This window comes from Miscanthus floridulus, chromosome 12 (assembly GCF_019320115.1).
Source record: "Miscanthus floridulus cultivar M001 chromosome 12, ASM1932011v1, whole genome shotgun sequence".
NCBI lineage: Eukaryota > Viridiplantae > Streptophyta > Magnoliopsida > Poales > Poaceae > Miscanthus > Miscanthus floridulus.
This window is the reverse complement of record NC_089591.1, coordinates 60,975,872-61,097,858: the sequence shown is the minus strand read 5'-3', so window position 1 is coordinate 61,097,858 and position 121,987 is coordinate 60,975,872. Positions and strand designations below refer to the sequence as shown.

At 45.5% G+C, this 121,987-nt stretch overlaps 6 protein-coding genes and 2 pseudogenes across 6 annotated transcripts; 4 read left to right on the top strand and 4 right to left on the bottom strand.

Annotated features, from left to right (window-relative positions):
- The first annotated feature begins 42,283 nt into the window (after positions 1-42,283).
- Positions 42,284-44,114, top strand: LOC136497913 (probable aspartyl protease At4g16563). The gene has a single exon (XM_066493809.1). The coding sequence runs from the start codon at positions 42,354-42,356 to the stop codon at positions 43,878-43,880; it is 1,527 nt and encodes a 508-aa protein (XP_066349906.1). The 5' UTR covers positions 42,284-42,353; the 3' UTR covers positions 43,881-44,114.
- Positions 44,115-47,600: 3,486 nt separating this feature from the next.
- On the top strand, positions 47,601-48,707 carry LOC136495968 (homocysteine S-methyltransferase 1-like). Its single transcript, XM_066491733.1, has 2 exons — positions 47,601-47,801; positions 48,534-48,707. The coding sequence occupies exons 1-2, from the start codon at positions 47,601-47,603 to the stop codon at positions 48,705-48,707; spliced, it is 375 nt and encodes a 124-aa protein (XP_066347830.1).
- Positions 48,708-64,557: 15,850 nt separating this feature from the next.
- On the bottom strand, positions 64,558-65,483 carry LOC136498648 (peroxisomal membrane protein 11-4-like; annotated as a pseudogene).
- Positions 65,484-69,203: 3,720 nt separating this feature from the next.
- LOC136497316 (uncharacterized) lies at positions 69,204-71,941 on the top strand. The gene is made up of 3 exons (XM_066493109.1): positions 69,204-69,400; positions 69,610-69,669; positions 70,574-71,941. Exons 2-3 carry the CDS (start codon positions 69,641-69,643, stop codon positions 71,580-71,582), a joined length of 1,038 nt encoding a protein of 345 aa, XP_066349206.1. The 5' UTR covers positions 69,204-69,400; positions 69,610-69,640; the 3' UTR covers positions 71,583-71,941.
- A 3,527-nt stretch (positions 71,942-75,468) lies between these two features.
- LOC136496556 (vesicle-associated protein 1-2-like) lies at positions 75,469-78,834 on the top strand. The gene is made up of 8 exons (XM_066492263.1): positions 75,469-75,725; positions 75,957-76,027; positions 76,155-76,236; positions 76,343-76,458; positions 76,536-76,691; positions 76,898-76,939; positions 78,008-78,085; positions 78,467-78,834. Exons 1-8 carry the CDS (start codon positions 75,668-75,670, stop codon positions 78,572-78,574), a joined length of 711 nt encoding a protein of 236 aa, XP_066348360.1. The 5' UTR covers positions 75,469-75,667; the 3' UTR covers positions 78,575-78,834.
- A 2,021-nt stretch (positions 78,835-80,855) lies between these two features.
- On the bottom strand, positions 80,856-83,642 carry LOC136497252 (protein pxr1-like). Its single transcript, XM_066493047.1, has 6 exons — positions 83,285-83,642; positions 82,968-83,075; positions 82,675-82,836; positions 82,537-82,597; positions 81,632-81,756; positions 80,856-81,193 (listed from the first exon to the last, which is right to left on the bottom strand). The coding sequence occupies exons 1-6, from the start codon at positions 83,591-83,593 to the stop codon at positions 81,122-81,124; spliced, it is 837 nt and encodes a 278-aa protein (XP_066349144.1). The 5' UTR covers positions 83,594-83,642; the 3' UTR covers positions 80,856-81,121.
- A 352-nt stretch (positions 83,643-83,994) lies between these two features.
- On the bottom strand, positions 83,995-87,980 carry LOC136495967 (probable LRR receptor-like serine/threonine-protein kinase At1g63430; annotated as a pseudogene).
- A 22,301-nt stretch (positions 87,981-110,281) lies between these two features.
- On the bottom strand, positions 110,282-116,297 carry LOC136496819 (uncharacterized). Its single transcript, XM_066492574.1, has 6 exons — positions 115,960-116,297; positions 113,215-113,900; positions 112,705-112,897; positions 112,431-112,495; positions 112,087-112,297; positions 110,282-111,109 (listed from the first exon to the last, which is right to left on the bottom strand). Exons 1-6 carry the CDS (start codon positions 116,110-116,112, stop codon positions 110,762-110,764), a joined length of 1,656 nt encoding a protein of 551 aa, XP_066348671.1. The 5' UTR covers positions 116,113-116,297; the 3' UTR covers positions 110,282-110,761.
- Between the last annotated feature and the right edge of the window lie 5,690 nt (positions 116,298-121,987).

Genomic DNA, 121,987 nt, shown 5'->3' with positions numbered 1-121,987 from the left:
ATCGCACGGCCAGATGTGGTGTGGCTCCTCCGATGGCCGAGGCTCAAAAACTTCTACGGTTAGCAGGCAACTGAAAACTCTACCCATGACCGCGTGATAGACTTCCTGGGAGGCATGGCATCCATCCGAGTAGGTTTGCACGGAGACATTGGTGCAGGGAGACTGCACGCAATTTTTTTCCTGTTTGGTAGTGCTTGAGGTGGCTTCGGTTTTTCCGTGCACTATGTCGAGTCATTTTCTCTCACATCTCAAAATTAATTAGAAGTCTGTGAAGCCACTATTTTTTTGCTTCCGTTCATTCGTGCACTCAAGGAGTCAAAGCCATGCCGAACAAGTTCTTAGGCAATATTTTAAGTTGTACTTTACGTGCCACTGTGGCTGAGTTCGCAACAAAGTAAACCATCAATCGGTACACTAAACGATGATGGCAGGGGCGAATCCAGCACCGGATTACCCAAGGCTCAAGCCCTTACTATCATTGTCGGATGTACAGAGCCTTTCCTAAGCTCTCATTATAAGTTTGTAGTTATTGAAGCGGAAAATAAAAAGGGATTCTCCCTCTTTTTTGCATTTAGCCTGTCCTGACAAATATTTTTGGATCTGCCAATGGACGGTGGCTACTGGCTATGTTAACTTGGCCCATATAACAGCCAGGTGTCTTTCAAAAAACTAATAACGTCCGTGTTACGTTGTGACGGCAGAGAGGACATGCAAAGCATGAGTACATGACAAAAGCCACAAACATTGCTCCATCTATCACTGTCGATGCAGGAAGTGACAAACACGTAAATATTGTAGTTTTGTCATATGTTATGATCGGATGTGACCTAGCACTTAAAGACACAGGGTTTATACTGGTTCAGGCAACGTGCCCTACGTCTAGTTTGAGTCGGTCGGTGACTTTATTCCTGAGCACAGGTGCTCGAAGTTTGCAGTGGGGTTACAAACGAGAAGGAGAAAGAAGGAGGTACAAGAGGTCCAGTCGGACTCTGGTATGAGGGGCCGAGAGTGACAGAAGCTCCGCTATGTGCTAAGTGTTCGAGCGTGTACTTGTGGTTTGAACCTGGTGGTTCTGTTGTTGTGTCCTAGTGAACTGATCGATGTAAGAGAACTGATCCGTCTTTTTGTTGGAAAGGGGTGCATCCCTTTTATAGATGAAGGAAACGGCCTTACAAGTGAGGGAGAGAGTATGCTACTAAGTCTTATTGCCCACGCTATCGGATATAGGATGATTGTAGACGCCCACAACACTGTTAATGCTACATGCATGTGGGAGGTCGCGTCGTCTTCTTCGGGTATGGCAGACGTCGGTGACTTCCATACCGTTGATACCCAGAGGCATGCAAGGGGTTTTATCATGTTCGCCTGGTACGGTAAATGCTAGCGCCCACAACACTGCTGATGCCTCAGAGGCACGTGGGGGGAGCCTTACCGTGTTTGTCTGGTATGGGAGTTGATGGCGCCTACAACACTGTAGGGGGAATGTCGGCGCCTACAACGCTGCTTGGGTTCCATCATGCCAGGAAGATCGAAGGGTACTGTCCAGCAGGTGTACATGGTATGGTCCTTGGTATTGCGGTATGACTTGAGTGCCCTGCCTTACTTTCTCTGTTCGTTTCCTGGTCCTTACCAAGCGGGCATCCCCGGTCGGTTGGTCCCAGTCGGCTCTGATTGCGCTAGTTGGAGAAGAGCTGTGAGCAGGTGTTCGCCGCATCTCCGGTTGGGGGACACGGATCGGAGTCGGAAGTGGTGTTTGGCCAGGCCTTCCAGTCAGAGAGGCCGTCCGGAGGTGGTCCGGTGTCGAAAGAGAGCGTTGTTCCTCCTTCGTGAGGCATTCCGGTCGGAGAGGCCGGCCGGAGTCGGAAGCTAGCACCGTTCCTAATCGCTCAGCCCTTCCGGTCGGAGATTGGATTGTCCTTCTAGCCTATCGTTTAGGTGTTTAGGTCGGCCCATGAGTCACGCGTTATTCACAACATCTGTCTACTGGATCGAGTCTTTGTTGGAAAGCTGGTCCATAAAGGACCCGGGTTTATGAGCCGGGCAACGGCTGCCTCGGTTTAAGATGTTTGCGTTCTTGAATCATGAACAGTCGGACAACTTCTTTCTGTATGGTTTCCCAGCTTTGCATTCGCGGCTGTGGAGTGTGGACCAACAAACCAGAGAGTAGTACTATGCTCTAGCTTCTAGGCAAGCATCCATATCGACCGGGGCCCTCGAGCACGGGCCACGCAGCCCACGCCATACGGCAGCACCCAGCTTGGCCAGGGGCTTGTTTGGTTGGCAAATTTTTTGGCGAAATGCTACTGTAGTATTTTCGTTGTTATTTGGTAATTAGTGTCTAATCATAATCTAATTAGGCTTAAAAAATTTGTCTCGTAGATTTCGTCTAAACTGTATAATTAATTTTATTTTTTATTTATATTTAATGCTTTATATATGCGTTTAAAAATTCGATGTGACAAAGAATCTTGAAAAATTTGGTAAACTGAAGTGAAACTAACTGGCTCCAGCTATCCCACAGCTGTTCTCCTCCGGCCGGCTACGGTCCCGTACCTATCCATCATCACGTCACATTGATTGATAGGAGTGTCGTTGCCTTCCGTTTCGCTGCCGCGGTGCCGCCCGCCGTATGCGAGTCCTTGTCGTTGTGGTAATGGCGTGGGAATCCGAGACAGGCTACGCGACGGCGGAGGAGGAAGGTGACAACGGCCTCGCTGTCTCTGGCGTTGCCTGTGAAACTTGGCTGCTGTCTCTACAGAGCCTCCCGAGTCCCTCTCCGTCCCCGTACATCAGCTAGTTGCACGCACGCTCGTCGTCTTCTGCCGCGCGCGATTCGACGAGGCGTTCCGCATGGGCCAGTGAACGTGATTTCAAATTCGAATCCGCTGTTTCTATTTGGGATCTCAGAAGGCGAGTCCGAGAGAGCAGTTAGCTTGCGAAACAATCAGGAAAAAGGATGCAACGGCCCTGCATTAACCTCCCGTCTCGTATAGTTTACGTTACAAGTTGTTTTGTAACGCTATAAGCATGTCCGTAATGTACCTTGCGGAATGCGTATTCGACATTGATATAGATCAGACGTCCGGGGCGGCCAGACGCACCGTTCCACACCTCGCTCTTTCACCCTCGCTTTTCCTCCGCACTCCCCCGCTCTCCCTAACTCGCTCTCCCCCGCTCAGCCAGCTCGCTCTCTGTGCCGTCCCCAGGACAGGGACGCCGCGCCCATGCACGCAAGCTCATTGCGCACCCTGGCCACCCGTGCTCTCTCTCTCCCCTCTGCGCGACCTCCATGCCACTCCGCGCTCTCCAGCGACCCCGCTCTCACCGAAGACGAGGACGACCACGGCGGCTCCGACAAGGTAAGGTCGGTCCTTCTCTGGATCTGACCCCCTCCTTCTCCTCCTCTAGATCTGAACGCTCCCCCTCCTCTAGATCTGAGTCCTCCTCGTGGTCGTCCTCCTCCTCCTCCACTGGATCTGAGGGACGCGGTGGCGGCTAAAGTTCCGGCGAGCTCTGTTGCAGTAGCCTTATTTTACTGTTGCAACAAGTAATATTTCTTTGTGACATTAATCTCTTTTTTGTTTCAGATGTTGCATCTCGCATTGCAATAGCCTTGTTCTGCTGTTGCAACAAGTAATATTTCTTTGTTGCATTAGTCTTTTTTCTGATATTGCTTTCTCGCATTGCGCTTTGTTCTGTTTGTTGGAGTAGCCTTGTTCTGATGTTGCAACAAGTAATATTTTTTGTTGCATTAGTCTCTTTTTTCTGATCTTGCATCTCGCATTGCAGTAGTTTGTTCTGTTGTTGCAGCGCCTTGTTCTGATGTTTCAGTAGACTTGTTCTGATGTTCTAAACAAGTAATACTTCTGATGGGAGCGCCGCAAGGATGCGACGCACCTAGCGGGCGCGCGCGGGGGATGGGCGGCGCGATGGGATGGCGGGGGGACGGGTGGCGCGGCGGGAGGTTGGGCCCCGCGCAAGCATGGGACGGGCCGCTGCGACTGACGAGTGCCGCCCGGTTTGGATTAGTTCGCCATATTGTACCTGAATACGTGGATTGGTCAGGATCAAAACGAGTCAGACGGATCCAAGGCGCTAGGTGCTCCGTTGTTTGGTCAGAATCGAAACGAGTCGTGGTGCGTTCAGATACGCGCTGCTAGCCGGGCGTCCGGGCGCTAGGAGCGCACGTGCGTATTTCAAATGGAACGCTTACATTGCTACAGTAGAGGAGCGCACCAGAACAGGAACAAGACGTATGCGGGCCAATCAAATGCGGCAAGATCTCTTTTTTTTTCATGTAGTACGCCTTGACAACATGTATTTGGTTGGCGCACCGGTTCCAGCTAACTGTGCTCATCACGATAACGCTGCCATGATGGCGCCTAATAATTCACGGGAACTGACACTATTCTGAGGCGAAAGATCAGTCGAACTAATCCACTTGGGTGGGTCCCTCATTGAGGACAGGTCCTTTCGGCTCTTGTATATGTCGTTTGTTTGGCTTGCTGCTTTGCTTGGTCTACGGTAGCCGTAGCCCCAACGTATTTTTCCTATAGGAAAGAAGAGACCGGAAAAGCGAAGGAAGTACCGATTTCACCTAAAAGCACGGGTAATAAGTCTGTTCGGTTGACTAGTTCGTATAATTGTTAATTTATGAAAAAATATTTGTGTGAGAAAAAAATACTATTTAATTAAAAATTTATGATCATTTATGACAAACTACGGATCACTATCTCTATCCAATGCAATGCACGGGTCCTCCTGACATTTATCAGGACGCCTTTAGTTTGATGTACGTATGTTGTAACAGCTTTCTCTACTTCAATCAATTGCATAGCTGTCCTTGCTACGAACTCAGGAAGTCAGGAGCTAAATCTTTCAAATAAACAAAAAAAGGGTAGCAGAAGTCTGTAACTTTTTGGTGCCCCCGCAGCAACCCTTCAGGGCTTCCCCAGCAAAGCCGTGTTTAGATTGCAAATTTTTGCAATCCGGATACCGTAGCACGTTTCGTTTGTATTTAATAAACTTTGTTCGATCATGGACTAACTAGGCTCAAAAGATTCATCTTGTGATTTACAACCAAACTGTACAATTAATTATTTTTTTTACCTACATTTAATACTCTATGCATACGTCTAAAAATTGATGTGATAGAGAAAGAGCGAAAAAACTAAATTTTGATGGGATGCCCAACACAACACGGCGATGTACTGCCCCAGCATCCACCTAGCCATCCAGACTCATAGGTGTTCATAGTCGCCTGCAGATGAACCATGGGTCTTGCATGACAAGCACAAGTGAACGGAGAAGAAGGCGCTGCGGAGAGAGAGTGGCTGCTTGGGAGCAGAGAACGGGAGAAAGGCTGCTCCATGCACTGTCCTTTTGCTCTGCACAACAGTGTTACAGGACCACAAATGACAAGCCATGTATGGATGTGTGGTGGTTTCAAAATTTTTTTCTTGCATGCGTGGACAAGAATTTAGAACCGTTTGAAATAACACAGTTTTGGAGGCGCTCATCTTTCACTTGACACTAAGCACCTCGAAAGTAAGTTACATCGGACAGTTCCGTTAAGCACACCCCAAGGAAGAACTCGAAACAATCCACGTTTTACACCCAGAATCCAATAATAAATACGAGCTTACGATATCTAGTCTATTTCATACAAAAGGGTTCTTAAAAATTATTTATTACAATACCAGAGTTCAGAGTACAATAATTAAACAGCGGAATAAAAATAAACATCTAGCGAAAACGATACAAGGATCCGTCTGTGTCCACCAGAAGAATCCTCCATACAAGAGCTACTCTCAAGCTGCACCAGCAACATGGGTAAAATAAACTCTGAGTACACAATGTACTCGCAAGACTTACCCAACTAGTGAGAATAATTTCACGACTCTCAAGGATATGATAGGCAATATGGGTTTATTATTTTCTTTTTATTTGCGAAAAGCATTACTAGAAGTACGTTCTTAAGATCAAATTTAATTAGTAGTTATGATTACTTCATTAGCTAACCATTCTAGGTAAGCACATGTTGTACTTTTAAGCAAGGGTTAAGCAATCAGAATTATTTCACCATCTTTCATCCTCCAGCTCTTACTACGGTGCTAGATCATAGTCAAGTTGTACCGTCTCACAAAAACGACGATTTACAAACTAATGTATCCCAGTTAGGTACCCAAAACACACGTTTCGTTTGTACCCTAGGCACAAACAAGACCAACCCATTCCTCTCCTGTCACAGGGTCCAGGTCCCTATCCAAACTTGGACTCCGAGCCCCCATACTTGAGATCCGGTCTCAGTATGGTGCTTAGACCTTCACCTTTCCCCGCCTCCAATCAGTCGGTCCGAAAAAAGCCGAAACCCACGACAAGAGCGTAACGAGCCTTCCCGCTCCCATAAGTAAGTATGTGCTCAAGATAATAAGTCTGTGACCTAACTACCATCCATAGCAACGGACGGTCCTTAATCGTCACTAACAGAAAAATAGTGTAACCAAGATAAGCCCGATTGGTCGTAGGACACAACCGGTTACACCCACCAATACCCATACCATATCCTTGCCCTGTCTTCATATTTTCATTCATCATTTTATTATGAGAGTAATAATAATCCTCTATTATGAGCAACGACAGGTTACACACGCTACCGATGACCTAAGCATAGCATCTACTCGAACCTGCACTAGTAAGACTCTTAGGACAGGTGTATCTATGCATGTGGTTTCCAAAAAAAAATCTTGTAATGTAAATGCACAACACATTTATATATGGTGAATTATAAAATAAAGGTTATACATCGGGTCTTGCCTTGGGTAGGCGCGGTATCAGCTGAGTCAGTTAGTGGCGGCTTCGGGGCCTCATTCTATATGAGAATCTCCTCCTCGTACTCCTCGACGATCTCCTCAAACTCGTGATCGCCAGTGGTCACGATCTCCGCCAACTCGTTCTCTACATGTATGTGATGATGATGTAACACTTAGCATTCAGGTAACAACAACTCTTAAACTAAGAATGTGCATACCAAGCTACTAAACTAGCTCTAATGACTAAGATACTATGCTAACTATCATCTTCATCAAGCGAGGTGTTGGATTCAACTAACAAACACTTAGTTTTGTAATTTAAGGGTATATCTTTATTTCTACTAATGATTTAATGTATATTAAAACAAAGAGCATTTGACTACCCTAATGCTTAGTCTATTCTAAGGCTACAAAAATTACAGTGGGCACATAATAATACAATGAAGCTACTATAAAATTGTCAGGACTAAAGTTATCACCAATTAACCATAAAAAATCCTACAATAATTAACTTAATATTATTAAGCATCCTCAAATGATTTTTATAACTCCTAATGTCAACATGTATAAACATGAACTAAATAAACTAATTGATATAGCACAATTTGAGGAACCTAACAAAATTTGTTTCATAATTTTTGGACACCTACATGATTTTATATGATTTACCAAACATTAGCTCAAAAATTAAATTATAAAACCATTGCTAATTCCTTATGAAAAAGAAAACTAAATCTCTCACGTGGCCCACACACGTGGCCCGCTAGCGTGGCCCACATGAGGCCGGCCCACGGCGAGGTGGTCCCGCTCACGTTGGCGATTTTGCAAAAGAGAGCTTGAACTCCTCCCAATTTACAACTAAGTATTAACACTATTTTCTTCTCTCTCAGACCTTCTCACTTAACCCCTTGACTTTTCCCTCATTCACCCGCGTGCACCCCCAGCGACTCAGCGCACAGCGGCGCGGCGAGCGACGACACGGTGCACCCATGCCGGCCACTAGAGGCTCGTGCTAGCCCGTCGGTCATGTGGCAGAACCGCCTAATCTAATGCCTCCTAGGAGTATTTGTCTTCCATTAGACACTAAGTACTTAAGGGAGGACACCAAATTACATAGTTCCATCGAGCACACCCTAGGGGAGAATCCAAAAATCCATATTTTTCCATCAGGATTACAAATAAGAGAATAAAGCTTACAACATTTTAACCATTTCTTATATCACTTTTCATGCAACATCAGAGTATAATATTTATTATTATAACAGCGGAATATAATCATGTTATCAGAGTTATGACCAATTTAATTTAACAGTGGAATATAAACATGTGATCAAAGTTACAGCGAAAATAACTATCTATCCATGACATGATGAAACATTGATATATAAACAATGACAACAGATTATAAAACTTCTATTTATAAAACATTTAGTGAGAGTTATAAATAAGAACTATGATTACAGCATAAAGGAATCCTCTCTGAGCCCATCAGGAGGAATCCACACACAAGAGTCAGCTTTAGCATCCGCCTGTCACCTGTAATAGGAGAAAATAAAACCCTGATTACTCAACAAGACCTACCCGACAGGAGGAAAGAAAAGACTCCAAGGATATGCAAGGCTATCTGGCTTGTGGATTTATTTTATTTGTAGGAGCATTACTAAACGTGCATCCTTATATTCAATTTTATTAGCAGTCAATGTTAGTTCATTAACCAACCATTCTATGTAAGCACATATTCTACTTTTCAAACAGGTGGTAAGCAATCAGAATCATTTTACCATCTTTTATCTTCCAGTTCTTACTACGGTACTAGAGTATAGACAAGTCGTACTGACACGACGGCGATTTGTAAATCAATGTGCCCAGCTGGGTACCCCAAAACACACACTACGCTTATACCCCAGACACAAGCAGGACCAACCCACTACCCTCCTGTCACGGGATCCAAGTCCCCGTCCAAACTAGGACTCTAAGCCCTCGCCCCTAAGTCCCGGACTCAGTGCGGTGCTAGGATCTCCACCCAAAAACCACCCTAAAAGTCGGTTCGAAAAGAGTCGGAACCCATGATAAGAGAGTAACAAGTCTTTCCTACGCCCATGCCTAAGTATGTGCTCGGGATAATAAGTTTGTGACTTATCTAGAGTCTAATGCAATGGGCGGTCCTTAACTGACACAAATAAAGAAAAAGTGTAACCAAGCTATGCCCCGTTGGCCGCAAGACACAACCCATTACACCCACCATTACCCAAAACATATCCCTGCCCGGTCTCTATTTTTCCTTTCACCATTTTTTTATTCCAAGTGATAATAATATAGTAACAACAACAATATATTTCCTATCTCTCGCGAGTGACAGGCAATCACTCAACTTCTATCGGAGTCCTGTAGCATAGCAATCTACATGATCCTATCATACTAGTAAGACTCATAGGATAAATATATATATATATGCAAGTGGGTTTCATTCAACTCCTTAAAACTTAATGCATAAATATAATTTAAAGTGCAGAAAAGTAGGGGTTATGCACCGGGCTTGCCTGGGTAAAATATAACCAAAAGTTAGCATTCCATCTTGGTGACACGATCATTGGGACACCATCTTTTCAGCTACTCCGTTTGATACCATCGCTCCTATTATGATATGTATTGATGCAAATGCAGATATGGCGCAATCAATTAAAAGGCCACAACAATTCATGAAATACGAGTGCATAAACCAAACTAACAAGCTAAGTCCTATGACTAATATATTAGCTAAGTATTGACCTCACTAAACAAGCATCATTTTCATCAACAAGTACTAGTTCTTACCAAATCAAGTCTCTTTTTGATTTATTAATGATTTAATATACTCAAAACTAGGGCACATTAACTACTCTAGTAAACTAATTATTATTGGGCTACAAAAATTACAGTGGGCAGCTAATAGTATTAGTAATTTATTGTAAAATTTTTAGAGTCAACACTATCACAGATTTATCATGGAAATTCCTATAAGTTCATATTTTAACAATATTAAACATTTAAAAATAATTAGAGCAACCCTAGAAACATTTTAAAACTAGATGAACCAAATATACTAATAGATAGATCATGATTTTAGAAGCCTAACAAAATTGGTTTCACAATTTTTGGTTATCTTCACAAATTTATCTTGAATTTACAATTTTGCCTTGAAACTAAATTAGAAAATGTTTTATAGAACAAAAAGGGCCGACAGCGGCCAAGCGACCCAGCAGCCCCAACGCGAACGCATGGCCTAGGCACGGGTGACACAAGGCCAGCCCAAGCGGGCGCGTGGCCGGCGATGACGAGCACGGGCGTGAGCGGCCTAGGCGTGGCGGCGGCAGGTCGGCAGCGCGACTTGACAGGCGGACCGCAGCCAAGCACGAGCAGGCCGGCCCATGCGCGGACGAGCATGGCCCAACAAGCTAGCCCATGCGGCTAGGGCAAGGCGATGGCAGTACATTTGCGAAGAGGCCCTTGAGCTTTTCTGTAAGTGCATCTAGCCCTTTAGTGGGTTTTGGTAAATTGAATGATAACACAATTAAAGGTCTAATAAGTTTGCTAAGTATTGAACAGGAAATTGAGTCTATTGCATATACTTGTGAGTTGTGTATTAACAAGTATATACAAGGTTCAACTAGTAGGCAAACTTGATGATATGCCACATTATGTTAAAGTGAATGCCAAACTGTGTATTGTTGTATTGGAAGTTTATGGAAGCAATCTAGTTCAAGCAAAAGACAACAATGCAAATGGAATCAATGAAATTGCTTCTATGTTGTGGGATATCATAGCATCATGTGAAAGCAAACATACTTGGTAAATGACAATGTATAGTGGATATAAGTCGGTCTCTATATTGGTTTGCTTACATGGATGAATATATGAAAGATCAATTGGAATGTTAAGCCAAAATGAGAAGGGAATAAGGAATCATGAATTAGCTTGACTATATTGATGTTGATCCATGTATGTCTCTATGTGAGACAAACTGAAGCTTGATTGATCTCAACATTCATATCTAGAAAATATTCAAGCAAGGATCAAAATATTGAAGAAATGTTTTTCAATGGATGCTTAATATAATGTGACTTAAGTATGGCTTGATAGGGTGAAGATAGCAAGGAAAGGGCTTCGAGGTACAAAACGAAGGTGAAGGGCAAGCGACGGCTTGGCGACCGAGGTACCATGGCTAAGGTAAAGAAGAGAGTACTTGCATTGAGTCGAGGTACTAATCAAGCTATGAGGGGTCATATTGTGTTGAGGATCAAATCATTAGTGGAAGCGACTTGAAGCCATGAAGATGAACTCATAAGTATGGAAATGGTTCATGTCACATAATCAAGGTATAATGAGAATGAGGAAAACATATTCAATGATAAAAGTTTTCAATTGCCAAATGAAGTGGCAACCAGCTCAAAGGCATTTACATTCTTTTATGCTTTAAATTTGAGTTTAGGAAAAGCCGCACGATAAAGAGGGATTCTAGTATAGTTGGTCAACTGTGCAATCAGATGCTCAAAACTATAGATCTATATCCTCTTATCTAGCCAAAGCGGCCAGCCAAAAATCTTCAGATTCTACCTATTTTGGCTAGGGCGGCAGTGCCGCCCATAAACGGTCATTGAGACCCAAGAGGTATAAATACCATTTGGGCCGACCCACAACGGAGAGCCTTCTTCTCCAGCGATTCAATTCGAAACTGAACAGACCAAAGCTCACCTCTCTCTCCTCCATTGTTGCTCCTTCATCGCTCAAGTAAATTCTTGATTCCAACCATTAAAACTTGAGAGAAAAGGTAGCAAAACTCAATTGGAGAGAAGATCCACTAATTCCCAAAGTCTAAGAGCATTTGGTTCATGTTTGGCCAATGGTTCTAGGGTTTGTTACTCTTGGAGCTTGCTCCTAGCCGGCTAGGCATTGCCCTTGTGCTTGCCAACTCGTGTGCAGCCTTGGGAGGTTTGTAACCTCATCCTGCAGCTAAGAAATTACCCCTCACTTCAAGAGTTCATTCTCTTGATTTGAGAACGAGGGCAAGGCAAGCCTTGGTGGTGAGCCAATCCTTTTGTGGATGCCTCAACAACATGGACTTAGGCAAGCCTTGGTGGCGAGCTGAACCACAGGATAAATTTTGTGTCTCGCGTGCTTCACTTTGTGTTCTTGCTGGTTTAGCTCTTTGCTAGCTATTGTTAGGGTTTGGTAGCTCGATCCTCTCTTGTGTGAGATTTCTGGGGTATCTAGTCTTTAAACTAGATTTTGTCTTTCTATTGCAGGATTGAGCAGTTGAGAGGATTAGGTTACTATCTGTGAAATCTCAACATTATCTACTTTATTTTTGAAGAGCGACAGTGCCACCCTATGAGGTCGGTAGTGCCGCCCTCTATTCTAATAGAGTTTTGAGTTGAATTTTTAGGATTGAGCAGCTGAGAGGGTTAGGTTACTATCTGTGAAATATCAACGCTGTCTGCTTTGTTTTTGAAGAGAGGCAGTGCCGCCCTATAAGGCCAGCAGTGCCACCCTCTGTTCTAACAGAGTTTTGAGTTGAATTTTACAGGCCTATTCACCCCCCTCTAGGCCTCCTATGTAACAGAACTGACCAAATTATAAGAACGTAAGTACAAAAACAATCACCGAAGTGGTTAAATTCCTGTACTTAAGCTCCCACAATCCTGGTAGTCCAGAAATCATGAAGGATTTCAAACAACTCCTGACATACAAACCAAGATCGTAATGATTCAACACAACACATCATTCGTTACAACATTTCACAAGTGGCATTCGGATTACATCTATCAGAGTTCAAATAAAATATTACAACCCAAGTTCAAATTTGCGGAAGCAACATAGTTTAGTACATAACTTCATAATTTCAAATACATTGCCAGATCTTAGTCATGTCCCACAAAAGCATCTTCAGGTACGAGAACTAGGAGAGACCGCGCCCAACGGTCTAGTCTTCATCCCCAGTCAGGAGAAGGCAATACTTGCAGCAACCAAAGTAGAACTGGTCATCTGCAACAGGTGGGAGATAAATCCTGAGTATGAGAAGATACTCAGCTAGACTTACCCGTCCAAACTAGAAATAAAGGACAACAAGAGCTTATGAATATAGTGACCAATTTAAACTTAGCATCAAGTTTATCAACATTTACCTGTCCACTAGATTTGCACCTGTACTAGAGCACTCACTTATTAGGAGCAATTAATATTAACCATAGCAGGTATAATAAGGTTGTCATCATCATATCATCATTCCTGAACCATTATGTTATTTAGTGTATCTACTTTGGAGATAAGCCCGTCAAGTTCTCACTAACCGGTGAGAGATGGTGACTCAAATCAAATTACAACTCAGTTGAGGGGTATTCCTAACTCTCACCCTAGCATACTTTGCAAGGGCAGTCGTGGGTCACCTTTGGGACAACTCAGGAACCAAATTCGCGGGTTCGATCAGCGCCAGCACTCTCAGGGATTACCCTTCTGCCAGGACGATCAGGACTTTTAAATCACCTACCCTTGGACTCACGCCTACGGCTCCCTTCTAAGGCGTACTTTATACTTATCGACTCCCAGCCTGAGGTGAGCTACTCAGCTTCGTGGTTGGTCTCCGGACCCAGCCAACTAAGAGAGAGGCATGCATTCAACATGAACAAGAAAGGCTCCAAGATTTGGTCCTTAAGTGACACAGACGGAGTCACTACCAACCAGCAAGCCTTCGCCCAGTCTTCATTTCAAATTAAGACAGGTTCTTTTCCACGATAGCAAATATAGCCAACCGTGCCATATGTATAGCCCTATATCTCGTAGGTGATAGGAAATCACCTGACTTCTACCACGTTTAAGCAGGGCTAAGCACTACACGAGACTGAGCTACATAGGATTTGGGGTATCAATATCTGGACAAGGATTGGATAACCAATGCAGCAAGTGTTTGCATCCAACACCTAAACTTAATGCAACAATATATATGTAACAATAATACTTTAATTGCATTTCAGAAATTAGGAGGCTTAATATGCTCCGGGGCTTACCTTTCACAAAGTTGCATGGACAGTGATCCGGGCACTCAACAGTGACCTCGTCTGGCACTTCTCCTGAGGGCTGCACCTCCTGAACCTCCGGTGTTGGCTGCTGCTGCTCTCCGCTCGGTTCCTTGAATTCCAGCAGTGTCACTCCTTCCGGTACACCTATTGCATGCCGATGCACAAGATAAATATCATGGATGCATAAGGAATGACATGATGCTCATGATAAATGGATCACAGTAAGTGTTTAACGAAAACATCATTGGACACTCGTTTACCGATTAAGAATAGCTCTATTCAAATCACTTTAAAACATGTATCTATCTTAACTTGAAGAACAAGATCAACTTACCTAACTTGCATAACCCAAGATAAAGATGCTCATCTTTAGTTAAAGGCCTAACACCTAAGAACATTACCACAAGCTTAGGAATAGTAAAGGCATACTTAAATCAATAGTTAAGGTTTCATATGCAAACGAGCAGTTCCTTAATTCAATCACAACAAGAGTTCTACAAATTCAAATGACTTGCAAGAGGACATTCTGGAAAGCTTATGATGCATATTCTAACCATCGTCGTTGACGCATGTTCAACTCGAGTTGAGTAAAGATGTACTTGAGACTTTTATGGTTAGTATAGATGTTGCACACATTACCTAGCAAGTAATGTCTCCAAATCTTCAGGGCATGAACAACTGCGGCTAGCTCTAAGTCATGGGTAGCATAATTGACTTCATGTTTTCAAAGCTGGCGCGAAGCATAAGCAATGACTTAGCCCTCCTACATAAGAACACACCCCAAACCGGTGCCACATGCATCACAATAGACATCAAAAGGCTTCTCGATGTCAGGTTGTGCCAATACAGGAGCAGAAGTTAGTAAGGTCCGTAAAGTGTGGAAAGCCTCTTCACACTTCAGGGTCCACACAAACTTCTTATCCTTTTGAAGTAGTCGAGTCATGGGCTTGGTGATTTTTGAGAAATCCAAGATTAATCGACGATAATAGCTAGCCAAACCCAAGAAACTTCAGACTTTTGTGACCGTAGTAGGTGCCTTCCACTCTAGGACTTCTTGCACCTTAGTAGGGTCAACCAAAATTCCATCTCTAGATAACACATGACCTAGAAAAGGTACCTTGTTCAACCAGAATTCGCACTTACTGAACTTAGCATAAAGCTGGTTATCACATAATTGAGTTAAAACAATTCTCAGATGTTCAATATGCTCTTCTTCATTCTGAGAATATACAAGGATATCATCAATGAACACGACGACGAACTTGTCCAATTCTGGCATGAATACCGAATTCATCAGGTACATAAAGTGTGCTAGAGCATTTGTCAACCCAAAGGACATGACAAGATATTCGAACAAGCCATAACGAGTAGAGAAAGTTGTCTTGGGTATATCTTCGGGATGAATTTTGATCTGATGGTAGCCAGACCTCAAATCGATCTTAGAGAATACCTTAGCTTTTAAGAGTTGATCAAATAGAATATTGATGCGAGGAAGAGGGTATTTGTTCTTGATAGTAACAACATTAAGGGGGCGATAATCCATGCACATGCGTAGAGACTCGTCCTTCTTCTTCACAAAGATAGCCGGACAACCCCAAGCAGAAGAACTAGTCCGAATCAAACCTTTCTTTAATAGCTCATTCAACTGAATCTTTAGCTCAGCCAACTCATTGGGCGGCATTCTATAGGGCCTTCGAGAAATAGGAGCCGTACCCGGAATGAGTTCTATCTTGAATTCTACTTCACGGTCCGGAGGTAATCTAGGCAAGTCATTAGGGAAGACATCTGGAAACTCATAGACAATCGGTATATCCTCAATGGCTTTGGCTAGGGTAGCATTGGTTATATTGTGGATAACGATATCATAAGGCAACTGCACTAGAAAACTCTTCTTATCCATAGGATCCCTCAACATTACCACACGGGTTGATGTATCGATCAACACTCCATTCCCGCTCATCCACTTCATCCCAAGGATTACATCGATTCCTACCCCTGGTAGAACTACAAGATCCGCAAGGAACTCTTGATCCCCAATCTCAATCTTTACATCTTTAACTACTTGGTTAGTCATGATATTATTTCCAGCAGCACTAATACAATAACCACCCTTGACAATTGTAATCACATTCAACTTATGCTTAGATGCAAAAGTAGAACTCACAAAGGAATGTGAAGCACCAGAATCAAAGAGCACAACTACAGGGTGATCATTAATAAGAAACTTACCAGCGGTGACCACTTCACCAGCAGGAATTTCCTCCACAGTAGTGTAGTGAACACGCCCCTGACGGACGTTTCCCTAAGCATTCTGCTTGGGAGGATAGGGACAAGTACTAGCCCAGTGACCAGGCTTGTTATAGTTCCAACATGACCTGTTAGCTGGTGGGACATTGGAGCTACCCTGCCCAGAGGTATTCTTTAGCAAGGAAACTATGTACCCCTTGCAGAAACCAGTTTTAGCTTGATTCTTCTTCTGAGGTGGGCGGTACCGAACATTAGCATTGGGTGGACGATATTGGGTTTTGGATACCACTGGTGCCTTAGACTGCGAAGCACCTGCCTTAAAGTTTCTTTTACAGGTCTTGGAAGCAGCATATACCTTATCATTATTCTCCTGAGTCAGGGTGTCACTGATAAACTCATTGAAGGTGATACACTTACAATTGCCCATAGACTTCATCAATTTAGGGGAAAGTCCCCTCTTGAAACTAGCTATCTTTTTGGCATCAGTATCAACGAACTTAGGAGCATACCTCGCCAGGTTGTTAAATGCCTGGAGGTATTCATTAAGACTCTTGTTGCCTTGAGTTAGCTTCATGAACTCGGTATGCTTAATTGCCATGAGACCAGGAGGGATAAAATGTCCCTTGAAAGCCTCCTGGAACTGGTCCCAAACTACCTTGACGTTTGTAGGAAAGGTGGTCCTGTGATGGGTCCACCAGATGCCTGCAGGACCTTGGAGTTGATGTCCTACATACGAGGCCTTCATACCTTCTATCAATCGGAGCAATCCAAACCTTTGCTCTATCATACTCAACCATTCATCAGCTTGTAATGGTTCTTCTGTCTCTCTAAAGATAGGAGGCTTTGTGTCCATGAAGTCCTTAAAGCTGCTATACTGGTTTAGCTCGGGTCCATGGCAGACATGTCGATCATCGCGGTTAGCCAGTTGGCGCATAGCCTCAGCTAGCATGCACTGACTTTCGACGACTGTCTGCATTAGCTCAGCTGGTGTGGGCAGTGGTGGAGGAGGTGGTTGTTCCTCATCTCCAAGGCTACGACCACGATGAAGATTATAAGCCATCTGCAAAATGTATAGCCAATGAGCACTGACGATGTGGAAAATTTTGTAGATGAATTATATAATTATGCCAAACTGATTCCATTGGAGAGAATGAATTTATAAAATCAGCAGAGGCACAATCATCCATCACAATCACATAACCCATCAAGCGCATCAATTGACACATTAATGCGATGAACTTTAACCAACAACGAGATCTATAGACCGCATAGACGGAATTTATCAAAGGCTCACATACGTGGAGCATAACACGTTTGATAGGTTACATCCAAGCCATAGAGATTCCAAACTTACATCCAAGATAACATAGGGTTCGATATTACATCCCAATGATTAACTTATTACAAAGCTACTCGTTCATGCATGAGGATCAACAAAAGACTAGCTCTAGCGCATTAGCTAAGTAGTAAGCTAAACTAAGCATCGTCCTCAGAGTCAGTGTCGAAGATCTCTCCTCCATCTTCATCACTAGTAGGTTCTAGCTCCTCATCTTCCTCCTCATCAGGTGGAACGTCCTCAGGTCCATTAATCTCAATGTCATCATCATCTTCAGCCATGATGACACCAGAGCCCATCTCATCCTCATCATCAGGGGGCAGGAGAGGGTGAAGTTGATTGTGTAATAGGTGAACCTCCTCATGGAGATGGTCATTGTACTCTTCTGCAGCTGCCAACTGCTGCTCCAGCTCAACCTATCGCGCTCTCAATGCATTCTCTTCGTTCCAGGCTTCATTCCGCTGGTTCAGCATGTGAATCAACATACATTCATAGTTGCGGTGAGCAACTGTCAACTTCTGAACCCCTAGGGTCTCTTGATCCCATTCCTGCGTTACTTGCTCTAAACGCTGCTGAGCTGCACTCCTCTTAGCAGTCACCCGGGCTAGCTCTGCCCTCAGCCTTTCCTCCACAGTAGGCTCAGGATGGGGCTCACGAGGAGCTAACTGGTGACGAGGCGCCCTACCTCCGGTGGACTTGCGAGCAGTGCATTTCGTGTGCGCCATCTGTAGCAAAAAGTTGCAACGTAAGGGGAGAATCATTTAAGGGATACGAAATTTAATTAGTCGAGACCATCAATTTTTTAAAGGAGGGAGTAATGCAAGAAATGCCATGTATGCTTGAACATGATGCATGCACGATCTGTACGTCCTCACAAACCTAGAAAAATTTAAAGGCTAGCGAAATATATGGTGGCATATATACGTTCTCTCATATATGGTAGCTAGTCGATCTACAATGATACGTTGTTAGTGTACCTACAGCAAATTTCATTTTAGCCCAATAATTTCCCAAAAAGGCATGTAAAGTAAGCAATAAACTAAATACTTTCGTACATACATCCCCCGATGTATATACTCTAGTATCACAGCTACCCGACAGAGATACCCACACTTAAGTACTCTCATAGATACATGATCGAACATGTAAGTATGCGAGCAACCACAACTACTCTCCCCTAGACCGATGGTTGGACGGTCATGCTCTCACAACTCCCACTTACCAGAGCATAGAGGTATTTTGATCCATACATTACCACCCAAGCAGATGGCATCCATACAATAGCACGCCGTATGGACAACGAAATAGAAACAAGTAGGAACCCCCAAGTTAGTACTTTATATAAGCCACCTAAGAGTCCTTATTTGGGCATAAGGGATATGACCACTAGCAATACTTAGTATTTAATTTAGAATTTTCACAAATACTTTTGTTTTAAATACACAAATGACATGTTTAGTGTCGAATCTTGCTCTGATGCCAGCTATAATAGAACCGACCAAATTATAAGAACGTAAGTACAAAAACAATCACCGAAGTGGTTAAATTCCTGTACTTAAGCTCCCACAATCCCGGTAGTCTAGAAATCATGAAGGATTTCAAACAACTCCTGACATACAAACTAAGACCATAGTGATTCAACACAACACATCATTCATCACAACATTTCACAAGTGGCATTCAGATTACATCCATCAGAGTTCAAATAAAATATTACAACCCAAGTTCAAATTTGCGGAAGCAACATAGTTTAGTACATAACTTCATAGTTTCAAATATATTGCCAGATCTTAGTCATGTCCCACAAAAGCATCTTCAGGTACGAGAACTAGGAGAGACCGCGCCCAACGGTCTAGTCTTCATCCCTAGCCAGGAGAAGGCAATACTTGCAGCAACCAAAATAGAACTAGTCATCTGCAACAGGTGGGAGATAAACCCTGAGTACGAGAAGGTACTCAGGTAGATTTACCCGTCCAAACTAGAAATAAAGGACACCATGGGTCATGCAAGGCTTATGAGGTGGGCTAGCTTGACACAGTTGCATAAAAAGAGCTTATGAATATAGTGACCAATTTAAACTTAGCATCAAGTTTATCATTATTTACCTGTCCACTAGATTTGCACCTGTACTAGAGCACTCACTTATTAGGAGCAATCAATATTAACAATAGTAGGTATAATAAGGTTGTCATCATCATATCATCATTCCTGAACCATTATGTTATTTAGTGTATCTACTTCGGAGATAAGCCCATCAAGTTCTCACTAACCGGTGACAGACGGTGACTTGAATCGAATTACAACGCAGTTGAGGGGGTATTCCTAACTCTCACCCTGGCATACTTTGCAAGGGTAGCCGTGGGTCACCTTTGGGACAACTCAGGAACCAAATTTGCAGGTGTGATCAGCGCCAGCACTCTCAGGGATTACCCTTCTACCAGGACGATCAGGACTTTTAAATCACCTACCCTTGGACTCACGCCTACAGCTCCCTTTCGAGGCATACTTTATACTTATCGACTCCCGGCCTGAGGTGAGCTACTCGGCTTCGTGGTCGGTCTCCGGACCTAGCCAACTAAGAGAGAGGCATGCATTCAACATGAATAGGAAAGGCTCCAAGATTCGGTCCTTAAGCAACACAGACGGAGTCACTACCAACCGGCAAGCCTCTGCCCGGTCTTCATTTCAAATTAAGACAGGTTCTTTTCTACGATAGCAAATATAGCCAACCGTGCCATATGTATATCCCTATATCTCATAGGTGACAGGAAATCACCTGACTTCTACCGCATTTAAGCAGGGCTAAGCACTACACGAGCCTGAGCTACATAGGATTCATGGTATCAATATCTAGACAAGGATTGGATAACTAATGCAGCAAGTGTTTGCATCCAACACCTAAACTTAATGCAACAATATATATGTAACAATAATACTTTAATTGCATTTCAGAAATTAGGAGGCTTAATATGCTCCGGGGCTTGCCTTTCACAAAGTTGCACGGATGGTGATCCGGGCACTCAACGGCGACCTTGTCTGGCACTTCTCCTGAGGGCTGCACCTTCTGAACCTCCGGTGTTGGCTGCTGCTGCTCCCCGCTCGGTTCCTCGAATTCCAGCAGTGTCACTCCTTCTGGTACACCTATTGCATGCCGATGCACAAGATAAATATCATGGATGCATAAGGAATGACATGATGCTCATGATGAATGGATCACAGTAAGTGTTTAACGAAAACATCACTGGACACTCGTTTACCGATTAAGAATAGCTCTATTCAAATCACTTTAAAACATGTATCTATCTTAACTTGAAGAACAAGATCAACTTACCTAACTTGCATAACCCAAGATAAAGATGCTCATCTTCAGTTAAAGGCCTAACACCTAAGAACATTACCACAAGCTTAGGAATAGTAAAGGCATACTTAAATCAACAGTTAAGGTTTCATATGCAAATGAGTAGTTCCTTAATTCAATCACAACAAGAGTTATACAAATTCAAATGACTTGCAAGAGAATATTTTGGAAAGCTTATGAAATTCTCTACAAATCATTTATAAACATCAAGCATGATTCTTACGTTAACCAAATCGAATTAAAGTAAACATAGAATCTATCCAGGAATGACAGGTTTACTAAATTAAATATTTAGTGATGATGCAAAAGCATAATTGGACCAAACCAAGTTTACCAACTTGTTGTGCATACCAGAGGAACCTCAGAAAGTATAGTGCCAACTTCTAAATAAATTATTTAATGTCCTTTTCTAGTTTATTTAGTTAATTAGGTGATTAAAGCAACATATAGTAAAACTATAAAGAAAAATCTACAAAAATTATAGTAGCTACTCCATGCTTCACATAGACTACCATAAAAATTTCAAAGCAATTGGACAAACAGAACTTGCTGTATCAAAAATAACAGATGGCAGGTCTATTTCTAGCATAATTAGGAAACCCTATTGAAAAGTGTCAAGCAACAGATTTCATATTTTTCCTAGTATCATTCTAGCATAAGAATAGCACTCACCAAATTTTACCTTTACTGGATCTATAGAAAAATTATGAAAATTCACACAAGATCCATCCATGCAAACAAGAGAATTACCTAACTCCTACATACAGTGTCCAAAATGTATGAAAATTTAACTACAAGCTATTCATGATATGAGCAGTACACCATAAAAATTTCATGCCATTTGGAGCTACACAGAAAAATATATAATTACCCCTATTTCCCACATGATTAAAAGAGATAATTAGCAACTCCATTTTTCATAACAGAACATGGCATAAATTATATTTTTAAAATAAACTAGACATTACCAGGGACTCAACAAAATTAGAACCACATCATTTGGATCTACCAACCAAGAGATATACATTTTTTAATATGTACTCAAATCTATGAAAAAGAATAAAACAAAATAAAATGGAAAACCTAACCAGCTACTGGGCCGGCCCGGAAAAGCACGGCGGCCCGCGATGCACGCGCGTCAGCACTCAGCGTGGCCCAGAAACGCGACGTGGCCCACGGCTGGCTCCCGCCTGTGCGCGGCTGCTGACGAGCGGGCCCCGCAAGTCAGAGAGACAGACAGGGGAGGGGAGAAGAGCGACGACGTAGCTCGTCGCCGGTGGTAGCTCCGGCGAGGCCATCGGTACCAGCGTGTTCACCTCACCCATGCACACCTAGGGGTACCATCAATTGCAGCAATTTCAGCGGCTAGGGGAAATGGCGACGGCCATGGCGGCACACGGCCGCGGTTTGGCCAGCTCCGGCGAGCCGACGGCGTCACGACCCTAGTGGTCTACCCTACGAGCATCAGCATCACTAACAGGACCTAAAGCAAGGGAAAAAGGGGGCAGCAAGAGGCTCGAGCGGCACAGCCACGTGCGAGCTCGGCCGACGGCGGTCATGGCGACCCGGTGGAGCTGCCGTCACGATGAGTTCTACCTGAGGCGAGGACGAGGTTACGGTGAGGTTGAGGACATGGAGGGGCTCACGGTGGTGCTGTGGTTCAGGGGAATCAGACGATGGCACTCAGTTTCGGGTGATTTGGCTCGCGGTGGCCACGGCTTCCCGGTCACCACGCTCGTGGAAGAGGATGGCAGGGGGGTGAAATGGCGAGATGAAGAGCGAGTGAGCGAGGCGCTGGCTTTCATCTAGGAGCACGGCGCATGACATGGAGGCGCTAGCAGAGCATGCATGCCACATGGTGGCTAGCCTCTGAATCGGTTGGCCATGGCGTTCACTGACGGTTTTCTGAAACTTCGATTCAGTGCTCCATGGCGATGACTGACAGTGAGACTTGACGGCGTTTGATCTCTTAAACCGTGATGAGTTAGTGGAAGAAACGTACATGAAAGTTGTAGAGTGAAGATAGGGCTCCAACAATTCTTGAGACACCAATAGCTAATTCTCCATGGATCATGAGTTGTATCAAGCCAAAGTTGGCTCCATCAAACTAAAACTGTATTAGGACTTAGAAAAATTTTCTAAGTCCGAAATCAGCAGGGAAACCTAACTTGTGGGCCCTGTTTGAGTATGTTCTAGCCATTTTCATGAGATGGTCATATTGAGACTTTTGTTCCTTGATAAATTGGCTACAACTTTGGTAAAGGGTACACATCCATACAAGGTCTCTAGGTTGAACTTTTGAATCAGTCAAATAGTGTCACTCTATAGGTCATCCTATAGTCAAACCTCCACCTAGAGGGCAATTTAGTCATTTTGGTCCACATGAACAATGTCCCATCAATTACCCTAAGTGTAGTTAAGCTGTATTAGACCATAAGTAACCACTCTACACAAGTGCTACACCAACTTCTAAGGATCACATGTGATGAAACAACAAAACACTCAATTTACCCTATGTTGCAATTCCATGTTTCACATGTTTCATACCTTTGTTGTAATTTTAACTTGTCATATTCCTACCATGTTGCCATGTTTCAAGGTATGATAAACTCATGTTGCATTCACATGTTGCACTACTACCATTCACAAGCAATCAAGTATGAAACAAACAAAATTGAGAATGTTGCATATATATGTTTCAGTACAATGGCATGATGAGATAGATGATGCACATGTTTATGAAATGAAATGCAATTTTGTAGGAGCCAAACACCTAGGGTGTTACATCCTAGGCGACATCAAGGTCCTTTCAATTGGTATCAGAGTCTGGCTCTCAATTTTGAGCTTAACCGCCTTGAGAGAATGATGTCGACAAGTAAGGAGGTATCTCTAGAACTTTTACTTTTAGATGGCTCAAATTATATATCTTGGTCTGCTAGTGTGCTTGATGTTTTTAGGACCATGGGTCCTCAAATAGAGCAGATTGTAGATGTGAGCATTTCACCTCCTCATGATGATTTGATCTACCTTTCTAGAGAGGAAGTGAAATGCTTACAACTCAATGCTCAAGCTGCTAATGTCTTATTTAGTGCTTTGAGTGAAGATGTACTTGATGCTGTCATATTTGGAGATGGTGAACCACTTGGTGATGCTCATATCATTTGGACCACGCTCAAGGAAATGTATGGCAACTCCAAATGTGAAGAGAGCAACCTCTCATTGGAAGAACCACTTGATGAATGCTCAACTTCATCGACAAATGATGAGCCTCAAGTGATTCTCTCAAAAGGCCTATTTGATCATGCCACATCCACTTCCTCGCCAACATATGGCTTATTGGATGGTAATGAAATAGTTGGTGAGAACAATATTTTTACATGTGGTACTTCTACTTTCTTTAGTTCTTGTGAGACTAACATTTTGAAGGAAGAAGAAGCTTGTGATCAGTGGAAGCCAAATGATGAATCCACCTTACCAAGAAGCTCAACTCTCTATACCACTCCACATATCGGTCTCATGGCAAAGAAAGAGAAGAAAGTGGCAAGTGAGAGTGAGAGTGAGAGTGACAGTGATAGTGGTAGTGATGATGATGAGATCAATCAACACCTTGCACGTCTAAGCAAGAAAGACAAGTTGATAGTGATCAAGTTCATAGAGAAAATTCAAGAGCAAGAAGAAGATCTCTACAAGCAAGAAGAGCTTCTCATTGAAAAGATCAAATGCTTGGAGAAGTGGACCAAAAAGCATGAAAAGCTTAAGTGCTCTCATGCTAGCTTGGTCCAAAGGTATGAAAACTTGTTAATTGAGCAAACTCATACTATTAACTCTCTATCTTGTGTTGCTCAACTAGAAGATCAGAATTATATGCTCAAAGACAAGTTGGAAAGGCTTACTAGCAAAAATGAGACTTTGTAAGAAATTCATGATGGGCATTTGTGCTCTCATGAGAAGCTTATGGAGTCTCATCTCATGCTAGAAGTGGCTCGTGAGGTTATGGTAACAACGGTAAAATCATACCAACCTCACACTCACAAATGCACATATACACAAGTTTCATCTATTTTATCATGTGCTAATAAGTGTTGCTCTCAAGCAAGCCAACCTTCTGTTGAGCATGTAATTGTAGAAACTTGTGATGATTTCATTCTAAAAGAAAACAGACAGCTCAAGGAAAAAGTTGAAATGCTAAAAGGGGACTTGATTCAATGGAAGGGCAAGTGCAATGCTCAACCTTCTCAAGATAACCATGAAGACATGGTGAAGAAGCTTGAGAAGGGATCAACCGATGCATGCATCAAGCCTTATCAAAAGGGTTACAAGTCCAACAATGGCAAAGTGAAAGGGATACTTAAAGAAGTGCAATCTATCCAAAATGCAGTAGTTCAGCCAGCTGCACAGACTGCGGCAGTGCCGCACTGTAACACCCTCGGTGTTATATTGTAATGTTTTTGCTAAAACACTGCATTAGCATCATACTTGTTTGTACATGTGTGTAATTGGGAGTATAAATCAATATACGGCATTGAAACAATTATCCGAAACAAGAAATAAATGTTAAGTTTCATGTCACGTTATATTATTGGTGTCCTAAACGAATTTTTATTAAACAAAAAGGCTAATGAACACATGCATGTAAATTTACTCTCGTTTTCATGTTGCACACAAAGCCACGCAAGTTGTTGTCATGTTGTGTTTGGACGGTGGCCGGCCAAACCACTGAGATGACCCACCCTTTGTTATCATGCACGTGTGAAGGACGAGTGCAGTACATGACGGTGCCTAACTCGTCACTATGCTGCAGTACGATGTCGGGGCTTCCATGCAAGTTCTCGTCACCATGGCCGCTTTATATTCTGAATGGCCTCTGCATATTTTTGCCAAGCATCACTCCACCGTTTTCTAGTTAGCCATACGCACTGCGAGCTCGGATAGTTAGTTTTCGTTTGGAAGTCGATGTGCTCTGTTCACCGGCAACCATCACCGCATCGCGCTCGAGCAAGCAAACAAGAAAGCAGAGCAGTCAGAGGTGCGTACTATTGTTGTTAGCTTGTTGATGTCACTCCTACGTCACACATGTTTTGTGGCCGCTTTTATGTAGGAAAATAAAGCCGCAATACGTTAGAAATACGCCTATGGGCCGCTACTGCTCACTGGGCCGCGGTGCTGCCATGCTGGGCTAGCCTGCTGGTCCTCTCGCGCGCTGCGCCGCACCAGCTACCGCGCTGCTGGGCCGCTGCCGCTCCCGCGCTGGGCCGCTAGGCTACTGCCGCGCTGCCGTGCACGCGCACTGGCTGCCCTAGGCCATGCCCGCCCACCTGCCAGCCCGCCCGCGTGTCGCGCCGCGCTCGGCCTGCCTGCTGCTGCTGCTTTCGGGAAAATGGAATGCCTATTTTCTACTGCGTTGGATGCAAATTCTAGTGGTTAGCACATTGGTGCAAGGGTGAAGAAGTTAGAAGTGAAAACGAGTTGGTCGCGAAGACACTGGCGTCGGTCAACTGATCGGACGCTGGGTCTGAAAGCATCGGACGCTGGCTGGTTGCGTCCGGTCAGGCTGACGTACGGTGACGCAGTAGCTGGAGTGTGACCGGACATTGGCTACGTCCGATCGTGTTTGACCAGACGTGTCTGGTCATGCTCGGGAGCTTACTGGAAACGATCGGACGCTAAGTGTCCAGCGTCCGGTCAGTTGAAGCTGCTGCGTCCGGTCAAGTCAAGTGACCATTGGAACCGAGACACGTGGTCATCTGTGGGCGACCAGACGCTGAGGTCCAGCGTCTGGTCAACACGACCGGAGCGTCCAGTCAGCCTGATCGTTGCCCAGTGAAGGGGTAACGGCTAGTTTAGCCCTTGGGGCTATAAATAGAAGTGGCCTTCAGCCATGGCTGCTGTGGAGCACCTCAAGGGACTTAGTGTCCATGCTTGTGAGTGCTTGGGAGCCCTCCATCACACATATACTTGATAGTGATCATTCGATTGTGTGAGTGAGTGATTCTAGTGCGATTGCATCGTGAGGTTGCATCGAGTGGCACTAGGTGATCGAGTTGCAAGCCGGTGGTGCTTGTTACTCTTGGAGGTTGCCACCTCCTAGATGGCTTGGTGGTGGTCTCCATCGAAGCGTGCAAGAAGCTTGTGCGGTGCTCCGGAGAAGTGCTTGTGAGGGGCATTGTGCTCGCCCCGCGGGAGCCACGAAGAGCAACTCTAGTAAAGCGTGTCATTGAGCTACCCTCACTTCCGGGGTAGGTTCTTGCGGTGCCCGACATGCGGGCTTAGCGGGTGATGCTAATTAGCCACCGAACCACCAAGTGAGCGGTCAACACAACGGGGACTAGCGTGTTGGCAAACACGTGAACCTCAGGAGAAAAATCATTGTGTCAACCTTTGTTCTTCCCGTTGGTTTGCATCCCCGTTACACAAGCTTGCAATTACTTTCATATACATTGAGCTTGTGTTGTTGCTTTAGTAATTAGTTAGTTTGTGTAGCTTGCTAATTATCTTCTTGCTTGTGTAGCATAGAAGTGGCTCCCTTGCGTGGCTAATTTGGTTTTAGTAACCTTGTTAGTCACATTGCTTAGTTTGTGTAGCTAAGTATTTGCGCTCTCTAATTAGGCATTGGTTGCCTTGTTATTAAGCATTGCTAGTGAGCTTAGTTAACTTTGTGCTTTTGCTTACTAGCATGTGTAGGAGCTCCCTTGTTGCTCAAAGTACTAGTGGCATAGGTTTGTGTAACCTTGCTCCTAGAATTGTTTAGGAGAGCTCTAGCTAGCACGGCACCTTTTGTTACATAATTGTTATCTTTGCAAGGTGCTAGTGAACATATATAGTGGGGTATAGTCTTGGCTAGACCGATAGTTTTAATTCCGCATTTGTATCGGTTAGCCGACGCGATTAAGTTTTAGAAAAGACTATTCACCCCCCCTCTAGTCGCCATCTCGACCCTTCACCCATGGAGGCCCCGGAGGCAACGGTGGGAATGGGGGTGGTGCTCGCCATCCTGAGGGATTGTCCTCTTACCAGGACTTCCTCAAGACCCACCCGCCCACATTCACGCCGTCGGACGATCCGTTGGAGGCGGAGCACTAGCTTCGCACGCTGGAGCAGAAGTTTTGACTGCTCGGAGTGGCCAATGAGCAGAAGGTGCACTTTGCATCCCAGCAGCTTTTGGGGTCTGCAGGTGCCTGGTGGGAGACTTTCTAGGCCACAGAGCTGCCGGATCACCCGGCAACATGGCAGGAGTTCTCCACCACTTTCCGCGAGTTCTTCATACCAGCTGGTGTTATCCACCAGAAGGTGACTGAGTTCATGGAGCTGCGTCAGGGGAGCAGGACGGTAATGGAGTATGTGACCCATTTTAACCACTTGGCTCAGTATGCTAGTAGCCAGGTGGACACGGATGACAAGAAGAAGGATCGCTTCTTTCGCGGTCTCACTCCTGCTCTTCAGGAGAAACTATACCTGGGGAACTATTAGACCTTTGGGGCTCTGATGAACGCCGCCATTGCTCTTAAGGGTTTTCAGCGGGCATCTTAGGCAGATTGGAAGCGGAAGCGGGTGGCAGCTGGATCCTCCAGCCACCCTCATACTCAGAAGGTGCAAATTGTTAGGCAGGGGCCCTATTAGCCATCCGGTGGGCCTCCGTTCTGGTCACCCCAGCAGACCTCATAAACTTCCGCTACTCAGTACAAGGCACCTCAGCAGCAGGTGCAGCCCCAGCAGACTCAGGGACAGTAGGTCCCACCTTGTTAGGGATTCGAGAACAAGCCTAGTGCTTGTTTCAAGTATGGCAAGGATGGCCACTATGCCAGGGAGTGTCCTCAGCAGCAGACAGCTCAGCTGTCTACAAATTCTAGGCTTATTAAGAGGACTTTCATCAAGAGGAAGGTGCCTAGCAGATCTGGTCAGGTGCACTTCATGGATGCTCCGCAGGCTATGCAGCAGGAGACAGTTATGGCTGGTATGTTTACCATCGAATCCCATCCAACTTTGGTGTTGTTTGATTCTAGTGCATCGCATTCCTTTATGAGCATGGGGTTTGTAAAGTGGCACAACTTATCACTATTGGCTATACCGTATGCCTATAAGATCCGTACTGCAGGTTCTCAGATGTTCATTAATACCCGCACGGATACTGTAAGTTTGGTATTAGCCACCCACACTTACCATCTACAGTTCATGATAATGCCTAGGCAAGGCATTGATGTTATTCTTGGAATGAACTGGTTACGGGTGTATGGGGTAGTATTGGATATGAAGAGAAGAAGTATAGAGTTATGGCTTCCGTCTTCTGAGGATAGGATATCTCTCATCATACCCTCAGAACTGGTCTTACCTGTTGCTGCCCATGCTGAAGCTGTTCCTGAACTTACCTCCATTCCAGTAGTATGTGAGTTCCTGGATGTTTTCCCTGAAGATCTTCCTAGATTGCCACCGAACTGTGAGGTAGAATCCTCCATTGAGCTTGAGCCTGGTACTGCTCCTATCTCCAGGTGTTTGTACCGCATGGCTCCAAGAGAACTGGCAGAAATGAAGAAACAACTGGAGGAGTTGATGGACAAGGGTTTCATCCGCCCAAGTTCTTCACCATGGGGTTGCCCAGCGATTTTCGTGAAGAAGAAGGATGGTACTCTACGGATGTGTGTGGATTACCACCCTCTCAATGCGGTAACAGTTAAGAACAAGTATCCCTTGCCCCGCATAGATACTTTGTTTGATCAGTTAGCTGGTGCCATGGTGTTCTCGAAGATAGATCTTCGATCGGGCTACCATCAGATCAAGATTAGGCCACAGGATATACCAAGGATAGCTTTCTCTACTAGGTATAGGTTGTATGAGTACCTAGTGATGTCTTTCGGTCTCACCAATGCCCCGGCTTTCTTCATGTACCTGATCAACTTAGTCTTCATGCCGGAGTTGGATAAGTTTGTGGTAGTATTCATCGATGACATCTTGATCTATTCCAAGAATGAGGAAGAGCATGCCCGTCACCTCCGGATAATACTGACTTGGCTAAGGGAGCACCAGCTATATGCTAAATTCAGCAAGTGTGAGTTTTGGTTAGATCGAGTGTAGTTTTTGGGACATGTGTTGACACCTGAGGGCGTTTCTGTGGATCCCAGCAAGGTGCAAGATGTATTAGATTGGAAGTCTCCCCGGTCTATGCACCAGATCCGTCAGTTCCTTAGTCTAGCTAGATACTATCGATGTTTCATCCCTGATTTCTCCAAGATAGCCTAGCCCATGACTAAGCTGCTCCAGAAAGAAGCTAAGTTTGTTTGGAGTCTAGCTTGTGAAGAAGCTTTTCAGTCCCTGAAGACTTTTCTGACCACTGCTCCTATATTGGCTCAACCTGATATTGAGAGGCCCTTTGATGTTTACTGTGATGCCTCGAAGATAGGATTGGGGTGTGTGCTTATGCAAGAGGGGCATGTGATAGCTTATGCTTCGCGCCAACTGAAGAAGCACGAGGTGAACTACCCTACCCATGATTTAGATCTAGCTGCTGTAGTTCACTCTCTGAAGATTTGGAGGCATTATTTGTTGGGCAACAAAGTGCACATCTTCACTGACCACAAGAGCCTTAAGTATATTTTCACTCAGTCTGAGTTGAACATGAGGCAAAGGAGATGGTTAGAATTGATTAAGGATTATAATTTGGAAGTCCACTATCATCCAGGAAAAGCCAATGTGGTAGCTGATGCCTTAAGTCGTAAGTCACATCAGGTTGAGGAAATACCCTTATCACTTCACCACACAGAGGTGCTAGCTCAGATTGCATTGACCTCGGAGTTGCTGGAGCAAATTATTCGGGAACAAAAGGAAGACCCCGAAGAGATTCCTCACATCAAGAAGTTGCTAGTTGAAGGATGTGGACCTCATTTTAGCATTGATGAGCTGGGAGTCGTGAGATACAAGAATAGGCTGGTGGTTCCGTCTAATGAAGAGCTAAAAAGAAAGATTTTAAAAGAAGCCCATCATTCCAAGCTGTCTATCCACCCTGGTAGCAACAAGTTGTACCATGATCTATGCTAACTATACTGGTGGTCCTACATGAAGCAAGATATCACCTAGTTCGTTGCGGAGTGTGACACTTGTGGTAGAATCAAGGCAGATCATATGCGTACTCTCGGATATCTAAAACCTTTTCCCATTCCGGTTTGGAAATGGGAGGATATTTCCCTGGATTTCATTGTGGGTTTACCCCACACCTCCATGGGTTTTGATTCTATTTGGGTCATTGTGGACCGTCTCACCAAGTCTGCCCATTTCCTTCCGGTGGACACTAGATACAATGCCAAGAAGTATGCGGAGTTATACTTTGATCGGATTGTGACCCTACATGGGGTTCCTCTCACCATCATCTCTGATAGAGGGTCAGTTTTTGTCTCTCGTTTCTAGGAGAAACTCTAGGAGTGTTGGGGTACTCGTCTTCTCAGAAGCTCGGCATACCACCCACAAACTGATGGTCAGACTGAAAGGGTGAACCAGGTGCTCGAGGATATGCTGTGGGCTTGTACCATCTCTTTTCCTGAGAAGTGAGATCATTGTTTGAAGCTGGCAGAATTTTCATATAATAACAGCTATCAAGAGAGTATCCGCATGGCGCCATTTGAAGCTTTATATGGACAGAAGTGTATGACGCTACTAAACTGGGTTGAAGTAGGAGACCATGGGTACTTCAGGCCTGATTTCATAAAGGAGGCTCGAGAGAACATAAAAATAATTCGTGAACACTTGAAGTTAGCTCAGAGTCGGTAGAAGGCTTACGTAGACAAGCGAAGAAGACCTTTGGAATTTGCAGTTGGAGATTATGTGTATCTCAAGGTATCTCCTATGAGAGGGGTACATCGGTTTGGTGTCCATGGCAAGTTAGCCCCTCGGTATGTGGGTCCATACAAGGTGTTGCAGCAGTGTGGTCCTGTTGCTTATCGTCTCCAACTCCCTGAAATTCTCTCGGCAGTTCACAATATATTTCACGTCTCACAACTGAAGAAATGCCTACAAGTTCCTGAAGAATCTATGAAAATAGAAGGACTTCCGCTCCAACCTGATCTGTCTTATGTGGAGCATCCTATAAAAATCTTGGATGAGAAGGAGAGAGTGATCAGGAACAGGGTAATAAAGTTTTACAAGGTACAATGACAAAACCATTCAGAGGACAAAGGCACCTGGGAGCAAGAGAGCTACTTAACAAAGCATTACCCCCATCTCCTCTCTGGGTCGGATAGTTAGTTTTGCGCCAAATGTACTCCCTATCTCTTTCTCACACTAGGCACATGAAATCTCGGGTCGAGATTTTATTTTAGGGGGGTAGATTTGTAACACCCTCGGTGTTATATTGTAATGTTTTTGCTAAAACACTGCATTAGCATCATACTTGTTTGTACATGTGTGTAATTGGGAGTATAAATCAATATACGGCATTGAAACAATTATCCGAAACAAGAAATAAATGTTAAGTTTCATGTCACGTTATATTATTGCTGTCCTAAACGAATTTTTATTAAACAAAAAGGCTAATGAACGCATGCATGTAAATTTACTCTCGTTTTCATGTTGCACACAAAGCCACGCAAGTTGTTGTCATGTTGTGTTTGGACGGTGGCCGGCCAAACCACTGAGATGACCCACCCTTTGTTATCATGCACGTGTGAAGGACGAGTGCAGTACATGATGGTGCCTAACTCGTCACTATGCTGCAGTACGATGTCGGGGCTTCCATGCAAGTTCTCGTCACCACGGCCGCTTTATATTCTGAACGGCCTCTGCATATTTTTGCCAAGCATCACTCCACCATTTTCCAGTTAGCCATACGCACTGCGAGCTCGGATAGTTAGTTTTCGTTTGGAAGTCGGTGTGCTCTGTTCGCCGACAACCATCACCGCATCGCGCTCGAGCAAGCAAACAAGAAAGCAGAGCAGTCGGAAGTGCGTATTGTTGTTGTTAGCTTGTTGATGTCACCCCTACGTCACACATGTTTTGTGGCCGCTTTTATGTAGGAAAATAAAGCCGCAATACGTTAGAAATGCGCCTGTGGGCCGCTACTGCTCACTGGGCTACGGTGCTGCCATGTTGGGCCAGCCTGCTGGTCCTCTCGCGTGCTGCGCCGCGCCAGCTGCCGCGCTGTTGGGCCGCTGCCGCTCCCGCGCTAGGCCGCTGTGCTGCTGCCGCGCGCGCGCACTGGCCGCCCTAGGCCGCGCTGCCGCTGCTGGCCCACTGCCGCTGCTGCGCGCCGCGCCCGCCCACCTGCCAGCCCACCCACGCGTCGTGCCATGCTCGGCCTGCCTGCTGCTGCTGCGCGCTTGCTGCTGGGCTACGCCGAGCTACTGTGGGCCGCGAACTAGAATTCGTTTTCTTAAGTTCCAGAAGCATAGAAATGATTATTCCACTTAGTTTTAAAGCTGAACTTTAATAATTGGTAGTGAATTGTGTAGATGCCCAAAAATAGTGAAACTAATTTTGTTAGGTTCGCAGAAATACCATCTACTTATTAGTACAGTTAGATTACAGTTAGCTATTATGATGATAGGTTCATAAATTTTAATTAGTAAGCTTAGCATTATATAGATTAATAATTGTAGGAATTATTGTGGCAAATCGGTAATAGTTTTAGCTTTGAAAATTTTACAGTAGGTTCACTAGGATATCATGTACTTGCTGTAAATTTTGTAGCCTTAGAACGAGTTGCTAGATAGAGTAGCTATTACCTTTGCTTTATCGTATATAGCGTAAATGAGCATTAGGGGTAAGAATAGCTGTAGTTGCTATAACAATAATGATACTTCGAAATGGTTATCGGTGGCAATAGGTAGCCTAGTACCGTGGTCGGTAGCCATAGCTTAGTAGCTAAATTAATGTACTTTTATTTTGAGAGCTGCTGTTGTTATATTCCTAAGCATTGCATCATCATTTCATGCATGTAGATCACGAGCTGGTAGACTTCATGCCCGTCGGCGAGCCGAAGTACGACGAGGTGATCGAGGAGTACGAGAAGGAGATCTTCACACAGGAGGAAGCCCAGGAGCCTGTTGGTGCTGACTTTGCTGACCCGGCACCTGCCCATGGCAAGCCCCGGTGCATAATCCCTATTTTTAAATGGTCACTGAACATATTATATGATATGTATTTATGTTACAGGCATTTTATGGAAACTACATGCATAAATATATCCACCATGAGTCCTACTAGTACAGGTTGAGTAGTTGCTATGCTCAGGATGTCGGTAGCGTGAGTAACCTGTCATTACTCACAAATAGGTGGTTAAACTATGATATCATGATGAAATAATGGAAAGGAAAATGGTGACTAGGCAGGGATGTGGATCTGGTACTGGTGGGTGTGAGGGGTTGTGTCCTGTGGCCAACAGGGCATAACCTAGTTACACTTTTTCCCTGTCTGTGTCGATTAAGGACCGGTCATTGCATATGACTCTAGGCAAGTTATAGACTATTGTCCCGAGCACATACTTGGGTATGGGCGTAGGGAAGACTTGCTGCTCTCTTGTCGCAGATCCGGCTCTTTCCGGACCGACTGATAGGAAGAGGAGGTGGTGGAGGTCCTTGCACCGCACTGAGTCTGGGATTTAGAGGCGGGGGCTTGGAGTCCAAGTTTGGACGGGGACCTAGACACCCAGGACAGGAGAGTGGTGGGTTAGTCCTACTTGTGCCTGGGGTACAAGCGGGGCGTGTGTCTTCGAGGCACCTAGCTGGGTACATTGATTCGTGAATCGCCGGGTTATCTGATACGGCTTGTCTATGGTTTAGCACCATAGTAAGAACTGTAAGTGGAAAAAGGAGAAGGAACAGTATCGATTGCTCAACTCTTGCTTGAAAGTAGAACAGGAGCTTATATAGATTGACTAGATAAAAACTTAATATGGCTGATGATAATAATGTATCAATAAGGACTCACTATTAGTATTGCTTTTTGCTAAAAAGAGAACCAGCAAACCATAAAGCCTAGCATATTCCTTGGAGTCGAGAAAGTATGCCCACTGGTTGGATAAGTCTTACGAGTACATTGTGTACTCAGGGTTTATTTACCCCTGTTGCAGGTGATGCTTGAGGAGTACCTTGTGTGGAGGATTCTTCTGGTGGGCTCAGACGAATTCCTTATTATCTTATCGCTAGATGTTATCTTTTAATATTCCATTATTTATCATTCCACACTCTGTATTTGGTATTGTAATAAGGTACCTTCTAAGAAAACTCTAATGTATGAGATGGACTTGTGTTGTAACTCGTTTTCATTATTGGATCCTTGGGGAAAATGTGGATCTTTCGAGTTCTCCCTCGGGGTGTGCCCGACGGACACCGCTCATTGTAGTTGCTTTTGGGGTGCTTAGTGTCTGGTGGAAGACGAGTGCCTCCGTAAGTACGCTATTTCAGGTGGTTCTGCCACACGCACCCCAAGGGCGGCAGTGCCGCACCTGGACAGAACAGGAAAGTTCCCAAGGCCATCAAGGTGCAACGTCAATCAAAGAAGACTCTCATCACTTGCTTCAAGTGCAAGAAAGACAGTCACCATGTCAGAGATTGCCCCTTGAAGAAAGAAGAGAAGGGCGTGAGCAAAATCCAAGAGAAGAAGAAGATGGCTCATGTCAAGTTCTCCAACATGGGACACGATGCTTCTATGTGTTCCAATAAGGTCGATGATCAAGCCACACTTCCAAAGAACAAGACAAGAAGAAGCAAGAGGAAGTGTTATGGTTGTTATGAGAAGGGACATGAAATTGGCTCATGTCCTAATAAGAAAAGTGAAGGCTTGTCATCATCAACAAAGAGGTTCATTAGCAAGGTAGCAAGCAAAGTGCAATAAGAGAAGGCTAGAAAGAACAAGAACTGCCTATGCTACACTTGCAAAGGAAAGGGACATTTAAGTAAGGATTGTTCCATGGGTAACACTTTTAAGCTCAACTTGTCAATTGATTTAAATATGCTTAGGAGGCCCAAAAATGACACTTGTGCTAGAAAGGTGATTGGTTCACCATGTGCTAGCACACAGGCCATTTGGGTGCCTAAGTCTCTTGTGACTAACCATAATGGACCCAACATAGTTTGGTTACCAAATTGTGCTTAGTAAGTGTTGTAGGTACTTGAAGGTGATATGAAGCTTCGGGGTGCTTGAGCAAGTTTATTGAAAATATTCACTCAAGCTATCAATCAATTCACATTGCATATTCTTATATGGTTGACCCGAAGATGAATCAATGGAAATACTTCAAACTTCATATTCACCTCAGTAACTAGTACCTAACCCTTGCTAGCTAGCCACTTGACATGTGTAGTCTCTAATAGTTCACAAATATATATGTGTTTGTGAATTATTAAGAGTGGTTAGAGTACTTTAAGTCTAAGTGAATCATTTGCCATATGATGCTTTTAATGGCTCTCTAGTAGAGCAAGATCTTATTTATGTTGTAGGTAATGAGGAACCACCTTGTGGAGCAATCAAGAAAATGGCCATTGATGATATAAGACAACAAGAAGTACATGCTACAAAAGAGGAAGCTCCTCAAGTAGTTGTACCAAATTCCACTAACAACTCTGATGCAGAGGTGCAGCACACCCCTGCTGCAAATTAGTAGGGCGGTAGTGCCGCACCCAAGGGCAGCAGTGCTGTCCCTCCTACATAGTAACAACTGACTCCACTCTAGTTCATGGACAAATCTACAACCTTCATATGTGCAAGATGAAGATGAAAAGACCACCTCATCCATTACAATCAAGAAGGGTGGTAACATCTAAATCTCAAGTGCAATTTATTTGAAACTGAACTCATTTGTGTCTTGTGTAGCCACTTAGGATAATAGAAGCACTTGAGGATATTCATTGATTGCTGGTCATAGAATAGAAATATGATTAAAATTGAATTGATCATCCACATCAAGCAACATAGGTGACTTGACTTTCCTTTGTGGACTTCAAACCAAGAAAAACAAGATGAAGCAAGTTTATGTTCGTGCACATTATGAGTTGGTTTGATGGATTTGGAATCTTGGTACACATTGGAGGATACAAGTAGATTTCAAAATGGCCAAGAATAAAGAATCAAGCTCAAGTCAAGTAAAAGGACTTATTACTCACGTTTGGCCGGCGGTTCTAGGGTTTGTTACTCTTAGAGCTTGCTCCTAGTCGGCTAGGCGTCGCCCTTGTGCTTGCCAACTCGTGTGGCAGCCTTGGGAGGTTTGTAACCTCATCCTGCAGCTAAGAAATTTCCTCTCACTTCAAGAGTTCATTCTCTTGATTTGAGATAGAGGGCAAGGCAAGGCAAGCCTTGGTGGCGAGCCAATCCTTTTGTGGATGCCTCAACAACGTGGACTTAGGCAAGCCTTGGTGGCGAGCTAAACCACGGGATAAATTTTATGTCTCGCGTGCTTCACTTTGTGTTCTTGCTGGTTCAGCTCTTTGCTAGCTGTTGTTAGGGTTTGGTAGCTCGATCCTCTCTTGTGTGAGATTTCTATGGTATCTAGTCTTCAAACTGGATTTTGTCTTTCTGTTGCAGGATTGAGCAGTTGAGAGGGTCAGGTTACTATCTGTGAAATCTCAACAATATTTGCTTTATTTTTGAAGAGCGGCAGTGCCGCCCTATAAGGCCGTTAGTGCCGCCCTCTATTCTAACAGAGTTTTGAGTTGAATTTTTAGGATTGAGCAGCTGAGAGGGTTAGGTTACTATCTATGAAATATCAACGCTGTCTGCTTTATTTTTAAAGAGCGATAGGGCCACCCTATAAGGCCGACAGTGCCGCCCTCTGCTCTAACAGAGTTTCGAGTTGAATTTTATAGGCCTATTCACCCCCCCTCTAGGCCTCCTAGGCGACATTAAGGTCCTTTCATTTTCTCAAATCAACCACATTATTCTAGGCACTATTTATGTGAGTCACCAAAAACCCTAAAAAAGCCCCTATTCTAATACTCACCCTTCTCCCTCCCCTTTTGAAGCAGAGGAGCAGAGGACGACGGCTCCGGCCGATTACTGCTAGAGGGACAGCGGCGATGGAGGTGGTGCATAGGAGCAGGGAGGGAGACTGTAGCTCCCATGGGCGTTAGCAGCATGGCCAGGGGTAGCCCGAGGCGGTCCAGCCGTGAGCTCTGGCGGCCGTCTGGGCACAACGGCGACAACGGACGATGGCGGGGATGCTGTGGGGCATAGCAGCGGCGAGGGCAGGCTCCTTGGCACCAGGTGGACATGGTGCGCCCTTGGCTATGCCCCGCATGTGCCAGGGTAGGGCGCAGCGGCCTAGCCGCATGCGTAGCACGGCGAAGGCCTGAGCAGGGGCCATGGCAGCTCCCGGTGATGCGGTGGCTTGGGCGACGGTGATGACGCGATGGTGACGCTGCAGCGTCCAATGGCATCCGTAGCACGAAGGCAAGGCGACAGCTGCATAATGGCTAGAGCTCACGTGACAGCTGGGCAGTGAGGTGGTGCGGAGCTCGACGCGTGGCGAGCACGAGCCTAGGGTGCACGGCGTGGTTAGGGCACGAGGAGCAGGCCAAGGCGACGTGGGCGCGCAAGAGAGATGGATTGAGGTGGTGGCTTGGGTAGAGAACAGGGAGAAGCATCTCTGGGCGAAGCTCTACTCCGCTCCCATGGCGGACGCGGCCACGACAAGCAGCATCCAGTGAGGAAGAGCAGCAGCTCGGCGTCCTCAAGAAGCAGAGGGTAGGGGGCAATAGCATGTGCAGCCACGGTCGGAAGGGCAAGAGCAGGGCCGATGAGGACCGAGCAGGACGTGGGCTGCTGGGCATGGCGCATGTAGTGGTAGGGCCAACGAGGGCAGTGGCCATGTGCCAGCATAGGAGCGCACATGGCCGGGCGTAGGACAGTAGTGGCATGGACAAGACGACTCAAACTTGGTGGGACATGAAGGCAGTCAGCTCTTCCGTGGTTAGGTGGGTCATGTAGTGAGCGGAGCACCACGTCGGCCATATGGCTGGCAGGCAGTGAACGCGGTGACTACAGGCCGAGCCATTCGACGATGAGTAGTGATGCGCATGAATTTAAAAGAGACGCAAAAACCATGGATTAGCTCACTAAGATCCAACCAATATGCACTACCCTAGAGTTGACACTACCATCTCCCCAACAAAGCAACCCATATGACCAGAAGATGGCCAACGAGAAGGAAAGAGAGGTGCCAAGATAGCCTGGTCGCGCAGAATGCCGGTTCACGGACAGAGCGCCACTAACATGGTTAACATGTTCAAAGCAAAATGGGGAAAATTTTTATGAGTGCTTCGTGATTTCCAGACCAACCACAACCTACACCGTGTTCAAGTACACATCTTGATGCAACCAGTCAAGCAAAAGCATAGATATATTGCCTAACCAGTTTTGTTGGAATTTAAGTACCAAAATGGCATTGTCTACAATTGTTTTCCAAAACAAGCCCTAAACAACTTTTGTGCACAAGATTATTTAAAAGTTGTTAAGCACTGAGACAAGTTGACTAGCGACACTTATTTGTTTGTTTTATTCACGAAAGCAAATCACATACGATTTGTTTATAATTCCATGTGTGCTTTAAACTTTTAAACCCGAAAACTTGTTTTGCTAATTACTCTTAGGCATTAACCTTGGTGCAAAGCAAGGTCGTAACACCAGAGGTGTTACAGGTCGGGTTGACCATCAACTACGGTCCAACTGCCTACACCAAGCAGCAACGCGGGGCGACAAGACACGCTGGAGCGAGTTGCAGCGATGTGCGGCCGTCCGCGGCGACGGCGTAGCTGCTCCGGCGATCCAGAGCACCTAAGAACCTAACTGGCTAGCGAGGGAGCATCAGTAGACTACCGTGGACCAAGCCGAGGTGACAGTTGGGGTGGAGGATTGCGCAAGGTGGAGAGGCTTGCAAGGCAAAACTAGTGGTGTAGGTGAATTGGCTCGGAAGGGACGATAGGAGGGCTACCCTTGTCCACGGCCGGACGTGGCCTTATCGGCACGATGGTGGGAAAAATGCCAAATTAGAGCTTGACCGGGCACCATTCAAGGTGGGGTGGGGTCGGGCAGCAAGATGACTTGATGGCGGAGACACAGGTGCGCGGAATTGAAAGGAGATGACCACTCGCTGATCAATTGTGTGGGACACGACTCCGACGGTGGTAGCAGAGAGAGAGACGGGTCGGTAGGTGGCACAGCACGACCACGTGCGCACGGCAGTGGCAGCCTCGAACAGGGCCAGCAGCAGCGCAGAGGTGCAGAGACAAGCGTGGACGTGACGGTGAGGCGACGGCACCAGCAGCGACTGCGTCGTGGCGTGGGGGCGGGTCAGCAGTGCAGCGGGATAGCTAGCAGCGCCGCACGGCCACGCAAGCAGCGGCGGCTTCGCGAGGTAGAGGCCAGTGGTGACCAGGAAAGCAGCAGTGGCAGCGTGCGCGAGCGACCAGCGCGGCGACGGCATGCGCCCGAGCATGGTGACCGCGTCCACCCGGCCAACCCAAGAATGTGTCGTGCACGTATTTTAAAGCATCTGTTACAACTAAACGGTTGCTTCTAGACCTAACCCGTCTTCAGCATGCTCAAGATGGCATATGAGGCTACCAAACCGAGCTAAAACATAACACGTATTCTTGACCCGATTTCGCAAAATAAATTGTCAAACATGGCATTGTTTAGCTGTCTATATACTTAAAATCTTCTAAGTCTATGAACTGAATTTGATTCCAAGTTGCATTTCTAGGCTATTAGAAATGTTGGCTAGCAATGTTATTTTTTCTACAGCAAGTATTTTATTGTCATCTACAAAGTTCATATTTCAAACTTTATTTAAGCACCCCATATATGTTCTATAACATTTTTGTTTAATAAAAATTAGTTTTAAACCCTACTTGATACATATGAGTTATGGAATAGCTTATCATTTAATATTTTTATTGACCATCTGAAGTTATAAAAATGCTATCTACACCTTTCATCATATGCATTATCACATAAACATGATGTTCAAGATATGGTTTGATAATTTGTTTAGGACGTAACACCGAGAGTGTTACAGTTTGGATTACATCAAATTGTGGAAGCTGGCTTCTAGAAGCCAGCTAGGGACCCAAACAGATCTAGCTTTGAGCCAGCTTCTAGAATCCAGGAGCCTTCAGATTTCACAATCCAATAAGCTGAGGAACCACGGTTTCTTTCAACTTCTAGATTCAACTTGACAATTCTGCTCCTTGTATTGACACAATAGTAGCAAAAAGAAATCAAAGAATGAGAGCAATATGGTAATTTTACACTAAAAAGCAACTAATCCTAGCTTTTGCAATATGTGGATCCAAACAGCCTATCAACATAGCTTCTATAATCTAGCTTTTAAAAATCCAGCTTCCACAATCTGATAAGGCCCTGTTTAGATTCTAAAAATTTTCGCCCCAAAGTGTCGCATCGAATCTTGCGGCACATGCATAGAGTACTAAATATAGACGAAAAATAAAACTAATTGCACAGTTGGGTGAGAAATCGCGAAACCAAACTTTCGAATCTAATTAGTCCATAATTAGACACTAATTGACAAATACAAACGAAAGTGCTACAGTAGCCGACACCAAAAATTTTTGCCAACTAAACACGCCCTAAGTATCAAACAAGACCGATGTAGTGACGTAGGAGTACTGCTATCACCTGGTACGTACGGAGTAGCAGCCTTTTCGTTTGGCTGTGGCTTGTCGTAAACGATCGTAAATTTCCAGCCGGAAGAGTATTTTTCTCTCGCATAAACCAACCAACAGTACTTCTTCACAAACCAGCAACGATACGAACCCCGAATAGGCTTTAGAGCATCGTGCAAATAACTGCGCTCAACTTAAATTGAAAAAAAGAGAGAGAGAAAGAAGCAGAAATATTCATGCATGCAGGTTTTCTGGAACTCATCATGCATGCCAGTACAGTACGCCTAGTACAGCGTTCTGCGTTCGGATAAACCATTATCATTTCCGCTCGAGAGTCCAGAATTGCGTCAGGCGGTCGCCCACGAGATGATGGATTGATCAGAATAGCCAAGGCCCAGAGCTGAATGAGCCCCCGTGTCGCGGAGGTCAACCAGCCGGTGGCAGTGCCACTTCCCGGCATCAGCTCGCTGCCTCGCTTCACTCGTCTCCCTGCCGGCCTACCCGGCTGCTCCGTCTGCACATTGGAGGATCCGCTGCCGGACCTCCGCCGACTGCCCGAGCAGCACGGCACCACACTTCCCAGGGCAGCTCCACGCCTCCACCGCTTCAGGCACAGCCACGCCGGCGAGGCCGCGACCGTGACCCGCCTTTGTCCACACACATCAAAACCAAGCGGCCACCGCGCCTGCGTGGCCTCCTTGCACCGTCCCCGGTCGGACGGACTGCGCCAATAATCTGAAAAAACAGCTGATGCTAATACTAATATTAATTTATTTAAAAAAATACTATTATTTCACTTAGACGGTAGGGCGAATAACAGATTCGCCAACGGGCCCAGGCCCCTCCCGCCGCACCGTCTCGACGCTTCAAAACCCCCCGCTAAACCTCCCGAGTCCACCGTCGCCACGCCCAAAAAACACCGAGAGGATTTTCACACGCGAAAACGCCACAGCCATGCGCCTCCTCTGCTGCCTGGCCGCTCTCCTCGTCCTCGCTCTCCAACACCAATGCCACGGCCTACTACTCCTCCCGCTCACCAACACGCTGCTCTCCTCGCTTCGCGGTGCCAATGACAGCGCCACGCCCGTGCACCACGTCCTCCGCTCCTCGTCGCTCCGCTCGGCCGCGCGCCACGGCCGGCACTGCGCGCGCAGGAGCCCGCAACCGCCACCGCTTCCCGCTCCCGGTCCCAGACGCCACCGCCAGCTCTCGCTCGCGCTCTCCCCGGGCAGCGACTACACGCTGTCCCTGTCCGTGGGGCCGGCGTCCGCCGAGGCGCCGGTGTCGCTCTTCCTCGACACCGGCAGCGACCTCGTGTGGTTCCCCTGCGCCCCCTTCACCTGCATGCTCTGCGAGGGCGAGCCCACGCCGGGCGGCCACTCGAGCCCGCTGCCGCCGCCGCCGGACTCCCGCCGCGTCCCCTGCGCGTCGCCGCTCTGCTCCGCGGCGCACGCCTCGGCGCCGCCGTCGGACCTCTGCGCCGCGGCGGGGTGCCCGCTGGAGGACATCGAGACGGGCTCGTGCGGCGCGTCGTCCCACGCGTGCCCGCCGCTGTACTACGCGTACGGGGACGGCAGCCTCGTGGCGCACCTGAGGCGCGGCCGCGTCGGGCTGGGCCTGGGCGCGCCCGCGTCCGTGGCCGTCGACAACTTCACCTTCGCGTGCGCGCACACGGCCCTGGGTGAGCCTGTTGGAGTGGCGGGGTTCGGCCGCGGCCCGCTCTCGCTGCCGGGCCAGCTCTCTCCGCAGCTCTCCGGCAGGTTCTCGTACTGCCTCGTGTCCCACTCCTTCCGCGCCGACCGGCTCATCCGGCCTAGCCCCCTCATCCTGGGCCGCAGCCCAGACGCTGCCGCTGCCGCCGAGACGGGCGGCTTCGTGTACACGCCGCTGCTCCACAACCCGAAGCACCCGTACTTCTACTCGGTGGCGCTGGAGGCTGTCTCGGTCGGCGCGACGAGGATCCCGGCCCGGCCGGAGCTCGCGCGCGTGGACCGCGCCGGGAACGGCGGGATGGTGGTGGACTCGGGAACCACCTTCACCATGCTGCCCAACGAGACGTACGCGCGGGTGGCCGAGGCGTTCGCCCGCGCGATGGCCGCGGCGGGGTTCGCGCGCGCCGAGCGCGCGGAGGAACAGACGGGGCTCACGCCCTGCTACCACTACGCCGCGTCGGACCGCGGCGTGCCGGCGCTGGCGCTGCACTTCCGGGGCAATGCCACGGTGGCGCTGCCCCGGAGGAACTACTTCATGGGGTTCAAGAGCGAGGAGGCGGCAGGGGCGGAGAGGAAGGACGACGTGGGGTGCCTCATGCTGATGAACGGCGGGGACGCGTCCGGTGAGGAGGGTGGTGATGGGCCCGCCGGCACGCTGGGCAACTTCCAGCAGCAGGGGTTCGAGGTGGTATACGACGTCGACGCCGGCCGCGTCGGGTTCGCACGCCGCCGGTGCACGGACCTGTGGGACTCGCTGTCTCGCCGGTGATGCTTCCACTCTCCACTTGTATTGTATCATCACCCACTCACCCAGACGTAGCTTAGCAAGTGTTGGTTGTGCTTGTACAGAGCCACTGCCGCCGCGTGTAGTGCCATGTAGTAGATTATGTTTAGGGACATCTCGCTTTCTTTGTAGTAGTTTTTGTATGTTGTACGAGTATCTTCTTCGTTCTCATCATGTCGTTCTTGTAGGTAAATGAAATGAAATCTTCATAGTCCAGTATTTTTAAGGCACGTTATTTTAAACTTATCAACCGATTTATTAGCTATGTAGTATTTTTCTCTCGTAACAAAATAGAAAATGCCCTTGTATGTCAAGCGCATATGGGAACATGTGTTCTTGCCAAGATCGAAAAGGGACTCCGGTCACTCCACGCCAAGGGTTGCTAGCAACAGGACATAGCAATAAACAGACGCGAAGCTTTGGCACATTTGATGAATGATTGTCCTGCTGATGCTGTTGCTGGTTCCGTATTCCGAGATCTGCTGCCCGTGCCACGCTGGAGAGCAATCGCATTCGAAATCGCACGACACCTTGCTAATGCAGGTCTAAACAACAAACACCTTGATGCAGGTCTAAAACAAAAAACACCTTGTTGATTGCTGTTGCACAGGAAGCCAGTGGAGGCAGTGTTGCACAGGAAGCCAGTGGAGGCAGTGTTGCACAGGCGGGCAAGGCTGCAAAGCCGAGAAAATGGATGGATGATGGCTGCGGCGTAGTAGTACGGACCACGGGAGTGGCTGCGCACGTGTGGAGTGGTGAGCCGAGCATGAGCTGGCGACCTTTGTCTCCTGCTGGAAAGGCAGGGCGAGGTTCAAGGTGCTACAGAGTTTGCATGGTCCACGTGCATCAGAAACGTGTGGAGGTGTCCCAAGCCTAATGACTGGTAAATTCGTGGATACGGAAGGTTCTGGTTGGGGTTAGCCCAATGACTGGTGTCCGGATCAGCTTTAAGCCTTTAATTAACTCATCCTCAAAAGGTTCTCCTCATCTGCTTCGTTGTGCTGGTGCAGGCCACTAGTCCAGCTAAATCCGAGCAAGTACGATACCATAGCAACTTGCAGGTGCGCAGCTAAGGGCCCGTTTGGCCGGTTCCCGCAAGCTCCGGGGTGTGTACTGTAGCATCCTGTCGGCCGCTCGCGAGCCGATAGGTGCCAACACCCGGAGCCGCGGGAGCCAGAAAAACGAGCTTCTCCGGCTCCGGTGGTGTCAGCGAGAGAGGAAAGGAGGACTGAAAAAAACAGCTCCGATGAACAATGTAGCGTCCTGTCGGCTACCCACGAGTCGATAGGTGAACAATACAGGAGCCACAGCCGTCGGAGCCCGACCAAACAGGCTCGTTTAGCAATGTGGGAAGGAAATTGGAATTGGCGTTGGGAGGACAAAATCTGCATGCTGCACGGCTATCTGCGGTGCATTATGGGCCGCAACAACAGATTAATGTGTGTGTGCCAGTTGCTATAAGCACCCTTGTTTAGTTGGACCTTAAATTCTAAAAAAGTGCTACAGTACCTGTCACATCGAATGTTTGCGGCCCGTGCATGAAGTATTAAATGTAGATGAAAAAAAACTAATTACACAGTTTAGTGGAAAATTGCGAGACAAACGTTTTGAGCCTAATTGGTCCATGTTTGAACACTAATTACCAAATAAAAACGAATATGCTACAATAGCCCTAAATTCCAAATTCCTGGAACTAAACAAGGGCTAAATCACGCTTCAAATTTGAAATCTGACCGTTCTTTCAGCTTATACCTGCTCCAGCTTCCTGAGAGCAAACAGAAGTCCTGCAGCGTTCACGAAGAAGGAAAACTAGAGACCAGAACCGTGTTCGCTCGAGCTACTTTTCAGCTATGGATCTTTATTTTTCTCTTATAACATTTCAGCATAAACATCAATATAAGCCAAACAGAAGCAGCAAACATAGGAATTGGCTGTAACTTGATTATAAGGATTAGTATCTACATATATTATTTATCAATGGCGGATCCAGAATTTTAAAGTTGGTTATTTTCAAACCAAAACCATCTATTTCACTGGTTGCACATCACTCCATCGCGCCTGTCCGTATGTATGTCATTGTGGTTGTCAGCCTTAGGTTTAAGTGGGATTAAGATTTGAATTGTACTTGAGGATTAGCTGTACTGGTGTAGATAAAAGGCGATATACCCATATTTGATCAAGGGACGGAGGAAGATCTCACGAGCTGTTTGGTTGTACCAACGAAAACGCAAACGTAATTGAAATAAAGTTGCGGACGTTACCGGTAGGAGATAGATTTGAACTTATTCCATTTACATTTGTGTTACTGTAGAAGGAACCAAACACCTCGTAAGTTGACCGATTGACGAATTATAATTTACGTGGGCTTAAGGAATTCTTGGTGTAGTGTGTTGAGATTAGGCTGATAAGCTACACTTTTTGACAGCGAATAGCAAGAAAATAATGGAAATGAAATGCAACTAACATATATTTGTATACTGGATATACACATAATGGTTTGATAAATTTGTTGGGTATTACCAGCAATACCTAGGCACTTATACAAGATCCGCCCCTATTATCTATTACATCTATCCTGAAAAGAATGCGATTTTAGGGTGTATTTTTGGTTAAAGTGTCCAAAGTTTGACCAAATATATAGACAAAAATATTAATGTTTTGGGAAAATGGTGTTCTTGCCCTTGTCCAATACTCCAATTGTGATTTTGCCTCTCTTTTTTTTAACTTTGTAATTGTACCCTCGCTTTTTTTAAACGAAGCTCCTGTCTACCCCTGCTTTGTAACACCATCTAAAATGTTGGGATTAAATGGTAAAAAAAAGAAAAAGAAAAGACACCTACATGAAAAGACAGTGATACCCCTCGGTCCCTTTCTCCTTTCACACCCGTTCGCTCGACCAGTTCCCGACGAGAAGTCGCGGCTCGCAGAAGGTTTCGCGGCCTGGCAGCGACGCAGCTACCGACGGCGGCACAGCTCCTCCTCCCTCCTTCCCGCTCCCCCCGGCGTGGCTCATCCTCCCCCCTTCCCCCCCCCCCCCCCTGGCACGTCTCCTCCTCCCTCCGCCACACTCCGGCAGCGCGGCTCGCGTGTTAGGGTTTAGGGAGTACCGGCGGTGGCGCAGCTCATCCTCACTCCGCCCCGCTCCTCCCCAGGCTCGCGCCCGCAGTGGCTGGGGCGCCGCGTGGCCTACGGCGGGCTCCGCCCCGACCCCTCCCCCTGGCTCGCGCCCGCTGCGGCGTGGCTCCGGTGCCTGGCCACAGCTCCTTCCTCCGCTCCTCCTCCCCACGCACGCTCCCGTGCCTGCCTCCTGCTGCCCCGCTGACGGCGCCGCACCCGGCCACTGATGGGGCCACCCCTGGCGTCGTCGCGCGCCACATGGGCCTGGAGTCCTAGCCCGCCACCGTCGCGCCGCCCAGACCACGAGCACGAAGTCACCAGCAAGCCAGCGACGCCCACCACTGCACCTTCCGTGGCAACCACGATGGCAGATCCACCTCTGGACATCTCCCTCGCTTCCCAATTCTGCATCACTGAGCAGGCCACTGATCACGACATCACCGGCTCCGCCTTCGGTAAGCCAGCGACACCGACCACAGCAATGGCATCTGCCTCTACCTCGTTGACCTCTATGCTGCCCCATGAGGTCGCCCCCACCGTATCCATCGAGACCACAGAACACCTTTGGGAGACGCACGCCAGGTGTTCATGTCGTGTCGTGACCCGGACGCCAAGGTCGTCGACGGCAGCTTTGCCACGCAGTTGGAGGTGCTCGGCGCCGACATCAATGACCCGCTCAAGAGCGCCGCTTGCCTCATCACCAGGTCGCACCTCGTCAAGGATGTTCATATGCAGTCGAAAAGCGGAAGGACTTCCACAGGCGCCGGCTGCAAGTCCTTGCAAGTGCCGGTCCTGGCCTGATTGTGTTTGAGGTAACGCCACAGGCTACTTATACTTCCTCATGTGATTACTGCAAGTCAGTGGAGTTGTGCTACCATTGCATCTCAGATATGGGCAATAATCTTCACAATATTAGTAGAACCAACCATAGGCAAAGTAGCAAGACACCAAAACCTCCATGGCTTCTATGCACATCAGTGTTTAGTTCATGGTCTGGGAAAATGCAATTGGTCAGTGGGTTTCTGCTTGACGTGTCGCCATGGTATTTGTCTGCAATCTATCTAACTATTCGGCCAGTAGCTCAACAAAGGGTCCAAGTTAATGGTGCATGGCTAGAGATGAGAAAAACATGCCAGTTTCTGTGGAGGACAACGTAGTTCATCACTCCATTTCGGTGTTGCGGCATACAAGGATTCAACTATTACAAACAGCCATGCAAGGCAATATGGCAGCGAAGGTTCTGGAGATGTCTCTACTACCATCTTCATATCAATTTATGTTGGTACATTATGTGAGTCACAGAGTGATTGCTAATGAAACAAATCAGCATCAGCTTTGGCATTTCACTAAGACAAATCAGTATATCTCTACTTTGGCATTTGAGTCGAGGATTTTGGAGACCCTTTCATCGGATGGAGAACTATTGCCATTTGATAACATATCATTCATTGATCTTTGGGAGATTGCTCAATGGATATCACTTCAAGGACATACTGATGCCCATGCTGTAAATGTGAATAGGGCTCCGTGAATGTGGAGGAGGCCGTAGCTGTGGAGGATAAGGTTGCTCCCACCGATGAGAAGCCACTTGAAGCAGCAGCTGAAGCTCCACAGCAGGAAGGTGATGCAGAAGCTGCTGTGCAGGAGATTTCTCGTAAGATCGAAGTGCCATCTGTTTCAATTTGGTTATATTAATCCGATGTTGAATATCTTTTTATTCATGTCATTCTCTTTTCCAATTTGGTTAGTAAATACATGGTGTAGTTTTAGTGCTTGTAGTGTTACATGAACCAACTTGTATGGCGGTTACTTTTGCTGAAAAAACATGTAATGTATGACATTCCTATGTGGTAAGGTACTAAGGTTATCAGTGCATGCATCTACTTATACAGTTTGTTAACTGATGTTCTACATGCATTCTTATACATTAAAGATTTTTGGTCCCATATAAAAGATTATATCAATTGTCAGCATACAATAAAAAAAGTCTAATTCCAAATTAGGGTAAAATCACAATTAGGCATAATAAACGGGGGCAAAATTTTATGGGCATTCATGTCCTTTTGTACAAAGTTTAACACCGTTAGGGGTGGATGACGGAGCAGGGGCAAACTAGTGCTTCGTGAATGGCACAGTAGGGGTAAATTCACAAAGTCAAAAAAATAGGGGCAAAATCACAATTTTGATATAAAACAAGGGTACAAACGTAAGAGCCCCTAATGTTTTTTGCACCAAAGAGAACATATCTCATATGAAATCTAATTATTGATGTCATAACTATTTATATCTTTAATACATAATTGGTCAAATCTGAGTGCTAGAATTGCATTTTTTGGACGGAGATTGTCGGTGCGAAAAGTGACCAACAAGTAAATATTTATAGTTTTGCCGTACATTGTGATCGGATGTGGCCTAGCACTCAATGGCATAGGATTTATACTAGTTCAGACAACGTGCCCTACGTCCAGTTCTAGTCGGTCGGTGACTTTATTCCTGAGCCCAGGTGCTCGAAGTTTGCTGTAGGGTTATAAACGAGTGGGAATAAGAAGGGGGTGTTAAAGGTTCGGCCGGACACTGAACCGAAGGGCCAAGAGTGACGGGAGCTCCAACGTGCACTAAGTATTAGAACGTATGCTCTGTGTAGCTTGAGAGTTCTAGAGCTGTGGAGTTGTTCGAGTGCACAAAATGTCTAAAGCTTAGCAGAGCGAGAGTCAGAATGACCGTCCTCTCTGTTGGAAGAGAGCGCATCCTCTTTTATAGGTGAAGGGGATAGCCTCACAAGTGCGTGAGAGAGTGTGTGTGTGCACATATGCTACTAAGTCTTGTTGCCCATGCTGTCGGGTACAAGACGGTCGTCGGCACCCATAATATTGTTTATGTTAGACGCATGTAGCAGGCTTTACCGTGTTCACCTGGTATGTCAAATGACGACGTCCAAAACAATGCAAGGCAAATATCGGCGCCCATGTGGTAGAATCACCTAATCTAAAGCCTCCTAAGAGTGCTCGTCTTCTATTAGACACTAAGCACTCAAGGGAGAATATTAAATTATTCAATTCCATTGGGCACACCCTAGAGGAGAACCCAAAAATCCACATTTTTACCATCAGGGTCACAAATGAGAGAATAAAGCTTACATCATTCTTAACCATTTCTTACATCACTTTTAATACAACATCAGAGTATAATATTTATTATTATAACAGTGAAATGTAATCATATTATCAGTGTTATGAACAATTTAATTGAACAACAGAATATAAACATGCGATCAGAATTACAGCGGAAATAATTATCTAAGCATGACATGATGAATCATGGATATGTAAACTATGACAACTAATTATAAAACTTTCATTTATAAAAACATCTAGTGAGAGTTATAAATAAAGACTATGATCACAGCGTAAAGGAATCCTCTCTGAGCCCACCAGAAGGAATCCACACACAAAGGTCAGCTCTAGCCTCCACCTGTCACCTACAACGGGGGGAATAAAACCCTGAGTACTCAATTGTACTCAGCAAGATTTACCCGATAGGAGGAAAGAAAAGACTCCAAGGATATACAAGGCTATCTGGCTTATGGATTTATTGTATTTGCAGGAAGCATTACTAAACGTGCATCCTTATATTCAATTTTTATTAATAGCCACATTGGTTCATTAACTAACCATTCTACAAGTTTATATTTTACAATATTAAGTACCTTAAATTAATTATATAGCTTTCAAGAGTATTATCACACCATGTGAACAAAATATACTAACATGTATAGCATGATTTTAGGAGACTAACAAAACTAGTTTCACATTTTTATGATTTTCTATGATTTACTACGAATTTTACAAGTTTATTTACGAAGCTAAATTAACAATTGCTCTTAAAAACTAAAAGGGCCAACGGCCAGGTCGGCCCAACGGCGCACGGGCGGTGGACGTCCCATGGGCGCGCAGACGTCGGGCGGCCCACAGGCGCACGTGGCCCAAGCAGTGACGACAGACCGGCCCAGCGCAGGCGCGAGCGGTGGCCCAATAGCCGAGAGCGGATGGCTCACATGGACACGCAGCCCAGCGCACAACATGGTGCCCAAGCAGTGCGGCGAGCCCAGGCGGGCATGCGAGCAGCCCACGCGGCCAAGGCGGCCTAGGCGAGGGACCACAGGCCGACCCAGTGCGGGCAGGTGGCGCGGTACAAATGCGAATCGGCCCCTGAGCTTCTAACAAATCATCCCGCAGTACACAAATACTATTTACGTGAGTCACTAACTTTGCATCATAAACCCTGGAAAGATTCTATCCTCGCCTTTCTCACCTTTTCTCTCTTTCCCCAAAAGCAGAGGACATAACAGAGCCACCGGCCGATGGCGAAATTCGGCCGCACGCTCAACGACGGTGGTGGGGAGGTGGCCTCATGGCTTGCCCGATGCCGGGCGCACCCATAGGAGGACGTGGCTCAGCACGAGCTAGGGCGTGGAACTCCGGCCACATGCATTGGCGTGCGAGACCGAGCGGCTCCACGGTGAGGGCGACTACGGGCAACGTGGGCCCAAGCGTGCTTGCTAGGGGAACCAACGGGCGAGGACACAATGGTGGCATGGCCCCGTGGGGTGCTATAGTGGCGCGGATGACGGAGACATGGCACGGGAGACGATCGGCACTGGTGGACACAGGCATGGCGCGGCGCATTGGAGGAAGAAGAAGGGGCGTCGGTGGCGCAGGTGTGCCTGCGCATGTGATGGTCAAGCAGCGGCATCGGCACGGGCGCATGGAAGGGCGGCGGTCCAGTAGAGCTGGGAGGGAGACGCAACGACTCCAACACGGGGAAAGAGGACGCGTGCTGTGGGCACGGGTGTGCCTTCACGAGCAGTGGCCGACGGCGAAAGCGGCCCAGCACAGAGACTAACAAAGAGACCGAGGGAGCCAGCGAGTGGGCCATAGCTCTAGTGTGGGACCATGGGGTCAAGCGTGTGGGCGCGCGAGGGAAACCAGGCAACGAGAAGGAAGGCGCAGGAGCTAGGGAGGGAGAGCAGGAACACGGGGCTACGTCTAGCGCAGTGGCACGCGAGGGAAAGAAAAAGGGGTTTGCTGCTGCCTGGACACTCAATGATGCAGTAGGGTACCTGCTCGACTGGCGCTCACCTAAAATGTTTGAACGTGACGGAAGAGAGAAAGACAAGTGCAGAGCCGGCGAGGAAGCAAGCGCACGTGGGCGGCCGACCAAGGCGTACGCATGGCAGTGCCAGCGAGGGTAGCACGCCAAGGTCACTAGTTCGATGGGACAATGGAGGCAGGCAAGGATGAGACCGCACAAGACAGGCAAAGAGACAATGAGAGGCATTGAAAAGCAGGCGCACGAGATAGAGCGAGGAAAAGAAAAAGGACCTGCTGTTGCTCGAATGCTCGGTGTGACTGCCACTCACATAAAATATTGAACGCGATAGCTCCTACTTGTACCAAGCCATGGAATAAAATATTAAAGCATTATGTAATTCTTTTGCGCAAAACAATTGCCACAAACAACGCTTTAAAATACAATTTTCGATTTCACCGTTGATGTGAAAGCTGGTTTTTAAATTTTTAAAATCCAGGAAAATCGTTTCGAAAATTTTACTTAGGCCTAAATCGTGGTGCTAAACGAGCTTGTAACACCAGGGGTGTTATAACCAACCCCCCTTAAAAAGAATCTCATCCTGAGATTCGAAGAAAGAACCAGAAGAGGAGAAACACGATTACATTTCGTAGATCAGGGATTACATGAAAGATTACATGACTTCAAATACTAAACCAAACGGGGATCTAGGGATACATGGTTAAGAGCAACTTAATACAACCGAAACTTAATCCAGAAGTCGAGATAGACGAGGGCAACGGAGAAACAACAGGATAATGAGTATCCAAAACATGGCGTATGACCAACAGATCCAAAAACAGTCAACTGAGAAGTAAAACATCATGAATCCTAAAACCAACTAATCAAGGAAACTTGAACTTCTTCGAAAACAAAATCCTTCTTCTTCTCAGATTACACCATCACCTCGGACTAACGAACCTCGCTTCACAATGTTGACTGGATTTCATAACTCTGCTACGAATACGAGGGGAATGGGGATGAAGAAGAAGAGCAAAGACCAAGGGTATTTTATAGTGGCGAACAGAGGTGGGCGCAACACACTAAAAATAGATGTGGCATGGGTGGGATACACAGACGGTTCATGCTATGGAGATAAGGGCAGATATGGTGCGCTTCCCGCACGAGCGGCCAGAGGATAAGGGAGATGAGAGGAGAGATGGTCCGCTCGATGAGGCAGGCGTGCGGGCGGTCATGTCCCCAAAAGAAGAAAGAAAGGAGAGGGAAAAAGGGGGTCCGGTATGAGGGACGAGGCGTGCAAGTCGAGAGCCGACCGGATGCCAGGGAAAAGGAAAAACGCACAGTGCACAAAGATGGTGCGCATGGCACGATGCCGTGGCCACACGAGAATGGGGCGCTAAGGGCCCGATACAAACAGCGTTCGCAGGGCACGCAACGAAATGACCCAGCATGCGTAGCACGGTCAACTAAACACAGGGCTTGGGACATTATATCCACTCAGGCTTTTACAATTACTCCCGACTATTCAAGGCTAACTTCCCTTACTACTCAGCTTTTTCTTTCCTTTACTCAACCACATCCAGTCTTTCATGTAAACTAAGACCATGTCATACTTTCATCCTCCAAAACCACCTTCTCTTGCTTACCTTGAGAGAACATTATGTCATCAACCTGTTGTGGATTTCCTGTTTGAACACCTAAACATTTCCAAGGAGAAAATTTTAAAACAAAATGATGCGGCGGTGTAACTTGGTATAGGTACTTGGTCAACAACCTCGATACTAGCACGTGCCAAGCAGTGTCACCATGTGGTAGCTTGTTCCACAAGGAGCCCTTGGTGTCGTCGCGACACCATAAGCTATTAACTAGGCAACTACTACCAACTTACATGCCATGAAGGTGGTGGGGTCATAGTCCACAGAGTAAGGGGAGTATTGCAAGGGAAAATTCAAACAACAAGGGTTCCCTTCACAACAAGGGACAAGGAATTCAAATCCCACGATGGATTTGATTTAAAGAGATTCAAGTGTTCTGTTGGGACATCCATAATTAGTCGATATAGTGTCCAAAATTATCCAATCATGGCTGATCTGCTGGTATCTGAATAGCAACTTCTCTTGTAACCCGCTTAATATTGCCCTTAAAAACTTTAAGCACGTCTAACGAACTTAAAGTAAATGAACGCAATAAACACAATGAAATAATTAAAATGCATATTCTAAATGGTCTTATACGGGTACATCATACAGGCATTCCGTCTCCCATTCACGACATGGCATTCCCTATGGTCGGACTACCTCAACACTATAGACGACAAACAACAGCAAGAGTACAATATTGGAGGGCAGCGATGAACATCACTACTACTACAGGCACAGCAATCCCAAGATGACTAATCTACTCTTCTCGTGGCAATGGCTGAGTGAGAGGAATCAAGGGCTCTTCTTCTGACACTTTTGAGGGTCGAGGTGCTGGCGGCACTACAACACCTGTTCTCCTTCTTTTTGGCGGGTGGATAGGGACCCCTTTCAAGATTGGGGCATCCTGCCTTTTAGTAGCCAGCGTCCTCCGCTTAGCCCTGGTGACAAGATAGGCCTCACGTAGCTGATGGACATGCTGATCTTTAGCCTCCTTCAGAGCTTCCGACATGGCAGTCTCCCAGCTCTTAGCAGCTGCAGCACTAGCATGCACTTCAGCGAGCTGTACCTCGAGCATCCAGGGTGAAGATCTCGGCTTCCTCAGCTCGATGGAGGTAGCTCCTCAGTTCCAAGGCTTTCCGGTCATACTGCTCATCTAGAGCAAGTAGGTACGTGGTCAAGTGCACCATGGTAGGACTATCTTCTTGCAACTCCCGCCCTTGCAAGGCCTCCATGCGAGCCCTCCATGCCTACCGATTCTTGTCCAAAGGTGGAAAGAACCTCATGGGGGTATAGGCAATGGGCTCCTCATAGATCTGGCAGAGGTACCGCAAGGCTTTGTGGGCCACAACTTGGTAGGTGTCGATGAAGCTAAACATGGTTGTGGTCACACTTCAGGCTCCTAGTGAGGTTGGGGAACTCTTCACTCTTCCCGATGTAGATGGTAACCTCACACCGCTCGGTGCCACGCTCCTCATACTCATGGCCCTCATACTCGGGATGATCTTTGACTCTGAGCTTTTGTAGGGTGGCATACAGGATTCTAGGAAAACCCTCAATGTTCAGGGCAGTAACTACTAACCTAGGCTCCTGCCATTTCTAGAGGTGGTTGTGAGGAAGGATGAGTGAAAAGCTAGCTCAAAGGAAATGCTAAGTGAGCTAAAGGGCACCGAGTGGTGGTACCAAGGGCTAAGTCAGGCTCTACTTATAAAGGCAAAGCGTTCAGTGGTCCTGGCATGGTCCACCAGGGTTCCCGCGTGGGATCACTATGATGAATCGATCGAATTTCCATGCGTTCGAGGTGAGCGATGTGCGATGTCATTACTGACTAGTACGACTATAGGGTAAGGGTCTGATAAGAGCACAGAAAAAGGGGTATGGGGAGACATGGGTCACGATAGGTGTGAACCACGGACAAATGCGAAGTACGAAGCCATAGTGTAGACCTAACTCCAGAACAAGAACAAGGCCGTCGTGCACAATACGACACGCGTGACACGCATGGAGGACGTATTTGCGAGCAATATGACACTACAATGCACAAACAGGATATACATGGATGCACAGTCCTATATGTCCTTTCACTGTTGCCAACATATAGGGCAACCGTTCTAGATTTTTGGCACAGTGTTCTCTCCCTGTAGCTAATCGACACTATCGAACTATGCTCAAGTCACTGTACCTACAGAAAAATTGATGAATCCTATCTAAGTCGGCAGAGTGCCATCTATCCTGGATACATAACCATAGTAATAGGGCTTACTTATATAACTTTACATAAAGACGTACTAACTTTTTTGTAAAAGTAGGTTGTCAAATTTTAGTTTAGAAAAGGTTTTTAAAGCTTTATTTCCTCATTTGCGCTCTGATACCACCTGTGGTAGAACTGCCTAATCTAATGCCTCCTAGGAGTGCTCATCTTCTATTAGACACTAAGCACTCAAAGGAGAACACCAAATTACTCGGTTCTGTCAGGCACACCCCAGGGGAGAACCCGAAAATCCATATTTTTACCATCAGGATCACAAATGAGAGAATAAAGCTTACATCATTCTTAATAATTTCTTATATCACTTTTAATACAACATCAGAGTATAATATTTATTATTATAACAGCGGAATATAATCATATTATCAGTGTTATAAACAATTTAATTGAACAGCAGAATATAAACATGTTATCAGAATTACAGCAGAAATAATTATCTAAACATTGGTTCTCTCATTGGTTCATTAACTAACCATTCTATATAAACACATGTGCTACATTCAAGCAGGTGGTAAGCAATCAGATTTCCTTTTTCCATTCCATCTTTCATCTTTTAATTCTTACTACGGTGCTAGACACAAAATAAGTCATACCGGATCGCCCGGCGATTCATGAATCAATGCCCCCAGCTAGGTACCCTAAAATCACATGTCCCGCTTGTACCCCGAGCACAAGCATGACCAACCCATCATCCTCCTATCCTGGGGTCCTAGGTCTCCATCAAAATTGGGACTCCAAACCTCCGCCCCTGAGTCCCGGACTCAACGCAGTGCAAGGACCTCCTCCATCATAAAGAAACCCTGACAGTCGGTTCGGAAAGAGCCAGAACCCACGACAAGAGAGCAACAAGTTTTCCAAGCGCCCATACACAAGTATGTGCTCGGGATAATAAATCTGTGACTTGCCCACGATGCCTTATGCAACGACTGGTCCTTAACCGACACAGACAAGGAAAGTAGTGTAACCAAGCCATGCCCTGTGTCCACGGCGACACAACCTCTTACACCCACCAATACCTAAACCATATCCCTACTCAGTCACCATTTTTCTTTCCACCATTTTTATATATTCCAAGTGATAATAATGCAGTAATATATTTCCTATTTCTCACGAGTGACAGGCAATCACTCGACTTCTACTAGAGTCCTGTAGCATAGCATTCTACACGATCCTATCACACTAGTAAGACTCATGGGATAAAGATATATATGCAGGTGGGTTTCATTCAACTCCTTAAAACTTAATACACAAATATAATTTAAACTACAGAAAAGTAGAGGTTATGCACCGGGGCTTGCCTGGGTAAGATATATATTAAAAGTTAATATCTGCATCTTCAGATCATCCACCATCAACTGGATAGGAAGCCTATTGCATCATCTCCTGGGGAGAATACTATTACACCATCTTCGGATTCCCAATCATCCTTCCATTTGATCTGTTGATTCATCATCATACCTATATGATATGCAATGCGATGCAATGCAAAGACATAATTAATCGACTGCAACCGTGACTCGAAAAATACGATTTACGCCTCTCACGTTAATGAGCTAGTGCTAACGATGACCGTACTTAGGCTACATATCCATATTGTCAATAAGACATTATTTCCCAACAATTAATTTAGTTATATAAACCCAAGGTGTTTCTTTATTTCATTCTATCGATTTAACCATTATTTGAAATAGGGCATTATTATCTATCTAGCAAACTAATTATTCTGGAGCTACAAAAATTACCAAGAGTAGCTAATATTGCTAGGAGCCTACTGTAAAATTTCAGATTCAACAATATGACCAATTTATCATGGAAATTCCTATAAGTTTATATTTTACAATATTAAATACCTTAAATTAATTATATAGCTTCTAAGAATATTATCACACCATGTGAACAAAATATACTAACAGGTAGAGCATGATTTTAGGAGACTAACAAAACTGGTTTTGTATTTTTATGATTTAATATGAATTTTACAAGTTTATTTACGAAGCTAAATTAACAATTGCTCTTAAAAATTAAAAGGCCAGCGGCCAGGTCAACCCAACGGCGCGCGGGCGGCGGAGGACCCATGGGCACACAGACGACGGGTGGCCCACAGGCGCGCATGGCCCAAGCAGCGATGGCAGACCAGCCTAGTGCAGGCACGAGCGGTGGCCCAGCAGCCGAGAGCGAACGGCCCACATGGACACGTGGCCCAGCGCACAACACGGTGCCCAAGCGGCGCGGTGATTCTGGGTGGGCGTGCGAGTGGCCCACCAGCCAGCCCACGCAGCCAAGGCGGCCCAAGTGGGCGACCACGGGCGGGCCCAGCGTGGCACAAATGCGAATTGGCCCCTGAGCTTCTACCAAATCATCCCATAGTACACAAATACTATTTACGTGAGTCACTGACTTCGCATCGTAAACCCTAGAAAGATTCTATCCTCACCTTTCTCACCTTTTCTCTCTTTCCCCAAAAGCAGAGGACAGAACAGAGCCACCGGCCGGTGGCGAAATCCGGCCGCGCACTCAACGATGGCGGTGGGGAGGCAGCCTCATGGCTTGCCCGATGCCAAGCGCATCCACAAAAGGACGCGGCTCGACCCGAGCTAGGGCGTGGAGCTCTGGCCATGTGCGTCAGCGCGTGAGACAGTGTGGCTCCACGATGAGGGCAACTGCGGGCAACATGGGCCAAAGCGCACTCGCCTAGGGAACCGACGGGCGGGGGCGCAGTGGTGGCACGGCCCGGCGGGGCACTGCAGTGGCGCGGACGACAGAGACACGACGTGGGAGAGGGCCGGCACCGGCAGACGCAGGCATGGCATGACGCATTGGAGGAAGAGGAAGGGGTTGCCGGTGGCGTGGGTGCGCCTACGCATGCAATGGTCAGGCAGCGGCGTCGGCATGGGCGCACAGAAGTGCGGCAGTCCAGCAGAGCAGGGAGGGAGACGCAGCGACTCCAATGCGGGGAAAGAGGACACGCGCTGCGGGCATGGGTGCGCCTTCGCGGGCAGTGGCCGGCGGTGGAAGCAGCCCAGCATAGAGACAAACATAGAGACTGAGGGAGCCAGCGAACAGGGCCGCAACTCTAGTGTGGGAGCGCGGGGTCAAGCGTGCGGGCATGCGAGGGAAACCAGGCGGCAGGAAGGAAGGCGCAGGAGCTAGGGAGGGAGAGCAGGAACATGGGGCTGCGTCCAGCGTGGTGGCACGCGAGGGAAAGAAAAGGGGTCTGCTGCTGCCTGGACACTCAATGATGCAGCAGGGTACCTGCTCGACTGGCGCTCGCCTAAAATGTTCGGACACGACACAAGAGAGAAGGACAAGAGCGGAGCCAGCGAGGAAGAAAGCGCACGTGGGCGGCCAGCCAGGCGTACGCAGGGCAGTGCCAGCGAGGGCAGCATGCCAAGGTCACTAGTTCGATGGGGGGTTTTTCATCTTGCAAACAAATGGCTTGACTCCATAAAATCCCACGTACCCTACTTTTTATTTTGTGCTCTATTTACTAGAGATGTAGATATGAGCATCCCGATAAAAATGGCACACGCTAGAAAACACAGCCACCATCGGTCCTTACTCCTCACCGTTGCCATCCCTGCCACCAAGGGCCCCTCTCCTTCTTCATCTTCGGTGCGTCTGCTGGTGGTAGGAAGGAGAGGGTTAACTGCCATTCCCATTTTTACCTCTATTGTGTTGGTCTCTACCGAAGGGTCAGTGTGAGGATATTACAAGCAAATAGCAATCCAACTTGGCTCTCATTTGCTAAACAAAAAGAAATAAAAGCTTGCCTCCCATATATGCTGGTGCACTGTTCTTCACCGGTGAGCCTGGATGGCCACCAGGGAGCATTTGAAGTTTCAAGTTTGCATACGCCAGGCGCCGGTATGGCCAACCTGGCAGCGCACTGCACACTTTCGTGCACTCGTGTTCAGGCTCATAGGTCAAATTTAATTTACCACTGCTGGAAAGAGGTTTTCTCTTGATACACAGTGGCCCCGTTCGCTTGGAGGAATTCTGAAGGAATTTATGAGAGGAAAACACTATTTTGGATGAAAAAAAGCGGATCAAGCCGGGTTTAAGGGCACGCGAATGGGGCTAGTGAAGCGCAAGCGCACTTGAATAGGGATCCTATTTAATTTTGGCCAGGGGAGTCAATGCTTTCAGACTGCAGCAAGGTAATCAGAGAATGACCCACCTGAGGGGGATTAGGAAGAACAGGGTCATGGATCTTTCTACGCCGTCCATCCAAAAAAAATTGTAATCCTACGTTTAAAATCTTATCTCAAAAAGAGTGTAATTGTAGATATTAGGTTAACCTTTTCTAATGAGACCCACCTATTAAAATGCCATTACTTTATCTATCCGTGAGAAAAACAATCTAGAAGGCAATGATTACTTTTCAGTTTCTAGGTATGGGGATAATGATGGAGGATGGGTAATGTAGCACCCGGTTTTAAGAACAAAACCAGATACACACCATATGTGAGCCCAGGATGTCAAATCTCACATATAGCTACAAATAAGGGTAATATCGAAAGATAATGCTCAATATATAACGTACTTAGTATAAAGAATATAACCTTAGACAGCAAACAACGGAAAGACAACTCCGATCTCTGGATGAAGACTCCAAATCTACTAGGACAACTGACTGACTAATCACAAGCCTAATTCCTCTTAGAAAGCTCCACTGAAGAACCTCCATCTGGTACCCATCCGGGATTTTGCCAAAGTAGTGAAATAAAACAAGTGTAAGCTACTACCGCTTAGCAAGCGTAACATGAGGGGATGCAGGCTCAAAAGGCTTGACACGGCTGAATTGCGGTAAACACTTTTAGTTGGTCATGTTTTATTATTAATCATAAGTTGCTAAGTTATGCTTAGGCTCCCAAATATGAATAATTAGAGATATAAGCAATTATAATCATAACCCAAACCATCCGAATAACCAACTATTCAGTAAGGGTTCAGGCCGCTCGTGACCGTAAGCATGGCTGATATATTAGTTTTACACTCTACAAAGGTTGTACACTTTCACCACGAGTCGTGTTACCCATATGTCCGGATTAATTACTCCTAAAACACTTCCAAGGTGAGCAGGCAGGGTATACTACGAAGCTTTTTCCCAGTCGTTCTAATAAGAAGCTATCGCTAAGGATTCCATCTCCCAAGTGTTATGGAGTCATTTCCAAGAGTGGCCCTAATACACGCAACATAGTACACACCCTAGGGATGAGGCCCATACCCAGCCTGGTATGTCCCTCTTGCCCTTTTGGTAAACTGCTACATACTAGAAAAAGCAAGGTACTAGACTAAGACCAGAGCCATGTAGTCCTCATGGTTGTACTGTAAATCCTGAGTTGTCACTTAAAGATAAGTCCTTATGGAGAGAAACTAGAGCACCCTAAGAAAAGGCCTAATGCTCTAGCTCCCTTTGTTCTATATTGCTAAAAACATCTTTTAATACCATATTGCATATATCTTTAAGTGTATTTTTTAATCAATATTAGTTGGATCAAACTGAGCATACTACCCACATGCAAAACCCATAGGTAAATCAAGGACAGGATAATCAATATCAAGGTAGGTAGACTGCAAGCAACTCATTAACATATGCACATGAATTAAGATTGCATTAAGTGAATAGGTAACAACGAGCCTCATATTATACTTGCCTTAAAACACCGATCCTTCGGTAAGCTTTAATCTTCAACGTTCTTCTTCTTCTTCTTGATCACCACGTATACCTTACCGACTAGACTTAATCATAAAGCAACACACAAGCATCCATACAATCATATACGAAGCAAACAATAGAACTAAATCAGAATAGTACACCAAACATAAAATCAAGATGGAAAGTTAATAAAACGAATCTACGTCTCGCTACGAACACACAGACGCGAAAGCACACTAATCGGAGCTACGATTAAAAAGATACAACTATCAGGAGATCTAATCATAAAACTATTAGCTTCATGTGTTTTAATTATATAAAAACATATATAAGATATTTTATAGATAATATAAATTAAGTCAAATTTAAGTTTGAAATATAATACTAAAGTAAAGCAAATCATATTTTATTTATAAAATCCAGTTGCATAATTATTAATCAAGATATGATTTAAACCATGAAATTCTAGAAATAGTAATATGATAAACATTGTTACCAACGCGTAGATCTCGTCGCTATGAATCTAACGCAACTTGAATGGGTCAAAACAGAGTTAAAACGCAGAAGATATGAAATAAACAAGATTTCCTTCAATAAATAATAGATTAAATCTAACCTTAAATTTGAAAAGTTGAAAACATATCTAACAGTAGTATAAACATATAGATTATGGAATTACGAACCTCATGCAAGTTGAACGGGTCAAACCCGAGTTAAAACGGAGAAGTTATGGCTAAAATAAAATCAGTGGCAAATCTGTAAATAAGTGAAAACGTATTTTGGATCTAAACAGACAAAAATACGCTTTCCAAAGAAGAAAACGCGTACTGAAAATACAAACACAGGGACCCTTTTGCAATATTGGTCGACGAAGGGGTACGAGATGATCTGGACTCTTGATTTAAGAACGGACGGCGGGGATTAGAGGAGGGAGGTAAAAAGGAGAGCCGGCCGTCGGCTACAGTGCCCAGCGCAGCGGCCAGCCATTGCCGGCGATGGAACTCTGCCATAACAACGATTCCGAACGCTGTTGCTTCAACGAAGGACTTGAGAAGGTGGAGAAAAGAACGGCGAGCTCACCTATCTGATCCTCGCGGACGGGAGCGGATTCGTGGCGGCGTGGAGAGGACGGGGCAGCGTGCGGCCTCGGAAGGCGACGGCGGACATCGGCGCTAAGTGGCTGCATGGCTGCAGGCGCTCGGAGGCAAGGCGGGATAGAGAGGAGGCGCGACTCGGCTTATATGGGGCCAAGCAGTGTAGGGCACAAGGCAGGGGTGCACAAGGCAGGGGTGGAGTCGGGAGCGTGCGCGGACACGAAGTCCATGGCAGCGGCGAAGTCTGGAGCAGCGACGACAGGAAGAAGAGAAAGCAGCTGACATGCAGGCTAGGGCTGTCAGTGAGAAAGGAGAGAAGGGAGGCGGCGGCGTCCGTGCTGGGCTGCGGCGTTGGAACGGGTCGTGTAGAGGAAGAGAGACGCGGGGCGATGCTGGGCCGAGCGCGAAGAAGTGGGCTACGCAGTGGAGGGAGAGGAAGACGGCCTGCGCGGGATTAAGGGAGAGCTGGGCCGGTGCCAGGGCAGAAGCCCACGCGGGAAAAGGCATTGAGGGAGAGACGGCCGGCCAGGGCAGCTGGCCTTAGGCCGAATAGGAGGGGAGAGAGAAAGAAAGTTTTCCTTTTCTATTTTCTTTTTCCTATTTTCCAAACCACATTCAAATTTGAACGAAATGCAAGTTCAAATAAAGTTTTGAATCTACTTTTCAATTCAAATAAAAGTGAGCAAATTTTAGTAAGTTTTCAAAAAAATAATTTTTTACAACTTTTTAAATTCTTTCATTTTCTAATTTTCTTTTCTTTTACTTCAAACCATTTTTAATTTATTTCTAAAAGCATTTCGAATGTTTTCAATTTGCATCAAATCCACACCATACAAAGAAACAAATGCACCAGCATGTATGCACATCCATGTTGCTACTCCCTATAATAAATTTTAATTTAATAAAAAATTATTTTCCTATATTTCATGAGCACAAAATTCTAAATTAAGTCATTTTAGCTCTATTTCTAAAAATCCAAATTTTAGGGTGTTATAGGTAAATATGTAATTTCACACCTACACTAATCCTACCTTAAAAAACGAGATTTACATTCTCTTTAGGATGGAGATAGTAGTAGCTAGTGATTTCAAACTTCCAACAAGTAGTGATGACAGGCTGATGATCAGCCTGTTCGGTTGGCTGCTTCGTATCGTTGCTGGTTCGTGAAGAAGTACTATTGGCTGATTTGTATGAGAGAAAAATACTATTCTGACTGAAAATTTACGATCGTTTATGACAAGCCACAGCCAAACAAACAGGCTGGATGTTTGTAAATGCATTTGACCATTTTCCAATGCAATGTTAGTACTCCAACACATAACTCATATATTCAGGTAAATCCCGTCACCCTCCTGAGTGCACTATTTAGCATGTTCGCTTGTTCGTAAACGATCGTAAATTTTCAGTCGGGAATAGTGTTTTCTCTCACACCAAATCAGCCAGCAGTAAATAATCCACGATACGATACGGCCTCCCGAATAGGCTAACGCTATGTTAAGTATTTATTATTTCGATCCTCCGTTGCAGTATTACACTTTTTTTTGGGTTCTACTATCTTTCTTTTTTTTCGTTTTTTAGGAAAGGTTGTACTATCTTTCATGAGTATGTCAGCTTAGGTCCTGTTCGGCTTACCTAGAAACCGGCTTGTTTTTTCAGTCGAAATAGTATTTTTCTCTCACAATAATTCAGCCAGAATAGTGTTTTTCAGCCAGAACAGTGTTTTCAAGTTTTAGCAAGCTGAACGGGGCTATAGCGAAATAGAAAGAAAAAACATGCACATGGGCTGAACCGACCCAGTTCACGAGGCCCAGCTTCTGTACCAACCGGCCCACGCTGACGCGAGGCCGCTAATCCCCAGCGTGACGGCGTGGTTGCAGAACGGGTTGGGATCGGTTTCCGCGATGGCGATGATGAGGTCAGCTACGTTCGCCGCCGTCGCCATGAGCTGCATCACCCTGTCCATCCGGATCTTCCGCACTTCCTTCTCCGCGTCCTTGCCGCCACCGCCGTCCCTCGGCAGCCTCCTCTCCCGCGGCAGGGTCCGCCGATCACCTCACTTGGTCGTATTTGATTTATAAGCCATGACTTATCAGCAACGAATAATATTTTTTTTCTCACATCAAACCAGCCAACCGTACTTACAGCCATGACTTATAAGCCAAATGAGATCAAACAAACGGGGCGCATAATGACGTCCATCGCGACGAAGAACACGTAGCCGACGGCCTCGCCGAAGGACGACACGTAGCTGGCCCGGCGCGCCAGGCAGGGCTCGAGGACGCCCACGCGGGACAGGCACGCGAAGTGGTCGAAGAAGAAGTAGACCATCTCGCCAGCGTTGGCCAGCACGGCGAGCGCGCCGAACTCATCCCCCGGCGGCGGCGGGCCCCGGCGCAGCGCGTTGAACCCGGTCAGGAAGCGGCCCGACCGGAACGCCTTGCGGCTCAGCCCGGACGCCGTCTCCCAGCTCTTGGCGCGCTGGGCGAGCTCCGGGAAAGAGGACGACTCCGCGCCCCAGTGCGCCAGCTTGGACACGTACTGGAACGTCTTGACTAGCTTGTCGATGCCATCGCGCTTCGCCAGGAACACCACCAGCTTGTCGAGCGTGTCGCCGGTGCTCATGTCTGGCGCGCGACGCGATGGCTAGCTAGCTAGACGAGTAGACGCTGCCTGGGGCTTGACGAGAAGCACGACGACGGGTGCGCATACAAACATGGGTGAGGGCGTGAGGTGAGGCTGGAGTGGGAAAATGGGCGCGGAATGCTCCAGAACCAGAAGTGTTGTTTTCTGGTGGTGATGAGTATTGAGACTTTGAGAGGGGATGAGGAGCGGGGACTGTGGAGCCATGTAGCAGGAGAGCTCCCCTCATCTTTGTCTACTTTCTTGATTGGTGCCTGGCTTTGTTGCGAGCAAATGGAACAAATGGTAGCTGTGGCTGCAGAGTGCCCCTACGAGATGAAAAAAAAAACAGGGCAAATGGAGCAACAAAACCTGCTACGGTAGCAGCCGCCAGCTAGATTCCAGAATCTGTAGGAAATTGGGATCTGCCTTTTCATAATGGTCTAATCGCAAGGGGTTCAAGTGAAGAAACCTTGGCAAATTAGTCTGCCCACTTTCATGAAAAATCTTCTCCATAGTAGGCTTCAGGGGAGAAATATGCTAGCTTAAAAACAAAATGTTTCAACTCAAGAAGAAAAATATTCTTGCATAAAATAAAAAACATGTTCCAACTTCTTGAAGAAAATATTATAGCTTCACTAGAAAAATGTTACAACTCCATAATAAAATGTTCCAGCTTTAGGACCAAGAGAACTGCTCCAGTACTCCTTTTTTTTTAAAAAAAAATACATAGATCTCAAAGCAACTCATCAAATTAATTATCTTTCTCTTAATTATTTTCTCTTAGGTGCCGCATGGGTCCGGCTCGTCCAACCCAGCCCGATTTCAGCATGACCCAAGCCCTCTAGATCCCCTTTGTTCGGAGGGTTTCCGTTCGTTGAACCAGACGGCGGCGCCCATCCCCGAGGAGCCGTAGCCGGCGGGCTGACGAACCAAGAAACCGCAGCTAGCAGACAAAGCGGACTTGCAGCACCTCATCCACCTTCTCCTCCGATCACATTTACCAGCGAGCGTAATCTCAATTGAATCACGAGAAGATCCATGCTCATAGTTCCGAGGACAAAAACCATAAGTAATTCTTGTCATATTTCGCAGACGATCATGTCATAGTTGTTTATTCCCCTTTAACCCATTCACGATTATCAGTAGTAGAACCCAACATCCGACCAGGTGGCCAGTCAACATAACTGAATATCGTGTTGTCACACTACTACGAAAACGAATTTGCGCAGCGTCACCAAAATAGCCTCCGTGGCGGGCACAATTTTTGCCCGCTGCGATTAATGCTCATGATTTACAGGCGGGCCTTTTTTTATTTACCGAGGCGGACGTTTTTGTCCGCCACGGTAAATAGATTTGCCGTGGTGGGCGTCTTAAGATGTCCGCCACGGAAAATACTCTATTTTCCGCGGCGGACGTCTTAAGACGCCCGCCACGATAAATCTATTTACCGTGGCGGGCATATTATAAGGTCCGCCACGGTAAAAGGCCGAGGCCCAGTTGGCCCAGCAAGGCCTGTTTTCTGCCTTTGAGTATAAAAGCTAGAGCTAGGGTTTGCACTCTGACTCGCGGTACAACGGCGCTTGCTTCTGGGTTTGCTCCTCCTGCTGCCTTTTAGTATTCTCGACGAGTTCCTCCTCCGGCACTACTCCCACGGGGTTGGCCAGGGGCTGCTGCTGCTCGTGCTGGGCTTCCTTGCGACGACGAGGCCCGCGAGCGAGAGGCGCGCCGTGGGCCTGCGCGCGGGCGGCTGCTTGGCGCCCGGCGGCGCCGCGGCGGAAGCAGGCTTGCGGCAGTGCTGCATCGCATCCGAGGGCCGAGGCGATGGTGACGTGATCTGAGTCTGATCTGATTGATCTCCGTCCGCGCACTGCCCAGCCCCAGCCTGCCTCCCTCCCCCCTAGATTAATCTATCTATCTACTATGCTTGGTTGCTTGCCTGTTCCGGTGGAGCCGCTGGGACTGGATCGAGTAGAGCTGCTGGGACTGTTTCGCTGTACCAGCGGCGGATCGAGGCGTCCCGGCGACGGATCGACGACGACAGCCTTCTCCATGGCCTCACGGCGGATCCAGCGTCCTCGTCGTCCACGACGCGGGTCCGGCCTCCTCTTCGTCCACGGCCACGGATTCGGCCAATCTGCGCTCCCTGGCCGCAGATCCGGCGAGGTCGTCCTCCCTGGCCGTGGATCCGGCGAGGATGACCTCTTCGGCGGCGAATACGGCGAGGAGGAGACCCCGGCGGCGGATCCAACGAGGTGAGGTGGTGTTGGTATTGGGCTGGGAACGGGCTCGTCGGTGGGCTCGAGAATGGGCTCGCTGACGGGCTCCTGGTTTTTTTTGTTTTTTTAAATAATTTACCGCGGCGGGCGGTGTAACGTGACCGCCGTGGTAAAGGTATATTTACCGCGGTGGGCAAAGCCGCCCGCCGCGGTTAAGCCACGATTTACCGTGGCCTCTAGGCCGCGGCGGACGGCTTTGCTCGCCGCGGGAAACCGAAAACGCCCGCCTCCAGTAAAATTTGTGTAGTAGTGTCACTCTCTCTTCCCATGCTGAGACTACCATATATTGAACCCGGCGGGCATCAGGAAGGTGCACCGCCGACAGGCGACGGCCCTATGCCAAGTACCCGATCAAGCGGCACCACCGCACCACTGGGCACATACGTGATGAACCGGGAGGTACTTCCGGCGGCGGCGGCGGCTCGCTCAACCGATGCATCCAGGCTGGACTCGGGCTGGGTTGAACGGGCTGCATGCACCCATGCGAGATCTAGGAGAAAATTAATTAAGAAAATAATTAATTAGATGGTTGCTTTGAGATCTGTGCATTTTTTTTAGAAAAGAGAGTATTGGAGCAGTTCTCTAGGACCAAAATATTTGTTTAAGATAAATTTATTCCAACTTCATGACAAAATATGTTCCAGCATCGCAGAAATCTTTCCAACATCACAAGAAAAATGCTATAGATTCCAGAGAAAAGAACTCGATCATGGCATATTTGTGTGAAATAAAAATATCATAAATTAATTGGAGCTCAAATTTAAAAAGACCGACAACTGTTTTAACCTAGACTAGTGATAAAAAAAAAGAAAAAAGGCTTAACTACTGGATTTGCAAAAATTAGGAATAATTATTAACTAGAAGAGTTATAATAATCAATGTTGTAAATAGTGGGCTAGACATTTAGTAACCTCCTCCTTTTAAAGCTAAAAAAATTATAGTGGATACTATTTAATATAGCGGTTTTATAGAAAACATGAAGATTCTTAACTAATTATGCACTAAAACATCTACCTAAAGAAAATCTCGTACATATAAATACTCAAATACATGTACAGGCTCTAGGAGAACATGTGTGTATGTTAATTTAACATTTACTAAATTAGTCAAAGTACTCACGGCTACAATTAATATTCATGTTCATTCAAGACTCAATGGTTTAATAACTATTTAATAGTCATTAAGTAAAGAACATGATGGATATGAATATATTGTACTCCTTTAGATTAAGGATTGAATATTTGCCTCGATCATAATTAGTGGTACTAAAATATCTCATGGCTATGCCAAATAGCAGTATTTAGCAGAGCTAAAGCATCATTAGCGGTAATAGTGTTGAAAAAACTATAGTGGTGCAATATCGGGCTGTTCACAAATCACAATAATGATAAAGCAAAAGATAAACAAAAGAAATAAGACAAAAGAAAGAAAAAAAAGGAAAAAGAAACCGATAAAGAACCAACCAGTTTAACTTTTTCAGGGGCCGCTCTCCTACCGAAGCATCGTAGTCATGCGTGTGCACCTGCAGGGAAAAAATATGATAAATGGGCCTGATATAGCCATGTAAGAATTGCTCTCCTGCCACTGCGAGCTGTTTTTCTTCCTCGCCTGGCCCGAGATTCGGCCGTTTTCTGCATCAACGGGGCCAGGCGGAGCAAACGGACACGCGCGGCCGCCGCCCTACTCCTAGCTGCCCCCGACTTCGTCGGACCCTTTGCCGGCGACGAGCACCCATCGCACTAGGTATGCTCCCCTCCCCTCCTGTGCAAAACTGAGCACCTGATCCCTAATTTAAGGCATCTGTATTCGGATCTGATCTAATCACAAGTGTAAGAGTATGTTGTATGCATGTATTATGCCAACCAACTTCGTCCTTTATTGGGTCCGCCCTTTGTGCAGATCTGCGAGTTTTTATTCTCGATTGAGTTAATTCTGTCATTATACCTAGGCAGTTTATGAACCTCAGCAGCCAAGGGATCAGAGATGGTGGTGTTTAGTCAGCTATCACACAGGTCCTGAATTTCTTGATGTGCAAATCGGGTGTTATGCTGGGTTGTGATTTCGTTGCTACAGCTGTTGTTTCTCAATTCTGTTGAGACTCAGTGTGGTTAAACTTGATTTATGTTTTTAGTACTGTAACCAACCTATCATATTCATTAGTGATTATTAGTACACTTAGGTAAAGGATTTCTACTAGCATCAGTTAATTCAACGTTTGCTAAAACCTATCAGTTACAGAAAATGTTGCAATTCTATGCATAACCTTATGATGCTTCGCCTGGCTCTTGAATATTATGTTATTGGAGTTACATAGTTAGTTGTGCCGTACACTTGATGTTGAAACTCTAGTTTATTAGACAGTTCTTAATTTATTGCTGCGGAACCAAGGTGATCATCTCCAAAAGGGATTGCATGTTTTGTCCATCCGTAAGTCCTTGAGCATTGGCTTTAGACCTTCAATGTTGTTCTTGAAGGCATCTTACCAATAGGGAGGTACAAAGCCTAGCTGGTATGTTCATGTTGTTTAGAGAACAAACACAAGATGACAAAAGCTGAACTTGGAGTTCAATTCTGTAGAGCCAATTTATTAACAAAAACTTATTAAAACATGTACTGAAACAAGGCAGTATGAATTTGCCTACTGTACTAAGTTTAAGTTCTTTATTGTGCCATTACTTTTGAATCTATGATCCACTGGTCACAGACACTGATACCTTGATTCCCATCCACCAAGTGTTTATGTTGGATACAAAGGCAATCAAATACTAAGACAACCATTACATCTAAATTTTGTTTTAGCTTTACTGTTCTTAACCAGACATGAAGTTGGATTACTGTTATATCTGAATTTTGAGTTTCTCTTGACTTAATTAGAGATGCTAATTTGTTTCACTTCTTTTGTGGTTTTGGAGACAGATTGACATCCTATACCATGGCCTCTCAGCTTTGTTCACAAATAAAGTTAAGCAAAGTACTTGTTAGGAGGAGGTTTCATGAGAGTGGACAGACCAATTTGCCAAGGTCTCTTCACTGGAAACCCTTGCGATCAGGCCATTTTGAAAATCTTGTGCTGCGATGCACCAAGAATTTGTCATGGGAAACCTCTCTTCCATATGCCTCTGCAGGCGATGATGGCAGTATCATCAAGGGAACAGGTGTTGTTGAACCTATTGATACAGAAGAAGCTCCACAGATTCCAATCCTCCGGAATGATGAAGATGTTGTAGAGGTGAATAATGAACCTTCTTGGCAGCTAAAGGCATTTAAACTGCCAATGTGGCTACTAGGGCCTTCAGTTCTGTTGGTTACGGGTATAGTTCCAACTTTATGGCTGCCATTGTCTTCAGTGTTTCATGGTGCCAACATTGCTGGCCTTCTATCTCTAGTTGGACTTGACTTCATTTTTAATATGGGAGCGATGCTATTTTTCCTTATGGCCGATGCTTGCGGCCGTCAAGAGAACAATATTTTGGACCTGAAAAGGCAGATCCCAATTTCCTACAGGTTCTGGAATCTGGCTGCTACCATAGTAGGCTGTATTGCTCCATTTGCCCTGTTTTTTGCATCCCGTAGGGGCACTCTGCAGCCACAACTACCATTCATTCCATTTGCAGTGCTGCTTGGACCATATCTTTTACTCCTGTCTGTACAGATGTTGACTGAGATGCTTACATGGCATTGGAAATCACCGGTATGGTTGGTAGCTCCAGTGGTTTATGAAGGCTATCGAGTACTACAGCTGATGAGGGGTCTCCAGTTAGCTGAAGAAATCAGTGCGCCTGGCTGGATGGTGCAAAGTCTTCGTGGCCTGGTATCCTGGTGGGTACTCGTCCTTGGAGTCCAATTGATGCGTGTTGCCTGGTTTGCTGGACTCAGTTTTGCTAGAAATTCAAGGTATGGGGAAAGTGATGATATGAACCAGTAAGTCATACAAGAAAAACTTGAGGTGTCTTCTTTTTTTGGGGGCTCATGGTACTTCAACCTGCTACAATGCTCTTCATGTTGACGGTGGTGCGATTTTAGTTGCTGGACGTTCAGAAAGGCCGAACATCCTTGAGAACCCACAATGCTTGGGCAATCGTTTTGTAAGAGTTTTTTTTTGTTCTTTTTTTGCCTGTGGTAAATAGTGCAGCTGCTCCTATGCTGGAGCAGGAACCAGGCTGCTAGATACTTCATACTTTGAACTGTGTAATTATCGTAGTATATATATACAGGAACATGACCATTTGATTGAGCATCATACTAAACACAGCAACATCATTGTGCACGTTCCTTGAATATACTAGTACCGTATACCCTTTACATCGCCCAGATGGCATTCCCCTTTTGGGAGTAAAGGTTCCATTCCTATGTTGCCAAAATGTCAACAGAATCAGCTGCTTTTGGCTTTTTTTTTTCCTGCCGCGATACTGCATCTTCAGTCTCCTCATTGTGAGGTGATAGTCATGTGCAGGCTAATCAAGCTAAGCAAAGTTTAGCAAGTCACGTTTCCTCTGCGTAATCTTTGTTGATACGGATGTAACACCATATCATGTGGCAGCCACGACAAACCGACCTGATGTATCTTGAGATTGGTACTTCCTCAATCCCAAATTACAAGACGTTTGACTTTTTTTTGACGCGATCACTCGTCTTATTCAAAAATTTATACAAAATATCACTTCTTTTGTCGTGGCTTGCTTTATTAATAAAAGTTCTTCAAAAATGGCTTACATTTGACTATGTTTGCATATTTTTTTTTGAATAAGACGAGTGGTCAAACTTTAGGTCAAAAAAGTCAAACGTCTTATAATTTGGGATGGAGGAGTATATGATACCTTACGCCTTGCCTACTAGGTCAAAAGTTCAAACCTACAGGCCCTGTTCGCTTCGCTGAAAAGCCATGGCTGAAAGTACTGTTCGCTGATTTGTTGTGAGAGAAAAACACCATTCCTTCGCCGAAACAGCAGGCTCATAACACAAGCGAACAGGGCCACAGCCATCGAATCTCTCTATATATATTTTTTAAAATCTTTCCACGATGTTCCAACGTCTAAAATGGCCTCGTTCGGCTTACCCAGAAGCCGGCTTGTTCGGCTTCTTTTTCAGCGGGAACCATGTTTTCTCTCATAATAATTCAGCTAGAACAGTATTTTTCAGCCAATTTCAGCCAAAATTCAGTAAGCCGAACGACCGGTCAAATGATGAGTTGGGACAAAGACAAGGAGTAACGTCAAAATGAATTTCAAATACCAATTCCATGTCTTGTTTGGAGCGCAGACATAGGATAGTTTGATTGCATGAAATTCGTGGTTACTGGTTAAAAGAAAACGGTAATTCTACACCTCACTCGAGTGTTGGAACACTCAATTCCACCTCTTCTCCATCTCCGGCCTCTCCCTTTCTTTTCCATCTCCGACGGGCTTAGAAGAGATTTTTGGAGAGACAGGAGTGGGAGCAGGAGAGACCGTGGTGAGGTGGAGGCGGTGGTGTCTGAGTGGGCGGCATTGGAGGCGGCTGGCCAGGTTAGAGCAGGGGGTGGCCATGGCCATGGCCATGATGGCGGTGGAGGAGGTTGCCACGGGTGCGGTAGGGTCTCTCTGGAGCTCTGCAGTACCACGCCGCGACATGGCGGTGGACAACAACTGTGCATTGAGAGGAGGATGAAGGTGCCAAGAACAAAAGTCAAAGTGTTCTATAGACGGACCACACGGGCTAAAAAAATAGCCAAAATGACACCTAGAATTGCATTACAAATTGCAACACGTTATTGCTCTCACACGGGCTAAAAAAGTAGCCAAAATGACACCTAGAATTGCATTGCAAATTGCAACACGTTATTGCTCTTTAGAGCATTCACCTACCAAACTTTTTTTTTGCCGTTTTCTAGAGAAAGGAAACGGCGGTAAAGGCCTGGGTCTTTTTTAAACCCAGATCGTGCTCGCCTCTAGCATGACAGCGTCGCCCGCCTCCCGAGTCCCACATGCCCACAGACAGAGGTCATACCAACCCGCGTTCCTTGCCTCTTTCGGTCTTTCCGCTCTTCCTAGTTCCAACCAACTCCCGTTGTCTACGGCGATTTCAAATTGAGCCTTTTACTCGTGTGCCATCACGAAAGATGCTCTAGATCTACAGGCCACTAAAAAGTTCGAACGCACCTATGTGCCAAGACACTTTACTTTTTTTTTTGCCTCCCAAGCCATTCCGTCTGTCTTTTGTTTGATTTCTGCCGTTTGCTAGCCCTGACATGTGGGCCCGACCTATGATGATGTCCAAAATGCCCTTCTTTCATCTCCCTTCTTTCTCTCTTTGCCTCGTGGGGCCAAACTGTCACCTTCTTCCTCCTCAAGAAGAGCGCGAGGGGACCGAGGGTGGTTAGGGGAGCTCGCCCACGCGCCGATGGTGGCTGGCTGGCCAGAGAGGCGCACGGGGCTAGGGAGCGCGCCGGCGAGCAGGCCATGCGCCGGGGGAACCGTGTCGTGGAACAGGGCCGCCCGCAGGCATCCCGGAGCCGGGGAGGGCATCGTCGCGGGGTGGAGGACGGCCGGCGGCGGTGGCAAACCTCGAGATCCGGCCAGGCCAGGGCGGAGGAGGGCCGACGGTGGCCGGGATCGGGAGCTCGCCCACGCGCCGGTTAGGGGAGCTCGCCCACCTGGCCGTGCTCGAGCAGAGCTCCGACAGCCGCACGAGGAAGACGGTGGCAAGCTACAGCAGAGAGCCGCACAAGCCACGACCACCGCCACCCGCGCCCTGTATCCCGTGACGAACCACGCCGCGAGCAGCGGCACGGCCGCCTCGGCTGCGAACGAGAGCGCGGAGGCCACCACCGCCTGGCCCTGGCCTGGTCCGGTGGTGCTTCGTCGTCTCCGTCTCCGTCACCCCCCGTCGACTCCTCGTCCTCCTCCTCGCCCGCGCGCTTGTCGCTGGGGGCTGACTTGCACGTGGATCCGCCCGCGCCGCTGAATGAGCCAGCCATGGACGCGGGCCAGGCCAGCGCCGCCGCTGGGGGCCGCCGTGGATGGGGCCGCGACTGTTTCCGCAGTGGCGGCGCTACTCGATTCCGCCAGCGCCGGTGATGGAGATCACCGCGGGCGGGTGACCAGGTGAGCGTGGCCGCGCTAGCGCAGGAGCCAGGAGGCCGACTGTCACTTCTGACGACGGCGTCGCGGGACACGGTGGCGGTCGTGGCTGCGCGTGGCGGGGTGGCGGCGCCGTGTGCGACGCGTTCCGGCGCAGGGTGACGACGTCAAGGTGTGGAGTCCAGGGAGAGCTGCCTGGTGTCCTACTCGACACCATCTCGGGCTTGTTGAGGTCGATGCGGCGGCGCCTCGTGTCCGCGCCAGGGAACACACTCAACTAACGCCCTCACCACGCACCTCTCGCCGTCGGTGAACTCCACCACGAAGTCTGTGCCCCCGTTGAGCCAGCTGCTGCCGACGGTGAGCGCGGACGGTGGCTGGTCGACAGCGGGCGTGGACGGTGGCAGACTCGTCGAGCCCTTGAAGTAGGCGTGCATGAGGCGGCAGCCCGGGCGAGCAGGCATGCTTTGTCGGGGCGCTCGACGAGGCAACCACTAGTGCACAGCTCGCGGGCGCGGGCGGTACAGCCCCACGCCCGTGAGCCCGGTCGGCCGGCCGCCTCTCAACCACCGTCGCAAATGCACGAGGTGCTGTCGCAGATAAACGAAGAAGCGCACGGTGAAGAAGCGAGGTGAGGGCATTTGGAACTTTTTTTTGACGCATATTGACACTGTTACATAGGAAAAATAGAGCGAATGGCTTGAGGAAAAAAAAAGAGTAAAGTGTGCTGGCGTATAGGTACGTTCGAATTCCAAATTCGCATCTGCTGCTGCTCCACTCCACTCCAGGCTCTTTCCCTGCTCCTGTGGCGAGCCGCGAGCGCAAACCCGCCTCGCTTCCCAAACCCTAGTTCCTCGCTCGCCCGCGTGGCCTGCCAGGCTGCCACCCCCGGATCAAGTCCGTACAGCGCCCCGAGCGTGCGTCCCCTCTCCCGGACTCCAGCGGCGGCGGGATGGGGTCTGACTCCAAGGACTTGCTCGAGATCGAGCCCCTCGAGCTCCGATTCCCATGTACGGTTCCTCCGCCGAATATTCCCTCGTGTCGTAGTTAGTTTAGTGTTTCCTGCACATGCTTTCGTGTTGTTTTCTGAGGCGGAATTTGGGCTGTTGCTGGTGTGCCTGCTCACAGATTCTCCCGCATGTTTTTTCCCCCTATTTAAGAATAACAATGTCGAGGGAATTTTGGCCTTGTTGTCGCGTTGATTTTCTCTCTCGTTGTTTTTTGCCCCAATCATCACGCAGTCGAGACAAAGAAGCAGATCTCGTGCTCTATGCAGTTGACGAACAGAACAGATGACTACATCGGCTTTAAGGTAAACTCGGTGTTCTGAAGCCACTTTTCCCACTCAGCTAGATTGCTTTGTCAAGGTCATAGAAGTCAGCAACTGCGTGAAACGTTGAGCAGTAATTGATGATCTGGGTGGATTTTGTGTCTGTTAGGTTAAGACGACGAGCCCGAAGAAGTACTGTGTCCGGCCGAACAGCGGCATTGTGCCACCTCGGTCCACCAGCGATGTCATTAGTAATTCCAACAACCATCTCCATCCCTAGTTCCCTCCACAAGTTCGTTTTACATGGGCCTCCCCAGATTATTATCAAAACACTTGACGCCCTTTGCAATTTCTCAGTGACAATGCAAGCACAAAAGGAGGCACCACCAGACATGCAGTGCAAGGACAAGTTTCTTGTGCAAAGTGTCATTGTGGCGGAAGGGACGTTAGTCAAGGACATCACTGGAGATATGGTAAGTGTTGTAATCTCTGTGAAATTTTTTCCAGCAGATGTTTGTTTCCGAAATGCTTGAGGTTGTACCTTGTGTAGTTTACCAAAGAATCAGGTAATGTGGTGGATGAGGTTAAGCTGAAGGTTGTCTACGTCGCACCACCCAAACCGCCATCCCCAGTGCGTGAGGAATCTGAAGAAGGCTCGTCACCCCGAGCTTCATTGTCTGATGGAAGTAACTTGAATTATCAAGAGGTACGGCCTGCAAATGTTATTTGCTTGTTTCATTTCCTTGTTTGTCCATAAATAATTTTTCCCGTGATTGGTTGCTTTTTAGATGCAGACGAGGGAATCTGATGAGCCACTGTTTTCCATTAGTATCTTAACATTCATGCACATTTACAGATTACTTCTCTTCTCAGACTACTTTAAACTTACTCTGTGCTCATTGCTGGTTACAGGCTGTTAAAACTCACAAAGATCAAGAGGACTACACCTCCGAGGTGAGCTCCAGTAAAGACAATCTTAGTGTATCCTCTGTGTGTGTTTCAATCAAATCTTAACGAAGCTTGCACTTGAATCTTCCATTGAAATTAATCTCAAGGTGCCTTGGGGGCTGGGGATAAAAACCTGTGCTTTTTTTTTAAAGTGTCAATTGACTGGTTGACCACTACAATCAACAGGTCCATTGCTAAGCTGATGGTACCTAAACATCACATATTTGGAATGAATGCAGCTATTATCTCTAGAATTTTGTAGTTCAAGTGTTTTACAACTATGAATTATAAATATTTTAGAGAGCCACACTTACACCTTGAAGTTAGGAGTGCCGGTTCAAATGCTAATGAGATATTGAGACAGACTTGGTAAATTTTGTGTGGCACGGTGGCACCTGTCAATGATTTTAGTATATATTATGTACCTTCATCAGATTTATAAAAAGAGACATTGAGCAGCTTAAGCCTCATCACATGGTGCGATAGAATTCTATCAAGAACCTGTATTGAAACCTGAAACCACTTTACAACAGGTTGATAGCAATTATCCAAAACTGATGATGTTCTCCTTTGTATTATTGGAAGTTTGGGATTTTGATTTTGATCCTTGTGCAAGGAGATACATAAGCTACTATTGACTATGTTTATGCTCTAGCCTGCTCAGTCATTGTACATGTCAATATGTCATACCTGCACAAGATTGCAGCACTGTGCATCAACATCCATACAGTGGAGTTGGTTAAGTTTCCACGGTGCTGCTGTGTTGATTGATGTTTCTAGCTTCAGTTTATACTTATTGTCAATTTGTCATGCTCCTGTGTATATTTTGGCATGGCCCTTGTATGCATCCACCTCAGGATTGATATTAATTTACGCAATCTCCATTCCCATTGGTCCTTTGTAGTAGTGTGAACTATGAAGTTGTCTGATGTAGTTGGTCTCGCAAAACATTAAGCGTTATTATATCTTAGCACTGTTGTTAACTCGTCTCACAAAGTAGTTAATGTGGTCCAGTTCGACATTTGAGTTGCATTTTGTGAATAAGGCACCTTATCCCTATTGTTCTCTGTGTAGACATCTGCTTTGATTTCAAAGTTGACAGAAGAGAGAAACTCTGCCATTCAGCAGAACAATGAGCTTCGAGAGGAACTGGTTAGTGCATACATTTTGCGCATGCTCTACTATTCCATTGGAGCAGATTATTTTTCCCCCGTAGTTGAGGTTCATTGCTATATGTGCATTTTTCCCTGGGAAACATTAGCTCTTTCCACTCCCACACATCTGACTATTTTGAATTTGAATACTATATTTTCATCAGGAACTCATCTCTAATCCTTTTTCCATCTCATTTTTGACACTTTACAATCATATGTATGAATCTATTTACATTTCTTTAGGTTCATAACTCAGTGCGTTCCACAAAGGTGATATCCATGATTTTCTAGGCTAACTTTTTATATTGCATCCATAACTAGCTCTGCATGCAGAAATATAATACATCTGTAACTAAAAAGTCTTGCTGAATCTCAATAGGACCTTTTGAGGAGGGGAGTCAGCAAGCAGAATGGTGGATTCTCCTTTGTGGTCGTGGTGGCCATTGCTCTCCTGGGAATGCTACTAGGATACATCATGAAGAGATAGATGAGCTCTTGTGACTCCGCGTCGTGTTAGACCGTTTCCCTCACAATATTGAATATTGTCTAATGCACTTATCATATGTACACTGCTATTCCATAGCATATTCATCTGGTGTCTTGCGTAATTGCGTGCTTGGGATGGCTAGTCACCAGTCACCACACACAGGCTGTCGGGCAATAAGTCTGTCCTTAATCTTGTTTTAGCTGTTATGTTAGTGTGTGCAATTAAGAAACTGGGTAATTAATGATATCTTTTTGGTCGACCATTGAGATTAAATTCTTTCAGGCATCAAGGGTGTGATTGGTTTGTGTAACAGCCAAGCCTAGCCTGCTGTGAGAGCCAAACCCTCGGTGGACAGGTGCAGGCCGAGCGAACCCATCATTGCCATGTTTGGTTGCTTGGACTTGGTTAGCCTGGCCAAGCAACATTGGCCCTGTTTGGATACTCTAGCACAACTAGAGGTTAGAGTTAGTTTTTAGCTCAGGACTAGTCCTGAACTAACTCTAGCCTAAGAGATGTTTGGATACAAGGGTTAAAATGATAATAAATGTGCTTTCCAAATCATTGGTGCGGGTGAAAGTAGAGAGAAAACAGTGGACCCCACCTCAAATAGCCTCAACTAGCCCAAATAATCACCTCTTTGGGGGGATAATTTTTTTAGGGTGGGCTAGTTGCAAATAACCCACTCTAGTCCTTCTATTTGGCTACTTTAGGGCTAGTTGAGCTTTAACTAGCCCAAACTAGCTCTAACCCATGGATCCAAACAGGGCCATTGTCATGTTTGGTTGCTTCTTGCTTGTACTTCGTTAGCCCAGCCAAGTTTGGATAGTGTATGGTTGGTTGCAAACATATTGCATGAGATAAAAATAGATAAATAATCATCGCAATATTTGCTATGTGCAGCTATTCTTCTATAGCTCTTAATCATCTTATTATTTGAAGCCTGTCTTGGAAAAAAAAAACATGTCTGCCATTCTCGTTTCTGTGGAGCTAGGCTCAAGTACCTTTTGCACCTATTGAGCCAGGCCCAATTACTCGAGCAGGCAACAAAACGTGCTCAATGCTTATGGGCCTGATTGTTTGACTATCAGTACCATCCTATTTCATGCATATTTTATATGACTCTTTAGAATTCCACTATTGTTATTAGATATACGTGTATCCAAATTTTGGTCAAATATTGTATTAATGCAAGTCATAGTGGGTTGAAATATGAATGAGGTGGCACCCCCTTATTTTGCTCCAGCTAATCATGGAGTATATTGCCTCAAAATTATAGACAGCTTATGGATTAGGAAGATTAAATAGCAAAGCATCTAATATGCTCTCGGAAAAATAACAACCAATCTCGATTGACAACAAATTGAGTAAGACAACAAATTACTCCGTCTGTTCCAAATTATAAGTCGCTTTGACTTTTTTGGTTCATCAATTTTGCTACGTATCTGGACATATTATTTATCTAGATGCATAGCGAAATGAATGTACCAAAAAAAATTAAAATGACTTATATTTGGAACGGAGGGAGTATAACGGAGTAACACAACTCCAACAACAAAAGCAACAAAGAGCTGACAACTAAAAACAACAATGACTACACAAGACATTTTGTTATCATTGTAGGACTGATTGCTCTCCCTGGCAAGTGGCAACCCTGGATTCTTGATCCATGCATATGTGCTCTTGAGTGCACATGCTACGTAGGGGCACGGGCATGACGCTGTTTAAATTGTAGAAAAAAAATATGACCAACCTAGGAGGAACATGGATATATTTTTTCCATTCTTAATCATTAAATTAATTAAGAAGAAAATAGGGAATTTGATCTCTCCATCCGCAATTTGATCTCTACATCTGCAATTTGATATAAGTTGGAAGAGGACTCGAACTTGTTGTTGGTCGTACCACCTAAACAGTGAGTTAGGCTCGCTTCCTTTTAAATTGTAGATCATATTGCAGATTTACAGATCAAACTGAGTAGTGAGCCAAGGAAAACAGAGTGCTGTACTTCAGTATCATTTAAGGTGGGAAAAAAACACTGTAATGTGCAAGCAGAAGTGCAGAACCACATGCGGACTGGACTGGTTCACATTAAAACAGTGGACGTACATCTTTCAAATAAAAAAAACAGTGGACGTACGATAATTACTACTAGAGCCCGAAATAAAAAGAAGACAATGCATGAAACCGTCCAATTCGTGCATGGCCTTCTCTGACACGACTTCTCCATGGAAAAAAAGGTGATACCTAAAGGTATTAGTAGTGCACCTCTTAAAAACAAAACTTTAAAAGCTACGACTGCAGAAACTATCATTTTCAGAAGCTGTTTGTTTACACGGAAGAACAGTCAAGTAGAATCATAAAATCCCTGGTCAACTGGACTTGACAAGCTCCAACAACAAAGGTCATGTTCAGTGGCTAAAAGGAAAACACAAATGGGCTTCATTGATTCACTTTATGTCCCTCCGCTATGCCAGTAATGTTGATGCAATGTCACAGGTTGGGCCATGTAAAACTAGAGTACAAGCATCTTCAGACTACCAACACTCATCATCCTCGCTTCTCAGGCTCCTGCAACATGTTGCATTGAGATACAATGCTGCGGAAATCCTTGAGGTTTATCTGTGGAGCAGCAAAATCAAGATGTAAGAAAACAGGGGAGAAAGTATAGTGGAATTGGAGGTTGAAAAGAAACCTTAAATTTCTAGTGCTTGTTCAACATTGGCAATCATGAACAAATATCTATAAAGAAGAATTTCCAGAATAGGAATCAGTAGTACACATCCACAATGCTAACTAATGTCTGATTAAATTGACAAGTTAAAGAGATTGATATCCATTGAATTGCAGATTCAGCGTGTTCATGGTGATCCAGGATGTTTTCAAACATACAAATCAACTTGCTTTGGTAGGACGAGGAAACAAAATTGTTAGTTCTGGTTCATTTTCAGGTGCTAGTGAATGTTTAGCAAATCACATGAACCAGACTGGTTGTACCTTTTCAAGTGGGTTCCAAATAAAACATTGATACTTAAACTTGAGTGGAAATCAAAGACAAACCTTTCCATCACCGTCACTATCAAAGCAACGGATCATCTTAGATATCTCAGAATTTGTCCAGATGAAATCATTTATTGTAGCCATTCTTTCAAGATCCCATGGCGTAATATATCCTTTACCAACTTCTGTGAAACAAAATATGAACAAATCGGTACTGTTTGCATAAGTAATATACCAAGAACAATATTTTTACAGAGCATGCAGTAAGTATAAGCAATAAGTGTATCAATCATTTTTTTTAATAAAAGTGGATCAATCATTCGTTTGCTCTTTAGATAACTATATCCATTTCCCTCAGAACAAATACCCAGAGAGGCTAGTAATTTCAGTTTGACGAATGATATACATACAGTACTACTTTACTAACACAAGTGCTATCATTTCTTGGCAGATATTGCACAATAAATGGATTGTAGACCAAAGTAAGCTCGCAAATGTTCCTACCAGCTTCTGCAGAAATTAAATTGTGAGCAACCAATGAAGCAAAAGGTGTATCAGTTATTCCTTATTTCCTTTCAAGTCTGTGTGCACCAACATATTGCGATAACGGCATGGTCCTTCTCTAGAAGCAAGACTAGAATACATGCTAGTTTTAAGTTTGGTTTAAACTTCTATCTTGCATCTAAACCTAAAGCCGATCCATAAGCAGATGAGAATTGGGAGGGGGGTGAGGGGCTAATTCTATGAGCTGCAAACAAGTATGAGATGGTCAAACTAGACTAAAAACATCCACACCAAAGTAGATTCAAACGAAAATGGATTCAAACCAAGTTACTTTGAGTTCATTACATTTCATTAAAATACTATTCATTGCACTTAACAAGATCCTGGAATAATGATCAATATTCAACGCATTTGATGGGTCAGACATGTAGAAAATGAATTTTGGTGTCAGATAAGAGTACCGTCGAATGAGAAGAAGAATGCAACCACATCATCTTCTGTCAGCTGAATCCTGCTCTTACCCTTGGGGGAAAAAACGAGTGTGTAAAACATACATGGCACAGGTGAAACTGATACAAGTCAAGCTTGAAGGGACGTACCAGCTTTTTAATCTTCTTGTTCTTAGCTGAGTCCTGAACGGATGCTTTGCTCTTGTTTTTGTGTGGAGTACTTTCACTCGCTCCTGTTACTGTGCTCGATGTTTCTGCACCCACTGCAGTTGAAGGCTTTTCTGAATATTCCGCCAGGGAGAGAGCAATTGCCTGTATATTATAGCATTGTTAAAGTGCTAACTAAAGCATATAATGAAAACTTAGCAGAAACGTTTAGGAGATTTGAGCGCCATTCTACGGTCAATATTGCTCTTGTAGTGTATTCGTGGTTATCACAATACCTGCTGTAAGGCTGTATCATCATCCACCACATCAGCAAAAGAAGCACTACCCTTAGCAGGCGTGCTCTTTGTAGATTTACCAGATTTTGACAATTTCTTTTTCTTTCCCTGAAAAAAAATGTGAGAACAATTATACAACACATCTGTGGTATAATAGCAGCTACCAAACCGTACCCTTTCATTAGTGGATCTTAAACCCCCATTGTGCAGCAAAAATCACCATTTATGAAGGCGACGCCTAGACGGCTAGACGCTATCGATGAAATGAATGAGGATGAGTGGATGACATAGAACTGAGGAAAGGGGAAGCCCCGCACCTTGGCACGTGACCTAGAAGCTGATTTCCCCGCTCCCTCCACCTCTTCGTCTTGCGCGCTCTCCGACGAGCTCTCGTTGTCCTCCTCACCGCCGCCGTTATCAGACGGGACGTACTCCTCGTCCTCGTCGGCGGACCGCTTCTTCTGCTTCCCCTTGGCCGCCCCCGGCGACGGGCTGCGGAGGAGAGGAGACGCTGCGAGGGTGCGGAGGCCCAGGGCCTCGAGTCGTGCCTCGTTCTCGCGTATCCGTGACAGCCGCTGCTTCTCGTACTCGGTCAGCTGTTCGTCGGTTTCTCTTCCCGCCGCCATGGCGACGCGGCGGCAAAAGGTCCTCTCCTTCCCTTACCCACGCTTATTATATTCTCATCCAAAAAAAAAAAAGTTCACTCCCAGAGTCCCCGTTGCGGCCGATCTGTGGGCTGTTTTCTGTAGGCCGTTGGAGATTTGGGCCCTACGGCCTCCGTGGTTCGTAGGCCGCATTCGTTTGGGCCTCCGATAAAATGGAAATATGCTCCCTCTGTATTTGAAAGGACAAAAAAAAAAAAAAAAAAACTCTGCTTCTTGTGCTGATCAAATCAAAATTTAAGTCATTTTGAATTCAGATTTCTATGCCACTTTCTCTCTCCGGAAAAGAGGGGGAACCATTACAATGCAAACGGCGTAACAATGGGTCAAACCATCACTGTCCAAGGAACTATACAGTCTAGCGAGTGCAGCAAAACAAGCAAATGGCATCTAGGAGATGGCCAGCTCCGCTTCGGCCCAGGCCAGAGACGAATTCCTGAGCATGGTGGCCGCCGACGCCTCGATGCCTTCCTCCAGGATGGCCGCGATCATGCTCATGGACGGCCGCCGCGACGGCTCCAGGTCGATGCACAGGTTCACCACGTTGCAGACGATGCCCAGGCTCTCCTGGTTCACGCTCTGCAGCCTCGGGTTCACCAGCTTGCTGAACTCCTCGGGCTGCTCCAGGTGTTTTCTTGCCTGCACGCAACACGTCCAGTCGTTATCAGTGATCACAGATACAGGTAGCCTGACGCCACTCATGCCTGAGGCAGTTTAGCTGTAGCATATGAGCAGGATTGGCCGCTTGAGTTAAGCGGCGTGTTCGTTGGTTGGTTTCTGGGCTGGTTTGGGCTGGTTGGTGCTAGTTTGTTGTAAGAGGAAAACACTGTTGGCTGGTTGAATAAACCTGCCTGAAACCAACAAGCGAACAGGGTGAAGAAGAGTCAGCAGTTACCCAATCCACTAAGCCCCCTGTATCTTTGGAAACCGAGGCTCTGCCACTGATCAGCTCCAGCAGGATCACGCCGAACGCATACCAAGGTTTTAAATCTCCAGCTATAGCCTCCGTTATCTCCGGCTATAGCTGTTTGAGAAGGATTTAGCTAAGTTTTTCCATGTACAAGTTAGCCCTTAGCTACGACTATAGCCCGCTATAGCCAGCTATAGCCTGTTTTCAGATATAGAAAGCTAAATGGCTTAGCCGGCTATTTAAAACCTTGACGCATACGTGTTGGCCTGGACGTCCATGAAGCACTTATGCCGAGAATCTGTAATGCTGTTGACTGACCAGCCATTCAGTGAGGCAAATCCTGGTTTGGTCCCGAGATATCTCCACCTCTCGAAATCAATTATCTGCAAAACCACATTCAGTCTGTGTTTAGTTGTAGGAATTTGGATTTTGGGGCTCCTGTAGCACGTTCGTTTTTATTTGGCAAATAGTGTTCAAACATGGACTAATTAGGCTCAAAACGTTCGTCTCGCAATTTCCCACCAAACTGTGCAATTAGTTTTTCTTTTCGTCTACATTTAATGCTCCATGCACGGGCCGCAAACATTCGATGTGATAGGTACTGTAGCAACTTTTTGAAAGTTGGGGTGGAACTAAGGCTCAGTTGCAGTTGTTATCTGAACTGAACTAAGACTGGAACCTCATGCTCAGGAATCAGGATGCTATGCTACAAGCAACTAATGCTCTTGATTTAGCAGTGTGTCTAGGAGTGCATATATACAACACAGACCTTTGGGGAGAAGTCTTCGGTTAGGTAAACTGAACTAGACGTCAGTGCAGCAACTACAAATGGAGGTTTACAGCTCAATGTGCAAGTATCTGAGAACCCGCGAGACGGCGAGTGCTAATTTCATCCGTCTAGGCCAAGATACCTGCCACCCATCTCCATCTGCAAACAGATAACGCATCGAGTTCACTCCACCATACATGGAGGCATGGAGCAAGGCAAGAGCTTGTTGACTTACCGTGCAGATGCTCGTAGAGTGTCCCATTTGGTGGATACTGAAAGACTAGCATTATTGAAAATGGATCAGACTCCTTGCAGTATCCCACCATCTTCGCAACGTTTTCATGGCTCAGTCTTGACATTTCTATCACCTGAATATTTCGAGCACATTATGAGATACGATTATATAGCAGTAAAAAATCTTGATGTGGGTTTAGTTGGTTGACACTCTTCTCCTTCTGAAAGTAAAGATCCACATAGTCATTCCAGTAGTGCACCGGAACAGTCAGCGACACAACAGCGATTTCCCGGCCATCCTTCAGAGTTCCCTTGTACACAACTGTCTCCTGAGACGATCCAATTATGTTGCTGAAGTCTTCGCAAGCCTCTGCCAGCTCCTGTCGGCTTATCTTTGGCACATTTACCAGGAGGTCATCATCTACAGAAGCAACAACTGGTAATCAACACAATTTCTTCTTTATCAATATAATAGGCAGCTCTCGTGCCTGTTCATTTTATTTTGAAGGCAACCCGTAACCAACACAGTGTAAAGTTCAGTTCTATCAGTAACTCAACAAAAGCAGGCACTGACCTATTGAGATTACAGTGTTCTCCTTCCAGCTTATAGCTCTTGTCCATGGAACACTGGTCCCGATCCAGAGGATCTAGCTCTGCACCTTCGGAGGCCAGTCATAGTACAAAGTGTTAACAAACAAAGCAATGAAACTGCTGCGATGACTTCCATAATGAATAGCCAAAGTGGTTCTGGCAGGCCTTTCTGCACATTCTCATCAGCACCATTGTCTTTGCCTTTGTCCTGATTAGTTTCACCTGTAATTATGTAGTGCACTTGCTCACTGTTCAGAAAAGCAAATTACAGTAACATTGGGAACGTTCTAGTTTGACAGTATATAGACCGGTATTGTGTTGCTCAGATGTAACAAGCATGAAAACGCACAAAATCAGTTTGAGCATCCTTAAAAACCAAGGTGGGGCTATTAACATGAACCAAAACAAAAGGAGCCTTAAATAACGAAGCACAGAAGGACAAAAGGAAGAATGTGGGAAATCGGATCCAACAAGGAAGCAAACAAAGTGTCAAGTTCAGGCTTTTATTTTAACAACCATAGCCACGGTTACATTATCCCAGGTCCCAAATCATCCGTAACCTAGTGATCCGAAACTGACAACGCAATGTGACTAGGGTTACTTTTCTTCTGTTAAGTGTCAGATAAATTTTAACAGGCTATAGTTAGGTTTCCAACATTGCACTATGTCCTCGAGCCCAGAAATGCACCCCAATTTCATCTTCTAGGGATGAACAAAGGGTTGGACTTCTTTACTCAGACTAGCCTAATGTGGTAGTTGACAGGATATGTAGTTTAGTAACTTCCTTAAAAAAAATGCAGTTTATTAAATACTAGGATTGCTTTATCAATATGTTATTGATAAAGTATTTTTTGTGAAATTTTCATTTTGCTCCGCACGAGGATTTTCACCGGGAACTGTTAATTGTATCTTGCAACCAGTGATAGTATATGCTCTTGTCAAATAACGAAGGAAAAGGGTGTCAAACAGCCCAAAAAGAGGAACAAATTGTACTAATGACTATAATATGTCAAAAGTTGAAATATAAAATATCACCATACATTGCTGCGGTGGACGGTTTGATGTGTTGTTCTGGAAGCAATTCCCTACCAAGCTTGATCTGTTCAAATACTGTAAAACAAGTAAGTTCAGGAAGACAACTGAAACATTTAAGCCACAAAAGGCGAAGGTGTACCTTTGGATTTGCTGTAAGCATGTGGGAATATCTCCAACCAAAAAGTTATACGAGAGATCAACATTGGTTAGCTGAGATAGCTGACACAATCCAATTTGATCATTGCTGTTGGCAGATTCCACTCATGGTGCAGTGGTGAGTGCTGTCTCACTGAGTCACCAGGTCGTGGGTTTGAAGCAGCCTCTCCGCAGATTTTACGGGGGAAAGGCTTGTCTCGGTTTATCCCTTCCCCAGACCCCACTCATGTGGGAGCAGATTCCACTCATGGTGCAGTGGTGAGAGCTGTCTCACCGAGTCACCAGGTCGTGGGTTTGAAGCAGCCTCTCCGCAGATTTTACGGGGGAAAGGCTTGTTCATATGCCATACCAATTGATGTCTGGATAGAAGAGTACTGTCAAGGCTCTGGAGTTCACAGTTTGATCATTGTTTAATATCTCCTCAGCTTGTCTCCGTACAGTTAATTAAATTCAAACAGTTACTGAAAACAACCTTTGGGGTTTTGAAGACACTGAAAACCAGTTACTTACATGTCGGAATCATTACTTGCAGGAATTGTATACTTGAATTTAGAACATGGTAAACTCTAAAACACGAACTAGTACTAGGAAAACAAAGAGAGAGGGATGCAGGGTGGCAAACCATTGGCCGTCTTCGAGGAAGACGAGTTGGCCATCACGTCGGTGTCGGTGGAGGCGCGGTCGTAGGGTGGCGGTGCAGAGGCGGCGATGCAGAGGCGACGGTGCAGTGGCGGCGGTGGCTGATGACGGTGCTTCTCGTTGCTGGCAGCGCCCCCTCTCTAGATTGACTAGGGTTGGTATGTAGGTGGGGTTGTGGCGGCGCAGGTGAACCTCGTGCCTTGTGCCTCGGCTTCCACCTCCTTTTTTATGGCGCTGTGCGACGGGGGCCCATCAACCATGGAGCGGTTGGGCGCCCCAGATCAGAGCGTGGATCCAAGGGCCCAACTGGACCAATTGGTGGAGATCAATCTAACATTCTCCCCCCTATCTCACCTTATGACATAAACTCAACTTACTTGCTTTATCTTATTTCCATTCCATCACAGATCAGTGCAAAGAGCGTGCCTCATCGTCACGGTCTGTTACCATTAGATTAAACAGCTACAATACACCTCTCTGGTTTAAAACAGATTCTGAACTAGGCCCGCATTGTCCAGGAATCATAGGCTTTCTCTTAAACCCATGCCGAGTAAGTGTTCTCTGAACACGCTGGGTGGTAAGCCTTTTGTAAACGGATCCACGAGCATCTTTTCTGTTCTTATATGCTCAAGACTAATTATATGATCTCGGACTTTGTCTTTCACAACATAATACTTTATGTCAATGTGTTTGACATCACCACTTGACTTATTGTTGTGAGCATAACATATTGTTGGATTATTATCGTAGTATAACTTGAGTGGTTTATGTATGTCGTCTACCACTTTCAACCCAGACATGAATTTCTTCAGCCAATTCACCTGCCCTGTGGCCTCATAACATGCTACAAACTCGATATACATTGTGGACAATGTAGTGACAATTTGCTTTGAGCTTTTCCACGATATAGATTCTCCTGCGAGAGTGAATATATATCCTAACGTGGACTTTCTGTCATCTCCCGCATAATCAAAATCTGTATACCCCTCTATGTGCAGGGAATCAAATCTTTTGTACGTTAGCATGAGACCCTTCGTACCTTACAGGTAACGCAAAACTTTCTTTACTAATTTTTAGTGTTCTATTACTGAATTACTCTGATATATGTCAAGTAACCCGATAACAAATGCTAAGTCAGGGTAAGTACACACTTGAGCATACTGTAAACTTCCGACAACTGAACTATATGGAACCACTTTCATTTGATCGATCTCATATTGGTTCCTATGACATTGAAATTTTCCATATCTATCGCCCTTGACTATGGGAGCAGGTGAAGACTTATAATTTTGCATACTGTATTTCCTTAGAACTTTTTCTAAGTATGTCTTTTGTGATAATCCTAAAACCCCCTTTTCTCTATCTCGGTAAATCTTTATTCCTAGGACGAACGAAGCTTCACCGAGATCCTTCATATCAAACTTTGAGGACAAGAACTTCTTTGTTTCTAGTAGTAGATTAACATCACTGCTAGCGAGCAAGATGTCATCCATATACAAGACTAGGAAAATGTATTTCCCATTCTTGAACTTTGCATAAACGCAATTGTCCTCTACATTTTTTTTAAAACCCAAACTTTCTTATTGTACTATCAAACTTCAAATACCACCGTCTTGAAGCTTGTTTTAATCCGTAAATGAATTTCTTCAGGCGGAATCCCATACATTCTTTTCCTTCCACAATAAAACCTTTCGGTTGTGCCATGTAAATATTTTCCTCCAGATCCCCATTTAGGAACGTCGTCTTTACATCCATCTGATGTAATTTTAAATTGTAATGTGCTATAAGCGTCATTATGATTCTAAAAGAATCCTTACATGAGACTGGAGAAAATGTCTCATTATAATCTATACCTTCTCTTTGCGTGAAGCCTTTCGCCACAAGTCACGCTTTAAATCTTTCTATATCCCCTTTGGAGTCATGTTTGGTTTTGTAGACCTATTTACAGCCTACTGTCTTGGCTCCTTTAAGAATTGTGTCTAAGTCCCAAACACCGTTGGTTTTCATTGATTTTATTTCATCTTGCATGGCTTCAAGCCACTTTGATGAGTGAGCGTTTCTCATGGCTTCTTCAAATGAGGTGGGATCACCCTCTATTTAAAATTCCTCACAATCATAAACTTCGTAGTTATCAGGAATGACTGATCTCTTGACTCTTTGAGACCTTCTAGGAGCCTCATTAGATGACACTTGTTCTATATGAGGCTGTTGTTGCTCTTCCTCATGTGTGACAATAGGTTCTATGGGATCCTGAACAATAGGTTCCTCATGTTCATTCATTGTTGCCACAGGAGAACTAACAACAGGTATTATTACTATAGTGTCTTGCACTATTGGTACAACAACAACAGGTAGCGTGAAGAATGGTTCATGAACCATTGAAGTGTGCACGTATATCTACTTCTCTTTAAAATTATTTTCTCGCGCTACCATGCTCTCCCTTATCATATCATCCTCCAAGAACACATCATGTCTTGTTTCTACAAACTTCGTTTGTCAGCGATAACCTTTTGACTTTTCTGAATAGCTGTGGCAGAACTGCTCAGAATAGCGCACCTTCGGAGGCGCTCATCTTCCACTAGACACTAAGCACCCCCAAAGCAAGCTACATCGGATGGTTCCGTCCAGCACACCCAAGGGAGAACTCGAACAATCCATATTTTTTACCCAGGATTCAATAATGAGAATGAGTTCACATCACTTAGTCCATTTCATACAATCATAGTTCTCAAAAATACATTATTACAATACCAAGTTCAGAGTACGAAATTTAAACAGTGGAATTGAAATAATCATCTAGCGATAAGATACAAGGATCCGTCTGTGCCCACCAGAAGAATCCTCCACACAACAGCCATTCCTCAAGCTGCACCTGCAACAGGGTAAATAAATCCTGAGTACACAATATACTCGCAAGACTTACCCGACTAGTGGGAATGATTTATCGACTCTAAAGGATATGATAAGCTTTATGGTTTGCTGGGTTTTCTTTAGCAAAAAGCATTACTAATAGTGAATTCTTATGTATGTGTTTTATTAGCAGTCATGATTAATTCATTAGCAAACCATTCTAGGTAAGCACCTCTTCTATTTTCAAGCAAGAGTTAAGCAATCAGATCTATTTCGCTACCTTTTATCTTCTAGTTCTTACTACGGTGCTAGATCATAGACAAGTCATACTGTATTATACGGTAATTCATGAATCAATGTAGCCCAGCTAGGTACCCCGAAACACATACCTTGCTTGTACCCCAAGCACAAGCAGGACCAACCCACCACTCTCCTATCAAGGGGTCTAGGTCCCCGTTCAAACTTGGACTCCAAGCCCCCACACTTGAGTCCCGGACTCAGTGTGGACTCTAAGCTAGTGAAAATATTAGCTAATAATATCATTTTTCGACCGCAAGTATTTCACTGTCCTCTACAAAGTTTGTACTTTAAACTTTATTTAAGTATCACATACATATTCTATAGCATTTTTGCTTAATAAAAATTGGTTTTAAACCCTAAGTGATATAACATGACTATCGAATCAACTTTCGTTCGCATTTTAGTTGATCGTTTTGAGTTATAGAAATTGATCTACATACTTTATCACTTGCATTAACATATAAACATCATGCTCATGACATGTTTTAGTAAATGATTTACAGTGTAACACCGAGGGTGTTACAAATCTACTCCCTTAAACAAAATCTCATCCCAAGATTTCATGTGCCTAGTGTGGAAAAAGAGATGAGAAATAAATTCCGATTTAAACAATTACCTCGGTGAACTAGAAAGAAGGTGGGGATAATGCTTCAAGATATAGCTTTCTTGCACCCATGTTGCTTTATCCTCCGAGTGATTTTTCCACTCAACTTTATAAAACTTCACCACGTTGTTTCTAGTCACTCTTTCTTTTTCATCTAAGATCTTAACAGGATGCTCAATATAAGACAAGTTGGGCTAGAGAGGAAGTCCTTCAATTTCCACCGCTTCATCAGGGACCCGCAAATATTTCTTTAACTGGGAAACATGGAAGATATTATGCACCGTTGAAAAAATATCCAGGAGTAGGAAATGGTAGGCAGCAGAACCACACCGGGCCAAAATCTTGTAAGGTCCAACATAGCGAGGGGCTAGCTTTCCTCAGACACCAAAGCGATGCACCCCTCTCATGGGTGACACTTTGAGATACACATGATCACCAACTTCAAATTGCAAGGGCCTTCTTTGTTTGTCCACATAAGTTTTCTGATGACTTTGAGCTGCCTTCAAATGACTCTGAATAATACTAACTTGCTCTCGAGCTTCTTTGATAAAATCAGGCCCAAAATATCCACGATCACCCACCTCAACCTAGTTAAGAGGTGTTCTAAATTTCTTGCCATACAGGGCCTCAAATGGTGCCATTCAACTGCTTTCTTGATAACTATTGTTATAAGAAAACTTAGCTAGAGTCAAGCATTTGTTCCACTTTTTAGGAAAAGAAATGGCACAAGCCCTCAACATATCCTCAAGTACTTGATTGACTCTTTCTGTCCGACCATCAGTTTGTGGATGATAAGCTAAACTTCTAAGGAGACTAGTACCAAGACATTCCTAGAGTTGCTCCCAAAAATGAGAGACAAAGACTGACCCTCTATCAGAGATGATAGTAAGAGGAACTCCATGCAGGATCACAATCTGATCAAAATACAACTTGGCATACTTCTTGGCTGAATATCTGGTATCCCCCGGAAGGAAATGAGTGGACTTGGTAAGGCGATCCACAATGACCCAAATAGAGTCATTCCCCTTTGCCGTGCGGGGCAAACCCACAACAAAGTCTATGGAAATATCCTCCCATTTCCAAACAGGAATAGGCAAGGGCTGTAAAAATCCCGGTGTATGCATATGGTCTGCCTTAACTCTTCCAAAAGTGTCACATTCCATGATGTACTTGGTGATATCCTGCTTTATATTTGACCACCAATACAAGTGGCGCAAATCATGGTACATCTTGTTACTTCCTGGATGGATGGACAACTTGGAATTGTGTGCTTCATCCAAAATTTTTCTCCTAAGCTCATCACTTGAGGGAACAACCAATCTGTTCTTGAACCTCACTACACCTTGATCATCAATACTAAAATGAGGACCACGCCCTTCGGCAATTAACTCCTTTATATGCAGGATTTCTGAAACATCTTGCCTTTGCTCTATAATAATTTGCTCAAGTAAATCCGAGACTAGAGCAATATGGGCTAGCACCTCAGCATGGTTGAGAGACAAAGGTGCCTCTTCAACTTGATACGACTTCTGGCTCAAAGCATCAGCTACCACATTAGCTTTTCTAGGATGGTAATGAACCTCTAAATTATAATCTTTGATTAGCTCCAACCATATCCGTTGCCTCATGTTTAGCTCGAACCAAGTGAAAATATATTTGAGGCTTCTGTGATCCATATAAATATGCACTTTATTTCCCAACAAATAATGCCTCCAAATTTTTAGAGCGTGTACCACAGCAGCCAGCTCTAAATCATGGGTGGGACAATTCACCTCGTGCTTTTTCAGCTAGCGTGAAGCATAAGCTATCACATGTCCATCCTGCATAAGCACGCATCCCAATCCAGTCCTTGAGGCATCACAATACACATCAAATGGTCTATCAATATCTGGTTGGGCAAGAACAGGAGCAAAGGTAAGAAATTTCTTCAGGGCTTGGAAAGCTTCTTCATAAGCCGGACTCCATAACAATTTGACATCTTTCTGGAGAAACTTGGTCATTGGCTGGGCTATTTTGGAGAAGTCAGGAATGAAGCACCGATAATAACCAGCAAGACCAAGGAATTGACGGATCTGATGCACTAACTTTGAAGACTTCCAATTTAACACATCTTGCACCTTGCTTGGGTCTACAGAGATACCTTTAGGTGTTAGAACATGTCCCAAAAACTGCACTCGATCTAACCAAAGCCACACTTGCTGAATTTGGCATACAGCTTGTGTTCCCTAAATCAAGTCAGTACTATCCGAAGATGTTGGGCATGCTCTTCCTTGTTCTTGGAGTATATCAAAATATCATCAATGAACACCACTATAAACTTATCCAACTTCAGCATAAAGACTGAATTCATGAGATACATGAAGAATGCAGGAGCATTTGTGAGACCAAAAGACATAACTAGGTATTCATACAGCCATACCTAGTAGAGAAAGTTGTCTTTGGTATATCTTATGGCCGGATCTTAATTTGATGATACCCAGAACAAAGATCAATCTTTGAAAACACCTTGGCACCAGCCAACTGATCAAACAAAGTATCAATACGAGGCAAAAGATACTTGTTCTTAATGGTTACCGCATTGAGAGGGTGGTAATCCACACACATCAGCAGAGTACCATTCTTCTTCTTCACAAAAATAACTAGACAACCACATAGTGAAGAACTAGGATGGTAAAGCCCTTCTCCAATAATTTCTCTAACTGCTTCTTCATTTTTGCTAGTTCTTTAGGAGCCATGTGGTAGGGATGCCGTGAAATAGGAGCAGTGCTAGGTTCTAACTCAATGGAAAACTCCACATCTCTATCCGGTGACAACCTGGGTAGATCTTTAGGAAAGACATCTAGGAACTCATAGACCACAGGAATTGAGGCAAGATCAGGAGAAGCTTCAATATGAGCAACAACTTGTAAGGCTAGATCTAAGGGCATAAGAAGAGACATCCTATCCTCAGAAGAAGGAAGCCATAACTCAATAACTCTCTGCTTAAGGTTCAATACTACCCCATAAACTCGCAACTAGTTCATGCCCATAATTGCATCAATGCCTTGCCTAGGCAGCACCATGAACTGGAGGGAGTAAGTGTGAGTGGCTAGCACTAATTTGACTATGTTCATCCAAGTATTAACACACAACTGCACACCTAGAGTACTGATTCTATAGGCAATAGAAATAGCCATAAGAGATATATTGTGCCTCTATACAAACCCCATGCTCATGAATGAATGTGATACACCAGAATCAAACAACACATTTGTTGGGTGAGAATCAATGGTAAACATACTAGCTATCATAGGTTCATTCTACAAGATCTCCTCAGCCTCAGTGAAGTTGACTTGTCTAGAGCGGCTTACGGGCACCTTCTTCTTGATAAATGTCCTCTTGACTAGATGGGAGTTGGCTGAATGCTAGAAAGACTACGTAGGTTGGTTCTGTGGACACTCCCGAGCATAGTGGCCTTCCTTGCCACACTTGAAACAAGCACCAGGCTTGTTCCCCTATCCCTGATGAGGCAGAACTTGCTATCCCTAAGGCTACTATTGCATCTGCTGAGTAGGTGCACGGTACTAGGTGAGAGGTGCCTGGTAGGTCTGTTGAGGCTGACGGAACGGCTACCCACTTGAAGACTGATAGGGCACCCGCCTAACAACCTGTACCTTTTGAGCCTGGGGTGACTAGAAGACCCAGTAATCACCCGCTTGCGCTTCCACTTAGCCTGAAAGTCACGCTGAAGCCCTTCTATGGTAATAGCAGCATTCATCATAGCCCCAAAAGTCTGGTAGTTCCCTCTGTATAGCTCCTTCTACAGACTACAAGAGAGGCCATGATAGAAATGGTCCCTCTTCTTCTTATCAGTATCAACGTGGGTCCTAGCATACTGTGTCAGATGGTTGAACTTGTTCACATAATCCATCACAGACATGCTCCCTTGCTTCAGGTCTAGGAACTCTGTCAACTTCCTCTTCAGCACACCAGCAGGAATATAGTACTCTCTGAATGTGGTGATAAACTCCTGCCAAGTCACACGATGATCCATCGGCTGCATGGCATTGAATGTGTCCCACCATGCACTGGTAGAACCCAATAGCTATTGCACTACAAAGCACACCTTCTGTTCTTCAGTCACCGTGAGCAGCTAAAACTTCTACTCCAGAATACAAAGCCAATGCTCCGCATCTTGAGGCTCAGCCATTGGCATGAATGTGGGCAGGTGCGTCTTCAAGAAATCCTGGTAAGAATGGGCCCCTTGGGACCGTGGGCACCACCCCCGTTCCAACCATTGCCTCCGTGGCCTCCATGGGCAAAGCCACCAATAGCCTAGGCTAGCATCTCCAAGGCACGGGCTAACTCATGCCGAGCAGCCAACATCTCTGTCATCATCTCTGCATGGGTCATCGGAGGTGGTGGTGGTGGTGGTGGAGGAGCCAGAAGCGGGGCCTCATGGCTCTCCCAGTTGCTGTTCTCATTGTCATGACCACTTTCACCTTGGCCTTCACCAAGACCATGGCCCGCCCCGGCACTGGTGCTTCTGCGACCAGACCTTAGGTTTATCTGTAAACAAATAGGAACCAACCATTAAGGACAACCCTCTAGATTAGGAACAAGAGACTAGAGAAACGATAAGGCTTTCAGACAAAGCATTCTTTTAGGTTATCCTATTAATTCATTAATCCAAATTATACTTGTGGGGGGGAGTTTAGTTTAAGAAAGATTCTCTTTTTCTGATGCATGCATTGGCCTACCCGTTCACTCAAGCTAGAATATAGCGGCATTCGCAAAAAATTTCGGTACATCACACACTCACTTCCTGTTTGCTAAACAATTTTTACACAACATAAGGTAGTGTACCTATAGAAACTTGATTAGATAAAACCAGTGCCACTTTCCTAAATAGACCATGTTGCTAGGGCTTATACTTATTTACATAATTTTATCGCATCATACTTTTCACAAAACTTTTGTTGGTCAAATTTTAGGTTTTGAAAAGAGTTATGAAAATCGTAGACTCATTATTGGCTCTGATACCACCTATGGCAGAACCATTCAAAATAGCACACCTTTGGAGGCGCTCGTCTTCCACTAGACACTAAGCACCCTGAAAGCCAGCTACATCGGATGGTTCCATCGAGCACACCTTGAGGGAGAACTCGAATAATTCATGTTTTCACCCGAGATCCAATTATGAGAACGAGTTTACATCACTTAGTCCATTTCATGCAACAATATTTCTCAAAAATACATTATTACAATACCAAGTTCAGAGTGCATAATTTGAACAGCGGAATTGAAATAATCATCTAGCGATAAGATACAAGGATCCGTCTATGCCCACCAGAAGAATCCTCCACACAACAATCATTCCTCACGTTGCACCTACAACAGGGGTAAATAAACCCTGAGTACACAATGTCCTAGCAAGACTTACTCGACTAGTGAGAATAATTTACCAACTCTAAAGGATATGATAAGCTTTATGGTTTGCTGGGTTTCCTTTAGCAAAAAGCATTACTAATAGTGAATCCTTATGTATGTGTTTTATTAGCAGTCATGATTAGTTCATTAGCTAAACATTCTAGGTAAGCACCTCTTCTATTTTCAAGCAACAATCAGATCTATTTCGCTACCTTTTATCTTCTAGTTCTTACTACGGTGCTAAATCATAGACAAGTCGTATCATATTATACGGCGATTCGTGAATCAATGTAAACCAGCTCGATACCTCGAAACACACACCTCGCTTGTACCCTAGGCACAAGCAGGACCAACCCACCACTCTCCTATCAAGGGGTCTAGGTCCCTGTCCAAACGTGGACTCCAAGCCCCCACACCTGAGTCCTAGACTTAGTGTGGTGCTTAGACCTCCACCATCCCCACCTCCAATCAGTCAGTCTAGAAAGAGCCAGAACCCATGACAAGAGAGCAATGAGCTTTCCCTGCTCCAATAAACAAGTATGTGCTCAGGATAATAAGTCTATGACCTGACTAGAATCCAATGCAACGGTCGGTCCTTAGCCGACATAGACAAGGAAAATAGTGTAACCAAGCTATACCCCATTAGCCACGAGACACAACCTCTTACACCCACCAATACCCATACCATATCCCTGCCCAGTCTCTATTTCTTTTCACCATTTTATCATGAGGGTGATAATAATAATCACCTATTGTGAGTAATGGCAGGTTACTCACGCTACCGATAGCCTAAGCATAGCAGCTACTCAACCTATGCTAGTAGTACTCCTAGGTTGGTATATCTATACATGTAGTTTCAATATAAATCCTATAACATAAATGCACATCACACACACACACACACACACACACACACACACACACACACATATATATATATATATATATATATATATATATATATATATATATATATATATATATCCAGTGATCATTCAAAATAAGGGTTATGCACCGGGGCTTACCTTGGGCAGGCGCGGTGTCAGCTCAGTCAGTGGTGGCTCTAGGACCTCCTTCTACATGAGGACATCCTCCTCATACTCCTCAATCACCTCCTTGAACTTGTGATCTCCGATGGTCACGATCTCCGCCAACTCGTTCTCTATATGCATGTGATGATGATGCAACTCTTAGCATTTCGGCAATAGCAACTCTTAAAATAAGAATACACATGGTAAACTACTAAGGTAGCTCTAATGACTAAGATTCTAAGCTAACTATCATCTTCATCAAGTAAAGTGTTGGGTTCAACTAACAAACACCTAGATTTACAAATGAATGATATATCTTTATTTCTACTAATGATTTAATGTATATTTAAAATAAAGAACATTTAACTACCCTTATGTTAAGTCTATTCTAAAGCTACAAAAATTATAGTGAGAACATAATAATACCATGAAGTTACTATAAAATTTTCAAAGCTAAAGATATCATCATTTTGCCACAAAAATTCCTACAATATTTAACCTAATAATATTAAGAACTCTCAAATGATTTAATAGCTCCTAGCATTGACAAGTATATATATGAACTAAATACACTAACAGATAGAGAAGAATTTTAGGAACTTAACAAAATTGGTTTCATAATTTTTGGATACCTACATGATTTTATATGATTTACCAAAGTTCAACTCAGAAATACAAATGAGTCATGTTGTATGTAGGGAACTCTGTAGTAGCACCACTATACTCTGCAGCATCTCTGGTGGCCTCATAGTAACTACCCTATGGATCAGGAATGTAACCCAGTGAGCATATGGTAGCTACCTGTGACCCCTGAATCCCTCTGTAATAGTATCCTCCATCTCTAATAGAAGGAGATCCAAAATGTCAAACACTATCTGCTACATCAGAGAGTTCAGTAACCATAACTGTATGCGAGTCAAGCCCTCACGATACCCCATCCTCGGAAGCAGTGTCCTCCTCATAATAGCATCCAGCACTCTAGCTGTAGGAGTGAGATCATTAGGTGTCCTGCTCGACCCCTCGCCAAATGGCTCTATAAAATAATGGCGGACTAGATCTGTAGGGGGCATAAGATCACCGTGAGGGTGTCTGGGAGGCACTGTCTATCCATAGCAAACCTCATGTAGCCAGATGGGCTACTCCTAAAGCCTGAGTATCTCTCTGACCCTAGTGCTCATCAGCCTGTAATCTCTGCCTCTGAATGTAAAGTGTATAAATCTGTGCTGCGGGTCAATCCAGAGTGTAGCATAGAACTGACGGACCCAAGATGGAACATATAAGTCTATCCATCCAAGTAAATTTGTTAGCCCTGGTAGGTAAGCTAGGTAAGGGCAAATATGCTCTCCAGTTGCTGCTACAATGGTCTTAATGTTGTACACCCTCTAAGTTCTAAATACTGCCCCACTGTTAAGATATGCATTATAAAAATCTTCCTACAAAGGTGTGTAGAAACCATCTGAAGCACGCTCACCCTGCCTCGGTGAGAACCACTGCTCAAAGTCCATAAATCTGAGCTACTGAACCTACTTAGCCATGGTGACCCTCAAATCCAAGTGAGTCACTAGAGGCGGACCCTGTGGTCTAGGCGGTGGGTGAGAACCCCTCTGCTGTGTCTCTGACCTCAATGTGACTGGAGCACGGGTACAACCAGAGCAGTGAAGCTGTGGCTGAGGTGCCTGCTCTGTCTCCTCAGCCTGCTCTCCCTCCTGAGTCTGCTCTACTAGCTGCGGCTGCTTCTAAGGCTCCCCCAAAGACTGACTCTCATCAATAGCGACACGCCATCTTCCAACCATGAGAGTCCTAGCTGGACCACCATGATGGCGCTCAACCTGCTCAAGTGCAGCCCTCGTAGATAGAGACAACTAATCTACAATAACAACACCACTCTGAGCACCTCCTCTCTTTGCACGCTCTATGGCCTCTACAACTGTGGCTGCTCTCGCTATATTTGCATCAAGGTACTTGCGCTTCCTCATCGCTAGCTTCTTCGTCGCCTTGCCTTTTGCATTTGTAGGCTGGCGAGGCGGGGGCCTCGGATCCTTATCACCGGGACCACCTCTAACATTCTTGACACGAGCCATCTAATGGATCTAAAAGGAATAACTGTTGCTGATGAAGATCGACAACCAACTGTCACTTCTGAGGCTTGGCCTCGATCCGTACTCGCGAGCTTGGCCCCGAGTTAACTGACAACTGCCAATGGGACCACGACAGCATGGACTCACTGATGAACCGATGAACCATAAAGTAGAGGAATGACACATGGGGAACCACTGGGAATCCTAGGGTTAGGGTACGCTGGTCGGTGTGGATCGGCCGTGGAGATCCAAAGTGGGCACTAGAGATGCTTGTGAAGGCGGTAGGGATTCCGATGAGGCACTGGTGGTGGCACTGGCGATGCTGGCGGTGCAGGATTGCTATGAGCGGTAGCGGGCAGTGCTAGGGCACAGGCGTGGTGGTGGCACTAAAGATACGTGGGCGCGCTATTCGGTGGCGTAGGCAGGGCGCGGTGGCGCTGACGTGGGGAGGCACCGGCACAGGCAGCGCTGGTGCAGGAGCAGGGCGCTGGAGAAGATGCGATGGCCAGGGCATGGTGCGGTGGCTTAGGACAGCGAAGATGGCGCGGATGTGGCCTTAGGTCACGGTGGTTGGATTATATGGGTGGCCCCCGATGAGACAGAAAAGGAAATGAAGAAGTCCTAAAACTGCACTTTTCCTACTGACCGGACGCTCCGGTGGCAGCAACCGGACGCTGCCACCCAGCGTTCGGTCGATTCCAGAGAGGGCCAAAACCCCTGGAATCATGACCGGACGCGTTCGGTGAACCCCGACCAAATGTAGCCAGAGTTTGGTGCAAACAGTCTCCTTCGTCTTTGATCGACCGGACGCTGGATCACCATCTGACCGGACGCTAGGAAAGCACTGTTTCAGTGTTCGGTCACTCCTTCTCAGCAGCAGTTCACCTCCTGTGAACTGACTAGATGCTGGACATCAGAGTCCGGTATAGCGTCCGATCACCCATTTTCCAGCAAATCTTCAAAGTCCTTCATGCTGCCTGTTCCCAATCAAGTCCCAACTTCAGTAAGATCCAAATAAACACTAATTGGGACTGATGTGAGTGACCTCTCTCAAACCCTCAAAATTTTCAAAATATTTTGCCTTAGGCTATAATTCTTTTTAAGAAAATAGGCAATAAGAGGGCAATTGAAGATATACGACAAAGCAACATTCATGCATATGCAATGCAATACTTGAAAGTAAATCTAGTTGCTTGTCAAGTTTGATCCAAGGTTAAGCTTCTTCACACGCTTTTCGGCAGTTATCTTAACCATGTTAGACAAGCCCTTTATACATTACCATAAAAAGTAAACATGTTGTATATTACAATGCAATGCAAAGGACAACACAAGATCATTTTTAGTGAAGTTACTAAAATCAAGAACATTGAGCTCATTTCGCAATCGACAAAAAGTCGCCTCATCTATCGGTTTAGTGAAGATATCCGCCAATTGATCCTCGGTCCTTACACCTTCTAATGAAATATCATTCTTTGTAACATGATCTCTAAGAAAGTGATGACGGATATCTATGTGCTTTGTGCGAGAGTATTGAACCAGATTATTTGTAAGTTTTACCGCACTTTCATTATCGCACAAAAGAGGTACTTTTTCTACAACTACACCATAGTCTAGCAAAGTTTGTTTCATGTAGAGTATTTGTGCACAATAAGCACCCACGGCAATGTATTTCGCTTCGGCGGTGGACAAAGTCACACTATTTTGTTTCTTGGAGGGCCAAGACCTAAGTGATCTATGAAGCAAATGGCACCCTCCGGATGTGTTTTTTCTATCCACTTTGCAACCGGCATAATCTGAATCGGAATAGCTAACTAATTCAAATATAACTCCTTTGGGATACCAAAGGCCAATGCCTGGTGTGTGCTTAAGATACCTAAGGATTCTTTTAACGGCAATTAAATAAGTTTCCTTAGGATTAGCTTGAAATCTAGCACACATACACACACTAAACATGATGTCGGGCCTAGATGCGGTTAAATATAACAAGCTACCAATCATAGAGTGATAGAGAGTTTGATCAACCGTGTTACCTCCCTCATCTAGGTCGAGATGTCTATTAGTTGGTATTGATGTCTTGATTGGCTTACATTCATCCATCTTGAATCTCTTGAGAAGATCATTTGTATATTTCTCATGAGAGATGAAAATTCCTTCTCTCATTTGCTTGACTTGAAAACTAAGAAAGAATATAAGCTCTCCAATCATTGAAATCTCGAACTCCTTCAACATCAATTCACCAAACTCTTTGTAAGAATCTTCATTTGATGATCCAAAGATGATATCATCAATATACACTTGACAAATGAAGATATGCCCATCAAACTTCTTGGTGAATAGTGTGGTGTCGACCTTCCTAATGGTGAAGCCCTTCTGAATGAGGAAGTCCCGAAGGCGCTCATACCAAGCTCTTGGGGCTTGCTTAAGCCCATATCATATGTTTGTTCAACCAAGCCGGTGGCTTGATTAAATACTCTATATGCTTTGGACTTTGATGAGTATCCAACAAGAAAACCAATATCACAACATCTTTGAAAATTCCCTAGGTGTTGCCGCTTCTTGTAGATGTAGCATTTGCAACCAAACACTCTAAAGAAGGAGACGTCCGGCTTCTTCCCATTGAGCAACTCATAAGGTGTCTTGCTAAGGAACTTTTGAAGGAATAGGCAGTTAGATGCATAGCATGCGATGTTGATAGCTTCCGCCCATAGAGCTTCGGGGGTGTTGTACTCATCTAGCATTGTTCTTGCAAGAGTGATCATTGTCTGGTTCTTTCTCTCAACTACACCATTTTGTTAAGGAGTATATGTTGCGGAGACCTCATGCTTAATCCCAACTTCATCACAATAGGCTTCTATGTTTGTGTTGTCAAATTCTTTGCTGTTGTCACTTCTAATCTTCTTGAGCTTCACTTCAAATTCATTTTATGCTCTCTTGGCAAACTTCCTGAAGTAAGATGCAACTTTGGATTTGTCATGAAGAAAGAATACCCATGTGTATCTTGAATAGTCATCAACAATCACAAGACAATAAAGATTTCCACCCAAATTCTTGTATGTTGTTGGTCCAAATAAGTCCATGTGAAGGAGTTCTAGCACTCTTGTGGTTGACATGAAAGCTTTTGTTGGATGAGTATTTGCAACTTGCTTGCTAGCTTGACATGCACTATAAAGCTTATCCTTCTCAAACTTCACATCCTTCAACCCTCTCACCAAATCATTCTTCATTAGCTTCTTGAGTGAGCTCATCTCAATATGAGCAAGTCTTCTATGCCATAGCCATCCAAGTGTTGTTTTGGTGAATAGGCATGTTTTCAAGTTAGCATCTTCGAAGGTGAAATCCACTAAGTATAGGTTGTTGTATCTAAATCCTTTGAATATCACTTGATCATCATCCTTCTTAGATACAACAACTTTCTTCTTGGTGAACAAGCATTAGAAGCCAAGATCATACAATTGTCCAACGGATAGCAAGTTGAAGCTCAATGAAGTAACATAGAGCATATTTGAGATGGAATGATTATTTGATATTGCTACTTTGCCCAATCCTTTAACCTTGCCCTTAGAATTATCTCTAAATGTGATTCTTTCTTGTTCATCTACTTCTTCATCTAGTGAGGTGAACATACGAGGATCGCCGGTCATATGTTGTGTGCAACCACTATCAATAACCCAATGACTTCCACTGGTCTTGTAGTTCACCTACACACAAGAGATCAAGCTTTAGGAACCCAAACTTGTTGAGGGCCCCTCACCTTCTCAATAAGTGACTTTGCAACTCAAATTTTCTTAGGCATATTCTTGTTTGGAGGTCCTAAGAACATGACTTTCATCTTTCCACTAGAATCCTTTCTAAGCATGTAATGAGCATTGAAGGCAAAAGGTCTAGCATGCTTGGGCAAGGGTTGTGGTGGTGGAGTTTGGCACTCATGGGCAAAGTGGCCTTCTTGTCCACACTCAAAACACTTCTTTAGCTTTGGCTTTTGTTGTTGTTGAGCTTGAGCCTTCTTCTCTTTGTTTGCCATGTACCTAATGCCACTTCTATCCATCTTCATGATGGTGTTCATTAGTAGCTCACTTTGAAGATGCTTGCCTCTTGTGAACTTGCTCAATCCAATCTTAAGATGCTCTTTCTCCAACTTGAGCTTCTTGTTCTCTTTCTTGAGAGCATCATTATTTTTCTCTTGCTTGAGCTTCTTGTTCTCTTCTTTGAGCTTCTCATTCTCAAGAATCAAGTCACCATCATGATCACTAGTTTCAAGCACTATGGTGTTGGTGGTCCTGAGCTCTTCAAGATCTTTCTTGAGCTTTTCATTGTCATTCTTGAGCTTGACAAACTCATCATAATTATCAGCCTCAGCCACTTGCTTGCCCTTGCTACTAGAACTTTGCTCAATGCTCTCAATGATTAAATCATCACATGATGTAGCTATATCAATCTTAACAACATTGTTAGTAGCATCATGTGGCTCATTGAATAGAAATTCTTGAGCAATGATAAGATTATCATGATTAATCTTAAGAGTAGTATATTCTTCTTTTAGCTTGTTATGGCTAGTGATGAGCTCTTTGTGTATACCCTCAAGTTCATCATGTTTATCTTTAAGCTCTTTCTTAGAAGATTTGAGCTCCTTGAGTTTGGATAATATAGCATCATTTGCTTCTCAAAGCTCAACACTAGCCTTTTCGGCTATATCACATTTTGCTAAAAGTGAATCATTCTTAGCCTCTAGTTTTTCATTCTTAGCTCTACTCTTTCTAATGATCTTAGTGTATTGATTTAGCAATTTAACAAGATCATCATAAGAAGGTGATTCATATTCATCATCATCACTATCGCTATCATCATTGCTAGCATGTTTATCACCACTACTATCATTATTTAATACCTTGCGATCACCCTTGGCCATAAGGCATAGGTGTGTAGGGGATGATGGCGGTAAAGATGATGAAGAGTCAATAATAATGACGGCCACCTTCTTGTTGTCACTATCATCATCGGATGAGCCACTAGATGAATCAATGTCCGTGAGCCAATCACCGACGATGTATGCCTTTCCACTTTTCTTCTTCTTACCATCTCTCTTCTTGTATGGCTTGTTTTTCTTCTTCTCATCTTCTTCTTCATTGTTTGAGTCATCTTTCTTGCCTTTGTACTTGTTCTTGTACTTGTCTTTCTTGGGCTTTGTGCATTGATGTGCTAGATGACTAAATTCTCCATAATTGTAGCAATCCATCTCAGAGATTGGCTTCTTTATAGAGCTTGTGAAGAACTTCTTCTTCTTGCCATTGAACTTGATGCCACTCTTGTTGAGCTTCTTTAGCATCTTGGCGGTTCGTTTCACCATGAGAGCAAGGCTTGCATCATCAACTTCATTATCACTTGAGCTCTCATACTCAAGCCTTGCTTTGCCCTTCTCTTGGCTAGCTTTGAATGCTAAATCTTTTTCTTTCTTCTTAGTAGAGGATGAGCCATCTTGTGGTGTGATGTGCATATACATCTCATGAGCATTGATCTTTTCCAAGATTTGTGTTGGTGTAGCGGTGGAAAGATCACCTTGATGAAGCACAGTCATAATATGCCCATATTTGTCAATGGGGAGGACACTCAAGATCTTTCTTACAACATCAGATGGTTACATTTGAGTGAGTCCAAGCCCATTGACTTCCTCTACAAGAACATTCAAGCGTGAATATATTTCATTAGCACATTCTTTGGGAAATATCTCAAAAGAGTTAAGCTTTTTCATGACAAGATGATAGCGTTCCTCATGCTTACTCTTTGTTCCCTTACGGAGCGCACAAACGTCTGACCATAGTGCATGGGCGTCTTTGTGGTTCCTCATCCGGTTGAATACATCTTTGCAAAGGCCTCTAAAGATAGTGTTTCGAGCCTTTGCATTCCATTTTTTGTAATTCACCTCATCGCCTTGTAGGTGTGTAGCATCCTGAGGTTTTGGAAAGCCTTGTGAGGTGGCTCTAAGTATTCCAACATCTAGAGCTTCTAAATACGCCTCCATGTGGATTTTCCCATATGAAAAATCATCCCCCTCAAAGATAGGAGGAGGTCCATCCCTGTGAGACATCTTTCTCTAGGTGGTTAAGCCTAAATACGTGAGCACGAGGCTCTGATACCAATTGAAAGGATCAAGATACCCAAGATGGGGGGTGAATTGGGCTAATTCTAAATTTTTTTGCAATAATTAAGTCCTATAGTTAGCCCAATTAACCCCTTGTGCCTAGAAAGTATTTTTATTGATCTACCGCATAAAAGTTTAGCAACCTATGTTCTAATTCTACTCTAGCATGGCAATTCTATGAATATAAATGATAAGAATTGAATTGTTCAAAGTAAATAGAGAAGGAGGAACACAGTGATGTTTTGCCGAGGTATCAGAGAGTCGCCACTCCCCACTAGTCCTCGTTGGAGCACCCACGCAAGGGTGTAGCTCCCACTTGATCCGCGCAAGGATCAAGTGCTCTCTATGGGTTGATTCTTTGACACTCCGTCGTGGTAAATCACCCACAACCGCTCACAACTTGAGTTGGGTCATCCACAAGCTCCACTGGATGATCACCAAACTCCCAATCACCACCAAGTCATCTAGGTGATGGCGATCACCAAGAGTAACAAGCATGAACTCTCACTTGACCACAACAAGCCTAATGAGAAGGATGGATGCACACTTTGCTACTCTTGATCTCACTAATAAGGGCTCTCTTTGGGATTCTCAAATCCCAATCACTTCACTAGGACCTTGCTCTTTTTGGCACTCTCAAAGGTGTTTCTCAGCTGTTGGAATGAGCAAAAGTACCCCCACACACGAATGGAGGAAGTATTTATAATCATGGCTGAAAAACAAACCGTTATGTGCTTCTACAGGGTGACCGAACGCTCCGGTCATGTTGACCAGACGCTCCGGTCAGTTCTCCCCAAACTCTAGTGTTTAAGATGTGACTGGATGCTGGACAACGTCCGATCAACACCGACTGGACTCATTCGGTTGTGATTTTCCCTCTCTGAAACCTTATTGGAGTCGACCGGACGCTAGGACTCAGCGTTCGGTCACTTCACCTCTCAGCGTCCAGTCGTACCAGACGATTTCACCTTGATCAAATGAACTGACTGGACTCTGCGCCAGCGTCCGGTCACCCTGGAGCCAGCGTCTGGTCAGTATTTGACCCTCCATTCACTTTCAACTCTCGATCATATGTGAATGAAGTTTGCTCCAATGGATCTAAGGGCTTTTTAGGAGCTACATGTGCTAGATTTAGCAAGTGTGCACCACACCTAACTCACTAGACTTACCTAGGTCAAGCTACCCGTCCATACCCCCCTTAATAGTATGGCCAAAGGAAAAACAAAGTCCTAAACTACTCTAAGTGTCTCTTCCACTCCAATCGACACTTAGAACTAGTCCATCCTTAACCTTGTCGTTCATCCTTTGAAAACCAAAACGATTTCCATCGTAGGGGCATGACCACCATGATAGCCCAATCGATCTTCATTACCATGACCTAACTTAATTGCCTCTGTAAAACACACGTTAGTCATAGTAATCACTTATTGTCATTAATCACCGAAACCCAACTAGGGGCCTAGATACTTTTAGGGAGACCCTTTAATACTGGTTTACCGGTAAGTACTTCGGTTCACTATATTCTTCGAGGCAGTTACATATGATGAAATTATTAATGATTAATTCATTATCGTGTTCAATACAGCAATGGAACGGGCATGATACACTCCCTACAGCTCTGTATATCTGGACGGAAGTAGAGTTAGTTAGAGGGAATATGAGGCGCAAGTACATGAAGTACATGGATGGTCTCGACATCCTGACACAGCACCAGATTATACTCTCTTTACTATCATACATGTGTCTTGTTCAATGTACACTATATCACAACCTAACTCAATTATGAAATGTTCAGGTGCATTGGTGTCCTTGGGATGCTCTAGAGCTCGAGTACTATCTGAGTCCTGTCACTAGGGACGAGTCAGACGAGTATCGCTGCAACGTCCCTCTTATTTTATTCCACGTGGTCAAGATTCACTTGCCCATCAGGGTCTGTAGATAGTTTGGAAGAATGACAGGCTGCCCACCACCGCTTTACTCCACCAACCAAGGATTACATGGGTGCGTTATCAATTAATAACAAAGTTATAATTCAGAGGTCTGTGCGGTACAACTAACATCATTTTATTGCAGGTATGACCGCAGAAAGAGGTACAAGACCAAGGATTGGCGCGTGACACACAACACACACATCCACTTGTGGGAGACCAGGGAACGGCAGCTAGTCCATGCAGGTCCTCCACACGACCAGCATATCTTTGATGAGTACCTGCGATGGCTTCACAGGTCTATGAGGACACATATCAAGCCCCCGTACACTGAGGAGGCAATTGACGAGGACTCGGAGAAAGATGTGATCAAAGATATGTACGACGTTGCCACTAGGGAGGACACACAGCTATAGAGAGCCCCGCTTCAAAGATACGTGGTAAGATACTTGAATGGTATAATTTGTTATCCTTTTGGTATTAAGTATGTGTACTAAAACTGTTCAACCGCATCTCTATATCCAGGCGACACAATTGTCAAGGATGTCCAACGAAGTAGCTTTTTGGCTTCACGAGTCTAGAGGGCAGGGGCCTGACGTTCTCGAGGCTTTTGTGGAGGTAAACATAAACTTGTTTGTTCCGAAAATATTTCTTTATTATATATGCGTTTGGAAAATGCACTAACTTTAACATCTATTTATGCAGAAGGTGAAAAAGAGCTGCAGGAAGCTAGCTCAGAAGCTGAGCTGCATGGACACTCCTTATGTGGAACCGCCACTCCCGGCGTGGTCGGGTGGCACGTCTTCTGGCTCTTTGAGGACACCAGCCGGCTCTTCTCAGCCGATGACAAGTGCCACTTCCGCTGTGCGTACACCACCACATCATAGCGCTGAGAAGGACCCTGCAACCGAGGACGACGAGGACGACGATGACGACGACGATGACCTCCCAGGCTTCCACAGACAACACGGCCAGTGGGACGATTGGTCGTAGGACAAGATCGGCATGTCTCAGCTAGGTGGTGCCCTGCTTGGTACCTAAGAAGCCTTACAGGTAGTAACAAAGGTAGTTTCTTTAAATACGTAGGCTCCATGAACTAACGAGCATAAAGATTATAAGTAATCGTGCATATCATATACTTGCAGGGTACGAGCCGTACGCACCGGTAGCGCGACCACACCAACGTTGGCTACACTCCCAATATGTTGCCAACAAATCCGAAGAGACAGAGGCGTCCGAGGGATCCTTACACTCTCGGGTCTTAGTTTGTTAGGTCGAACGAATATTGGCGTCCGAAACTTGCATGCTTAGTTGGTTATGTTATGTCGAACTTATGTCAAACCAATGAAAATTTTATGTGGCAGCTTGTCAACTTGCGCACGAACTCCATTTATTTGCTTCATATTCGTTTCAATGCGTCGCGGCAGCACTGCCGACGAGATTAAGTAGCAACTAGTTCGGGAATCGGCAGTCCCGACGTATCTCGACGCCGGTGGCTGGCGTCTTGACCCCGATCCTCCCAAGCTTGGTCATCGCCGCCACGAAATCACCGAAGAAGGCACCCTAGTTAGACGCGTAGTAGTCGACCGTGCTGCGCGACCCCATGTCGGACTAGAGCACCTGGTCGAAGCCCACCAGGAAGGGGTCAACGAAGCCGGGGCCATGGTCCATGATCGTGTCGCTGCCGATCCTCAACCAAAAGCAGTCGATCTTCTGTCTACGCCCAAGTGGCGCATCAGTGCCGCGCCAAGAACGGTGGCGCGACAGACCCTGCTACGTCACCGGTCAGCGGCCCCGGTCTTCGCCACGTCACCCTCCTGCCGCGCCACCATGCATGGCGCGGCACAGGCATTTCGCCACGCCATGACAATAGACGCGGCAAAAAGTGTTAGTTTAAAAAAACAGTGTTAAATTTAAAATTATTTTACAAAAAGTGTTAAAATTAAAAAAAAAAATCTCTTAATGAGGAAGTGAATATTGGCTAAGAATTATATATTCTGCATAATTGTTGTTGAACTATTTCTGTGTAACATTTACAGTTGCTTTACAAAGTAAAGCCAATCAAAACAAAATTAAATACAGAAAAATGGTTATAGCTAAGTAGCTAACCATTGCTTTATACGACAAAATACCTAAGGAATGGGTATTTGCTCAATTTGTCTAGATTCTTCTACGTTGATTTCAGCCAATGAATAATTGGTATTTGGTCGCACCTCAATGACACTAAGTTAGATCATACTTCACCAATTCCAAATTATAAGACACCAATTAGGGCTAGGTTGGAAACTCAAATCTCCTTGGGATCCCTCACTTTTCCTAGGGTGAGCAATCCATGGGGATGTCATTTGAATAAACCATTTCTCCATGGTGGGCTTTCCATCCCTGGGTTTGCCTCCCCCTTCTTTCCAAATTAGGCCTTATGTGTGACTGCAATTGAAAGAAAAAAAAAAGCAGGGGGGTCTCTAGGACCCTAAATCTCTTCGCTCCCACATTTGAATCTGCTTTATTGAATTTTCTTTCCTCTGCTTTAGCACCTTGAGCTCATGAGGGTCGAAGGGAGGAGGCAGATCACATGGGCCTGCATCACGGGCAAACTTCACCATGGATTCCATAAGAAACTTCTTCTCGAGGCCTTCAGCTTGGCAGACCAAAGACTCTGAACAGACCTCAACAGCTTCAGGTGGCTTAGTGGGCTTGAACTTAAGGAGCTTGGCATATTCAGTTAAAAGATGAAGCATGTAGTCATAAACATAGTCCATACTGAGCTCTTCTTGAATGAAATTACTTGCTTGCTTTCCTATGCGCTGTGCCTATGAAAGATTCGGAGTATGAGAAAAGTATTTCAATTGAGAAAAACATAGTAATATTTCTCACCAAGGTAGAGGAACAATCTAAGATATTGCAACATAAAGGCACGCTAAGAATTCTAAACAGTGCAAGTAAAAAATCACTGCCACCTGTCCAATTTAGTAGTTGTTTATAACATTAACACTCACCTTGAGTTTTTATTTTTCTAAGATATACTGAATTCATAAAACTATACTACCATTGAAGTACTTTTGATGATGGTAATGTAAAGTTTTGCTTGACAAACTAAACCATTTTTATTAGCATAATGGTCCTGACTCCCGAGTTTTGAGTCCTAGGGCATACCTAAAGCATTTTTATTAGCATGCATCCTAGGACATTTGTTTTGTATCAGATTCAGAGGTAGTACCATTTAAAAGTTTTCTTAACTCTGTGGAAAACTAAAAATGGCTGTTAGTGGAGATAAGCCTAGTGAAACAAGTATTCATTGAATGGTAGACACTTATCCAGCCTAAGTTGAGAAGTAGGGCACTTCCAGTTTTGAATGGAAAACTTGTGTTGGATGAAAAACTTGTATCTTTAAGTTCTTAATCCCATGCTCAAATATTATATATCTGCTTGCTCCGTTTTATGTTCTGCTATGTTTTGCATCATGGTGGATTTTTATGCTATTTACGTTTCGACAAAAGGTCCCAGGTTGATTTCTCAGTGCACGGTATTATGGGCAGAAGTTGTTTGCACCAAACTCTATCAGTAACACCAACAGGTGATGATTTAATTATGTTGCCTTAATGAGACATAGCTATCCTAAGAAAGATTAGGCACCTTGGGTTCAAACCATAGACCATACGCTGCATCTCAACTGGATTTCAGTTAGTAACAAGCGGAGCTTATTACTATTATTTCCAAATCTAATGTTTAGAACTGCAAAAAATTGCCTACAAATGTAGATGACAAAATATAGATAGATGCAAGGTACCAATTGCTTGTGAGAGTTGCCCCAATCAACAGCATATTTTATGGAGGCACATTTATTGTCATCCCGAACAGGCCAATAATGCTGAACCGGCATAAGTGACCTTGAAAAGAAATCATAATATCTTGGTGTAACCAACAGGGTCATTGAATCACATGCTAGTATATATTTCTCACTGATGGACCATGCTGATCCTTCAATATAGATCTTGTACCTGTAAACGGTTAAGCAAAAGTGCTAAGAACATAAAGTGCTATTGATAGAACTATGTAACTCCTTACTTATTATAACTTAACAATTGTTTAAAAAAATATAACTTAACAAGAACAAGGAAAAAAAAGGCAAACCTGTGAGCACACTGACTACTCAAATCTGAGTCCTTATATCCTGCCTTGCTCTCCTTGAACCAGTCCTAAGTCCCAGAAAACCAAAAATAAAGTAAGACAATAAATATCTCCAGTATTTATCCACAAAAGCAACAGTTACAGAAGTAGACATGTAATAGTATTTACTAAATTCGAAGCGAACCATTTTAATCTATTAGGGGGGAACAGAGGGACTCTACTTTCTCCAAGGATCCTATTGCAGGGATGGAAAAATTAACAAACAAAAACAAGTTACCTGAGTGTAAATCCTTGTGTTCCAATCATGTGTACTAGAGACATTACACTTAACCAGTTCCTTACGTGTTGCAGAAACTGATGGATTCCCTTTCCAGTAAGCATAAGGTTCTCTATCCATCCATCTCACTTTGTTATTACCATCCTTCAAGTCCTCCTGCAGGGCATCCCATGGCTTTATGTTGATCTCCGGCCTGCCAATGAAGGATAGTCAGTATCATTAGAACCATTGTACTTCATATGCATAAAAGTTTAAGGTATGGAAACTATGGATTTAAAATTTATTACTGAAAACAATTAGCATTAATCGAACTAGCATGTGGGTAGCTGAGCGAACAGTTTCTTCTAGCACAGTAAGGAATAGAAATGGTGCATTCAGTAGCTCTTCGACTGATGGTGTGTGCATATAATTGCCATACATTTTTGTGCCATTTTCTAGTGTTCAATTCCCAATTTATCCCTTTTAGACTGAAAAATGTGTAATTCAAACAAGCAAGCTGAGTAAAATTACCATCCCCAAAATGACCAATCCGGGAAGACGATATCCAACGTTTTATCATCCCCGCAGTAGCGGAAAAGCGGTGGCAACATCTCAGCGTACTTCCCGCGGTAGAGGTGGGCGCGGACGACAGGCCAGTCGACGGTGTCGAACATGAGGTCGAGATCGGGGACGCGGCCGGGGTAGCGACGGAGCAGCTGGAGGACGCCCCAGATGGTGAAGAGGTCCCGTGTCTGGAACGCCGGGCGGAACCGCTGGACGTAGGCGCGGCCCCCGAGCACGACGAGGCGGAAGGTGGCGGTGAGGCGGGCGCGGTCGAGCATGGCGCGCGTGATCCCTCCCGCGGCGCACCATGGGCGGAGGTCCTCGTGGATGAAGCGGAAGTAGGACGGGCACGAGGTGTTGTTAGAGGATGGCGAGGCGGCGGAGGAGGGCGGGGGTGGCGGTGGGCTAGGGGAGGCGGGGCAGATGGAGGGAGAGGAGAGCACGCGCGCCAGGGTTTGGGAGGTTTTGGGCGCTTTGGCGGGATTGGAGAGGTTGAGGCTGGGGCAGGAGATGGAGTAGGAGGGAGCTGGTGGTCGGGAATGGGGAGGAGGAGGCAGCGGCGGCAGGAGGTTTTGTAACGGTTGCGTTTCGGGGTGGTGGAGTTCGGCGGCGGCGGGAATGGCCGCGGTGGTGGGGAGGCGAGTCAGACGTCCCTGCAACGACAAAGAGTAACGCGACAAATAATTAAAACGGTTGGCCCAAAAGAAGTCATTAGAATGGTAAACCATTTGGGGCCTAAGGCCCATGCAGATGTGATTCGGTCATGCAAGCCCAATTATGAGCTAGCACGGGACATTTGCTTAACCAAGGCTCTACTAAAAAAAAAAAACTGAACCAAGGCTCGTCAACACTTGTGAGCAGAATCTTTTTTTTTAGGGATGTTAGAGCAGAATCTTTAGCGCTTGTACGCTGTTTCAGGTTTCCAACACATAGTTTTAAACCAGACTCTTTCAACTCCTTGCATAGCTTCTTTTTTTTTTTTTTTGAGTTTTTCTTGCATAGCTTTTCTCACACGAATAGCTCTCTTTTCATTACCATTACATGTCAGGTTCTTAATCTCTTTTTTTCTCACATGAATGTCCATAAATATTTTTAATTAGTTTATCTTTTTGATCAGTTTTCTTTCAGAATTAACGAATTTTATTCGCTGTTACCTGTTAGCCTCAGTAACGAGTGAGCAAATGAGAGTGCAATTAGGAATCCGGCTGTTAGAGGGCCCATCCTAATCGGCTTGTGCCGCAGCTGGCAGCTCCACCCGCAGCTGAATGCTGCCGTTTCTGACCAACGGAGAAAGCAACCAGACGGAGCAAGATTCTCGCGGATTCGTGCAAGGTAATATCCGCTTGGTCAGGGCACATGTGACATGTCACTGGCTCGCCCAGTCACAGTCTTGCACCACCACAGACGTGGCGAGCTTGCAGGTTCCACTTGCCTTGCCTCTGTGATGTGAAAACCCCAGTTCGTAAGGAGCCATGAACAAACGCTCCCTGGGCTTTCTATTTCGCTCTCTGTCTCTTTCCACTTACCCGTTCTTTAACGACGACTAACCTACACCGCTACACGAACGAGCAGTCGAGCACCGTGACGTGCCGGCTGCCGGTCAAAATAGTATACAGAAACGGAGTAGTATATATAATCTAGCTAGCTGCTAGCCTACGGGGGGGGGGGGGGGGGGGGGGGGGGGGGGGGGGGGGGGGGGGGGGGGAGGGGGGATGGGGCACGGAGCTCGCCGGACTGCGAAAGTAGCAAGGCCTTGTTTAGTTTCCTTCCAAGTTTTTTCACTCTCTCTTCGTCACATTAATTTTTGGACGCTTGCATAGAGCATTAAATGTAGATAAAAAAATAACTAATTGTACAGTTTAGTTGGAAATCACGAGATGAATCTTTTGAGCTTAGTTGGTCCACGATTGAATAATATTTACCAAATAAGACGAAAATGCTACTATTCATCGGGTTGAAATTTTTTCAATCTAAACAAGGCACAAGCCGCCTCTTCCCTCGATCTGGGGTCCCCTAGCGTTCACGCACCGCCGCCTTAACAGTCGCTCTCATTGTCTTAGTGGCCACTACACGACGCTAGCTTCATCATAAAATAAATTCAGCTAAAGGAATAAACTTTGGATGACTAGCTCACTCCTTTCTGAGCTACTGGAAGTCTAGAACTAATCAATCATGCAACAATGATGGAGGGGAAAACTGTTTTTTTCTCCCTGCCAACTAAGGCCATGAAAATAACTCTAGGTCATGTTGTGGCCTTGATTATTAGCAAGTCAGCCCGGCGAACGCAATGCAGAATTTAGAATTAGGTGCACTGCACACAAGGGTTTTCTGCTGGCTGCTGCCGCGGCAACCATTTGCAGGCGAAACAGAGCTCAACAGCAAGGCGCGCGGCTAGAAAGGAAAAACCGCCAGCTCCACCACGCCTCCACTCCCGAAATGAACATACCCAAAACCATTCGCGGCTTTGTTCTGATCTCAAAATATAGCAAGTTAATTCGCGCACTCTTGTTCTCAGAAAGGAAGTTATTACTCCATCGCTGGTCAATTTTTTTTCAGTTTCTAACAAGAAAAACATAGCATCATTTCCTAATAAGTCCCAAAAACAAAAAGAGGGAGATTCTCGCGATCACGCGGAATTAAGCAGCAGCACCGCAACAAAAAGGATGCGCCGATCGTGACACGACAAGAAGGAATCAGAGAGCGTGGACTCACAGCGGTGGTGGCTGCGGTGATCCAGCGGCCCGAGACGACCACCCCGACGGCGACGACGGAGAGGAAGAGGAAGGCGGCGGTGGTCCTCGACAGCGCCGCCGCCAGCAGGGTGCGCACCCGGCAGTCCGCCGCTACCGGGGCCGCCGTCGCCATGGCAGCCGCCCGCCGGAGCCGCGACGGTGAGTGCGCTGTGCGCCCGGCGGGTGCGGGGTGCGCGAAAGCAGAGGAGACAGCAGAGGCAGACTGTGCTTCTTTCTCTGCTGCTGGAAGAGTGGACTAGTAATCTGGGCCGGACCGCCGGAGCGCGCCCCGTGAGCTTTCAGTTATGACGTCCCCAACGGCGCGGAGGGCGACGGCTTTATTTCTGAGGCCTGCGCGGGCAAAGGCGGTGCAGGCGTGCGGCAGTGCGCGAGGCGGCTAGCAGGCACGGGGAAAGGACGCTAGCAGGCAGGCAACTGGTCTTGCTGCACTGCACACCAATCTGGATTCTCGACCGCCTATCCGTCAGGTTCACGTCATCACGTGTAATCGTGTACTGGAGTGGATTGTGATTCTGTGATCGCTCCCATGGTCCATATGTATGGTGCATTTGGGAATCGGACTCGCCAGCGTCCGCACGTCCGATTCGGAACGCTAGCATCGGATGGTGTCCGATCAGCAAGCAAGTGAGCGTCTTCAACGACGTCAGACTTGCAAGCAAGCGCCCTGCCAGCGGGCTCGCGCCGCCCAGGACGTCGCCTACGCCGCCAGACCACAGGCAGGGAATCGCTCGCACCCCCTCTAGCTTACCACGCGTATCCCATGTGCAATACCTTGATTTACTTTTGAAACATTCAGATCCAACACTTACAACATACAAAAGAAGACGGATGAAACACTTAAACATGCCTCTAAAACACTTGCAAAAATACCTAAAAACACTTGAAAACCATTGCAAACATTACACAACATGCAGATAAAACACTTAGAACATATGTGTGAAACATATCAATATAGAGAGAAACACATTTACAACATACGTCTGAAAAACAGATAAAACATTGAGAACAGACGATTGCAACATATGCAATATACCGATCTACTTTTGCAACATTCGTATGAAACGCTTGAAGCATACATCTAAAACAACTAAAACAATTGAAACATAGGCTTGCAACATGTCTGAAAACACCCTAAAAACACTTGAAACACAGCGTCTCCGATGGCCATGGCCTACCTAGTGGGGAACTGTGGTGGCGCAAGCCTCCCCTTTTCCTGCCGACGACGCGAGATCGATTGATGGGGGCGCAGGCGCAGGCGCAAGCGCAAGCCTCCCTAGACGCAGGCGTAGGCCTCCCATGCCTTCCCTTCCGCGATGAGCGAGATGGATGAGGGCGCGGTGCTGGATGGTGGCGCTCTCGAACTCGTGCTGGCGCGAGTTGTTGCTGCTCTAGTGGAGACGGCGGGCGGCGAGCTGGAGAAGGCCGTGGTGGGCTAGAGGCGCAGTGGAGGGGAGGAAGACGAATAGCGGGGAGGCACGATGGAGAGGGAGGAAAGCGGGCGGCCACGCTTAGGCACGGTGGAGATGGTGGCCGTCGGGGCCCCGGGCACCATGGAGAACGCCAAGGCAGCACGACAGAGCATGGTCGCAGTGGAGCGCGTCTGCTCGAGCTGCGGTGGTTTTTTTCCTGAAGAATAGAGACAGCAGGCTATGGTTAGGAGCAAGTGGACGAGAGGCTACGACTATTGGACCATTGAGCTGGTGTTGCGGCCCGCGAATGGAAACGTCTGGACGATTGGACGTTCTCACCGCAGCATTTCCGTTTGGGGATTGGGATAGGGTCACAGGGAGTATTGGTACGTGAGGAAAGTTTTTCTTTTACCAAACCCAGTAACGCATACACGTACGCACGCATATCCTCTTTGTGTGTAACTGAGTTGTGGATCAATAGATCTTGAGATTAACGAAGTTAGCGTAGACATCTTGCTATCGACTGATACATTGTACCTAAAATAATATCACTGTTGAAATGCGGCAGCTGTAACTTGAGACGTTGATTTTGTGTGATCATTACACTCTTTGATTCGGTGCTATTACAGTATTACTCCTCAGATTCAACTCTTTTGAGTTTGGCTTTGAATTTCATCCATCGTTAGGCTTCATCTAAGCTACTTAGTGCTAGTTTTTAAAAATGCAAATTTATTTAGGTTAAGCTATCCGTTCATACTCTTCTTCATACTATGAAAGAGAGAATAAGGACTTAAATTACTCTAACGTAGACACGTAGTGTTTTGGTTCTAAGGATGGAAAAAATCCCAGGTGGATATCCTACTTTGGCTTAGTGTTTGGGGAAGGATCATCCTACTAGAAAATATACCTTCTGGATTTTTGCTCTGTCACCCTAGAAATATTGCGTACAGGATCATCCTAAGTGGAACGAGCGTTGCACGCACATGTGAGAATCATGAGAAAGAACAAAGCACGAGCTAGGCTGCTGTAACACCTCGGGTGTCTAAATATTAAAATCTGACATGTCATCATATGCATTGCAAAGCATTTGGCATATGGTGAAAACTTTGATGTGCATTTATTAAAACAAGTTTACATTGGTGTAATGAGTGTTGAATTGTATTGTTTGACTCAAGTTCAAAGTTTGTCTGGGTTTTGAATTTTTCGAGAAAACCCCGCTTTTCGACATTTAAACCCTACCCTGAAAATCCATTTCAAAATCTAAGCATATTTTGGGGTTAGGCCCAAAAGAAAAAGTATAGAGCTTGGCAAGTTATACAAAGTTTGTTTTTGGAGTTTTTCAAGTTGTTTAGAAAAATTTTGAGTAATTCAAAAAGGCGTAATTCGTTAAATTTCCCTATTCAAATTCAAAAGTTCATTTCAAAATCTAGACCGAATTAGGAGATGGTTATAAAAGCAAAGTTGTAGAACTTTTGATTTTGAACAACTTTTATTTTTGGAGATTTTTGAGTTATTATGAAAATTTGAGAGTAATTTGAGAATTTTGGCGAATGGCAAACTTGTAATTACTGTGAACAGTGTCCACCGCCGAGGCTACACTGTCGGCGACCTTCTTCGGCGTTCCAGGCGCGCGCGTGGACGTCCTCGGCTTCGCGCTGGCGCGGAGACGTCTCCTGCGTGGCTTCCTTGAGCTTCTGAGTCGCGTTATAAGAACCAAAACGCCGTCGTCGTCGTTCTTCTTTCTTCTCTGTTTTTTCAGTCATCACCGCCGCAGCTTCGTCGAGCTTTTGCCATCGACCTAGCGCCGTTGCCGTCTCGGCAAAGCGTGCTCCAGCTTCGCCGTATCTTTGCGCATCCAGCCAACCCACCAATTCGGCTAGTCTTGGTCGGGAACTCGAGTTGCATCGTCTTCTTCCTCGCAGCCGGTAATTCCTCCGCCGAGCGCGATTCGCTGAGGCCAGAGCTATACGGTGCATCTTCATCCCTGGTTTTGGCTGATTCTGTTTCGTCTCGATGCTGTAGTACTTAATCCATAGCTGGTTGCTTATTTTGATCACTGCAGTCGCCGGTACACCATCGCCGACGACATGTTGCTCCGCCGTGATCACCAAGATCGTCGTCACGCCTCTCCGTTGCTTCTCCGACCTTGCTTCTTGCTTCAACGTGTTCGGGGTGAGCTACTGGTGCTTCCTCGACCTTAAGTTTGACCGCTACCGGTCTGTAGTCGCCGGCGTAGCGCTGCCGTGTCACCGCGTCCGCCATGGCCGACGACGAGCTAGTGTAAGGCCGTAATCATTGCTGATAGGGACATCAATCGATGCGCCTAGGCTTGGTGATCATTTTGGTACGTTGGCCGTCGCCGTTGATCTCACCGTCGGTGAGAAATCGCTGGTCAGAGCCGTCGCTGCCGTGGTCAACGTCGGAGGTTGAAGATGACATGTGGGACCCGTTGTCAGTGACTCAGCGTTCAAATGATTTTTCTATTTTCAGATTTGAATGAATAGTGTCTGTTTTTGTTAATTTTGTGTAGATTTATTTAGAGCTCCAAAAATTATGAAAATTTTTGTGTGACCTCTCTGTGATGTATAGTATTTAAGAAAAATATGAAATAATGTCTTTCAGTAATTTTTGAATGTGATAAAAATTGCTCAATTTATTAATAAATGGATTTCCATGATTTTTCCAGGCTTATCTATTTATCCAAAAATTATGAAATTTGTTTTACTACTTAGTTAACATGTAATGAACATGTACTAAAATTTTGAGCTCAATTAGAATAAGTTGATTTATTTCATAATTTTGAATTAAATAATTAATTCATAAAAGCGAATAGTAACCTTTAATGATTTAGGTTTTTGTTTGGACTTTTGGATTGAGTGATGACCTTGGGTCATTAGTGATGATGATCCTTGGCAATTGATGTATGTGTTATGAAAAAGATTTAGTTGTTGACTTGCAACTATACCGCGAAGGAAAGTTGTATTCAAATTGTTAATTTTGTATCCCTCATCGAGCATCATATTTAGTATTCCGCATCATGTTGAACATGGCTGAAAGCATCTAGGCCCCTAGTTGGATTTCGGTGATTAATGTCAATACAAGATTACTATGACTAACGTGTGTTTTGCAGAGGCAATTAAGTTAGGTCATGGTAATGGAGATCGATTGGGCAATCGAGGTTGTCATGCCCCTACGATGGAAATCGTTTCGGTTTTCAGAGGATGGACGACAAGGTTAAGGATAACTAGTTCTAAGTGTCGATTGGAGTTGGAGAGACACTTAGAGTAGTTTAGGACTTTGTTTTTCCTTTGGCCGTACTATGAAGGGGGGTATGAACGGGTAGCTTGACCTAGTTGAGTCTAGTGAGTTAGGTGTGGTGCACACTTGTTAAAACTAGCTCTAGGTAGCTCCTATGAATGCCTAAGATCCTTTGGAGCAAACTTCATTCACATATGATCGAGAGTTGAAAGTGAATGGAGGGTCAAACACTGACCGGACGCTGGCTCCGGTGCGACCGGACGCTGGCCGCAGGGTCCGGTCAGTTCGTTTGACTGAGGTGGTTAAGTCTGTTGTGACCGGACGCTGGAGGGTCGTGTGACCGGACGCTGAGAGCTAGCGTCCGGTCGACTCCAGTAAGGGTCCAGACTTGGAAAAGTGTGACCGGACGCGTCCGGTCAGTGCGACCGGACCCTGAGGGTTCAGCGTCCGGTCGAGTCCAGTAAGGTTCCAGTAAGGGTTTATGCGACCGGACGCGTCCGGTCAGTGCTGACCGGACCCTGCCAGCGTCCGGTCGACTCTTTAATTACTGGTTCGCGGGTAGAACTGACCGGAGCGTCCGGTCATCACGACCGGAGCGTCCGGTCACCCCGCAGAAGCTCATAACGGATAGTTTTTCAGGCTGCCTTATAAATAGAAGCTCCACTCGTGAGTGGAGTAACTTTGCTCATTCCAACAGCTGAGAAACACGTTTGTGAGTGCCAAGAAGAGCAAGTTCCTAGTGAGGTGTTTGTGATTTGAGAATCCAAGAGAGTAGCCTCACTAGCAAATCAAGAGTAGCCAAGTGTGCATCCATCGTCTCATTAGTCTTCGCGTGGTCAAGTGAGAGTTCGTGCTTGTTACTCTTGGTGATCGCCATCACCTAGACGGCTTGGTGGTGATTGGGAGTTTGGTGTTCACCCGGCGGAGCTTGTGGGTGACCCAACTCAAAGTTGTGAGCGGCTTTGGGTGATTCGCCGCGACGGAGTGTCGAAGAATCAACCCGTAAAGAGCACTTGATCCTTGCGCGGATCAAGGGGGAGCTACACCCTTGCGCGGGTGCTCCAACGAGGACTAGTGGAGAGTGGCGACTCTTCGATACCTCGGCAAAACATCGCCGCGTTCCTTTCTCTCCCTATTTACTTTGAGCACTTACTTTGAGTATTTACTTTAAGCAATTCAATACTTGTTTTACATCCATAGAATTGCTTGCTTGAGTAAGGTTGGAACATAGGTGGTGAGTTCGTTGTGCATTAGTTTGATAGAAATACTTTTCTAGGCACAAGGGGTTAATTGGGCTATCCGTGGGATTTGTTTATTGCA

Coding starts and splice junctions, on each gene's coding strand:
- LOC136497913 (XM_066493809.1), top strand. CDS start 42,354: ATGCGCCTCCTCTGCTGCCTGGCCGCTCTCCTCGTCCTCGCTCTCCAA.
- LOC136495968 (XM_066491733.1), top strand. CDS start 47,601: ATGTCGTGTCGTGACCCGGACGCCAAGGTCGTCGACGGCAGCTTTGCC. Junction 47,802..48,533: donor GCAAGTCCTTGCAAGTGCCG/GTCCTGGCCTGA, acceptor AAATGTGAATAG/GGCTCCGTGAATGTGGAGGA.
- LOC136497316 (XM_066493109.1), top strand. CDS start 69,641: ATGGTGGTGTTTAGTCAGCTATCACACAG. Junction 69,670..70,573: donor TTTAGTCAGCTATCACACAG/GTCCTGAATTTC, acceptor TTTTGGAGACAG/ATTGACATCCTATACCATGG.
- LOC136496556 (XM_066492263.1), top strand. CDS start 75,668: ATGGGGTCTGACTCCAAGGACTTGCTCGAGATCGAGCCCCTCGAGCTC. Junction 75,726..75,956: donor CCTCGAGCTCCGATTCCCAT/GTACGGTTCCTC, acceptor ATCATCACGCAG/TCGAGACAAAGAAGCAGATC. Junction 78,086..78,466: donor ATGAGCTTCGAGAGGAACTG/GTTAGTGCATAC, acceptor GAATCTCAATAG/GACCTTTTGAGGAGGGGAGT.
- LOC136497252 (XM_066493047.1), bottom strand. CDS start 83,593: ATGGCGGCGGGAAGAGAAACCGACGAACAGCTGACCGAGTACGAGAAG. Junction 82,837..82,967: donor ATGATACAGCCTTACAGCAG/GTATTGTGATAA, acceptor TATAATATACAG/GCAATTGCTCTCTCCCTGGC. Junction 81,757..82,536: donor ATTCTTCTTCTCATTCGACG/GTACTCTTATCT, acceptor TTTGTTTCACAG/AAGTTGGTAAAGGATATATT.
- LOC136496819 (XM_066492574.1), bottom strand. CDS start 116,112: ATGGCGACGGCGGCCCCGGTAGCGGCGGACTGCCGGGTGCGCACCCTG. Junction 112,898..113,214: donor GATTGGTCATTTTGGGGATG/GTAATTTTACTC, acceptor CTTCATTGGCAG/GCCGGAGATCAACATAAAGC. Junction 112,496..112,704: donor ACACAAGGATTTACACTCAG/GTAACTTGTTTT, acceptor TCTGGGACTTAG/GACTGGTTCAAGGAGAGCAA.